This window comes from Anopheles nili, chromosome 2 (assembly GCF_943737925.1).
Source record: "Anopheles nili chromosome 2, idAnoNiliSN_F5_01, whole genome shotgun sequence".
NCBI lineage: Eukaryota > Metazoa > Arthropoda > Insecta > Diptera > Culicidae > Anopheles > Anopheles nili.
Genome location: NC_071291.1, coordinates 19,628,242 through 19,766,953, shown reverse-complemented (window position 1 = coordinate 19,766,953; position 138,712 = coordinate 19,628,242). Strand labels below are relative to the sequence as shown.

General features: G+C 50.7%; 16 protein-coding genes across 16 annotated transcripts in view; 7 read left to right on the top strand and 9 right to left on the bottom strand.

Annotated features, from left to right (window-relative positions):
• LOC128731459 (collagen alpha chain CG42342-like) overlaps positions 1 to 36,428 on the bottom strand; it is a 68,951-nt gene extending 32,523 nt beyond the window's left edge. The window contains exons 1-4 of the mRNA XM_053824587.1: positions 35,858 to 36,428; positions 5,539 to 5,618; positions 2,434 to 2,469; positions 1,812 to 1,847 (exon numbers count right to left, since the gene is read on the bottom strand). Coding sequence (XP_053680562.1) covers positions 1,812 to 1,847; positions 2,434 to 2,469; positions 5,539 to 5,618; positions 35,858 to 36,428 — 723 coding nt within the window. The remainder of the gene's footprint in view (positions 1 to 1,811; positions 1,848 to 2,433; positions 2,470 to 5,538; positions 5,619 to 35,857) is intronic.
• Positions 36,429 to 44,052: 7,624 nt separating this feature from the next.
• On the top strand, positions 44,053 to 70,038 carry LOC128731898 (cadherin-89D). The gene is made up of 11 exons (XM_053825053.1): positions 44,053 to 44,122; positions 63,008 to 63,339; positions 63,501 to 63,947; positions 64,019 to 64,272; positions 64,345 to 64,477; positions 64,541 to 68,326; positions 68,399 to 68,769; positions 68,843 to 68,911; positions 68,976 to 69,182; positions 69,616 to 69,906; positions 69,984 to 70,038. Exons 1-11 carry the CDS (start codon positions 44,053 to 44,055, stop codon positions 70,036 to 70,038), a joined length of 6,015 nt encoding a protein of 2,004 aa, XP_053681028.1.
• Positions 51,073 to 52,480, bottom strand: LOC128731899 (uncharacterized). The gene is made up of 2 exons (XM_053825054.1): positions 52,385 to 52,480; positions 51,073 to 52,274 (listed from the first exon to the last, which is right to left on the bottom strand). The coding sequence occupies exons 1-2, from the start codon at positions 52,424 to 52,426 to the stop codon at positions 51,168 to 51,170; spliced, it is 1,149 nt and encodes a 382-aa protein (XP_053681029.1). The 5' UTR covers positions 52,427 to 52,480; the 3' UTR covers positions 51,073 to 51,167.
• Positions 70,039 to 70,626: 588 nt separating the features above from the next.
• Positions 70,627 to 71,256, bottom strand: LOC128730453 (glutathione S-transferase 2-like). Its single transcript, XM_053823498.1, has one exon. The coding sequence runs from the start codon at positions 71,254 to 71,256 to the stop codon at positions 70,627 to 70,629; it is 630 nt and encodes a 209-aa protein (XP_053679473.1).
• A 1,160-nt stretch (positions 71,257 to 72,416) lies between these two features.
• LOC128731448 (glutathione S-transferase 1-like) lies at positions 72,417 to 73,686 on the bottom strand. Its single transcript, XM_053824575.1, has 2 exons — positions 73,162 to 73,686; positions 72,417 to 73,026 (listed from the first exon to the last, which is right to left on the bottom strand). Exons 1-2 carry the CDS (start codon positions 73,657 to 73,659, stop codon positions 72,508 to 72,510), a joined length of 1,017 nt encoding a protein of 338 aa, XP_053680550.1. The 5' UTR covers positions 73,660 to 73,686; the 3' UTR covers positions 72,417 to 72,507.
• A 181-nt stretch (positions 73,687 to 73,867) lies between these two features.
• LOC128721273 (glutathione S-transferase 1-like) lies at positions 73,868 to 74,405 on the bottom strand (the record flags this gene model as incomplete). The annotated part of the gene is given in 1 exon segment (XM_053815008.1): positions 73,868 to 74,405. A coding segment is annotated over 1 exon segment (498 nt), but the record flags the coding sequence as incomplete, so codon positions are not given.
• A 239-nt stretch (positions 74,406 to 74,644) lies between these two features.
• On the bottom strand, positions 74,645 to 76,494 carry LOC128721272 (glutathione S-transferase 1-like). The gene is made up of 3 exons (XM_053815007.1): positions 76,389 to 76,494; positions 76,079 to 76,234; positions 74,645 to 75,355 (listed from the first exon to the last, which is right to left on the bottom strand). Exons 2-3 carry the CDS (start codon positions 76,211 to 76,213, stop codon positions 74,834 to 74,836), a joined length of 657 nt encoding a protein of 218 aa, XP_053670982.1. The 5' UTR covers positions 76,214 to 76,234; positions 76,389 to 76,494; the 3' UTR covers positions 74,645 to 74,833.
• A 4,201-nt stretch (positions 76,495 to 80,695) lies between these two features.
• On the top strand, positions 80,696 to 82,649 carry LOC128720037 (glutathione S-transferase D7). Its single transcript, XM_053813683.1, has 3 exons — positions 80,696 to 80,895; positions 82,115 to 82,256; positions 82,335 to 82,649. The coding sequence occupies exons 1-3, from the start codon at positions 80,696 to 80,698 to the stop codon at positions 82,647 to 82,649; spliced, it is 657 nt and encodes a 218-aa protein (XP_053669658.1).
• Positions 82,650 to 83,899: 1,250 nt separating this feature from the next.
• Positions 83,900 to 84,607, top strand: LOC128731439 (uncharacterized). Its single transcript, XM_053824564.1, has one exon. The coding sequence runs from the start codon at positions 83,900 to 83,902 to the stop codon at positions 84,605 to 84,607; it is 708 nt and encodes a 235-aa protein (XP_053680539.1).
• Positions 84,608 to 85,002: 395 nt separating this feature from the next.
• On the top strand, positions 85,003 to 86,384 carry LOC128720883 (myosin regulatory light chain 2, atrial isoform). The gene is made up of 3 exons (XM_053814582.1): positions 85,003 to 85,173; positions 85,808 to 85,944; positions 86,201 to 86,384. The coding sequence occupies exons 1-3, from the start codon at positions 85,003 to 85,005 to the stop codon at positions 86,382 to 86,384; spliced, it is 492 nt and encodes a 163-aa protein (XP_053670557.1).
• Positions 86,385 to 92,869: 6,485 nt separating this feature from the next.
• Positions 92,870 to 110,661, top strand: LOC128731428 (suppressor of lurcher protein 1). Its single transcript, XM_053824553.1, has 8 exons — positions 92,870 to 93,086; positions 106,184 to 106,332; positions 106,394 to 106,465; positions 107,964 to 108,129; positions 108,294 to 108,414; positions 108,843 to 108,932; positions 109,093 to 109,367; positions 110,175 to 110,661. The coding sequence occupies exons 1-8, from the start codon at positions 92,870 to 92,872 to the stop codon at positions 110,285 to 110,287; spliced, it is 1,203 nt and encodes a 400-aa protein (XP_053680528.1). The 3' UTR covers positions 110,288 to 110,661.
• LOC128721181 (uncharacterized) lies at positions 98,917 to 104,540 on the bottom strand. The gene is made up of 4 exons (XM_053814906.1): positions 104,455 to 104,540; positions 100,815 to 100,940; positions 100,548 to 100,729; positions 98,917 to 99,959 (listed from the first exon to the last, which is right to left on the bottom strand). Exons 2-4 carry the CDS (start codon positions 100,903 to 100,905, stop codon positions 99,954 to 99,956), a joined length of 279 nt encoding a protein of 92 aa, XP_053670881.1. The 5' UTR covers positions 100,906 to 100,940; positions 104,455 to 104,540; the 3' UTR covers positions 98,917 to 99,953.
• A 2,064-nt stretch (positions 110,662 to 112,725) lies between the features above and the next one.
• Positions 112,726 to 116,022, bottom strand: LOC128731419 (uncharacterized). The gene is made up of 5 exons (XM_053824543.1): positions 115,995 to 116,022; positions 114,670 to 115,601; positions 113,657 to 114,099; positions 113,422 to 113,593; positions 112,726 to 113,352 (listed from the first exon to the last, which is right to left on the bottom strand). The coding sequence occupies exons 1-5, from the start codon at positions 116,020 to 116,022 to the stop codon at positions 112,726 to 112,728; spliced, it is 2,202 nt and encodes a 733-aa protein (XP_053680518.1).
• Positions 116,023 to 116,996: 974 nt separating this feature from the next.
• On the top strand, positions 116,997 to 120,591 carry LOC128730685 (uncharacterized). Its single transcript, XM_053823760.1, has 4 exons — positions 116,997 to 117,392; positions 117,657 to 118,064; positions 118,127 to 118,351; positions 119,769 to 120,591. The coding sequence occupies exons 1-4, from the start codon at positions 117,066 to 117,068 to the stop codon at positions 119,976 to 119,978; spliced, it is 1,170 nt and encodes a 389-aa protein (XP_053679735.1). The 5' UTR covers positions 116,997 to 117,065; the 3' UTR covers positions 119,979 to 120,591.
• Positions 120,592 to 130,429: 9,838 nt separating this feature from the next.
• Positions 130,430 to 131,131, bottom strand: LOC128721091 (probable zinc transporter protein DDB_G0282067). Its single transcript, XM_053814809.1, has one exon. The coding sequence runs from the start codon at positions 131,129 to 131,131 to the stop codon at positions 130,430 to 130,432; it is 702 nt and encodes a 233-aa protein (XP_053670784.1).
• A 5,916-nt stretch (positions 131,132 to 137,047) lies between these two features.
• Positions 137,048 to 138,712, top strand: part of LOC128720434 (uncharacterized) — a 3,874-nt gene continuing 2,209 nt past the window's right edge. Inside the window, exon 1 of the mRNA XM_053814103.1 lies at positions 137,048 to 137,292. Coding sequence (XP_053670078.1) covers positions 137,048 to 137,292 — 245 coding nt within the window. The remainder of the gene's footprint in view (positions 137,293 to 138,712) is intronic.

Sequence of the window (138,712 nt, the reverse complement as noted above, 5' to 3'; positions counted from 1 at the left end):
GGAATGCGAACCTACCGTGACAAAAACTGTTCTATTAGGAAACCGTCCTTTTTTTGCTATTCAAAGTATTGTGCACGAAATAACAATCTTAAAAAAGCACTATTTCAAGGCTGTCACACTGGAGCATAAAACTTAAACAAACTACAAACGCAAGAGCCCTCAAACCGCGGCTCACTCGCAGCATCGTTCCCGCTCAACGAAAGAAGGGAGCAAATCAAGACAAATGGCCGTTGGGAAACCATTTCTGCGTAATTTCCCTACCCTGGTCGAACGCCATCGAAAGGGTTCGCACTGCGGGAGAAGGTTCGACAATGTGTCTCGTGCCGAGGGCGAGATCCACCGAGCGCTAGTTTCGGGACGGAAATTTGCATCAAACTGCCAGGCTTCGCTTTGATGCTGGTACCGTACGAGGACGAGATAAATCTTGCCTGTACGAAGGATTCAATTACCGGGATTCACGAGACCGAGGCTGGCGCACACGCTGACAAATAGCCTTTCGTAGTAAAAACTCGGCCCCACTTCTGCCTGGGGTTCGTTTGAGAGTACAGCAAATGCTGCAGGCTTGGCATCGCAAGTGCAGCTGTGGCTTTTCACGCCACACATACACGGGTGCCCTTGGACCTCGAAACTCGGGTGTCCGGCGCTACGTCAGCCACCCCCAGGCGGGTGATTGAAATTGAGACTGATTGCCCGATTCGATTGACTTCGTGGTGAGCGATTGATTGGAATGGCCAGGCCCGGTCAGGACACGCGTCCGTTGTTCGTCGTTCAGCCCCGTTGAAGGACACTTTTTTCTCACACCACCACCAGCACCATCGAACGGCGCCATCGGTGGTAAAGCTGATTTATGGCTGCAGTAGTTGTAGTGTTGCCGCGAGACATCGGTTTCGTAATCTTCGCCACAATATCGCTTTGCTGGGGAGTCTACACACCGAACTCGGCACCAAAGGGCCAATTGGGAGTCCGCCAACGATCGAGCCGACTTGGGGCCATAAATAGTGCCTCCCCATCCCCACGGTTGGCCCTTCCCGTGGGCCTTTGGGAACGCATTTCACGCACTTGCGGTACCACGCGGGCACGCGATAACAATAATTTCTTGTTTACTGCTGCACCATCAGAAGGTGCGATCAATGCACCGCCCTGATTTCGCTTCGCTTCGAGCCAAATCGTGGCATGCTGGTTGGGTTGGTTTTCGGATAGCCAGTGTCTGGCCACTCTGGCCCCAGGATTTCTGCCCAGCGATCGTCAACCGCCCTAAGGGTGGCCCACCCTTGTGCTGGTTCGCATTAGGGTTTGTTGTTTTAAGCGTTGCCTCCCGAAGGGCCGAATCGGGCCGCCCAACGTGCCACTGATCGATCGATCGATCCGCACGAGCGCGATCGCGATGGAGTGATTGTTTTGAAACCATTCACCATAACAATAAATAAACCATCCGACGGCCCGGCGTAAACAGTGCGTCGTGGGAACGCGGAACTAGGAACACGGAATATTTAGGGCACTCGTGGTCGGTGCGTTGTTGCTGCCACGTGTCTGTTCTGGTTTGCCTGGAGCGCGAGATGGCAACCTGGGTGGAGATGAATTTCGAATTCAATCGTATGTAACGCAGGCAGATCATGCGATTGATGCGTTGTTTTTCGATTCAAAATGTGTTTGCGTGTAAGGAAACAGAGAGTGTACATTCATCCCCTATCGTTCGACCCCATTCCGGGAAGCGATTGTATGAGAATTCGGCGATGTAGTCAAAAAAATCAAAGCTCAAAGCAAAGCGTTTTTGGTGCCTTCAAAACAAACAGATACTCGTATGTCCTTACCATTAGTCCGCGATCTCCCTTCGGTCCCCGGATGCCCTGTTGTGGTTCAGATGAGGCATAGATGCGGCGGCATAGATGTGTCATGCGATATGGCGTGCAGTGTTGATGAAAATGAAACGAAAGAGTGCATAAAATCAATTGAGATGCGTGATAATGAAACGTTTTGTAGATTTTCCAATTTTCCGGCATAAAAAGCGCGTATCGAGCGGTGGTGCTTAAGCTACTAGCCGCTATCGAGCACCGTTTAAAATGATTCCGCGTAACATTCGATCCGATTTTCGGCCCCGCTGGAATGGGGAATTCGTGTGGCAGTAAATTTGTTGAATTATTGGCAATATTGATCATGCTGCATCGCATTTTTAGTGCCGCATTTTACGAGCTCACGTGCGCTCGCTCAGCATGCAACCCACGCGGAACAACCGCGCCGAAGCACGTACGGTCGTTTGGAGTGCGAAAATGATAAATCATGGAATCGGCTGCATCGCCCATTGCTCGTGTGTGATAAAGTGCACCAAAGTGGTCGGGTAATTATGATTTGCGAGTCTGATGGGACGGATGGGGTGAAATTAATTTGCCTGCATTTTCCTTTTCCCGAAATTCCGCACCAACGGCCCACACTTACCGGCAGCCCATTTTTGCCCGGAGGTCCAGTGGGACCCTGTGGAGGAGAAAGAGAAAACGAAAGAGAGAGAAAAAAAGGCTGATTAATTTGCTTGTTAAACATACAACATTAAAGTTTTCTGTTCATTATTGTTTGGGGCAATAAGAAGAAACAACAAAAAAAGGATGAATAAACGAATGCACAACAACACCACACGTGTTCGCAGTTTGGGCGCTTCGAGCAGACAACAACCGTTGACGGCAGAACCCACACTCAGACGAGCTTCGACGCTTTTAAAAACCGGTTGATCCATCAGCGATCTCGAACTGCATCGACGATGAGGTGAGCTGGTCGGTCATAAAACAATAAAAAAGAGATCTGCTTGCCTAGTTTGGACATCGGTTCGAGAGCGGTCGAATGGAGCGTATCGCATTTTGGAAACTGCTTCGTCGTTTCGAAGATTGATTTTTTTCGTTTGAATGAAGGCTTTGTTCCACAATAGCTCGTCCCAAGAAGGAACGAAGTGATCCATTCAACCTGCATCAATTTTGAGTGCTTCCGGAACATTTGAAGCTCGAAATTGGCAAAGGCAGTCATGACGCATAATACATGAATCCCACGGTACAAGCATTTACTGTTCATACATCACTGAAAGCCATCTTACCCTATCTAACAATACACAAAGCCGCTATAATGCATGGTGATTGTGTAACACTACACTCCAACGCCATGGTCCTTCCCGATGCGATATGGAGTATTTGCAGAGCATCCCTACGAGATGCCTATTTATGGACACACAGACGATCATGCGAGAGTGCACTGTAATGGAAACCATCGATTTAGCTCATGTATCGTTTCACTCTCTGCCAGAGGATTCGCAATCACCAATCGTCGACCGAATCCGGCAGCTCGACTTAGGCACTCGGCTTGTGTTGCCCATTTCGAGCCACACTCCAAATAAGCTGAGCTCAGGATAATACCCTTCGGCAGGCTGTTGCATCCGTGCGTTAGTGTTCGACTTGGCGTCGAAGCCGGCCTCAAGTCGGATGCCTAATCCACCGGGCACCTTCGATGCTCTGGGAGCTCCAAACCAAACCCCCAAAAGAAAGCCCTCCTAGTGGTGGTGCAAGGAAACGCAATCATTTAGCTTTATGATACAAGCACCAAGAGCACCGAGCAGGACTATTTGAGCTACCGTCAGCGTGATGCCAGTCGAGATTCCTTCGACTTTGTGATGCATGGCTCTCGGGCTCAGGCCAGTAAGCAGTTCCACCGAAACGCAACACCCGAATGGACTCTCTGGAAACGGGTTGCTGGCTTGGGACTGGCTAATAAAAGTTTCAACATCCGCTTCCGGTGCCATCGTTCGGCACCTCTGTTGTCCTCGCTGCGGTTTGCGCTGCGCTCAGCAGAGTGCCATCACCGGTATTCCGTAGCTAAGGAGCTGGTCGACCCGTAGCAAGGAGCAAGGCTAGTGCACCACAACCACAGCGCTGGTCGTCCGGTTGATGGTCGTCGGATTTGAGACGAGGACACCGAAGTGGCCGATAGCGAAAGAGGCGTGGTGCAGCTTTCAAAACCATTCATTTCGTTGCATGTCCGCAGTGCTGACAGGATGCTAGGGAATGCTTATCTCCTGCTGCGCCTGATTTGATGAGTTTTTCCTGGATGCCTAATAAAAACCCCTGGCCAAACTCCTCCGGATGCATCCGCGAAACCACCAAACATCTTAAGCAACCATCGCCAGGGGGCGTCGTTTCATTCAAGTTCAGGCAAGACAACGGCACACCAGCACCGTTGCTGAAGGAAACGAAACGCCCTCTCGGAAAGTTGGCAACTTGTTTAACAGATGATAGAATTACTAAAGTTTTGTTTGGCTTCCGGGCGAGTCTCAGCTACCTCTACCGACAGGTGTAGGAGTTCTGTCTTTCGACCGAGTGTTTCGAATGTAAATGCAGACGATGTGCACCGATCGTTTCAATGAAAGAGTGCGCATCCGTGCGGTGGCTAAGGTTAGTGTGCAATTTTGGAAAACTTTTCGCTGCTTTTCTTCGACCGAGAGTCTCCCACTCTCGCTTGTTCGCAAATAATTACGGAGGTGGTAATGGTTGTGGGAAAGATAAATAAGCGCTGAAGTAGAATCGATCGACGCCAGGAACCGTTTCGTTCCTGAAACGTATCGTGCAGTTCTAGTTCGACGATGCAAATATTGTACTTTCGAATGAAATGCCCATAAACGCCTAATGGAAGTTGGATTACCATCGTGCTAGGCAGTAGGTCGGTTTGGTTGATTCACAGCAATCTAATGAAACTTTTCAAATGCATCTTACAACGAAGCATTTAAAACACCAAGTCGATGGGAAATGTGCGCTAAAACCTTCTCCTCAGGGAAGTTGAAAACCCCCCAATTGATGTATGAGACGCCCGTGGCTCAGACAACGGCCAGATTTGAAGCAACAAACAAGCCTGCAATCCGTCATCGATCCGGGGCAGCGTAAGGGATTTTTTTTCCAGTAGCTTCGCCCACACCCAAAACCGTGTGGTCGTGTGGCGATAAAACTACATTCTATCCGACAGTCCGACAGGGCCCCAAAAAACGCCATTCCTGGACCACTTTGCCGGACAATCCCTGCCCCTAGCTGACCCGAGCTTTCTCCTTCCGCGCCATAAATTACCGGCCGAACGACGAAACCGCCCGGGGTTGGTATCAGTGACATCCGATCCGAGGCAGGATGCGATGGGGAGATATTTTTTATTGGCCAGCCCGCAAACGGCACGCCGTGGGGTCACGCTGATGTGGCTGCGGAAACGCCGGAGGAGTTAAAATAACAAACGACCGTGTAATTTAGTGTCATTAATTACTCGGGGCGGTTCACATGCGCACACCCGCAGCGGCAAGATAAGGCTTTGAGACTGCTGCTGCTGCTGCATCGCCTGCAAGACAAATTGTTCGTCACCGTCTCCGGCTGGCGAGCGAGGGATTTCCCGTCAGTGATCATCCACATCCGTCAGTCAACCTGTGCTGTGGCACAAAACCCACCGCCGTCGGATGCCAGCGAGAAGAGTAGTTTTTTGAGCTTGACGAAATGCCCGCCGGTGCTGGTTGGCGTGGCGTATGGTACTTACCTCCGTGCCTGGATCGCCCGGATCGCCTTTCTTGCCGCGTTTCCCTCTTTTGCCGGGAGGTCCTGGTGGTCCTGGAGGTCCTGCAAGTGGAAAAGAAGTGGCGTGAGTGAGACCGGTAGAGAAGGTGGGTTGAATTTTCGCGACCACCGAGCGTCGACGCGTGCCCTGAGAAGAAAGATGAGAGACCCGGGAAAAGTGCCTTAATTTGATTAAATTACCATCAACATCATCGTCGCCAGCGGCGTGGCAAAGCTCTCTTGACGGTTTTGGAGCCGGAGCCGTTGCCGGAGCCTTATGGGTGCTTATTAAAACGCGAGAAACCCTCCGGCCCGGTTCGGCTAGCAGGAAGGTTTTAATTTAATTTCGTTAAATCACAAGAAACGCTTCCGAAACAACACCGGGCCCGTCGTTGGGGCCATTCCGCTCAGCCGGCGTCGCTCGGTTCGGTGGCCGGTTTTCTGTTTCATTTTTGTTCCCCATTTCAGGCTAACAGCTTTATCCTATTAGCTGCCTAAAAATCGAGCAGCCGAGTTTATAAAGTGCTGCCCGGAAGATCAAGCCGTAACGTTGATGGAGTGTTACAACTGTTGATAGCCACCGGGCGCCCACTTGGCACGGCTCGAAAATGGCTCGCCACAGCCTATTTGCCTGGCGCAACAATATGGCCATCTCCGGGGTTCCTTGCTCGACCCATATCCGGGCCCACTGCATCCGTGCAACCGTGGGCGAATCCTGGCTTGTTTTTGTTTGTGCCCGCGAGGAAGAACCGTCCCAAAGAAGGCCAGAAACTTGAACGTAGCCCCCTCGAGGGCTAGGCATAACACGAGGCGAGTCTGTGGACGCACGCGCAAGGATGGGACGTTGATGACGACGGAGGAACAAAAAGTTTGGTGAACAATTTTGTTTCGACGTGGACAAAGTACTCGCGGGTGTGGTTTCGCGCCGGAACGGAGCGCTGGTTTGGCAGAAAAGTTTTCTTCACAGCGCACCTGAAAGCTGCCCGCAGGACGGTGCTGGGAGGTGTCCTTTGGCGCAGGAACTGAGTGGAACTGGCGGGCAAAGTTTGCCCACAGATGGCGACCGAATTTGTTGATTGTGCACCATTAGTGGAACGGTTTTTGCGATAAGCATTTTTCATCTGCCCGCATTCTGCTCGGAATGCGTCCCTCGAGGGTGCCTCGAGGAAAGCAGGATTCAGGACATTCGCCTCAACACCCACACCGGCTGTTTGGGTGTGGGATAAATTACGAATGAATCCGCTGCAGGAGCGTTGGCTGTTGCAAGGCACGTACGTGTCCTGGATGCTGTGAGCTACAGCAGTAATGCAATGATAACGGCAACATTCATCCTGCTTTCGGTGGGCGATGGAAGCATTGGAAAAAACTACGCTTCAGCATAGAACGGTTCGGGAAAATAGTAGCGACAGTGATTCAAATGTATCATTGGCTCATTTGTGAGCATAACTATTTATAGATGAAAGGTAATTGTAGCATTTCATTCTGAAATGCTTAGAGTTGATTCGGGGAAAATACCCCGGGCCATCACAAAATGAGATGGAAGCACTTTTTATTCGTTTGGTACAGATAAAAAAATGGTGCAAATCGACTAGTGCACGATGAATGGGATCTCGTGCGGGGTGAAACCATTCATTATTCTGCCAATTTTCCCGCGAATGGGCAGACCGCGAAACCCGCGAAATGTGCGCGCAACATGATGGGCATAAAACGTCATGAATAGGCGGAAACAATCGACACCGGGCTCGTCGACCTGAACCGGGTGAGGTAGTCTGAAACCCACGCAAAACGCCCGTTTGGCCCGTTTGACTCGTTTTTCCATAAACGCTCATAAATAATTCGGTAATAATTCTAGCAATTGCCAGGCCGCCACCGCTTCTCGGGAAGCGTACACGGAAGGAACGCAAACACATTTTGCGTAACATCATTATTTCACCGGCCGCACAAAGGCGCACATTCCAGCGTCGCGCATCTGATCCCTTGCTGGGTATTTTATGCGTATTTTTCGGACCATCAGCTCGGAATCAGGAGGGGGATAAGCGGAACCAGCAGCTGTGTGGCGTTTCGAGGCGGCAATAAATTATCGTAAGGCTGGAATCGAGGCAGCCAAACACCAAAAAACTGTCGATAAAAATTCGGCCAATAAAGTATCGCCTCGCTGCCGTCCTCCAACCGGTTGCGATGACGGTGATGATGGATGCAATGGTGCAAGGGAGCAAGAGAGAGAGGGAAGGGGAGAGATGAAAGAAAAACATGCCCGGGCGAAAAGACGAATCGGCATCCCCAAATTGACCGACCCGTCGACGAACGAAAAACAAAAGCACCGGGAAAAAAGGAAACAAATCAACAACAAAAACAGAGAGAGAGGGAGAAAAAAGGAAAAAAAAGAAGGCCCATTCACCACTTCTCGGTTGGGACAGAATCGTAAAGATTCAAATGGAGACACAATCGATCGAACGCGACAAAAGATCTTACTGGCGCGCCCGCTTCGGAGGAAATTGCTTCGTGCCGCTTCCTGCCGGGCCAGACGGAGGTCAGCTTTTTTCCCGATTCGGCCACAAATGGAAATGATGAAAAATCGCCTCTCATCAATCTTTTCACCACCCACCCACCCGACATGGCCGTATTCCCCATTTCGAGTTCCGGAATTCAACCCCACCGAAGTCACAGCAACCGCTCCCCCGAGTACAAAGGTGGGTGGGTTTTTCCTTTCGACAAAAAGCGTCGTCCTGACAAAAGCAGCAATTTCGGCGGAAGCTCATAAACACTAAATATGAAGCGGTCTAGAACAAGTGCGGAGCCCGCGGGCGCCGGAGAACCGAGCCGAACGCAACAAATGCCCGGAAAATGTTCTTGAGGGAGTCAGAAAACATTTGGGGGGAGGACGGAAAATCGTTTAAGTTTGGCAACGTGCTTGCGGGCGCCCTCTGGCGGTCGATGCGTCTACTAGCAAGCATAAGGTAAGGCGAGCATTTACCGAAACGTAAATCAAATACACCTCTTGTTTTTTTTTTTGCAACCTTTTCGTTTGGGTGAGGCCGGAGATTTGAGCGCTCAGGGAAAATCCACCCAAAGACGGTAGGAAAATGGCCGCACCGATACGCTTCGCATTTTTATGTCCCAGCTCTGCTTGATGGGCTTCAAAGGGCTCACGAGAGCCGGGTTCTTATGGAGCCGTAATTTAAATAAACAGAGCCATCCGTGTGGAGTCGCTCCGTGCGCCAGCCAGCCAGAAAGGCGGCAGCTTCCTGATCCCCGTGTGTCTCGGCACCGAGAGAGCCTGCCTGATTCAATCAAGCGCCTACACGCAGCGCCAAGACGCGTTCTTCGACCGCCTGCTGATCGCCTGGGCTCATTCACCGCACCGGGAAAAAGGCCGTAGGTTAAGCGTAGTCGTCTTTCGCAGTCACCGAGCTGGGTTTCTCGTGCCGGGGAAGGACGTATTAAGTAAATCATGCCCCGCATCGGATTCCATCCTCACCTCCGGAGTGCCGTTGGTGCAAAAAATGGCGCCCACCCGTGGAGGGCGGACTCGTGGAGACGCAACATGCTACTCCGCACATTGCCAGACGACAGTCGAAATGTAGATTTATTTGATTGAGATTATGCAGATGTCGAAAGATATGTGCCGCTCGAGCGGTTTTTGGCATCAGAAACGGAGCGCACAGATTCGAGAATTGAATCGGGAAATGGTGCCGCCGCTTTTCACACGCCCCATTTAACCGCGTAGGGGCCAAGAAAGCTGACGGGCGTGCTCCAAGGCAGGCGTTTGAGTGTGCCTGGCGAGGGCCCATTTTTGGCCCTTCATTGTGCACAAATTCGTCCTCGATGGCACTCGATCGATGGGTTGCTGATCGGAAGCCGAAACCCGAGGCGGAAGCGTGTGCAGCCCGCATCGAAAGCTCATAAATATTATGCTATAGTAATGATTCGCATCCCGTCGTGGGTTGGTCCGTGTGGGATGAGCTGACACTTGGGAGACCCCGGCCTGCAAAATGGGCACGAAAAAGGGTGTCCTTTTGGGGGCGTCGTTTTCGCCAGACCGCTGCAATCGACGCGAGTGACAGTGCCACTTCCGGCCGGGGAGGAATTCTGTTATAATTTCTAATGAGACTCTTGTGCTGGCGTTTTACGACCACCTTCAGCTCGGGCTCGAAGGTCTGCCATAAACGGGGCATGGCCCTTCCGTGGGCGGAATGTCTTCATGGACTCTTGCTTCACCGGTGCGAGGCGGATCGTTAGCGGGAAAATGGGTGGAAAATGAAACACATTCACGCCGCCGCACGATATCATCACTCAAAACGAGCGAAAGAGAGCGCTGTGATAAAACCCGAAAAGGGGTTTAACGATGTCGCGCTATTGTTTCGCATTGTGCACTGCGCGAGAGCAAAGTGTCTGCCCATTTGAAGCCCATAAATCTGCCCCCGAAAGCACCCCGATAATGGGTTTATTTATCCACCCCCCGGTAGCTCGAGCTAGTGTTCGTATTCGGGCTAGCCTCGTTTGCGACACGATTCCACCATCAAATTCGAATTCCGCAACGCGTCGGATTCCGCGAACGCAGTCGTCGTCGTCGTCGTCGCCGTTAGTCCTCAGAATACGCTTCATTCGGGCGGATTTTGATAAAAATAAGTTGTTCTTTTACGGGCGCACAAAACCCAATGACTCCTGTAGCTGTCTGCGTCAGGGAGAAAGTTTGCCTGGCCACGCGGAATGGCATCGTTGGCCCTTTGGCATTATGGAATCCCGAGCATGTTTGTAATTATCTGCTAAGTAATAAAATACTTCTTCATTCAGCGCCCCCAGCGGGAAGACGGTCCGGAGGTGCGCTATTTTTCCCAGACTCCCCACCCGAGCGCCTCCCCGAGGTCCTGTTGTCGCCGTTGTAATCGTTGTCGTCGCCGGCGTGTTCAGCTGTGTCGCGTGAGGCGTCGAGATGCTGAAATCCCGCCCCATCCCACGAGACGATGGCTGGTCGGACGAATTTTCCGCATTCGCGTACACCCTGGCGCAGGCGGGTATTAATAAACACACACAAGCTCGTACACCAGACCAACCATCCAAGGAGACCGGCTCGAAGGCACGACTGGGCCGCATCGTACCATCGCCACTGCGTAATCTCTCCGGGGATCAATTAACGATTATCAGGACAATTAGATTTACAGCACACATTCTTCGGTCGCGCTTTGGGTTGCGTACGCAAGGCATCGGGTGCGCAAACGGCATTCGCGCGAGTCGAAGAAAAAACCGCAACCTGGCGTGAGCCAAGAACCAGCGAGCCGAATGGCCCGAATGGAACGAGCGAACTAATTTAGCCGCTTTATCCTCATCAGCGGAATATTGTTTGTTACTTTCGCCTGTTTGGAAAGTTTCTTTTCGCGCTCCTTCTTGTGCGGCCAATCGCTCCCGGCGGAGTTTTGTCGAAATCTTTCCCACCCACCCTCCCCAAAAACAGTGAGCCGTTTGCTCGAACGATGGCCAAAAGTGTGCTGGCTCGTCTCGCTGGTAGGGGGATTTGTGCGAAAATGGCGGCATCCCCATTGGGATGCGTTGGAAAGGAAGCCATCGTCGATTCGTTGGACGGGCTTGAAGTTTGAATAATTTTCCAACGCATTATTGCGCGCTCCCTCGGGACAAACTCGGGTTCACTCTCGCGCAGCATTCTAATCGAGTTGAAGCCGGCTGGGGCGTTTGTTACATATTCATGTTTAGGGCCGTTTTGTCCGAACCCGATCGGCCGACTGTTCGCTCGCTGACTAACGGATGAGGCAAATGGAGCCAAATGCTCAACATCCGTCCCGTCGTCGGTTCCCGGGCCTCGGAAGGGCCAGAAGAACCAGCAGGGCGATGAAATCCGTTGATCTGAATTGGTTAATTCAGTCGTTTGGTCGCAAGGATGGCAAAAGTTTTTCGCTCAAGTGAAGTTTTCTTTTTCGTCTTTTCTGTGCGCCATCGCGCGATTACAGGGCCGTACACTAGGGCTAACCACTGCGGTTCCGATTTGGTCGAAGCGAGCGTCTTGCCAGACGGCACACAAAGGCAAAACGGTGGAGTTCATCGGCAACATGCTCTGCGGATCGGTGGACCCTCTCTCTTTTTTCCTCGAGGGAAAGACGTTTGTCCGGATCCTAGGAGGGTTGAGTGAAAGGGGAGTTAGCGAAAAAAAAGGGCACATAAATCTTCTTCCGACCACAAAATTGAACCGAAGTTCTGCCGGTTGGCGAAGAAGTGTTTGCCCACGGTGCGGACGGACCACTCGAATTATTCCGTCACAGTGGGACTCGAGCGGCTGGAACGTGGCGGCATGAAAATGTGCAACCTTCGGAAAACGGAAAATTCTCTCGTCCCACTCCACGGTCGCTGATGATGGGAGGGATTTTCCACAGAACGCAAGAAAAAGCACGGCTTCCGAAGGACCGGGGGAGTGTTTTTCCAATACGGTTTGATTTTATTATCGGAACCACGGCTTCGAAGTTGACTTCCTGGGCGTCTTGGGATGGGGATGAAGCCGGTACCGGAGCTGGGAGCAGGCAGGTTGAATGACGCTGATTGTGGCTCGCCTTTCCTGCTGCCCCGTGCGAGAGCCGAACGGAGGGGAAATAATAAATTCAGAAATGTTGTCACGTTCCGGCGAGTAGTTGTCAACGAGTGTTGTCGTGTCGACGGACGACTTTTGCGAAAGAAAAGCGAGCGAGCATGAGAACGCGAGAGAGAGAGAGAGTGAGAAAGCGGACCGAAAAAGAAAACAACCACCAATCTTGGGACCGCCAGGAATGTCCTCTTTTCCTTTCCCCAGGGAACTGGCACTGGGAAAATTCTGCGGAAAACTCGAAAAAGCGCGCCTGTCTTTGATGGCATCACACGGATTAATCGTTATTGAATTCGTACGCCGATGCTGACATCCTTGCCGTCCCGACCCAAACGAACGCATTCCGATTCGCTTCACGTACCGCGCGAAACTCGGTGTATTAGACTAATAATTCTCTTTCACACTTCTCCCGTTTGTAACGACGTTCGGAATTCATCGCCCCGCGCCCAAGCAAACATGCGGTATCTTTCCCGAAAAGGTGCTAAACAGTTGCTGAAATCTCCCCATCGAACGCACCATGCATGAACACCCCTGGGACGCTTAGTCCTTTTGTGGCACTACTTTTTCTCTCTCTCTCTTTTTCGCTCGTTCTTCGTTGAGGGAAATAGATCGGTTCGTTTTCCGAGGAACACTCACAACGCGGTGTAATTCTTCGATGGGGGCGTCAGTGAGGCTGAAATGTGAAATTTTCCCAGCTTTTCACTGACGCCAACGTCAGCAGCCTCGCCACCCTGGAAGCTCATCAGCCGACCCTACACGTCATGAATTGGTAATAAGTGTGACGAATCCGGCCACGTCTGCCGACGCCACCGACGCCCTCGGGTCACAGGGCGGAATCGCGTTACCTGCCGGCTAGTACATGGCGCATAATTTATGCCTCAAGCGCATGAGTCATTAAACTTTTCCATGGCCCGTCACCGATGCCGACCACTGTTGGGCGTGGGGCTTTCTGCGAGGAGTACCGTCGAAGGGGGCACTAGAAAAGTAGGAGAAGAAAAAAAACACGCCCGTCCCGAAAACCGACTCCCTCGCTCATACGCCTCCAAAAAGGACGAGTTCGAAGGAGCACCCGCGATGGGCGATGTACGTGAATGAACTGTAAAAAACTTTATTTTACTAGCCCAGGGGCCGGAACCGGTACGTTTGTCCTAAAAGTTTTGCCGCCACCGACCACCACGACGCGGCGTAAGTGAAGAAATTAGTTTTCAAGAAACAAAACACGCACACGCACGCACGGTCACGGTTCCTTTTGTCGGTGAAAAGCCATTCCGAGCCGATTCCAGCGGCGTACGACTCGTAATAAGTATGTCAGCATTCGTTGACGCAACGCCGGACGCCTGGCAGCCGATTAATGTAACACAATACCCTCAACCGGTGCACTCGTGTGGAAGGGTTCTAAAGGCGGCTTCGGTGGGTTTGTATCCCTTCACCGCAAGCTGATACGGGTGACACGATCTAGCATCCTTCCGAAGCAGGGTCGTTCTCGCTTTCCGGCCGATTATCTGACCGGCGTGATCTCGGAGCTCGTTTTGGATGAAGAGATTCCAAACCAGAGCCCGTGGTTTGGGGTTTCGAAATCGGATACTTTCCGCGGAGCGAACCCGGAATGTCGAACGTCGATCTGAGGCAGTTTCGAGTCGTACGAGCGGCACCATACGACCGCGAGAAGGTCACAGACACTTAATTCTCGCTCGAAAACGAGCGAAGTGAACTTTCGAAGAAAAAAAAAACACCGAAAAGCATCAGACCGGCATTCCATGTACCATGTCCATTCAAATTCAAACGGGTGTCCCCGAGTGACATTCCCAGCATTCCTGCCGGTTCCAGGCAGGACCGACACACACGCGCGCGCACTCCTGGCGTTCTAAGTGCGCAATAAAACGCCACGCCGTCAGGGCGGACCCTTCCAGTGATGGTGTTCAAATTCGTCGTTGTCTCGGCGGCTGGCGACCAGCGGGCGCAGACGCGCGTGGAAATATGAATTAAGAATAACAGCTTTATTTACGAGCCAGAAGCGACCGAACGAACGAACGGGTTGGCCGCGACAGCAGCATCCCCATGCGCCAAGTGTCTCAATCGTGGGGCTGGAGACCCGCGGGAATCAAAGGGCATTCCCAATAACCATAAAACATCCCGAAAAAAAAGACGATACCCATTCGCTTCTCCTGTACGCTGAGTGCTATTTTTATTGCGCCCTGCTATTTCCCAGCCCTAGTCACACCGGTGCGATGTTCTAGGGGCTCCTGTTATTTTTCTCTCACTTGTTTTTTTTTGTTCGGGGAACCATTTCTGGGCACCTCGAACCTGAGCTGGAACCTGAGCTTGCTACCGCCATGTCGGCAGTGCTGGATACCGGAGTGCTGGAGATGAGCTTCCCCGATGGGAAATCGCTTCCCAACTCGACGGATTTCTCTAGCCGCTTGGTCTTGATGCGGATATTTTTAGCCAGCCGACGATCACCACTCACTCGGTGCATACGATTCTTGCTGGTTTATTATTTATGGACGTCTCGTTCGCGCTGGTTTGTTTTTAATGCGCCATCGCAACGGTGCAATCTGGCGGCGATATCAGCAGCTGTCCCAGACCTGGTGTGCGCCATTTTCCCGGCAGGTTTCCCGTCGTGGCCATGGTATTCCAGATGCACCGTGGCAGGACCTCGACACGGATCTACACCGGGGTCTGCAAGAGGTGGCCTCCATTAGCCTGCGGGATTAGCTCGTTCTCGCTCCCCGGCACCGGGGTGGTTTTAATGCACGAGGGTTTTTTTTACTTCTGTTATTATTTTTCTCCACTTTGCAGAAATATTGATAAATTACGGGCGGTAAAATGGGTCGCTCGCACACCGAGCGCATTAACATGCGCACCGGCTCAGCAAGACGCCAGGCGTGGTAAAAACCAGTCCTTTTTAAAGCCGACAGGAGATCGATTTCAAGGTGAAACAAATAAAACACTCCAACGCCTGGGACACCATGAAAGGACGGAGGGCACTGTTTCTGTTGCGTGTTGCCAAAGGGCCTTCCAACCCTCTGCCAGAGCCTCGTCTGACGCGTTTTACAACCTGTCCGTTGGGCACGAGGTTTTAAAACGGGTGGGAGGATAAAAAATGAAAGAAAACAACAACAAAAAATCTCCTTTTAATGACGAGCGTTTGAGCGTTTTCGTGTGGCCGAGCGAGGCTTAATTGCTCGCGGTTTCGTTCGGTTCGGATGGGTGCAGATTTAATGGGCGAATTTAATGCCCTTATTTTACATCCCGCTCGGCATAAGGACTCGTAGCTTGGAAAGCGCTTAACGTTGCGTTTAAAAGCGCGATGATTTGGAAAGCCCGTCTGCTTTGCATCGAAACGCATCTCGCTACAGCGGGCTCAAGCGGGCTGTTTTATTGCAACACCACCACACCGTTCGTCTTTTATTTCACCAAGCGAGCGGAATTAAATCTTCATATCGTTCCGACTCGAAAGGGGCCCCAACGGTGACAGTGACCGTAGCGAACGCAAACAAACCGTTCCGGCATCAGGATAATGCACCTTAATGCCACCTCTCGCACGTCTGCTCAGCCAGGTAAAACGCAGAAAGAAAGGCAACATTTCACCACCGAAGTTGTAAATAAACATGTTCGAACCGCTCTACGGATCTGCTCAGCTCAGTCTCCTGCGTAGGTCCACCGAAGGGCCAACCGCAAGCTGGCTACGATCGTGGCACATTTTGCCGACCGCTTTGAAGTCCTCCGACGAACACAAACATTGCTTCGACGTCGACGTGCTCGCTCAGCGAATGGCGGAAGGAGCGTTCCAGCTTCGAACATCAATCTTCAGCACCCTGTTCGATGGCTCGCGGCCACGAGCCTACGAGTCACGATCGACAAGCCCTGTGCGTGCGGTTAGAACCGGGTGTTGGAAAACCACAGCCAGCCGGTGATGGCTGTCCGGTGAACCGTACCCGGCGCCGGGATTTATTCCCGCATCAGACGGGCAATCGAGCGGGACTTCGTCAAGGACATCACAGGACCACTCGCTGTTTGGTTGGGAATGTTCGAAGTTTCGCACCAATATTGTGCCACGGCTTTGGATCAGAAAGCGGCTCCACGAAAACTCCCCACAATGTGACCACAATCAGGATCGAGCCGTCTCCTTTGTCCCGGTGGTGGTGAATCAGCTCCGTCGCGGTGAATACAAAACTTTTACGGCTCAATCACGTGGCACCCTGTTGCGTGTGGTACGGGCTGTTGATGGTGTAACCATTTCCCACTCGGTAAGGACTTTTATTCGTTCGCCCTGGGGCCAGCTCTAGCGTGTGCTCAATTATCCACCAGCTTACCACGGGAAGTGGAGGCGTCAGTTGTGCATCCGGAAAATCGGCAACCATGCGCAACAATGCACACGCACACGGCACGGCACGGCGCTCATTAGCGAGCGAAGGAATTATGATTATTCTGCAATCTCGCAACGGATCGACCGGTTCGTTTCGTCCCTGTGAAAACCCCCCTCGAGAGTATCCTGGGGCATTGTGGCGTTGTGTAACGCCTGGCGAGTGCTGGCGTTTCATTTTCTATCTCTCGCTCGGTCGGAGATTAAACACCGAACACATGTGGCGCTAGCGTTACATCCGCCCACCAGCCCTCGAGCTGGAGCTCGTTTTGCGACTGAACTTTCCTCTAAGTGATAAAAAGCCGATGCGAGACTGCCGTTTCTGTGGCGAGGGAAAATGATGCAATTTTCCCTCGGGAACGCAATTCATTTCGCGCCATCATCCCGCAGAGTGCCAGCTGGGCATAGATTTAATAATAAACAAATTTAAACTCTTCTCAATTCCCACTCTTAAACACCTCCTGCCGGGAAAGGGTTGGAAAGGCGTGCAGATTTATGCCCATTTATTTATGCAACTCGTGCGGGACTCGTAACCACGCGAGGCTCGTGGGATGAGATTTTCCGCCTCACCATGCATATTTCACGCCCTCAACGGTCGGGTGATATTCGATACAGCCGAGGACGAAACACCACGTAAGCCATCCTCACGTAGCGCGAGCTCATTAATTGATGCAATCAATTACATTTCGGAGGCTTTGCGAGTGTGCACGCATCCTTTCTCGGAACCCGGCGTCACCTGGCGCGGTGGTCAGAGGCACGTATTTATGGGCCGTTTTTTCCCGCTGTTTAATGTGCGTCCGTAAACGCGTTGAAATCCATCAAGCGTTCAAACGGAGGTTTGGGAGGTTGTTGGGTGTGATTGGAAGGTGTGGATGGAGTCTCACTGGCAACAACAAAAAATCAGGAGGAAAAAACACACACCCCACACAAACAACCCTGCGACAAAAGCCACCCGCGGATTTTGGGGTTCGAGAAGGCATGGCAGCGTTTATTACAGACCGGGCGTTGTTTTAACACGCACCATCGCTCATTGCTCGATCGGAAACGACCCTCAAGAAGTCGTGGGCGGTCGTCGTTAGCGGGCGGAATCGATGTTATTGGGTTTCATTCGCCTGCGTGCGTTTATCGATGCTGGCCACGCCAGTGGAGTTCGTTTGATTTGCGGTCTTGTGTGAGGCCTCCCGCGTAGGAACCAACCCTCATGACGGATGTTTGCGTTACGCGGTGTGGGGATTAAAAATGCTCGCAAGCAGCTTCTTTTTTTTGTTGCTTTCTCTCCATCTTCCAAACCACCGGAAGACCGAGTGGAGTCCTGCTGAGGGCCCTGGCAGCGGGAGTGCACATAAACACTCGGCATCGTGCCAAATATTTACGTGATTACATGGCATCGCGTGCTGGAACGCTCGGGCCTGGGGTTTGTTTAACGCATCAATCGCGAATTCCAGCATCGCCAGGCTCTCCATTGACCGGCGATGGATCGGCGAAAGACGCGAGAATGATCTAGTGCCGTTTTCGTAACGATCGGAATAAATCGCCTCGTTCGGTTTGCGTGAAACGATGCCGGCGTAATGGTGCTCGGGAATGATGAAATGCCATTTCTTTTCGGGTGAATATCCAAGCGCATGGAGTGCTCAGAAGGATTCCCATTCGCGCAGAACGATGCGCGAAGCACACGCATTAGCGTTTTGAGTCAATCTTTAAGAGATGTTCCACATGGTGGCGGTGGTTTTATTTTATGAATTTAAAAGCATTTCCCAATCCATCACGCCCCACGCGTTGGGCGATGATGAGTGAAAAGCGTTTATTTTTCATCCGACGAAATTATGCAACATCAATCATCGCTCGTTCCGAGAACGCGCATGTGTATTTCAGCTACATTTCGGGGGTTTCAATTGCGCGTTAACACGAAATTTATGCTACCTTTTCTCCCACCCACTACGCCATGCAAAACATTCCAATTAAATCCTTGCCCACACCATTCGCCGATCGAGATGGAAAACGGATGAAAAACTGCTCCATAAAACCAACGACCAGCGAGTGGCCGACCCGTTCGAAACCGTCACCGAAATCACATCGGTTGCGGTTTTGTTAAGCGTTTTTCGTTTCTCCGCTCTAACCAAAAGTCGGAGATTTTCCTCGATCAAATAAATGTCATTAGTTTGTATTGCGCCATAAAGAAGGGCCCGCTTTCTCTCGAGGGAACCGACGGGACAATCAAAGCGCCCCAATAAAACGGTCCCACTGCTCGTTGAGCACAACGCCGTGCCTGCAGGGAGGAACGCGAGAAACACCGAATTCAATGTTGCATGAATTGTAATGCCCTTCATTTAAGCCAACGACTCTTCTTTTCCCTTCGGTGGGGTCAGCTTGGGGAGTGCAATTTTTGTTTAACGAAGGGTCGGCACGCATTCCCGCAATTTGGGGGCGAGCAAAGCAAGAGCGAGTTTTCCAGCCCCGGTTGTCCCTTTTGTCCGCGTTGGCCACAATTTCACCGACGGTTAATTTCGCCCGGGACCATCGCCAAAAGCCGGTGATGGGCGGATGTGTTGGGGTGATTTTTTGCTTGATTTTTAAATGCACCTTTTGGCATTACAACGCAAGCCAGACACCTCGATGGTTGCGTTCTTCGACCCGTACCGAAAACCCAACCCCGAACCTTAACGAGAAAATTATTTATTCTGCTCCACCGTCTTCGCCTAGCCAATGCAGTCTGGAACCCGTCGGGAACTCGAACCTGGGCGGAAGGAACTCGAAACAAAAACGCACCGAACCGGTTGCAGTGGATGCTTGAAGTAGGACCGTGCCCTTTACGCGAGCTAGTGCGCTCCGGCTGGCGGGAAATTGGGGGCATTTGCATAAATAAAAAGGAAACGACCGGTCGAGACGCCAAGCAGTAAGGAAATCCACACCCCCTTTGAGGGCGTCCGGAAAAATGCATCCACAGCTGCATTTACACAGTGGTGCGTTTGCTCGGTGTAATGGAAATCGTCACCAACGAGCCGAGGATTGCAAAGTCAGCAGCAAATGAATGCTGGCAGAACGCAAAAAGGGCGCTAATTTGAATAAAAATATTCGACGATTCCATCCAGCCGGAGCGGGATGTTTTAATTAAAAATTTAAATTTCCTCACGCACACACACACACAAACAAGTCTTTGGTCGTTCCATTTTGCGGAAGGTGCGTGACGTGCTGGCTGAACATCTCGTTCTCCTGCTCGAGCGACATAAATTACAAATGACGCAAACGTGCATCGTGCAGTGCAATCGGCCTGCCAACTGCAAGAGATCCTGCGCGCATGCCAGAAGGGGCATAATCCTGCACGAACGTTTAACTAATGAGATCGAACGTGCTCATGTTCGAATCCCATCGCACCCACCAATGGCTGGCGTGTGAGGCTTATTTCTCGTTGCTAGTGCCGAAGGTTGGACCAGGCGCTTTAGGTGCGTGAATTCCTTCGATCATTTGCCACCATGCGCCAGTGGAGAAGGGGCATTATTTACGACACTTTTAACGCGACCCGCTATTTACGACCATCACAGTCATAAAGCAAACAAAAACGTCAAAACGCACCGTTTACAATCGGTTAGAATTCCGCAAAAAAAAAACACGCAACAAACGAGCCATCCCGTGGTGAGAAATGTTTTCAAAATAAATTAAAACCCCCATCGCTTTCGTCACTAGCGATCGTAAAGAATGAAACTTTAAATAGCTTGAGTGAGGCTAGATAGAAACTTATCCCACCGGCGCCCGGAGTAAGACAAAGCGAGTGAGACAGAGTGTGTGTGAGAACGCGAAAGAAAATTAAAACCAAAGGTCCCAAGAAAATGCATCGCTCGCAACCCGCACCCGGTGAACAAAATGTGTCCTGACTGTCTGACGTGTGAACTAAACCGACCGCGCCGGGAAAAACCGCAGGAAGCCTGTCGAGGACGTCACGTCCGTGGCCATAAAACGACGGGCCCCCGCGGGATGGGAAAATGATAAATGTGCGCTCGTGGACAGCGCAACTTTACGGTCCGTGGAAATGGAAAACCGCGTCCACCATCATCGGGAGGCGAATTCAAGAACTAGAGCAACCGGCAAGGCGTTCTTCATCGTGCTCACGTGCACAAGGACACCGCTGGCGTGGGTGTGCATGTGTTTTTAGCTCAGTTGAAGTGGGAGTTTTCTTTTCTTTTCTCCCATTTCGGACGCACTCCGAGGGTCGCATGGAGCAGAACCCGATGGTGGAAAGATTTATTTATTAATTTGTAGAAAATCGACAAAACTCATTTGTCACCTCGCGTTCCGTGTGACGGTGGGTTCGCTTATGCTAACCTGCCACCGGCACACATCCTCTCGCTTGCTCCTTGAACCTCGCCATCTCCGTTGGTTGGATGGGGAAAAAATACGGACCGAAAGATTCGGTCCGGAAATTGAATCACGCCCAAAAGACGTGAAAAGGGTGCGCTCGGGTTCCGTGCATCGGGCGACCAATTTTATGCAGCCTTTTTTTTTACAACAGCACACTACCAAAGGCGTGTGTGAAAGGGATGTCTGGGCGGCGGAGTGTCCCACGGGTTATGTGTGTGTGTGTGTGGCAGCATCCCCAATCCACTCGAAGCTGTCCGGAGGGGCATCGACGCAAAGGCATGACAAAGTGCTTCAAAAACGCTGTTGGCATCTGGTGAGGCGGAAGCAAGTAAAAACCCACCTCGGAACCGGCTCGAGCCTGCCATTCGCAGCAGTGGACGCCGAATATCCTTTCCACCGATCGTGTCCCTGAAGGCATGTCCTCTCTCTCTCTCTCTCTCTCTGGGCTCTCGAATGCCCGTGATGGAGTGCATGTATTTGCATTTTCATCGAAATTCGATTGCACTGCACATGGGAGTGCTTTCGGTGCTGGGATTCGCCACACGAAAGGACGCGTCCTGGGACTCGTCCTACCCCGGCCAGTGACCGATCCGACACGGCAATCTCAATCAAAATTCAAAAACCAGAAAATTATCGCCATCATCCCTGTCATCCGAGCGGAGGCGATGGACATCCTTTTTTGGATGAGGTTTACCGCTTTGGACAACGTGACACGACGATGGAGGACGTTAGGCACTTACTGTGTGGTTTTATTGCACTCTCCCTCGGTTCACTCATCGACGTCACTCACTCACACGTTCGCTGCATGGGAGTGCGGATCCTTGCTGTCGTCGAAGCAGGCGTTTCTTCCTGGCCATTATCCTTATAGGCACCGTTTCGAACCGGCTCTCGGATACGACGAAATGAGAGCAATAAATTGCAGGACGCGTGATATTTATATCCTGTTTTAGGCATGGCAGGCGAAGGACAATCAACGTCAGGACATCAGGCGTCGTAATCTCTCGCGCGAGCATACGACCTTCCAATGAGCAGCCGAACGAAGGGCCCTAAAACGAGCCCATCGCGATAAGCGCCAGTTGGGAATCGAATAAGAATTACCACCCGCCCTTTTAGCGAAGGGCGCAAACCGGCTGCGATAAAGTTCGGTATTACCATCAAACCCACATTTGTCAACCGCGAGCGGCTTCGTTTCCAGGACGCATGGCTCATTCCGCGCGCTTCACCGGACCGTGGGGAGGTTTATTTGCGTTTCTGCGCCTGTCACTCATGCACACCCACACCCAAGGGAGCTGATTATGTGCATAGATATTTCATCATTACCATCCCATTTGGAATGCATTATTATCATAAATGTTTGTAATACCCGGCTCGTCTCGTCCGTTCGGCGCGGGTTCACTATCACTATCGCTATCTCAATCCGTTTTCCGACCACCGGATTCTGGTCGGTGCTCGTTTTGGGGAAGCATTTCGAGGTGGAAAATCGAGCATCCCATTTCACACTGCATTTAATGAACGACATCCGACGGGTTGCTGGAGAAGAGTCATCCCTTATCGTGCCTTTGACAAGTGACATTCGGCACGCACGTGCTGTCAGTTTCGTGGAAAACTATTTCGATTCAAAATACAATCCCGCCTGCGAACACTGATGAGAATTGATTCGGAAATAAAAGCACGGAAAATTTGCCTCGCCCATCCAGTGGTGTCCCCATGGCACCCAATTTGAACGATCGTTTTTCACTAATTCGGTTTCCCATTTCGCTTCCAAAGTGGTCAAATTGTCACGGCGAAGGATCCTCGGTTCGGTCTTTCGCACAAGCCCCCTGTTTTTCCAGCCGTAATCATAATTACAGTATCGCCGCCATTATTAGCTATCAGGTCGCATTTCGCAACTGAAACCCCTAACAGCACCGGATTATCCGCCTCGGGTGTCTCAAAGCGGCGTACTCGCTGCTCGGACAGAGGATTCGTTTGCACTAATGCGGTAGCCGCAAGTCGAGTCCGGGGCTTTTTTTTCGTGCCCGTGGTGTGGCCAGCGAGTGTCAGATTGAAAATTGAAACCCCCCAAATGCGTCGGTTTTCGCAGCGGCCAAGCCGAGAAAGCAAGAAGCGAAAAGGTGGAAAACGCCCGGGAAATCTCGCCACCAGACGAGTTTGCACTCACTGCGACGACGACGATGATGCTGACGTCGGCGTTCGGACACAAGAACCGACCCCCGGGGCGGCTGGCGGGCGTTTCCGTTGGCGAGCGCTTTTCCAAACAGGATGCGAGCGCTATGAAAATGTCTAATACGCCGACGTCGATGTTCACGAAATTCGATTTTCCCGCGTCGGTGGGATTCTCCTTTTGCCGGGCCGCGTTCGATATCGGTTTTCGCTCGTTTAGTTCCGAGCGAGGATTTCTGATTTTTTTTTCTACCTCAGCCGGCTGTTTTCTCTCCGCTGGTCTGTGACTCCACATTCAACATGTTGCTCTGGTAAATTGCTTTCACATACCGCTCGATCCGCACCGGAGCCCGGCTGGGGATGGAATGAAAATGTGACACCCGAGTCGGACCGGCCCATTCCGTGCCGTGATAGACAGGTGGCCGAAACGTGGTGGAAAACTCGGTGGAAAACTCCCTAGAAGTGAAAGAGGTGTCCCTACCTAGCCCGCATCGGCTGGACGGGCTCTCCCAATAGTTGATAGTGTACAGCTTAATACAATTAGCAACGTCATGTGCAACGCCAATGATTTCCATGCCAAGCTCATTAGGAAGCAATTTTCTCACTAGCATTCCCGGTACCGAGCCGAATCGATCGAACGGTGTGTCGCTGGACTGGCAGCATGAGAGCATGAAAGAAATCTATCTATATCCGGGAAAAGGGTCGAACGGTTAGGAGGTCGGTTTAGGAGAAATGGGCGGAAACAAAACAAACACCACCCGATCGGACCATCCAACCCCCGGTCCAAGTCCCCGTGAGTGAAGCGGGAAATGGGCCGGAGCCGGGAGGAAAGACAAATGTGATGCCGAACTCGAAAATAGAACATCAGTCGGAAAATTGAAATGTCTGCCCGATGTTTAATATGCCCCGTGATGGATTGTGCAGGGTGTAAGTGTGTTTGTGTTCGTGTGTTTTGTGAGAAGGAAAACAGCCCGTGGAGGTGTACGAAGCTAGTGGCCAAGATTTTCCCGGATCACACAAAGAAGCCGCTATTTTCGGGATGCAAATGGATCACAGCCGGTGTCTAATCCGTCAATCGGTCGCTCGAATGTATGGCGGTAGAGTTTATCGACCGGTCAGAAGATCCTTGAACGCAGATCGGAACTGTGTTGGTGCCAAATATTGCGTGCTGTTTTTCAAATAGTGACCATTCGAAAGGTATTTGATACTTAAAAATGACGTATGCAAACGATTGGATATCATTCAGGCTAGATTATCGTGAGGTGAGAGAGGAGCTTTTCCATTTTATGCCACCTGGAGATGCCTTTTTGATTTCCACAAACCTATAGATAAACAGAACCTGCAACAAACATGGCTCATTTGATTCAATTCTGTATGGAAAAAAAGTTTCAATAACCCATACGATTGCTATTATTGCTTGCTTTCCCTCGCACGGTCCTTTCGCAATAAATATTAATGAAAAATGCTGTCGTGCAGCCAAACACATGGCATTTTCCAGGCTGCACGTCCAGACTCGTCCACCCTTCCCAGCAGGCAGCAATTGTTTACAGCCCATAAATAATGCGTTTCATATTTTTGTATTGCCCCCGCCCAACCCGTCAGCCCATTAGCATACGAAACTATTTATATCCAGCCGAAACCCGCCACGGAAAGTGCACAATCAAGCGCACGGAGGCACGGCAAAAAAGGGGTTGCAAAGATGTATTATTAGCCCCCCTGGTCCTGCAAACGTTACCGCTCGAGTTCTCGACTTCCTCGAGATTGAGGTTTTCTTTCGCATTTCCTTTCCCTCTTTTGCGTGGCCGAGCTCGACAAGCGAGCCCACTGCAACTGCCAGCAACCCGACAAGGTCACCGTGGCGCGCCGAAATGCAACCGAAAACGCAACGGTCCCACCGCTGGAACCTGTTTTTCCGTTTCCCGGTTCGCGTGTGCGCGCGTTCGAACAAAAAAAGGGGGAGAATGCGAATAATCAACGAATAATTGAGGCGCAATCAGCGAATCCCGCCCGTCCGATGCAACCGATTGCCACTCTGTCGCACGCGGAGACGTGCATTTATTTCCGCGCTTAGGGTCATGTAACCGTACGGGTTCAAATCCCCTTTGCGCGATTGGAAACGTGGCACCAGCGGGAACATAAAAAACGCAGCCCCGACAGCCGGACAGCTTCCTGTCGTGACAGTGATGGTCCGATATGTGTTGCCGTCCGTTTTTTTTTTTCATTACATCGGGGGTTGTTTTTCGCAACAACTCCAATCGAACCACCGAACGAGATGGTCGGTTGCGTCATTTGCGTACGATTTGCGTGGGCCCACCAGCCCACCGGTTTTCCTTCGTTTCGCTGGTCCGTTCGGTTGGCTATTTTCTCGGTCTAACATTTTCCACGAAAAGGAACATAGAGGGGGTGGCTTCTCGTTTTCAAACGTCTCTCATCCACCCCAATCGATCGGGAAACTGCGTTGGTGGTTCATTAATTTCTTCGAAAAGTCTCACAATCTTCCCACCGTGACCACCCGACGACAAGTGAAACGTCCTCGGAATTTTTCCGGCCCTTCCCTCGATATGACCTTCGTGTTTTTGGGATGGGAGGACGCCTACGCGTAGGGAAGGATCTAGAGGAGACGATAAAGTTTTGGCCCGTTCCGATCGAAACTTCCCTCCTTGCGAGGGTATGAGTCCGCAAAATTGTCCTTTTCTGCGTTCGTCCTGAACTGGCTGCGGTTGGGTGAGCCTGGTCGGTGAGCCCATTATTGCGCAAAATGGGCCAACCTTTTCGCAAACGTCCGCTTCTAGACTAGCTCCGAGTGGAGGGCTGGAAGTTTAACACCCTCATTAGAAGAATCTGTGCACCGGCGACGGGCCGTTATGGGCGTTTGCTCAATTAGCGACTTTGGCGGTGCCACCGAAAGTGCGTCCGCCGCTCGAGAAACCTCAGGGGCCTCGTAGCAAACGGTTGGGATAGCTTACAGAAAATAAAAGACACCGATACACTCGTACACTGTTATCTCGAGCGCGTGTTTGTGCACTGTCCGATTGCGTGTCGTGCGCTTTATGGGAGGCACACCAGATGCAATAACTTCAAAAGATCCAACCCACCGTGCTCGTGATACGCCAAAGGAAAAGCCAACAAAGGAGCAAAGGATACCAGACCTCGTGCCCCCTTGGAAAAGACAGGTTAAACTTTTTCCCATCCACTCGACCGGAGGAAAAGATTTAGCACACCCTGGCACTCGGTTTGGGTGGAAGGAAAACAGAAAAAAAATGTGAACATTCACTCGGTTCGCTCGCCGGACAAAGACGAGACGCCCTCGAGGACGCCCTCAAAGGGCGTTAGGTCCTGCCCACGGTCCGTGTCGCCTCAATCCACGCGTCGAAAAGATTGGCCAGCTGTTGCCAGGATGACACTTTGCGAAGAAACATCTCCCCGAAGTGGGGAAACGCAAAAACAAACGGCTTGTGGCCAAAGTTGTGCGCTCCGGTCGTTCGTCAATAGTTGTTGGCGAGCAGCTGGCGGGAAAGCTAAAGCATCGCACCAGAGTGGCCATTCGACAGGACAGGATGCGCTCGATAGGACGCCAGCGCCCATCGGACTAATGCAGTGCTGCCGAAAGCGGCTTAGAATGTCAATCCGGTGCTTTCAGCGCGACGTCGTTGTCGTCGTCGTCGGTTGGTTTCCATTCCGTCTCGAGCCATCACGGGGCCATTCGGTGCGCATATTGAAGAAATTAATGCAAATGAGAAAATAATCGAACCGATAGCGAACACGGCGTCTTGCCGCGTGGCTGGGAAAAGTTCGGATTATGATAGATAAGCTTGCTTTGAGCTGTGGCGCGGTCCGTTTCGGTGCGAGAGACCCACGATAAAGTTCTCCTTTTGCGCTGTGTCTTCCAAAGCGAGCACGTCTTTCGGATGGGCAATCCGCGAACCAGCTCCGCCAGGAAGCGTGTCGTGGCATCTTTCGAACGGGGGCTCGGAATTTCCCACAACTTGGCCCGTGGCTCGTACCGTGCGCTTTGTTATATCAATATTCGGACGCTCGAACAGTGAGGGAGCGAAAGAAAAAACAGGTTACCATGGCTCACCGACACCACCGAAAAAGGGACACCCTTCGGCAAGGGCAGCCCCGTACGCTTGCTGGGAAATTGAAATTCCATTATCGTGTCCGGGCGGGGCCAGCAACGGGCAACAGCAACAATGTCGCCGGTGGGACGAATCGTCGGCTGCATGCGAGACTTTCTGGCGTTCGAATTCCACCTCATTTGGTTCCGTTGCTACGCTGCCGTACAGCCACGCGAAGGTGGTGAAAGCGAGATGAATATCTTCCGAGCGATGGTGGCGCCGTGAAAAGGCGCGTTTTTCCATCCAACCGCCCACCGAAACGAAACATCAAACGGTGCGCTTCAATTAGGTGCCCTGTGCAGGAGAACGTCGAATATGCGTCCGAGAGTCGTCAGCTAACGATCGGAAAGCCTCATGCTAGATAAGGCGCTTTCAAAAGCCCGTACGAACGTCGCCAAATTGCTATTTCTGGGTTTCTTTAATTCGACGAACTCTGCGATGAATTGTTCCCCTTTCGATACGTTCGATTGTTTGATGGCGTTTTATCCCCCGCTTGGCAAAGGGGATCTGCAGGCGCACAAAAAGGCCCTTTCCACCAGAGAAATGCATTCAAATGTGACCTGCAGCCTTAGTGCATGTACCGAATCACCCGTTTCGGGAGGCTGGTGACGAGAGATAGTGCCGTGGAACGTTTCTACCGCATTGCCGTGAGATGAAACGAGCGTCTCCCACATCCGGGCACATTCGCCAAAAGGAAAGCGCACAAGAAAGAAAAGAAAAAGATGCTCACCACATACCGATACCTTCGCACGATGGTTCTCCCCATCGTTGCAAATTGCTGTTTGATCACAACGCTTTTCCATCCATCAAGAGCCATGCGCCATACGAACGTGTCATAAAGCATGCGATCCGGGCGAAGGGAGCGCAAAAATGAAAATAAACTGCCAAAGAAGGGGCAAAAAAACGGGGGCACACTCACAAAAAAAATGGTGGCCCCAACCAAGTCAGGGATCTTCCACACACCCACACCGAAACACACGCATGCAGGGCCATGTGTGGCGACTCACAAAGCACAATCATTTGTATTCATCCTTTTCCGCTCGAGCTCGCGATCCCGGGTGCCATCCTTCGGGCCCCAACCTGTCGGTTTCGGTGCAGATGCTCCATTTATTAAATTTTTCCACTTCCACCCACGGCATGCCAGGCGCAGGCTCTGCTCAGCGCTCAGGGCCCACCCACACTTGCACGCACGGATCCGTAACAAAATGCCAGTAATGTGGCGGAAGAATATGAACTCGCCCTCGGGGGCTCCACAGGGCTTATGCTTTTGTTCTATGACTTTTCCTAATGCTACAGCGCGTTACGGGATGCAGCAGCAGCGCACGAATTCGAACGAGCCATGGCTTACAAACACACAAACTCACACGCACACACCCACACCGTGACCATAGCGCAGTATAACGTTTTGCCCCGGGTAGAAGGAAAAGCGATCGTGGGGTTTTGGCCCGCCCGAGATGGAAACGTGAGCCCGTGAGCAATGAGTGAGTGCTGAATGCATCGCTCGGTACTGCTGGTGCACGTACGGTGTTCTGACCGGGCCTTTGTTGGCCCTCTGGACACACCTGTCTCGCAAGGTCCAGCTATTTACATGGCTCATGTTTATAGATAAATTTATGTCAAATAAACGTGCCGGAGTTTGACCGGAGTTTCGGACACCCAAAAGCGTGCTCCCCCAGGGCTGGCTGCTTCCGAAGAAGTCGTCTCGGTTCACCCCAAGAGAACGACCCGGGAGGCCAGCATTGTGTGGCTTTTGGGCGCAGGAACACAGGAGACGGCCCTTATAGATGCGTTGCGGCCCTTGGCCGTGACACAACGAGGCAGCAGCCGAAAGTCGGCAAGCCAAAAGGAACAGCCGTAACTGAATAAACATATTACTTCCATCTCCGAAACGCTGGAGTTTCCTCGCACTCGGTGAAGTCTGTCATACTCGAGAAGGGGCCTGGGGTTTTTTTTTGTCGGTTCTCCTTCATCTTCCCGGGTGGCATCTGACGCGGCGCAGCTTTCGCTTCTTTTCGCACCGAAAACATATTCCAAACCGCCCGCATTCCGTCCGGTTCGTGCTCCGGCAGCGCGCGCAATGTTTATTTTATCCTTCGGACAGGCGACCCTTCCGACCGAGATGTGTTGGTTTTGGTGCCACTTTGCGGTTTTTCGGTGGCTCGGGTACCACCGCTGTCGGAAAACCATCATCAGATCAAATCGAGGGCCACACACACACACACGTGAGTGCTCCGGAAGCCTCGCATGCTGGTCGCTGGGTTGAAGTCGAAGTGAAGTGGAAAACACACGAACAAAAAAAAATAGAATGTATATAAAGATGGAACGCATTTTCCTCCCAGGAAAATATTCTGCCCACAGAACGGGACCGGACTCGAAACCCGGACGGGATGTTTATCTTGGCGCGGTGGCATCCGAAGCCGAGGATAGGAAAGGACAGCTGGTTAAAAGTCCATTTGCTTCTCGGTTTGCTTATCGGTTTGCTGGCCTTTTCCGGTGCACGTGGCACGAACCATCATGGCGAAATCAACGAGATACAAATCCGACAGGCAAAAGGCAACCGGCGGAGAGATATGGTCCGGTAAAGGCCATGGCGTATGATAAATGATGAGCGAGCAATCGATAACGCGAGCTCTCGAGCGCGATATCGAGAAGATGCTTATCACAGGAAAAGGACGTTCGTCACACACAAACACCGTAAAAGGGCTGCATTTTCTGCGACTCGAGTTATCGATTCCGATTGGAAAGTCCCCGACTGGGTGGGTCATTCTATAAATAAAAGACACCGAATCTTTCGTGCCTCTCGGTTAGTGTTTCCTTTTCCATTAAGATTATTACATTATGAAGTAGCTCAACACTGTAAAACCATCGCTTGAGGTTCGAATGGCAACCAACGCTCGCTAACAACGGTAGCGAAACGAGGCACTAAATAATGATTTCTGAGACATTTGCGGGGATCGTTACCATCCCAAAAGTGGGAGTCATCACCTCAGCGAGCCTACTGATGTCATCTTTAGTCCCAGTGGCAGTGCGACGGTACAATATGAGGCAGTAATGTCTAGGATTTGGACTTTGCAAAGTGCGCATATTCCACGCCATCGACACCGTGCGGGCTTCCTTTCTCCAGCGTAAAGGCCAAATCGCCCACACCTGGGCCTGGGGTTGGCCGTTTCAGGCGCGTGGGTGTCCGCATTACACCATCTCCAACCATCTCCACCGCTACTGAGGATACCCGCACCGCCAAAGGATGCGTGTTAAACACGAAAGGTGGGTTGGGTCGGATCCACCTCACGTCAAAACAACACTTTCCGTCGGCGATTACATTAACGCGGAACGACGCGGACGTGTGCGGACTTCCCATCGTGTTTCGTTGGCGGGACGAAAAATAAACCCTGCATGATCAGCTTCATCAGCAGCCGGCAGCAAATGCTGACGGTACTGGTCGGGATGTGCTCCTTCCAGCCAGGGACAACACACGCCACGGAAGATGTGTGATTTCTTAATTCTCCGCCGCTTCTCGACACTCAGATTTGTTTTGACACCGTACACACACACACGCACGCAGGAGGGAGTAATTTTCGCCTCCTTCCTGCTAGCTCCTTTACCTGTACCGATCAAGCGACGGAAACAGGTTCTACTCCGGGAACGACATGATGGAGTCATTCTCGCTCAACGACAGCAGCTCCTTCGAGGGCGAAAACGACAGCAAAGACCGGCGCTCATCAGCGAAATGTGCGGCTCGCAAAAAAAAGAGGAAGGAAAACGGTCTCGCACAAAATGGCTACCCCACTGAGCTGCCCGGAGGCTGACTTAAGCCAGTTTATTTTCCAGTTCCCGCGTATTTTTTTTTTGCGTGTCATGTTTTTCGCCCTGCAATCAGCAGGATTTCTGTTTTGCGCGTCAACATGCCACGCAAGAAAGCAACCCGAACGGAACGACATCAGTGCAAAAATCCGCTCTCTACCCAGCTCCTGACGTGCGAATAAAATAAACGTTTAATTACGCCTAATAACACATGCGACTCCTTCGCGCCAGCGCCGCCGGAACGAACGATCGGGTGTCTCGGTTATAAATATAACTTCATCGCGAGGACCGGGACACGCACATACACACACACTTCCCAAGCGCGATAAAATGCGTTATGACACTCATTAAAGCGTCATAAATTATTCCCGCGAACCTGCGAGAAGCCGCGTGCATGCGAAAGGGTGACTGCGAAAGATCACTGCCGATCTCCGCTGCCAAGACGGTTGGTATGACAATCCGTGACGCGAAACGAATCCGGCTGAAGGGTTGAACTGACAGTTAAGCATGGTTCGAAATTTCCAAACAAATCCATCCTCATTTCCAGGGTGGCGTTTCCACGGAACAACAACAAAAACGGACCGGCGAATCCTGCGGTCAAACCAAACCGCGAAGGGCAGTGTTTTTGACATTTTCGGTCATCGAAATGTCAAGCCGCTTGGTCGCGAGAAAAACTCTCCATCCCAAGTGGGTGTCAAATGCCACGGTCCTGACGGCGAATAAATAATTGCACTCGGTGCCACTTGGGGTGATGGTTCGAGCTGCTGGTTGGAGTAGGTCTCGATGTGGTCAGGATTGCCCAATCGAGTGTGTCCGGTGAGTGGGAAAAGCAAAAAGGAAAAATAGAAAAGCCCTAAATTCCCCAAACTCTCCTCCAAAAAAAAAAGAGGCTGAAGATGTAATCGCGGTCGCATTACGAGTACCGGGAATCGAAAAAGCGAGTCCTTGTTTTGGATCTCCTTTGCCGATGGAGTTCTTCGTCCTTTCAATGGACCCGATTGCTTTCATCCCCTGCGGTGGTTTTTTTTCGCTTACGCGGACTGTCATTCGCCAGGCTTCATGTCCTTCCATTTCATGGGACGCTGTAGCGCGACAAACCCCGTTCGATATCCCAAGTTTTTGTGTCCTAGCCGTAAGCGATTCAGAGCAGAATCCGCCCCCGTTGACATGGGTCAATTACACGACCCATAGAAAGCGCCGTTCTGGCGTGGACAATGGCCGATAACGCGGCTTGATAGCGCGCGTTTATGAAGTTTTTCCTGCTCTTTTTTTTCGCCCTCACTTCGTTCGCTCATCCTTCCACCCTTAGCCACCCACCAGGCGTGCCCTTGCACCGACGACTTTCAATCCGCAAATTCAACCCCCGGTTGGGAGTTTCCACACGCAAATTGAATCGCGCCCCTACCGAAACCTGGGCAGCGGATACTCGCAATACACTCTACTAATCAAAGCGGCACCGGCGGGAATCCGGGGATCCGGTTTTGCCGAATTTTTCTCCCCAAAATACACACACAACCGCCCGGAGGCCTCTCGGTTCTCGGGCCGCGCGTGCTCGCCGATTCCGCGTCGAATAAAAACGCAAACACGCCGACCACACGGGTCATTTGCCATAAATTTGGACGAGCGAATGTTGCTTTTAGCAAAACCCCCTCGTGGTTTCGTGGTGATGGGGAACCTTTCGCCGGAAGAACTTATCCCACCGGGGGGATCAAAAAGAGAGAGAAAAAAAAAAGAGGAAAAATACATCGTCCGGATGCTACGAAGTGCCCATCGAAATGAAGCGGAAGGTCTTTAGATGTGCTTCGAAGCCCTAAATCAGGTCGCAAAATCACTCGCCAGCGGTCTTCCCAGGAAAGCCGTTTAAGCTTTACACGACGTGCAATCGGCGGCTGTGAAACGCGAGCAAACGCTTTATTAATTAGCATCAGTTATTCATGCTTTAATTTAAACCACCACTCCCAGCAAATTGACGTTGGCAGCTACCCAAACGTGGAATGGAGCACTTTATCGCGCTGCCGATATGTGCTTTCCAGAATAGGGAATGATAGCAACGACATGCCAGCAAAAAAAACAATAAAATAACATGTAAATGGAAGATTGGTCATATCGAAACACCTGTGCCCGGCTGGCTGCGATATGGAACCAGTTTCGTCCCGGCCGCCAATAATTAAAACGATGCCCCATAATTAAGTGGAGCGAACGACGTGATTTGGCATTCCACCGCCAGTTTGCTATCGGTGTTGATGTTCCCAGACCGGCTCACGTACTGTCGGACTCATTCCCTGACGAGAGAGAGATAACCCAAACCGATGAGACAACAACTTAGACGGGGCTGTTTTTTTTTAGCTGCTCCTGCTGCTGCTGCTGCTGCTACTGCTGTTGTTCGATTTACTGCCACCTTTGGCCTTCCCTTCAATCCCGGAAAACCCTTCTTGTCCTTTTCCACAGGCCGGTGTCCATCCACCGCATTCATTGGCCATCGGAGAAAATGTTGTCGTCATCCGGTGATGGCGTGCTGAATTTCTCTCGAGCCTCGTTTTTTCTTTCGTGCTTGTGTGTGCTTTTCCCGGTTCGCTTTGTTTTCGGCTCGCCTCGGGAGGTCCTGCCCCCACATGGGGTGGGGTTGAATCCACTCGTGCACTTCTCACCACTCCTTGCGTTATCTCAGCTCCAATCATCGGTAACGGTTGGGCCGTGTCGTAAATGGACCGATGGTTCGCTCGTTCGCTAAAACGCCACCGTAACGCTGGCGTGGTAGCCGCAGGCATTCGAACCAACCGGACCGGAAGTGCCAGCCGGATTAGCAGCACCCGTGCGGTTGCTACCGGCATCGGCTGGTCGGAGGACATGCCATCAACAACAGCAGCAAAAAAAAAGAGCCTACGGGCGCTACGGAGGAAAAAGTTAACAATCAAGGTGTGCGGAACAGGAAACCGAACAAAAACAGCACGTCCTCGGAACTAGAGGTTCGATCGTTCGTTCGATTCGCACACGCGGAACGGAAGTACGAAGCTTCGGGATGAGTAACTGCCGGGCGCTTGCCATGACCAAGGATAAAGAAAAACCCAGCACACACTCACACTCACACCCACACCTGGTGGTGTAAAGCAAACTCCCTCACCAAACGCCTTTACGCGCGGGCGTCCCAAAGGGCCACTTCCGGCAGGTGCACTGGAGGCAAGCGAGAAAAACCGACGGTGGAAAACAAAAAGGTAAAGCGAAACAGCAAATCATCCGGCCGGCTTGGGAAGCAGAAATCCTGGCCGCGCGTCCATCGAAGCGTCCTTCTCGCTTGGTTGAGATGCTACGTGATGGTCGTGGCGTTTAGATAAAGTTGTGCGCCTCGCACAACTCTCGGTACCGCCGTTGATTAATTGCTTGTGATTTATCTCGAAGCCCGTCTCAAACACTCACACACACGCATGGCATGAAGGCCCGGCACGTCCACGCCACCAGATGGCGCTTCGATTTACCGGCGCACACTCAACGGGGTGCCGAAACTCGGTCTAGATCGACGAGATCTTCGTCTGGCCACGGGATGTTGCTGGTTTATTTGGCGTAGCGCTTGGCCGAAAAAGGGTTTGCGATGTTGCCAAACATTACTGATGATGTAACATGCTTTTACACGGCACTCAAATTGACGGCTGAAGAGGGATCTCGAAGCAATTCGAGCGAGATAATTAATGAGCCCGATGATTATTGGACTTTTGGTTGGGCTTCAGGTGTGAAGGGTGAGGGTCGTGTTTTCCGACATTTCGTTATGTTCCGCTGGGCGAGCAGTCGTTAAATTGAACCGAGAACACCTGTCATGGAGGGAAGATGATTTTTCTGGCCAATTTCCTACGTTCGATCTCGTGTCGAACTCTTGACATCATCTTACCAGCGCGTGCTTAAAAATTACCGATCGTTTAACCGTTCGCTTACAGCATCCGTTTCACACGCCGTCCCAACACGCCCAGCATGCCTCCCACGTGGCAAAGGCGCGCCGGAAAATCCACCCCCAAAAGCACTGCCGGTGAACGTGCGAGCGAGCGCAATCGTGCCAGTCTGTCGTCGCGTTTATTGGATTAGAAGATTGAGTGCTTATTTTGCACGACTCTGGCCCCGCAGGGTGGACGATTTTCCGTCGGCGTTTTTTTTTGTTGGTTCCTTCGACCCAGTCCCGGCTAGGGAGCAACAGCTCCCGAGGCAGCCACCCACCCGACCGGGCGTTGTGGGGAATTTATGCTTTGTTGTGAGTGCGGGTGACAATGTGTGTTTATTTGCCGGACGGATGTCGCACGGTGCGCCCCCGTTCCGATCGTTTCCGGATAATTTGATTTATTAGAATTGTAACACTCGCTTGCTGAGCACAGATGGGAAGCGAGCAGATAAAACCGAGACCAACCGATGCTGTCTTTGTTCCGAAGGGAAAAATCAATTTCACCCAACCCGGCGAATGGCCAAACCGACGCCTGCCGATGACAGCCAGCGTCCTTTCTGGGTGAACTCGCACACACGCACGTCATTGATAATCGACGCCGGACGGTGGCCCGTATTCTGGCCGGCTTTTCCGGATGTCGGGTGCGCTAATAAGTGTGATTAATTCTAGTGGTTCCGATTGTTCTTTGGAACGGACTCCACACAAGATGGCCGGCTAACGGACCCGCTACACCCACCCGCTGGTGAGTCCTTTGTTTTGTGACGTTGCTTTTCTTGTGTTCCAGGACGCTTTTTTTGCTTCCAATTTCCCGGTAGATGCCTCATTCCGTGTCCGAAGCCATTACGCGTGTTGTACAAACAATGCGGAAATGCTATCAATTCACAGAAATGCCAACGGTCGGTCCTACCCCGGTAATGGCACTTAATTTTCCCAGAATGGGTCTAATTTGATGGTTGATTTAGCTAGTGGGATGCTAGCGGCTGTGTGACCTACCTGGCGGACACATGCAGTCACCACCGATCTGCTGTCCAGCGGCCTGTCGATCCTTCCGGGACACCTTCAGCACGGACAAGTCACGCCGCATCCTTGGCAACTCAGCGATCTGATGCGACAGCTTCCGCACCACGTCCGACATGGACTCGTTCTCGACCGAACCGTCGGTCTGCCGCGTGATCCTCCTATATACATCGCTCACCTGCGCCTCGAGCAGACCGAGCCGCACTTCGATACTAACTAGACTACTTAATTTATCCTCTACGTGTGATTGGCGCAGGTTCGCGTACACGGTGGCTCCGAGCGCCGCGATGCACATGAGATAGAACAGGTAGTTGATCAGCGAGTGGGCCGAGGATGGCTTCGAACCCAACGGGCCTCCCTCGAGGATTGCCCCGGCCCCACTGCTCGTTTTCCTTCGGCCAGTCGCTCCCACGGCGCGTGGCCCCTCACTCGCTTTGGCATTGCACTTTTTGGCGTTCGCTAACCCACCACTAACACCACCACTGTCGGCGCCCATCATCGGGTCCGGCCCGGCTTCCGGCCCTACCCCGGCTGCGAATGTTGCCATCTTACATCGGGACACAGACGCGCACACACTCACTCACACGCACACACACACACACACGTGGGCTCGATGCTCACCAGACGCCGGACAGCGGCACCGCTGCCATTATCGGGCCCTTCATCGTGGCCGCGTCTTGGGGCTCGGTGGCCCTTTCACTATGCACCCGCGCACTCGTCACACTCACCGTCGCAAACCCCTTTTCGACCTTGGGCACAAGGGCTTGGATAATCCCGCCACTTGATGGCCACACTCACGGCGTTATCTCGTGGGCGCGAAGTCGACACGGTCACGAACTACTCGGAGACGCACGTCCTGCTCGCTGGAGGCTTCGAATCGAACTGAGCGACTTGCGTGAACTGGCCAACCGCGGCCGGTGGGAGCTCGCGAGTGCCACTCAGGATGTGGGTTCCCAAAGGGGTTGGGAGGTTGTTGAGGACAAATGCAGCATAGGGAGGGTTTTTCTCGCGCGCACGCAACCCCCATGGAAAAGGGCTCAACGGGTTTGCTGGCGTGGATGTTGGAGCACTCGGAAAATCATGCTTCGGGTAACTCACCAGACTATGGGTGCGAATCGTGTATCATGGACACAATTGGTGAGCCAGCTAATTAAGTTGTTACGTTTTTCAAAACATCCAACAAAAGAATTCATAAGCCCATGAAACGTCCATCCGTACGTCACGTCAGCTCAGCAAGGATGCAATTGAGCTCATTCATTTCACTGGAATTTACCAACGCGATATCGCTGTATTTCCAGCAAGCTGCATTTCATCAAATCTAAGCAAACCGACTGATGTAAGAAACCCCTCCACCGGGAAGAAACACAGACATAATCCGTTTCCTTCCTGCTTTTATGTCGTTCATTTTCTCTCCCGCCGGCAAATCAATTCCCATTTCCAGCATCATCGTCGTCAGCGTCGTTGTCGTCGTTGGCGTTGTCGTTGTCGTAATTGTCCCGCCAGGAGGCGATCACACCAGGATCTGCTTCTCCCGGTTGTCCACCGATCGTTTCCCCCAGGCATCCTTACAGCCTTCACGACAAAACGCAGCACCTTCGTCGAGGCCTCAAACTCATTTCTGCTTTATTTGTTTCTCCAATCGTTCGGCAGCCGCCGCCGTTGCTACTTCATTGCCGCAGGCAAAGGGACGGCGTGGAGCAAAAAGGTAATATTTTAATTTCCACACACCCCAAGCAGCCCTGCGCCCGATCCGGAGGCCCTTTGGCGTGGTTTTGATTCTTCACGGGTTGTCCCGGCTCTTTTTTTTCTCGCTCTCTTTCTCTGTTTTCTACTACTCTGTCTCTCTGTCTCTCTCTCTCTCTCAAACACGTTCGCGCTGGTTCGATCGCTCCCGATCGGCACCCCGAAAGGTGCGCGCAGTGCCCGGTGCAAAGATGCATGTAATTTGATAATTTTTCAAGCCCTTCCCATTCCATTCGCATTCTCCGGCTGAGAGCTGATCCGAAACGGAACGGCAAGCGATTTCCTAGGCCGCGTGTTCCCGTCAGCATTCAATTTGCATTTTTCTTCCCAGTCCGTTTCGGTTCCCTGGGCCGTCTTGCGAGCCCATCGCCACCGACGGCCGTTTCGTTCTTATCCTGAACCGAGCCACGAGGCTGCAGGCGCAATCTCGCGCATCACGCGCGCGGCAGGAAGGCCCGTGCTGCGTGCCTCCGAGAATAGCTTTCAAAATAAAGCGAAAATAAACGTAAAAGTCAATCGGTTTGAATTATCTTCACCCATCACCGCGGGTCCGGCGCGCTCGGATGCTGCACTCACTCAGTTGGGTTCTCAGCGAGCATAGCGTGAGAGAGCGGCGCGAGAGAGCGCTTCGTGAGAGCACAAAGTGAGTACCTTGGGTGACTGTTGCCAGTGTTGCCAGTTCATCCGCCGGTGGCACGACGGCATGGTGTTCTCTGATTAAGTTGTAGAGCACATTGCCGCGATCCTGCCCGCGATCCTACGAGTCACGATGTGCAAGCGAGTGCCGCATAATTGCTGCTGCATGCTGATGCAGCCGGATGCAGGATGCAACAAGCGCCATGTTTTAATCGCTCGGAACGAACGAAGTGACGACGCCGGACCGATGCGATGACTTTCGGATGAAAGGGGCTGATTGTTTAAGATGCGTATCGAGGAGATGAAGTTAAGTCGTCCGGTGTGGCCATTGCACAAACGCCGGAGCCAGCGAGGGCGCTTATCAATGTTATCGTCGGATGGACGGTTGGGATTCGCAGTGGGTTGGATCGTTTGCGCTTAATTATGCACCCACGAGCCGTGACGGAGCCAATGGAGCTGCAAATCACTTGCAACGAGCTGCAGCTCGGTGTGACTGCAGCCAGCTGGACAGTCTGGAGGGTTTGCATGATTGAGCTATCGTTGTTGTGTTTGTGTTGTTGGCATTCAACCGGGTGTTTGAAGAATATGTTGAGTGTTTGTATTCTTGGGCAAACATTGGAAAAGGATTGAGGCTACTTTAAAATGCCTGAATGTGCACTAATCAAAGTAGGCAACTAGTTTTAAAAAAATCTGAAAAAATGCCTGTTCTTCAAGCGCTTTCCAGAAATGTCCTTCTCTCCAGAGTTCTTCCTATCAATTCTGAGTGTCTTCACCCCTTCCTTCTCGACCTTCTCGACCCTCGGCCTCGCTGCCAGATTGGCTGATTAGCATGGATGATTTAATTTCGCACTTCTCCATCGAGGGGTCGGGAACGAAACCAACGTAAAAGTTGCCTCGCTCACCGTTCGTCCCCGTGCGCAACCCAAAAGCCGAAAAGTGGCGGTCTTATTTCGCTTCAATTTCCTGCCTTACGTAAATCGGCTTCCCGGAGACGGGGCGATGCCAAATTTCGACATGTCACCCTAACCACTCTGTCAGGGGCCTGTGTTCCTCGGCCAAAGGCTCAAGGTTTATGCGAAATTTTACGGCGTATCCGTCCTCCCGTGATCGGGAGGGACGGCTTTACTCCCTGGCCAGCTCGTGAGCTGGCGTGGAAGGACAGCGGGAAGGCGAAATCGCTGATGAGACATTTTCAATAGCTGCCAATCAGCGCGTGGGGGTGGCTGGGCGCGAATTTAATGATCAGTCATCGGTCAAAGCCGCCCAAGGACGCGCGAGTCCTGGCGCGCCCTAACGACGCCATCGAGCGGGAAATAATCAGCGAATTTGTGGTGGCAAGCGTTTCGGTGCGAGTTCAAAAATCGAGGATAAAAAGAGCACACGGTTATGGCCGCGCGTGGTTGGCATGAAGGGATGATAGAGCGAAAATTGGGAGGCGCGAAAGATGGGCCAACGAGACAGCAGCTGTTGATTGATTTTTTATGTATTGATCCCGCGAAAACATGTCGAATCGCAAAGTTTCAATAGGATGAGCAAAGCCGAGTGATTTTGTGCCATTTATGGTGCTCGCGGAATGCCGAATCAATGTTTTTATGCGGCCAATAAATCAAAACCTCACAGAGTATCGAAGAGGTACAACTGAGTTCACTGATCAAACGGGGCCCTCTCTTAGACGAGCCGTTTATTAACGTCACCCAAAACAGGTCCGTGCTAGCCGAGTGGCCGGACAAATACGCCCCGAGAACGAACCAAACGTTCTCTCCCCCATCCACCTACCAGGCTGTTTAGATTAATTTTAAAAAGGAAATCGTTCCACGCCAGATAGCCATCAGAGCGCGAGCGCGCGCGAGTCGAAACCATCCGGCCAGGCGGTTTTCGGTCCGTCGGCTTCCCTTGTGAAACCTTCTGCTCCTAAATCCCTGCCGAGGTGCGTGGTTCTCAAAACCAGACCTCCGGCCACACACCCGCCTTTGAAGACGCGATCTCGCGGGTCCCCTTGAATCACGGGTCGGCCGATTCTCTCCCAGCGTCAAGTGGTTACTTCCCTCTCAATTGATGCCATCGGGCGAGCTAAATTAACGCGCGACATCGAGCACACTAAGACCGCCTGTGGTCTGCTTCTCGGATGTGCGCAAAGGAACCCCTGAACCAGCTGAGGACCAATTGTCCCGCGCCGCCAACAAACCGCCTCAATTACAGCTCGACCAGTGGTGTTGTGTGGTGGTCACTCCGAGCACAGGAATCACCCTCCCAGCAATGGCTCGCTTAGGGTCGTAAATAGACCCTGCCCGCATAATTAGACTCTATTCAGCCCCGTTCGGGTCGACATGACAGCGGGCAGCGTGTGCAGTAAACAACGCCAAAACGCGCGAGGTGCCGAGATCCAGCCGGAGCACGACGTTCCGTTCTGTCATAATTCATTCGAGCCCGACGGCAGCGCCCTTTTTTGCTGGGGTTTTCTCAAACGCGCACACAACACTACACCGCATAGGACACCCACGGCTACGGGTTGGGGGCGAGCTTCCTTTTGGCCGCGAGGCACGCGCCAGCATCCTTGGCGTTAAAGAAAAAGGGTGTGTTTCGCGCGAGAAAGCGGAAGTGGCGTGGGCTTGTTTTTGTGCGCAGTTTCATATTCGCGGCGTTCACCCACCGACCGCCCTTTAGAATGGTGGGAAATTATTCAACGACTTGACTCGTTCTTTGCGCGGCGACGGGAGTGTCTTGCTCGATGTATTCTTCGGATAGGAATCATCATAACTCATCGTTCCCGTCGCTGGGTTGAGTACGCTTGGAGTCAGCAAGTGGCGAACGGATGAGCCGCCAATCGGGTGGCACAGTTAGTGTGTCGTTTAGAGGATTTTGGCCAAAAAATGAGCCACTTTCTGTGGTATGTAAAACCTGGAAACCAACAGGGATCTTCGCTCCCATAAGTTGTTATAAGAAGATGATTTGATGCCCCCAATTTGGACACCACGAGCATTGAAATTGTACGCGCATTGTGTCCACTAAGCTCTTGTTAACATCATGGTGCTCCTCTCTTGTTTTCGCTGAGATCAAAGAGAATATGGAAATTTCCCCCAAATGCAAGCAAAACCACCACTCGGTAGCTAACTTTATGGCCACAAACCCAGGCTGCCGATGCCGAGTATGCGTTCGGCAACAAAACACGCCACACCGTTTTCAGCTTAGAGACGCTCCTAATCCACAGCAGTTGCACCATAACTCTTCGTTACCGGTGCGCCCGGTAATTGCGTTCGGGTTTGGAGGTAGAAGAAAGTGACAAACGACGCCCGCGAGAGGGCCTGCCGGGACGCCCCTTCGCCAAGGTAAAGGTCGCAATCGCGCGCGCCTCACACGTTTTTTTTGTTACGCTCTCCTTCTTAACATTTTAAGCGGCCCATTTCCCACACGCAACCGGGCGGATGGTTGCGGCCCGCAAAGATAGGGCACATGTATGCTAATTAAATTTTCAACTTTCTTAAACACTTTCTTATCGGGAGCGCCGAAAAAGTCACCACACCCGGCGGGAAAGCATTTTCTCTCCCGGGGAGGCAATCTCCGTTTGAGACGCGCTTATATCAGCGACCCAGCGAGCAGAAAGAAGAGGGATGGGTGAAAATTTCTCCCGCATTAAGATGGCGCACGGGAGCGGTTTTATTTTTCCACCGGCAGCGCCACCATTTGTCGCAGCTTCACAGGACACGCTCGCCAGAAAACGCCGGAAACGACAACTCTTGATCAACCTCATTTGCATTCAGATGACAATGCAATTAATTCGTCTTACACGGGTGGTCGGGTCGGATGAAGGGCGCCGTCCTGGAGTCCATTAAAGAAATGTCCAACCGGTCTACTCCGCTAAATCGGGCGCTAGTCCGAGCTCAGAAATGGCTCAACTGCAACAGAAGTTCAGGTTTGCTCCACTATAGCTCGCGGGTTTCTGCGGAAGGAGTTTTCCACGCGCGGCTTCAAGCAGAAAGCGAGGACAGTTGTCGATTTATTTTCCATCCACCACCGGGGAAAAGGAGTTGCCGTGGGAGAACTAACGCAACAACGACCAAATGACAGTGAAAATGGAAAGTAATTATAGTTATTCCGCGCGCTATGATGGCAACGGGTGATGGGCAGTAAAGAAGCGAAACGGACAAAGGACGGCCGCAGGACGAGTGGCCAGAGCACTGGGGATAGAGAATGTATTCAGCACGAATTATTCACAGTCACTTGAAGATCGAACAAAGCACCAGCGATGAAGCGCACCCCTAGTGCTTAGTGCGAGTGAATACAATTAGAATGGAGTTCGTTTAATTCACCAAAGACATTAATTTGGATTCGTTCGTTCTAAATTATGCACTTCGAATGTCAGTCGAAGTTATAACGAGCTTTAATTACGCTGATTAAAGCGTTTAGTAGCGAACCGGGGCACATTTAGCAGGGCTTTATTGAGTGGCTTTTCGCTACAAGCAATCCCAAGAGAGTGGGATGTTTGATGGTTATTGTTTTATTTCATTTTAAACTAGCTGATTTGCTCGATTCTATTCGAAAATGGTATCGTTTTAGTGAATTGCCTTTATCGTTTATTCAGCGGCCATTGATTTTAAGATTTTTTAAGATGGTTTTGATGACTGGTATTCACTTAATTACTTTATTTAAAATCCTACCTAGCAGAAGAAAATGATTTGCATCATCATTCAATACCGGTAATGTCCAAACAAAGCTCTCCAACGTGGAAAACGGCTCAAAAGCTTTCCTCTTCAAAGAAAAGCTCTCAGCTCTCCACATAACTCTCCACTAGTCGGAAAAGCCGCCCAAAGAAATGCACGATCACCAGCCCCTAAGCGAACCGGTAACGATCGTTGTTGGTAACCATTTCTTTTCCTTTTTTTTTCTTCCCCGTTCGCTTTTTCCACACCTGCTTCGCAAACGCACCTTCCGCGAAAGCCCGCGAAGAGAGCGCGACATTCCCGGGGCGCCATTTCTCCATACGCAGGCTCAACTCGCTCACGCTCTCCATCGTTTGCGCGATGTTTGCCTCACCTGAGCCCACGTTTGGCGGCCCTAAGCTTCTTGAGGGTTTTTTTTTGTTTTCACCGCAAACTCTCGCAGCATCTCGCCCCACGGAAGCCCAACGCGGGCTCGAGCCCGTTGCATTCGCGGTTAGACGATCGCACCGATCGGACGCGCCAACTGATCGCTTCCATCGGCGAGAGCTTGGACGTAACTTACCTGGTTTCGTTTGCAGCCGGTTTGCGCGGGCGGCTCTGGTGGCGATTTTCCTTCTTTTCCGGCAGTTGAGCAATCCGAGCGGTGTATTACGCGATCGCGAGCCCGCAGGAGCGCATTTGCGCTTTGTTTCGTACCGCGTTTTGGTTGGTTCCGTTGCTGTTGCAGAAGAAAGGTAGCAAAATAAAAAAAAAAGCGCACCACCTCACTTGGGGTTGGGATGGTTGGAAATTTCGCGAGCCCAATCGTGATGGCGTGCCGAGTGCAATACTAGTGCCCAGTGCCCAGTGTGTGGCCGGTATTGGTTTAGGAAAAGCTGCTGGTGTGAAAGAATATGGGCCCGCGAGAAGCCACCAAAAACTCGCCAATACGCAGCGCAGTGCCGGGAAATTGGCGAGTGAGATCGTGACGTTACCGAGGTGCAGGTGCAGGTGCTTTTGTAAAGCTTTTTCTTTCTGCACCACTTGTGCAACGCGAACAGCAAGTGAAAATTCGCAAACCCGTGAGTTACGGCGGAAAATTGGCACGAATTGCCCCAACGACTCAGTGACGCGACGAACAAACGCGCCTCAAAGATGAAGTTCATCAACAGGATCACCGTGTTTCTGCTGCTGCTCCTGGCTGGCGTGACCAAGCCGAATCAAGGTTAGTACAGGGCTATCGGGGACACGCCGTCAGCACCACCGGCACGCCGCGAGTTATTCCCCAACCTAAAACCAGTTCTCGCGCGTCCCACAGGACCGGTCGCGGCCAGTCGTAAGTGTGTCACACATTTTTCCTTTCATCCGAAGCGCTCGATCTACGAGTCTAGCCTAGAAGAACCTCTTTCCTACGGGTTTTGCGGACGTGCCCCAGCCTCGCGAGTGTTTCCTGTTTCATTCTCCATTCTCCACCGACGGCTTGCCTCGAACCCCGGCCGGCCCATTCCGGTACTGTTAGGTTTTCTCTCGGATTGTTTTTATCTTTCGTTTTCCTTTCCGGCCACGACCCATTTCGGTGTGAGTGCGCAATCCAGCTTCCCTGAAGCTGAACTGGCCCTGAAGCCCTACCCTTGCGGAATGGTGGAATTACGCCGCGAAAAATGCGTCCAGCGTCATCCGGCGTCGATGGCGTCGTTGCTATACAAAATGCCAGCCGCGCTATAAATTGTGCGTAATTAATTGCGCGTGCACCCTCTAGCTTTGGTGAAACCAAAAACTCACCCCACACAGTGGCAGATATTTCGTTCGTCCTTTCCGGACACCGAGAACGGTCCGGAGAAATACCGGCTCCACCTTTTCCGTGTACCACAAGAGCGCGCGCGCTCGCGTTTATTTCCACCGGTGCTAGCGCTCGGGACAAAACGCACGTTTTCCGGAAAAGTTGGAAAATCTCCGAAATCACCCGCCAGGGGATGAAGACATCGCGCTAAGGGGTGGGACCTGACGTGTACGAAGTTTTTCCCACCGACACGGAATGTAATCAAAATAAAATGCGAAACGTGTCGTCCTTTGCGCTTTTTTATTATCATTGCCCGGGTCGTGCCTGTTTCGTGGGAGGCGATTCGCTTTATTTTCTTCCGCTTGTTTTCCTGCATGTGCCCTCTCGCAGGATGAAACAAATGTGCACCGCGCGGATTAGTTTGAATTGGACGGCTTCGTTGTTTGCCACCGAGAAGCCGCCTGCAATAACTATTATCATCTCCCAGCGCCTATCACGCTGTTAGGGGTGGTGCTTGAGCACAGCAATCGTCCAAAAGCAAAGGAGATAAAGTTCAACGAACCGTGGCTCTGGAATGCCGTTCTTTGGCAGCATTCTCTGACGTTCGATTGGCTTTCAGACGCGGCATCAGCTGCCATCATTGCCATCATCTTCATTACTCAAACTTTCCACCGGTCGATCACATCCCTCGCAATGAGATCGATCGATTACACATAGAAGCCATATTAGCTGGTGGGTTCGTATTACCCACCGGGTTCTAGCTCGAGTTCTGATCGCTCGAATTTGCCCGCAACACCCCACCGGAAGCGGAACCATGCGCAGGATCGCTATCGGGGCGGTCGAGAGTAATTACTTTCTCCCAAATGGTGCGTCCGAGCAGGCACTCACCGTTTCCGGTAACGGCATCACGCTCGTCGGCTCAGAATCCGTTGCTCTCGGTGTTGGCTTCCGAATTATCTTCCCCAACAACAGCAGAAGCAGGGTGGTTGGAAAAATCGGGAGCCGATAGAAGGCTCAGCTTCGAATTCAATTACACCTAATCATGAAGTTTACGTTCGATTGGGGCGGTGTGCTTCTTTTTTGCTTTCAAGCTCTCCGCCGGCAGCGGGAAGTGCTAACGAACGTAAATCTGGTCCTGGTCGCTTCAGGGTGGCATGTCCTGTGGAGCCCGGAAGTCGGGAAGGCACTGGCCGGGTGATAAACGGAACCATTTAATTCAGTGACCGTTTATTTACTGACCTGCTGCCTCGTACCAAAGCATTGATCAGAGCGATCGATTTAGTCGATTCGATTCCAAAGATACAGGACCTACAGCTGAAGGCCACTACCGTTTGGTGGACCATTGCGAGTTTTAATGAGAAACGTCAACGGTGAATTTGCGATGGAATGTCCAGGTTTATTCTCAACTGAGGGAGTCACATCCAACCGAGGGAGGATAATTGGTGCTGGCTTTCCATCCACAAGGACGTACGGTTTCAGTGAAAAACATCGATCGATATTTCCGGTTCCATGCTAATCTCGCTGCAAAACGATGTTGTTTTATCGAGAACCTACGCAACCGTCCATTCCTGCTCCACTGGACGATAGTGAATGCGATTTCCACGGGCGTTTTTCTCGCCCAAATGCTGAGTCATGGTGCTATTTTAAACCACCGGCTGACGCACCATTTCCATTAGTTCGCGCGTTCGCGAGTGCCCATAAAACAATCTCCAGCTCGATTCCCGCAGCGCGTTCGTTGCGAATTCGTGAGCATAAAACTCGCCCAAGTACGCCGCCCGCCTCTTGCCGCGATGAATAATGGACCGAAATAAACACCATAAGTACGTGCAGCATCCCGCAGGATGCTGCGCCCTCGCAGAGAAAGTCGAGATGGCGATGATTGATTCGTAGCGTTCTGCTCGCAGGGCCGCAGACAGGTGTTCATAATTGCAGATGTGTGTTGTATTGTGTTGGGTGGCTCCCAAACCACCCCCTACCCTTAGTCCAGGGGTCACGGGCGGGCTTTCCATTCTCACCGACCGAGCGCTATGGGGTGTTTTCCCCTTTGTCTTTCCCGGCACCGATCTCAGGGGTGGTTCTATCTACGTATGCGTTTATTATTTTTTTTTTGCTATCGCGTTACAACTCCAGCGCTCTGCCACGATCGGTCGCAGAAATGGAGCGAAATTTCTCCACGCCACATACGCGAGCTCGCGTGCGAAAAGGGTGGAAGAAAAAAGCTCCATCTTCGTGAGGCAAATTTGTCCCAAACGCGCACCCCCTCCTGGAGTGGGTTAATGAAAATCCATCCGCCGGTTGCCACCCACAACCCCCATTGTTCACCCACCCACCCACTCAGCGAGCCAGTAAGGTCCCACAATTTTCGCACACTCGCACTGGAACCCATCTGTGCTCGAAAACTGTCACTAACGAGGCTGCGACCGATGCGGCTGATAGTAGCGGGCTGGCACCAATGAATAATACTTTCCTTTTTCTCCGTTTCTTTTGCCCGTTTTCCCTTTGGTCGCTACCGCCACCACCACCACTGGGGGCTCACTCTCCCTTTTGTTTCCATTGTCGAAATTTTCATCTCCCAGCACGGGTGGGGGGGAGCAAACCTTGCGAAAAAGCACCCTCTGGTGGCTCTAATGCACCGTCCCATTGTGGGTGGATGGGAGGTGTGACGGGGGGTTTGTTTTATTTTCTCCCCAATATTTAGGCGGTACGGGTGTACGGCTGGGGGGGGGGACTTTGCGCGAGGCGGGATGGCTCAGCCTAACCAAGTTACAGCTAATTAGCGAAGGAAAGTCAAAGCCCACTCCGACCGGGCAGGTTCACTTTCGGCGGGTTAACGAACGTGCACGGATGGGTGGGTGAAAGGGAGGATGGGGTTGGGTTTGGGGTGAAGGGTGCCTGCTAGGGGTTTTAAGTGGGATTGGACGGGGCGGGCACGATGATAAGTGCGCTGGGAAGATTTCGCTACATTAGCCGTTGTCGAGGCCGTTGAGGTGACGCACGCGAACAAACCGCAGATGACTCGGAACATCGTACCAGCTTAGTGCCGCAAAGCCGACAGGGGCGAACTGAGTGGGCGGTAATGAGCGGGTACGATGGGAGGAATTTGACACATTTTTAATTAATCAATTCGACTACCCCTTTTTTCCGGGAGGCCGCGATATCTTCTGAGGGGCGGATTTTGTTTGACGCCCAACCCAGCATCCATAAAAAGGTGTTTAATAAAGTACTTTAAAATTGTATTAAATGGACCTCATTTGCATCTTAAAGCGGGTGAATGGTGTTACGAACGATCTGCCAGTTCGCGAAGGTGGGTGGATTTGGTTTAACAACCTGGCGCATTAAAAATAACTCGTGTCGAAAACTTCCACGAAACCATTCTTAGGGGTTCGTTTGCAGGTGTCTAATTGCTGATTTGCATTTTTTTTTCATGCAAAAATTGGCACGCATCTGCTCGCGTGTGAGGTATACGTTTACATCTCGTCCCTAGCTCGATAAATGTTCCACTTTATTACTCCACCGCTTCTCCAGAGGACAGCGAAACACCTCAAATGCCGTGGTTGCGAAACGCATTCTTCTTCCCACACGCTGTCCAGCTTCTGCTGCATGGCGTTCCATAACTCGGGGTGGCTTATTTTCCCGCCACGACGCACACTCACACACATTGTAATTGCGTCCAGGCTCGTCGTGGTGTCGCTTCGTGGGGCTTCGTCTCGCGCACACAGCCTGCAGGCACATTTGGGTCCATTTAACCCGAAACAACTAAGTAGTAACCCGAAACAACTATTCAACCGCGAACTAAGTTTCTGCCACGCGGCGTGAGTAATTTATGGAGCGCCGCGTCGGCTGCGTCGGGGTGTCTTTTCAAGTGGTCAGGTTGGTTTTACAACCTCCGTGGCCTGAGAGCCCTCCAGAAGCCTGTTGGATCCGTGGTTCACGCGAAAGGGAAACCCGACTCGGGTTCGAGTCACCGCAAGCGTACGCAACCGTCGGCACTGCACCATGGTGGGAAAAATTGGGGAAAATTAAAAACACTTCCTCATTCTGGCTCGGCCGCCTTTTTACTGGCGCTGAGTCTTTTCACGCCATGCCGGCGAAAGGGGAGCTAAAATTTATGTACATAGCGACACAGTCGTAATAAACTCGACCAACTCCGGGTCACTTTCAGGGGTCCATGTTCAGGATCGCGTGTGTTAATAAAAGAATAAACAGCGCGGAGTGAGTGAGCGAGATGATGGGCAAGAAACAGCGCTCACACGATGATGGATAAAGAAAAGGAAAAAATGGAGTACAAATCAACACGCGGAGGAGGTTTTTCTTACAAACGCGAACGATTCGTTCGAGCTCGTCAATGCTTTCTTTCGCAATCGCGATGCCTTTTTTCTCTTTCTCTCTCTCTTTCTCTCTCTCTCTCTCTCTCGCCCTATTCTTTCTACAGCGTCCACCCCCACCCAAAAGCAAACACCATTAGTGGGGCAAACTCCACCAGGCTGGCCGAAACCGTAATCATCGCGCCCGAGACGATTATCCATGATGTACGGCCGTGATGAATGAATGTTTGCTTCCGTTCTATCGGCTTGCGGGTGCACAACCCGCGAGAAACATTCTCGATTAAGTAAGCCGCCCGCCACGAACGGAGGTCGGAAAAACTATGCACGTAACGTTTGCGTCCGTCTGTTCGGTAACGATTTCTTTCCATCATCGAAGCGAATTAGCTGCCATCGTACAGCGCGGGTTTGCAGGTGTAGAGGGCCACTCTCCAGGGCCGCACCTAAACCCGGCCCGAGATCAACAGGCTCGTAGGCGTACACTACGGATCGGAACCGGGCTGACCGGATTTTCCGTCAGTTCAAGGGTTTTGCCGCGAACCGTGGAATGCCCTCGGCCCTCGCGGGACCGTTACCGCTGGTTTCTGCGCCGTCTTGCTCACTCGGTGAGCCTCATTTCCTCGTTCCCTCGTGACCTATATGCGCCAATGAAATCCATCGCTCACCGATCGGTCCGGGGCCCTTTCGAAGGCCTCGGTTCCGGCCCGTCCCGGTCGTTATCTTTTTCTCGCCAATGTTGGCCCTTCGGGGGCGTAGTTTTCCTTGTTACATTTTCGTCTTTCTTTTAGCGAACCAACGCCTGGGATCGCAGCGCTAACAGCGTCAAGGATGCAAACGAACGGATGTTTCCTCTGACGCGCCCGGTGCTCGGAATGGATCTCGCATTGTAATTAAAATGCGGAAGATGATGACGAAAGCCGTGATAGAAGTGGTGGGGGATGGGAGAGAGGGAGAAAGGAGGAGGGAGAAAATAATTCCTGGCCCGTGTTGAAAAACGCTACAGGTTGATGAAACCGAACGTGCCTCGGGGCGCGACGTGTGCACAAAGTAGAACGGAGCGAATTTTCCTTTAATGGCGTTGCGCATTTTTCCCTCCTTGTGCGCGTTAACGATAATAATGGCGCCGTTTCGAAAGCAGAGGTGTGAAACGATATGAGATGGGTGGCCACGCAAGGATATTACCGTCGTGTGCGATAGCTTAATAAAAGGAGCAGAAATCGAGCTGTCGATACGAACGCTCCTTGCATGGTGCTGGCAGATGCGTTGCTCTGGCAGAAACGTCGTTTCGCGTTATCAAAATTATTCGAGCTTTGAATTTTCCCTATTCGGAAACCGCCGCACGGCAGCCAGTGCGCTCGAAAACGCTAGTCATGCGGTGTGGCGTGTGTATGTTTCTTTCGTCCGCTTCCGTCGCACTAAATCCCACCACAAAGGATCCTTTCTTTCCGATGTGCAGTGAAATGATACCGACTCGGGTAGCGAATGTTTTTCCAGCACCTCTTTGTGCTGGACGTCTCGTTTATGTGTGTGTGTGTTGTATGTGTGTGCAGGATCCTGACGGCAACAACAAAAATCACTCGAACTAGAACACGAAGAAACAACTCCTTGAAAATTCGCTTCAAACCAACACATCACACCGGACTGGGTCACAAATCGAGCAGGGCGTGATAAAAACGTTGCGGGTGGAAAACTGGGACTGAAAACGAGCCACCCAGTTCCCGCACGAGTGAAAGGGAGCTCAATTCCGACGTATCAATGTAGGTGTTCTATGTAGAGAGAGCGAGAGGAGCATAAAAAAGCTCGTCTATCTTTCGATTCGCTCCGTTCGAGATGACAGGACGACGAGCCGTTGGTTGGGGACGTGCATCGGAGTGCATCTCTTGTACAAAGTGGCAAGCGCTTTTATGTCAAGCCGTTTTATGCGTTGCCGCTTGAGTGCATCTGTAGAAGGCATGCAAAGCTCACCCGACGAACGATGGTGGTGAAACGGACACTTTGCATTTGTCAACTCCTGCTAAAACACGATTACGACCGCACGAAGACTCGTTCTTGCAGGAGATTACCCGGGTTGGCCCGAGTGCTCCCACTTTACTGCGTTTTATTCTACTCAAACTGGAAGGATGATCTGCTGGGTGGGATGTGATGGTCTGGTTGGCCCACCACCAAGGTCAATCGTAGTCCAACATCACGTGGCAACGGGGCAAAACTCGGCGCAACTCCTCGATGTCGTCGTAGTGAACAGGCCGAAAACCAGCCTGTTGTCGGTGGAACAGTGAACATCCGTCGAAACAGAGCAGCCTCAATCTGGCCAGCTTTTGTTCCAAACCATCCAGTAGCATCGATTCAAGATGGCACGTCACGAACGTGAGCTTCTGCAGTCGATTGGTCGAACTGAAGTGCTGCAGGACGTCGACTGGCAGCGCGACACCAGCCAGCTCAAGAGCCAGCAGATTCGGGAAGCGATCTAACCATCCAAAGATCTCCTCAGCACGGATCGACCGCGCAGTGAAGTGCAGACACAACCGACTCACTCCGGTGATGTTCTGCGTGATGAAGTCCATCGTGCGTGGCGCGTCCGTACCGGTCGAGTGGATGAAGAATCGCTTCAGGTTGGCGACGCGGAAGTAATGGCACGATTCGTCCGTCACCTTGATCAGCGACAGGTTCTCGAGATTGGGCAGGTTGATGGGCGGTTCGGGTGGTTTCACGTACGGGTAGTAGTCACTGATGAGCAGCAGTTTGAGTCGACTGAGCGAGGACAATGGCTCGAGTGCCCGTGGGTTGTTTATGTTCATCTCGGCTATCACCAGCTCAGCCAGATCGACTGCATGTTCACAGATGGCGGCCAACATCGACTCCTTTAGGCCCATGCTGAGGGGCAGGTACTTGGCGCGTGTGTCCACAATCTGGAGCCGGCGGCCACGCAACAATCGCTCCGTCACACACGACTCGATCCGGAAGTCAGCCATGTTGAAGTACAACGAATCGGCGCGATGTGCCAGCAGTCGAACCATCAGTTTTACGATCCGAAGTCGCGCGTCTGTCAGTGGACTGCCTAGATTGGCTCGTAGTACAACGCTGTAGTACTCACGATCGCTCACCTCGAGCAACTGCGCCATCTGCTTTAGCTGAGGCAATGACTGATCGAGGTTCACCTGCAACCGGAACCGGTGAATGTATACCTCCGAGAAGATGATTGCGTGCCACCGGCGACATACGATCGCGGCAGTTTTGATGTCACGCAGCGGCAAAGCATCGAAGATGTCACACACCAGCTGTAAGGCGTAGGAGTTTGAGTGTGGGTGATCAGGAAGGAGATCAACAAAAACAAAGAACTGTCAGGGTGATCTCGCGAGACGTCACTAGGATGGGTTTTCGTGCTTACTTCGAACGGAAGATCGTTGAAATGGAAATCACTGTCGCACATTCTGATTGCTTGTCCAAACACCTCACGATCACGATCACTCGCGGGCTGGTTCCAAAAGCAAACCCCCAAAAGAACTAGCACAATCACTTGAGGATGCGTTTTCAATGTCAAGTTCAGCTGGCAGAACTCACGTAATGCCCGTCCACCGAGCGCAGGTCCGATCTGACGAACCGCGGGTTGCATATGTTTGCAAATACCGCGTTCGCCGTCACTCGAGGCGTTTATTTTTATTTTCCCGCGCTCACAAACACCCAACAACTGCACGCGGATCGGCGGATGAGGGTGTTACGGCTTGTAAACAACCCTAACCGGCGTGTGTGTGTGTGTGTGTGTGTTGATTTTCACGACGCAACGAAGAATGGGGCGACCGGTGATTGAGCGTCTGCCCAGATGGGTGAACATTATTTCACCATCCGAGTTATAAAATGCACGACTTTCGAGTGCCACGCCGTCAAAGCGCTCATGCTCATCACGCCACTGAAGCAGTCCTAGCTGGGGTGCGGTGGAAAGTGTCTCCTCGAGCAACCGGAAGGCCATAAAGGAATCCGGTCCGGGGGGAAAGCACTTACGAAACATTGTGAGCAGGAGCGAAGGAAGCCATCCGCGGAAGGAGAGCGATTTACATTGATTTCCTCTGACAATTGCACGGCACGGTCCGATGGGACCCGATGGCTGCCGTCCCTTCCGGTTTCATTTCCGCTAGTGGGTGGCTGGCTAGACCGTCCCTTTGTATCGTGATGGCCATTGCGTGATGTACTCCGATCATGGCGACCTTACCGTGAAGAGTTTGTTGCGTTATCTGAACGACGAGTTTCATTTTCGATGCCGTTTTTATTGCACGTTCCCGGTGAACTTTGGGGTGAAATATGGACGGATTTCCCAGCAGTACTTTATGATGAACGTGGTTCGAGTCGAGAAATGTGTTTCGACACGAAGCGCATTACTTCCAGCTATAATTTCAAATTTGTTTCACAATTCTAGCAATTGCGAAGTATTCTTAGTCGAAATACGTAGCACGTATTGATGTACTCAAGGCGATTCATGAAGATCAATAAAGAAGCCACCTGAAAAATGATCGCCCTAAACAGGGAACATCAACTAAAACGAATATGTTATAAAGAAACCCATGAACCACTGAATTATGATCGGAAGATTATAACCTTGCATAAATATCTCAATTCCCCGGTCGAGCTAATGACACTGCTCTTGCGATCCTTTTCGTGGTCTGTCCACCCTTACCCAACCGATCCAACCGATTGCAATCATACTTTGCATTAAAATTTCGATTGAAAAATTCCGATTAAAAAATACCGATTCACCCGAACCACAGCTTCCTGCTTCCTCGAGGCGATCGAGCGCGATTGGTTTCGTTTTAACGACGGCCTCCCCAAAAATTATGAACCCACCCGTCTGATGCAATTCTGCCCCGGGACGCCTTTGCTTCGCCGAGCCGGTCACACATTAACGCCGTTTACGTTTTCGCCGATGGAACCGGGTGGAAATCGATTGCGCGTGGCCGAAGCGCGAGACGCCAGATTGTGCAACAGCTGGCGTTGACTTAACCCACCCCGGCCGGCCCGGTCCACGGAAAGGGAGATGCGATTTTTGGGGCGGATTCACGCGAAAATCACGCACCTGTGTGCCGAGATCGAGAGTGAAAGGTGTGCATTAAAGGGCGTACGCGCGTACGCTCGGGATAATGCGATTTTCGGCTCACCGATGGAAAGCCGCCAAAAAACAAACAAACGAATCGTCCGAAAGCTCATCCCACTCTGCTCACAAAACCGCCCCCTTAACATAAGCCTCGCGTGAGCTGCAAACGCCAACGCGCACAACAAAACGGAACAAATCGAAACCAAAGCTGAGCCCATCAGCGAAAGGACGGGACGGCAAACAGAGCCAGGCAACGAAATTATGATTTCACACCCGACCGAGTACGTGCGAGGCGAATCCGGAGTTTGTTTTTCCAGCCTGCAGCCACCACGGTCGGAGGATTATTGATCGAATAAAAATAACGCGCCTCTTTTCGCTTGTTTTTTTTTTTTGTCTTCTCGCTCGCTGCTCGCCTGTTTTTGTTATGCCATCGCAACGATGCACGATCGGATGATCGCGCGAGGAAAACCCGCTGGCTGCATTGGGGTGGCATTTTTCCGGCCGGCTCGGTGGGTGGTGAATTATTGTTTGGTGTGAGTTTTTTTTCGGGCGAACGTGACGATGATTCGATCGATCGGTTCATTTACGTCACCAGCTGCAGTGTGGGGCGTTGGATGTTGGCGAATTAAGTAATGTGCTGCTTCCCGTGCAGTCGGGTGGCAATCTACAGCCAGCTGTTTGAGTGAAGGTTTATGAGCCCTTTCGATGGGTTACGCAGCCGGGCTAGTGAGATTAGAAGTGAAACGAAACTAACCAAACAGGCAATTAAACTAGCGGGTTTTTGTTTTTCGGGGAGAAAGCCCACCAGAAAGGTGCAGCTTTCAATGGTCTATGTGCGGTTTTATCAGCTCTATAACGTCACACTTCGTGCATGATCAAACCCCGTCTCATTTCGTGTTCCGGAATGCATTATAAACACCTTTAAACTCTCTTTCAATGATGCACTCTGCCATTATTCGAAGCGTAGCTGCAATAACGCTGTTTTTCTGATGTTTTGAGCTAATAAATATAAATTGCATTCAAACCATTCCCACCGATTTGATGAAGCCGACTACGGCTAATCGTTCGTACAGTACGTTTTGGAAATGGGAAAAAAACTGCGATAAATAAATAAACACCCCAATAGGCCTCTTCCTGGGAGGTGCATATTCAGCCTGGCGATAGAGCGAAATAAACGCCTGCTTAACACCATTCTGAAGCGTCTGTGAGGAATCCAAACGGTCGGCTGAAGGAAGTAATCATAATCGCGTTGTGCATCGAAGATGATCCAACCAATCAGTTCTTCCCTGGGTAACATCCCGAGCTCGCGCACACACACACATACACGCCCGCTAGCAGCATTCGATTCCAGCATCAATCTTGACCCAAGCCCCCCAGCAGGTGGTTGAGAAAAGAATGCTGGAAATTATGAACGCGGCCCGATCGAGCTCGATCGATATCAAGCCGTGATGGAAAACGAACGGTACTCGCAGCCGAGATGCGCGCAGGGTTACGTTTGGAGGGTGAGGGAAAACTCACCCCAAACCATTCCAGACCCACCCCCTTGATAAACTGGTGGGGGGGTAGAAACAAAACGCCCCAACACCCACACACGCGCAAGCCCCGAGATTTAAGCGATCACAATTGATGGCGGTGATCTACGCGATGGATGTGGGCATGATTCATGCGACACAGGGAATCGACCGGTTGTTTTCCACGTCACGCATGCAGGGTTGCTCGGATGCAACGGATTACGGATCGTCCCTGCGCGCCTGTCCTTCCAAACCGGCCCCTTAATCCGTATCCCGCGAGCAAACACAATGGCGCAGGTCGTCGTCTTCGAGGAAGGGCAAATATGCTCATCATGTTTAATCGCTCGATTAATTGTCGCCCGTCATCGTGGTGTGAAATTTACGTCCACTCGCGCGACCACCGGCCCAGAATGGGCAGGGTCAACCTCATCTCGTCGGTTGGCCGCTGTCCTGTTGTGGTGTGGCTTTTTTTTTCTCTATATATCTCTCGCTTTGTCCTTCCCTTTTTTTATCTCGCCTTATCCCATTCCCTGCATCACTCGGCGTTCGTTCAACCCTTTTTCCCGCGAAAGGAACATTAAACATGTCACCGAAACGCGTCCAGAAACGAGCGCACTCCCGCTGACAGCCGGCACTTGACAATTTTCACCCCACCGCGCCCATTTTCACCCTCCATTTCCTCCTCCCCCATCACATCCCTCTAGAACCACGCACCGAAAACAGGAGAATGTTTGTGAATTCCCTCGGGCGTCGTTGTCCGCTAGCCTCCGTTTGCGTTCTCGAGCAGCATGAAATAAATTCGAGCCAGAATGAGGCAGCGAGAAAGCGAACAAATGAAGACAACAACGAAACCACACACCAAACAAAACAAAACAAAAAAGGAATTGGAACAAACAGGCACTCCGAGCAAGAACCGACCCGAGGGCCACTTAAGCGCTAATGTTTGCCCATCAAAACAAACCGGCATACCTTTAATTCGTGGGCCACTTCAGCAGCCGGGAGTCGTAAATCATGTCCGTGCTAGGACGCGCTCGCTCCGAAGGGTGGGTCCGTGTTTTAATAACCTTCCACTTGCCGGTGGCGATTGACCCCCGGGGAAGGGGCGTGTGTCCTTTAATTGAACACGCCGTGACGCGCCATGAGAACGCACAACCTTCGCGCGCCGTTTAGAGCTGGACGGATTGGGGCCAACGCGATGGGGGCAAGAAAGTGCGCCACTTTTGATAGCTCCAATTGTGGAACCGATGCCAAATTGGTCGGAAGTGGTTTCTTCGAGAGTCGCCTCAATTGCATTATAATCGATCGATAATCGATTGAAACCGGCCCCGCAAGGGTAGCAACGTCCGCTTGGGGATGAAACCGTAAATGGTTCGATCGTGTACCAGTCGCAAAACAGCCGATTGGCGTCCATTTCCTGCCCATAGGGTCGTTATGAGTTTTGGCAAATTTCGCATCACGCGTCGGGTTCGTTGTGGTGCCATTTTTTTGCTTGCATTCGCACACAATTGACAGAAATTTCTCCTGCTGCCAAATTGCCAATAGGTGAGTTAATAAAGTCAATACTTCACCCTGCTGTTGTCTTTGCATATCGGCAGCTTTCGGGACGTGAAAGTGATGCGTGTAGGACAATTCGGTGGTTTGTGGCTAAAGACGGACGGCCGTAAACTACCCTCGGTGGCTTTCATTGTGTTTTATTTCCCCAATCAATTCGCCTACTTTGCCTAATTTGACCATTTACTTGCATGAAGCAACACCCAACCAAGCAGGGGGGTCAAACGCAGATCAACAACTCGCGGCTCCGTCTCATTCAGCTTCCATCGTCGGAGCATCTGCTCGTGGACCAATTTGTTTATTTAAGCAAGAAGATGAAGAAACACGGAAACCAACGCCGAAAAGCACGCCTTCAGAAGCTCCCGCGGGTTGGCTTCATTAGCCGGGTGCGATTACAATTTACAACGAGTCAAACGTAAACCACACACACACGCACTCACGTACGCTCTCAACCGCCCCGTCGGTAAGATCCTACAAAGGGTGGACAAGAAAGCCGTCAGAAATATTTTGACACCAACAGCCCGCGTCTCTCGTTAACCTACGCACGCCACTGCAATTATGCGCATGCAACGAGCCCGGGAAACCGAAACAAACAAACCTCCGGTCGGTGGCAAGGAAAACACCCACTTTTCACTTTTTTTTTCTCCAGCTGCCACCCTCAGCTTGGTGGGGTGCCTTTTTCTTGAGTTGTTTGTCTGCACAAGGGAAGTTTTGTCAGCTGTGCCGTAAAAGAACGCCCTATGCGTGCGGTAGCCCTTCACCAGCCGGCTCGTTCCCGTTCGTTTTCCGGAGGCTCCAGGGGTTCACTCGAAGGGGGTTCAGTTTGGCCAAATATTGCTCTTCCAGATCGAAACCCTCGGGATAGGCCACTGAAATCGGCCAGCTGGCCCCTCGTTCGGGAGCATCCATTACAGCCGGGGTTGGTGGGTCGATTGTGAGCAAAAGAAGAAGAAAAAAAAAGGCCGAGGGTTTATTAATAGAGCGTGGTGAGCAGGGTAATTTTCTCGCCACTAAGACTGGGGCCACCACTTGCTCGAGGGGTTGCGTTTTGTGTGTGTGTGTGTGTGTGCCCTCCCCCTTCGAAACATCCAGCTTCAGCCACACATGCTCTGTCGAGGTTTATCGGTATTTAATCTTAATCCGAAACGAAATGCCGGGCGAACTGACGAGTAGCCCGATTGGTGGCTTCTGGGTGGGAAATGGAAACAAAGCTGGATGGAAAGTGTTTTTCCCTCGGTGTACGACGATACAGTCCCGTTGGCTAGTTCTTTCGAGTGCGAGTTGAGCCGTCATGTGTTGCAAACCATTCGTTATGAGTGCGCGTTTTTTTTTTCATTCGTTTTTGGGAGGACAAATTTGCATATTTACCCTTCAGCCATTCGCACATCGAGACGTTATTGTTCGGGATCGTGGAGTAAGCATTATGTAATTTTGCGTTACCGTAACACGCTCGATGGTGGTACTCCTCACTCGGTCGGTGTGATTTCATTTACCATTGCCTTTTGATTGGATCCTAATGTTGTATCCTAATGTGAAACTGCAACATTGTTTCCTGACCGAACGGCACATTCTCGAGAAAGCTGCATTTCACCGGTGCTGCTTGTTTGGCTTGGAATGAATTTAAACCTTTTCCAACCTCACTCATACCGCACGGCCGCGGCATTGTTTAATGCCGCAATAGCCTGCAGGAAAGCGCCACTCCAACTAGGTCACACCCGGGGCCCTCTCCGTAACGTCGTATTTCGCACGGGCACCCTGTTCGTGCACTCGGGCTCAAATTAAACCCCAAATACGAGCACCAAACACAACGCTTCCCACCGAAACGGGCCGCTTTTCCAGGGGGGAACTGGCGAAAGAAATTAACAAAATTAAACCCAAAGGGGCGCAGAAAACAGACAAAAAATAAAAACCACCAGCGAGTGGAAAATAAAACGCCGCACGCTTAAACGCTGCCGTTACAGCGTTGCATTGTCGGTAGTTGTTGTTTTTTTTATGTTTTTTCGCCTGGTGAAGAATTTTGATTGATTACTCCACCGGTGCGCAAAAGGTAGCCGGAGGCGGTTCGGTTATTAAATTCGTTGATCGATCGACGTGCATCCAGCTTCCGGAGCCGGGCTCGAGCGTGGGGCCTCACGAAGGGCCGAAGGAAGTAAACGCGCGGACTAATGGGTTGCCATTAATTGCCACCTGTTGCGGCCACGTTCGCGATGCAGGTCAGCAATCTAGATTAGTAGGCAGCCGGTGAAGCCGCTGGATGGAGTTACGCGTTAGCTTTATCGCGAAGGTGGCCGTGCTTTGCTTGGGGGTGGTGATGAAAATGGTCGCTTTAATCTTGCGCCTTGCAGGTGGCATGTGAATGTGACAGCGAAAAATTAGTCCTCGTTGTCATCTGCGACACCTTTTATGGTCTTTTGAATTGTTCTGTGCCGGAAAGCGAAGCTTCAAATGGCGATGTCGAGAATTGAAAGTAAAAAAAAAAGCCTGCCTCGTTTTTACTCGAAAAACAAAGCCTTCAAACACTTGCTTGGGACTCTGAAAATGCATTCCTGTCTAACTCACTCTCGAGTAGCTGTCCGACATTTCCACCAAACCTTCTCAAACGTTTATTTAGTAACGATATATTTGAAGAACAGGCTTTAAAAAGCTTATTTAATTTCCTTTCACACACGGGTGCACGCAAATGACTACGAGCAAATGTTTGCCGGTCTGTCTGCGTCGTTACTCGTTTGATCAAAGCCTCCTGTTGGCCTGAAGCTCTCCATTCTAGGGTGTAAACCCGACCGGCCCACACTCGTGCCAAATTCGTCCTCACCGGCTAATTTCCTCAAGGACGAACGGCGTGTCTTACCACCCACCACCAACCACGCCAATACAGCTAATATAGACAAGATTCCTTTTCTTTACCACTCACTTTCCCTTGACATGCCTCTCAAGAGCCTAGTGCTAGAGCTGGAAAATGATTTCCCACTATGAGCAACCGTCGTACGGGTCAGACTGCAACCTGGGCTTTTCCTACTACGCCAGCAGAAGGCTCACAGTCCCCGTAACCTACAGCTCTCGGCCATTTCAGCCCCCGGAGGGCAGAAAAGCCTTTCCCTTTCGAAACCATCCCGGGCAGGAAAATCGCGCGCAAGAGAAAACGCACCACCCCAACCGGCGTTCGTGATTTAGCTGGATGCCGTGGAAGAGCATCGTCAGCGTTTTCGCGCAAACCGTCAGCCGCGCTTCATTATCGCTGACAGCGGTGGGAGCCACCATCGCTTTCCACCACCCCCATACACACACACACACACACCCACAGGCGCAAAGTTTGCCCTCGCGGGCTCAACCGAAAAGCTGCACACAATAATTCATAAATATTCATAATTTTCCAACGAGGAGATTTTCCTTTCATTTTCGCCGAGCCCTGAAAGAGTTTGTCTCTTGTGGTACTCGCGTTGGCGTGGGTGCGATTCCGCGCCGGAAAAACACCTCCCACCAACACCCCCTACCGTCACCCTACCCACTCTTTGCTCTTTTTCCCGTGGCCTCGGGGTAACCGGGTGAGAACAATAAAAATCCCGTGAAATGAAGGGAGCTTTTCCTTCATTCAATCACCCTTTTTTTCCACGTCGTGGATGAGCAAAAATAAGAGCCCTTCTCGAGCTGCCGATGGGCTTTTCCAGTGCCCTTCTCGAGCTCCACCAGCAGTGCTGCATTCTCGACGCATCGTCTCTCGATTGTGCACATTCCAGAGTGGAAAACGAACTCACCGGTGGCCTAATGAATTGCCACCGGCTCTAGAAATCACCTGTGTGTGCGCGAGCGTGTGTAATGTGAGCCCTTTTCCCTGTACTCGCGTGAGAACAACACCTCCTCCTTCTCGAGCGCCCTCAAGCCTAGGCCGTTTTCATGCTCGATGAGCTGGAAAATGGCAGCATGTGTAGCAGCAGTCGCATTAATGGGGTTTTAGACCTTCCCCGAACGGCTTCTTCGGGGTTTTCTTCCACCGACGACGATGACAGCCCGTGGACGAAGTTGGCGGTGATTTTGGGTTTGCATGCTACCGTTTCACACCCACCCCGAAGAGGTGTTTGGGTTTTCCAACCAAAAACCACCCACCCACCGGCTGATCATTGTTTGCCGATGTAGAGCAGCAGTGGTTCACTTTCATGTGCTAATTCGTCCGGTTCGTTCCACGGACACGCGCCCTTTGTACGCGGTTGGTTTCACTTTCCGCGATGGGAGATGGCTAATTTGCATAATATTTCAACGCCCAACCCCCACCGCGAAAAAGGGTGTCGTCCGGGACACGGGACGTGTCGGAATGAGCAGGCCCGTTCCGAAGGATTCACCCACTGTTCGGGAGAATTGCCACGCGAATACGTGCCCACTGAGTGTCGGACGATAACGAGCTAATGGAAAAGTGATGAGGTGGCCAGCGTACGAAACGCGAGTTTGACGCCTCGCCTGGCAGCGTTCTAAAGTTCTGCCCAAGATGAAGCAAAGAAAACGCCACAAGCGCGTGTGTGTACGTGCGCTCGTTCTGTCAGAAAGATAATCAGATTAATGGATCATTCCGGCTGGGAATGTAGCTGCCTGTCTGAGCCAGTCGTTCGCCTCACGGTCGTCATCGTTTGGCATCTTCGAAGCATCTCGGCGAGCTCTGAAGCCGGGAAACCAGCCTCACAGCATCAGTTCGTCGAAGTGGTACCCAAGCGTGTTCGCTTGAGCACGATGCGCAGATTGGCTGCGACCTGCAAAGACGACCACCCTTTTCCTAATCAGCTGCTAATCGTAATGGACGAAAGGCGTTCCAGTGCCGCACCCTCCAAAGGCGCCCGAGACCCTCGTGGGGTTAGGATTAATTTATTTTCTCGATGAATTTGAAAGCAGCAGCGGCAGCAGCGCCATCGTAGCCATTGTTCGCGGCCCATTCCGAGTGCGGTTTGTTTTTGTACAGAGTAGCATTGCTTTTCACTATCACGGTGAGGTCCCACGGCACGGCTGTCGGGTGATTGTTTGGCTTAGAAAGTGACGGTACTTAGTGACGGTGGACCGTCGGCGACAGATTGCTGGCCACTCTCGCCCTTGTGGTACATTGTTTTCTCCCCTTTTTTTCTGTGTGCCTCCCAAGTCAATTGGCTGGCGGGTCGTCAAGGGGCGCTCATGGCGCAGGCAATCAATCCCCCCAGGGACTGGTCTCGTTAACGCGCCCAAGCTGTGACGATGTGCTATCGTTTCATGAACTTCTGTAGAACAGATGGAACAGCTTCATCTGAGCGACACGTCTACAAGAACACTTCTCGAACGCCATCGGGGGGTAATGGTCGTTGGTGATTAGAATATCGTTTCGATGTTGCTTTTGTTACTTTTATCGTTTTACATTCGTTCGCGCTTCTCGCGAAGAACCGGATCTCGGGAAGCTCACCAGTGACCGTTCTCCTGTTGATGAATGGTTTCAACTTAATTAATATTAATTTATGCTCCACCATTCCACACACACACAAACGCGTACATTCCGATCGGATTGAGGCATCGATTTGTCGTTTTCTCGATCAAGCTTCCGACGTTGGCAAGTGGACGTGTCGTTGTTGGGAGAATACGATGGGCTTCATCAGGGCAACGGGACTTGTCGAGTCGTCCGGACCGGACTAAATTCGATTAGATTTGAATTGTCCAGTCATTCAGGTTTGATAGACCAGCTAGTGTTCCAATAAAATTTACATATCTCACCCCGCCCTAAACGAGGCTCGACAATGTCGGTGTCACGCTTTCGAAAATGCAGAAAGAAAACGTCTGTCGGAAATCCGCGCCGCGTGGCGAAAGCGATTCCTTTCGTCGATGAAGATGTTTAAAATGTCATCTCAACTCGTTTCTTCACCAGCATGTAAGCTGTACTCCAAGAGCAACCTGCGAACCAAGTCCGATGGCGTGCAGTTTCTACGGCTCAAAGAGGACTTCCCGGTAGGTGGTGAGATCGTGTCATTGTATGCGTACCCACGCAACTCGATCCTGATCCCACGCACCGAGAACTCGAGCGACTACGAGTACTTCAAGTTGAAGGAAATCAACAGCACGGTGGTGAGCGTCATCCTGAATCGTAGCCTCGACGGCCTGGTCGACTCGGACGACCCCCAGAGCATCCTCAAGTTCAGCGTTTTCTGCAGCGGCACGTCAGCGGCGTCGTCGTCGTCGGCGGCCTCCAAACAGGACAACGTAAGGATGGACAATTCACCTTCACCGGCAAAGGCTTTCAAACAATGTTAATGTTGCGTTTCGTTTGCGCTTTCCCGCGCTTCCCTTTTTACATAATCCGATCGGCGGCCGGCACCGGACGAACGATGGCAAACCCGCGATGATGCGGCCCGCGGCAGCAGTCATCATTTTTTACAATTACTGTTTACATTGAAGATATTAACGATAATGATCCCGAATTTATCAATCTACCGTACGTGGTAACGCTCGACGAATCAACGCCAATTGAGACGGTGGTGTTTAATAGAATTAAGGCAATTGATCGTGATAAGCCAAACACGCCGAATTCCGACCTCGAGTACGCGCTGGCGGCGAAGCACATGAAGAGCGGCGACTTTCCGTTCCGGCTGGAGGGTTCCCAGCGGCCATCGTTGGTGTTGCAGCGGCCGCTAGACTACGACGCCGGTTGGCGTTCGATGAGCGTCCAGATTGTGGCAAGTGACCGGGGAAATCCACCCCGATCGGCCAACGCCACCATCCGGGTGAACCTGCGTGACGTCGACGATCTGCCACCGATTTTCACACGCGCGCAGTACCGGACGCGCATCAAGGAGTCGTTCCCACTGACGGTACACGATCTCAGGCTCATGTGCATGCTCTTTCCACCGAATTTAACCGATACTTTTTCCGGGTTTCGCAGGGCAAACCCATCCACGTGCCGTTGTATGTCGAGCCGCCCATCATGGCGTTCGATCAGGACTCGCTGAATGAGACGCTCGTGTATGGCATTGTGGCTGGTAACGAACGGCAGCTGTTCTGGATCGAACCAGATACCGGTGTGCTGTTTATGCAGAAGGAGATCGATCTCGAGAGTGAGTCCTTGCCTGACAACACGTTTGCACTGCAGATCGAAGCGCAGCAGATGAACGACCCCACGAAGAGTGCATTCGCGCGGTAAGTGACGAAAGGCATGATGATTCCTCAATGATTTAATGATTCCTCAATTCATCGATATTTCGGTGGCAGGGTTGAGATTGAGGTGATGGACTTGAACGACAATGTGCCGGAGTTTGAGGTGGATCTCTACAACATCTCCATCATTGAGAACCTGCCGAAGGGTTTTAGCATCTTGCAGGTGAACGCCATCGATCGAGACCAGGTATGTGTAACATGTAAAATGCCAAGGATTCTTCGTCGATTAAAGAGTTGCTCACACTTACAGGGTGAGAACGCCGAGTTTTATTACTATCTGATGGACGAGGACCCACCAGGTGCGTTCCTGATCGATCACGGTTCTGGCTGGATCGTGGTGCGCGATGAAACTTTTCTCGACAAGGAACAGCGTGGTTCCCTCAAGATGAACGTGCACGCAGTCGAGCGGATCGAGCAATACGACGGAAGCCGCAACTATGGTCGAGTGCAAGTCGAGATTACGCTGCTTGACACCAACGACAACACACCTGAGTTCGAGCAGGGTACGCTGTACGAGTTCAAGACACACTGCAACGCTACGGCTGGTACGAAAGTTGGCCGGATCCGAGCACTCGATCCGGATGATAAGGGTAATGGACAGATCCGATACAGTGTCAAGAACGTGCGGCCAAACCTAGCCATCCCATTCCGGCTCGACCCGGACACGGGCGACATCCGAGTGGCGGAAACACTCACCTACGGTAAGGTGGCATTCTTCGTGGAAGCCCGCGATCAACCGCAGAATCCATCGGAGTCACGATTCAACGTGGCCCTGGTGACAATCGACATTGTGTGCCAGTCAATCGAGGACATCGAGTTCATTGGTGCACCCTACGAATTCTGGGTCGGAGCGGATGCCGCCATTGGTTCATCGGTGGGTCAGATCCGGACCACCTTTGACATGGTCTCAGATGAGGAGATCTTCTTTGATCTGCTGCATTCGTACCCCGAGGGTGTGCCATTCGCGATAGAGGAGCGATCAGGGATCGTAACGGTGATCGAGTCGATGGAACGGTTTGAACGAAGGTGTTATGAGTTCGAGACGGTTGTGTCCTATCTACCAGACTCAGCCGGTAAGAACGTGGACGCACTAACACCTGAGGCATACAACAGTCTAGAGAAGATCATTGTGACAAATGTCACGATCCACGTGATCAAGAACAATTTTATGCTGCTGCGTGGCACCAACTCAACCCCGATCGAGTTCCGCGTGAAAGAAAACAAGCCAAATGCGTTGATTGGACAGCTCAAGTTCCAGGACTTCCGAGAGCAATGTGATGCGGATGAGAAAGGACCTCCACCGTTGATCTCCGTGCGTGGTGACAAAAACCGAGGTGATCGGCAAGTGTTCCAACTGAATGGGGGCAAGAATCGGACGCGATATGCTCGCCGGTTCACACGAGATGTCGCGAGTCAGACAGGTCCAGTACGACTCTATCCACTGGTGGCGTTCGACGTCGTTCCAAGTGCTACCAACGGCAGCCGGAAAGCGAGGAACTCGCGAAATCCCACAAGTGGTGTGCAGTACTCTCTCGTGAACAGCTACGACGTAGCGGACAGGGTACACCTGACGAACGACGGAAAACTGATGACGATCAAAGGGCTCGATCGCGAGCAGCAGGACGTCATCCGAGTGACGATCATCGCTGAATACTTCTACAAGCAGCGCACATTTGCTGGTATCTACCAGGTGTTGATCGTGGTCGAGGATGAAAATGACAACCCGCCTACGTTCAATCAACCGTTTTATCTAGGTGTGATTGCGGAAAACTCACCGATCGGTACTGAGATCGTGCTAAACAACCCGATCATCATTTCCGATGCAGACGCGCCTGGGCCAAACGCTGCCTACGAACTGCTGCTGTCGGGAGAATCCAACTCCTTCGTTGCGCAGTTCTCCAACGCGACGCTTTCGAACTACAACAAGACGGTGGCGCACATCTTCCGCAACCTACAGATCGCGAACATCGACCCAGGTGAGGCACGATTTGGACGACCTATCCACCGGCCACATAAGCAGTTGGATGACTCGAGTGGTAACGCTAGCACGCCACACTATAACGTCCTGTTCATGGGTCCAAACCGGCTCGATCGAGAGGAGATCGAAAGCCTCACACTCAAGATGGTGGCCACCGACCGAGACAACCTGCTGTCGGAGGTTGAGCTAAGGATCTTGATCCTGGACGTGAACGACTGCGCACCGGTGTTCGAGCGCGTTGCCATCTTTCGCAAGAGTCGCTGCGAAATGCTGGAGAACTCAAGCGATCTCGAGCTGATGTACCTGGACGAGATCGAGACTGAGGTGTTGCCAGAGTTCCTCGAGCGTTCTCCACCTGAGGTTGGTAGTCGCGTTTCGTACGGTGTGGACAGCCTGTTCGAAATGGTTCAATCGGCGCCATACGTCGGCATGCCACGGTTATACGACGCTCAAGCACTGGTGATTACGAACCGAACTACTGACCATCGGGACATGGTGATGCGCCGCAAACTGTACAAACAGAAGGTCCGCCAGCGTGGTAGGAACGTACGAGCAGCCGCTAAGAAGCCCCAGCTCAGGTTCGGGCTACCTGAGAACGTCGAAGTCGGTAAGGTGATCTTGAAACTGACCGCGAACGACGATGACTTCGAGCGAAACGCGCAGGTGTTCTACGAGATCGCCGCTCAGACGGCTGGGACCGATCGAGTCGACTACTTCCGGATCGATCGGCACAATGGTGAACTGCGAGTAGCACGTCGACTTCCACCCGAAACCGATGTGCGGTTGAACGTGACCGCGAAGGATGCAGGTGGGTTAACAGATTTGCTTCAGGTGCAGTTCCGTGTGCACGATGTCAACGACAACGCGCCCGTATTCGAACGTCAGTGGTACACCTTCAACGTGGAGGAAGGCTCTTATCCGATCACGGGCAAGCGGATTGGTCAGGTACGCGCGAATGACGCTGATACGGGTATGAACGGGAATGTCACGTACCTTTTGATGGCTGAGGTTGACCAGAAGCTGCCGTTCTCGGTATCACCACTTGACGGAACGGTGCGTGTAAGCGGTGAGATCGACCGAGAAATGGTTGCGTCCTACAGATTCCGTGTGCTTGCTTCTGATGGCAACCTCGATCTCAAACTATCCGCCACAGTGGACGTGGAGGTGATCGTGCAAGATCGCAACGATAACAGTCCGGAGTTTGCGGCTTATGATGAGGTGAGGAGCGATCGGAATGCTATCCAGCGATTGCCGGTGTACGTGGCATATCTGGATGTGAACGCACCCGTGGGTACCTTCGTGAAACAGGTATTGGCACGTGACAGTGACTTCCGCGAGAATGGCAACGGACTCGTCATCTACTCGCTCACAGGCCAGAGCGAGGTATTACAGTTTGGTATTGATCCTAAAGATGGCGTCGTGACGACCGCATCCCGATTCACGCCCAATCCGACTGCGGGGAAGAAAACCTATCAACACCTAAACATAACCGTAGTGGCGTCGGATTTTGGGACACCACCGCGCTCTAGCATGGCACTGCTGATCGTGAACCTACAGGGTGATGCGAGGCAACCAACGGCAACCTCCGATGAAAAGCCACCATTATTTCCGTACAAGTACTACGAGCTGGAGCTGCGTGAGAACGACCCAGCACCGAGAATCGTTCTAAACGTGACACTCTCGAAGCACTACGCTGGAGACACGTTCCGGTGGGAGATCGTAAGCGAGTCACTTGAGGATCAGTTCCGAATTGACGAACGGAATGGTTCGTTGTGGTTGCTAAAGCCACTCGATCGTGAAGAGCGTGACTCTTACGAGGTGCGGATTCGTGTGCAGCGAATTCGACGAGAGACCCGCAGCATTCCAAGTGTGCTGTATGCGCTTGAGAACCCGGTTAAACGGAAAAGCTCCAGTCGACTATACGACAACGAGGTCGAGATCATGGTGAAGGTGATGGACGTGAACGACAACGCGCCAGTGTTCCGGGAGAACTACGGACCGATCATCTCCGTCGTCCCGGACACCGCCAACTACGGCTACGCTGTCATGAAGGTGCAGGTAAGTGAGCCAGTTCGGGACAGTAAGAGTCTATGAGATGGTCAACTTCTGGTGTTGTTTTTCTCTCTATAGGCCACCGATGAGGACGCTGGTAGCAATGGAGCAGTTCGATACTCGTTGCTGAACGAACCGGCGCGGTTGTTTGCCATCGATCCACTATCTGGACAGATCCGACTGCTAAACGCTCTGTCCACGTTCAAGGAGAAGGTGTTCGGGTTCGACGTGAAGGCAACCGATCGCGAGGGTGCTGACGATGGCCGGTCGACGATCGCGAACGTGTTTGTGTACGTGTTACACGCACATCAGGAGGTGTGCTTGATCCTAGCGGGTCTGCCCGTGGACATCGAGAAGCAATTGGCGATGATCTCCTCCAGCCTGAGTACGGCTACTGGTTATGATGTTCGGATACGAGCGCTCGAGAGCAACGCAAAGGTCGACGATGCGTAAGTAGTAGACTCTCCAGGTCTAGGGTCCTTCTTCTGCTAACGGGAAACTACTTATTTCTCGTCACAACAGAACTAACCTGTATCTGTACGCGATCGATCGGAAGACGAACGGGCTTGTGGAGATGTCCGAACTGCAACGGTAACGATCTCCGATGGGTTGTGACTCAGAAAACTCTTCTAACACCTTCTCGTTTAATTCGTAGATCACTAGCGCGACTCGACATGTCGAATCTGAAGCCACACCTGCCGATCATCGAGCTGACCGAGCTGGCAGTGAACTCGATTGAGCCGCACTCATTCGACGCCGCTGGCATGAAGGGCATCGAGTTGGCTACGGTCGTGATCGGAGGGTTGATCTTCGCTGGTGGAACTGCAACAGCCCTCTGCATTGCCTGTGCCCGGTACCGGCGGTGAGTGCTCGACTCCACCAGGGTGGCTTATCGCAAGGCTCACCTGCTTTAGGCGATCTTTCATGTTTCACGCACTCTCATCTACAGCTACACTCGATACTGAGCGTTCTGAGCGCTGGCACGACCTCATCTCGCACCATTACTAACCTACGCATTCATAGTCATATCCGCGAGCCTAATCAAACCCACCGCTTGTAGTTGTATGATCGTCAGCTCTGTCCCTATGGGGAACGATTGCATAAAGGCTATCTCCATCCCCAGTCATGGGAACTCAATCAATTGCCCATTTTGGTTGTTTTGTAAATACGGCTGTTGTTATTTCACAATACTGATACCGATAGTACTACTGCTTTGAGACCATGCTAATTCCCTATTAATGCTGATTCCCCACTGGTTCCCCGAACAAACCTCGTCCTTCAACATTCCCACGCAGGCTCATACCGCTGCCGAATGGAGTCAGTGGTGGCGTCGGTGGAGGCGCCGGTGGAGGTGGCAGCAGTAACACATCCGCGGAGGATGTGCGCGTGCGAGGATCCGTGTCAAGGATCGGACTGGGTACCAACACCACGAGCAGCACACGACCGATCACCGGTGCAGACATTCAACCCGTCATCAATCGGTCCGACCTGAAGAGTTCCATCTTCCATCCGAACTTTCATCGGCAGTTCGTAACGAACATCAGCACCGAGGCGGTCCCAGAGCACAGTAACGAAGGAAACAACAGGTAAGTAGTTCAGATTCGATCATTCGGATTGTCGATGTTAGCTAATCAATCCACTTTTGCTTATCTCTCACTTGCAGCGACAGCTATGAGGATTCGCTGAAGGACTCGCTGACGTCGAATACGAGCCTATGACAGTCGGGGAACCCTCCCGGGAGGACTTACTACACTGTACAGTTTAGACATAAGGGTGACCCTGAGGAGTAGTCCCATGGGTGACCAGGGAGCGATTGTTGATTAGTGTTTAAGTAGGATGTAAGTGCATGAGCCCACCGCAGGTTGCAGGCGCGCGATGGGAAAGAGACTGTGTAAATAAAAACAACCAAGCAAACCGCTTTATCATTCGCCTTTTTAAGGAGTCAAATCGCGTTGTACGCGTGTTCATCAATCCGAATGGTGATAAATACGTCTGCCAAGTATCAGGCCTCCATGGGTTACAAAAAAACTAGCTCCAAGTTATTTGAAAAGTCCTTAAATACTCTAGAAAATTGAATTTGAGTTTAAATCAAGAACAATGAATTACTTTTCATAAGTAACGAGAACAATAGTTAATAGTTGGCTTAAAGGTCTTAAAGGTTTATCCGATATAAGAAGAAGAAGAAAAAGGACATTCGATTCAGGAAGAAGTCCAAAAAGCTTATGCAAATTCATTAACAGAGCAACCAAGAGAACAATACAATGCTTTAACACATATCCAACCAAATTTCTCTCTCGTATACACCTTTATTTGTACGCTAAAAATTCGATAGCACCCGCCATGTTCATCTGCGCACCAGGACACGTGGTCATCATGCAGACGTACCACCGATCGACGTTGGAATACGGTCGCAGGTCGAACTTAAGAGCACACACCGTCGCGAGGGTCGCAAACAAGCTAATGTCGGCAATGGTCATTTGCGGTCCTGCCACAAATTCGCTCTCACTCAAAAAGTGATCCAGTAGCATAATGGCACGCTCGAAAGCAGCACGTTTCTTCTCATCTGGTGGAGCATCTCCGAACACCTGCGGATGGAAGAATTCGGCGAATCGCGGGTACAGCACACACGCGTCGAAATACAGTCGTTGGTTGATGGCAGCACGTCGGACGACATCCTTCGGGTACAAATCACTGTCATCCTTAGCGTACCGTTCACACAGGTATGTTAGGGCAGCACGGGACTCGCACAACACCACCGAACCGTCGACGAGCGTCGGGATCGTCCGTTGAGGGTTGAGTTTTGTGTAATCGGCCGACCGGTGGGCGCCTGCCATTAGATCGAGATACTTCAGGTTCAACGATACACCGACCGCTTCAGCCGTCATCTGTACGGCTCGACAAGGTGATGACCCGGGGAGATAATAAAAATCTACCATGTCGGAACGATACGTGCACTCGAGAAATGCAACAGCAACGAGTGAATTTGCTATTCGAACAGTTGTTTAATCACTAGCACCCCGGAGTTGTTTAGTAGCTCGTTTTATATAAACAGATGTGCACCGTTAGCCGGTGATTACCATATCATGGGTCGCGTGCCTTAAAAACGAAGAATACGATTAATCAAACGTTGTTATCCTGTTTTATTTTATTTTATTTCAATCACCGCCGTCCACGATGATAATAAACTTCATCATGCTCACGTGTAGATGGCGCTGCAACGAGAACATCGCAAGGGTTGTGTGTCCTAGATAGGTTTGATTTCGATATATTACGTAGAAAAATGCATTGTACACATTTTTAATACATATTACAGTATTTATACATTATTCAAATAAATATTTAATAACATATTTTTGAAAAATATATCAACATAAACTTAAACGAGTTTCACATTATTACTCACGGTTTAGTTGTTACAATGTGCTCTTTTTTCTGCATCATTGCAACGTTATTAATTTTGAATTCTTTTCCATTACAAAGAATTTTGGAACAAAAATACATTAAATAAGTACTATTTTACGGTATAAAAACATTTGCGAATGATATTTGTGAACAACCCTGTCAACGAAACGTCCGTAGGCGTATCTTGATCAAGTAATTGAATGTATGCTGTTTCATTCCGCCGTTGAATAATTCTAATTTTCTCCCGACGGAAACATTATTTTAATTATTACGACAGTCGATTGGTGTCCTTTGGCAGTGCGTCATTCATGGAATCTAAAACATTCGACCCGCTTCCAGCACACTCGCTGCTGTTCGATCCACTTCGATGATTAATGACATAGACACGCAGGTGAACCATTACAAAACTCGCCGCACAACCCCCATGGATGTGGAAAAAGCAGCAAGCAACGGTTTACCAAGCTCGATGATAAAGAAATAGAAAAAACGCGAGAATGAAACCGGAATTGCTGTGCAACAATTAGTTCCACCGCGTAGTCGGCACCTTGAAGGTGGCGTGTCACAGTTTGTCTGCCTCCAGCAGCCTACCACAAAGCCGCATTCCTCACGATGTCATAACCTAGGTGGCGTTCCGAAACCAACACCAAGGTAAGGTGGTAATTTAAAGAAAATCGAACGAAAGGCTATAAGGCATACGCGTGAGTTTTATTTCTATATATCATATGATCACCCCCAGGTAACCCCCAAGGACGGGGACTCCGTGGATAAAGGCCACATTAAGGGCTCTAGGACAAGAATTTCGCCTTGAATTCATCGGCTCCGGCCTGATTAAGGGCGTATCCGGGCGCATTTGCCTTGCAACGTGCCAACCATGCGGCCACATTCGGGAATGGCTTGAAATCGAATCCAGCCACTTCGTAGGTCGCGATCGACGCCACCAAACACAGATCAGCAACAGTGAGATCGTTTCCGGCCGCGTAATCCTGTCCCTCGAGGAACGTGTTGAAGAACCCAACCGCATCCTTCATCTTCTGCTCGTTCTCCGCGTTGGCAGGCTGCTTGGCGAAGATTTGCGGGTACCAGTACTCGGCGAATCGCTGGTACAGCGTACCCATATCGAAGTACAATCGCTGATCGACGAGGGCGCGCTTCTGCGCATCCTTCGGGTACAGCTTTTCGTCCTTGCCGTACTTCTCCACAAGGTACGTGCAGATGGCACGCGATTCCCACAGTGCGAAACCATTATCGACCAGCGTCGGGATGCAGTGTTGCGGGTTGATCTGAAACGGGGACATATGGGGTGTTTAAACCGAACAATCTTCTCAACCCACCCTCTCTCCGTGCGATTGTGTATAGTGTGTAGCGAGGCTTTATTTGCGTATGATTGACTAAACCGATAAAAAACTCCCACTCATTCATCACTCAGCCTTGTCCCGAACTCGATCGAAAAAGGGTCTCGCCGCCTCGGCCCACACGCGGTTCGTTTCCGCTCCGGGAATGCAGTCAGCCATGCTTCGGTACCACCGAAGGACATTCCCGTGGGTGCTAAAATCGTACCCTGCAACCTCGAACGTGGTAAGCGTGGCGTAGATGCTAATATCCGCCAGTGAGTAGCTTTCGCCTCCAGCCACGAATCGCTCGCCCTCGAGGAAAGTGTTGAGAAACGCCAACGCCTCAGCGATCTTTCCATAAGCGGACTCGTTGGCGGGTGCTCCCTCGAAGATTTGCGGATAGTAGTAATCGCCGAAGCGCTGGTAAAGCGTGCCCAGGTCGAAGTACAAGCGCTGGTTGACGACAGCACGTCGCTGGGGATCGTTCGGAACCAGGATACCCTTGCTATACCGATCCACGAGATAACTCATGATTGCACGTGACTCCCACAGGACGAAACCTCCATCGACGAGCGTCGGGACACAGTGCTGCGGATTCAGCTTCATAGACGCCAGAGAGAACGAGACAAAGAGAAGGCTCATTACGGAACCACTGCACCGGGAAGAGGTACTTCCCGGTTCCGGAATCAACCGGAAGGAACACGATCCATGCAAGAAGAAGGAAAAAAACACCACTCGCACGCGGGAGCAAAGAAAACCAGTGACTCACGGGTGTTAAACACGCAGCAGATAGATAAAACAGAAGAACAGTGGGCATTTTATTGTTGTTTCACTCCACACTGACTCCCGAAAGCTTACTTAGAGAAGTATTTCTTAAACTCCTCAATACCAGCCTCGTTAAGTGCGGCTCCTGGCGCTTCCTTACGCGTGCTCGCGTACCACGTGGCCACGTTCGGGTACTTGGACAGATCAAATCCGGCCACATCGTACGTCGAAACAGTGGCCAGCACGCTCAGATCGGCCACCGTCAGGTTGTCGCCCGCGACGTACTTTTGCCCCTCGAGGAACGTGTTGAGGAACCCGACAGCATCCTTCATCTTTTGCTCGTTCTCCGGGTTTGCCGGTTGTTTGGCGAAGATTTGCGGGTAGTAGTAGTCCGCGAACCGCTGGTACAGCGTGCCCATGTCGAAGTACAGCCGCTGGTTGACCACAGCACGCTTCTGCGGGTCCTTAGGATACAGCTTTTCGTCCTTGCCGTACTTCTCTACGAGGTACGTGCAAATCGCACGAGACTCCCACAGAGAGAAGCCGTTATCGACCAGCGTCGGGATGCAGTGTTGGGGATTAATCTAGCGATAGCAAGGGAATGGACGAATGGACGGCGGAGATGGACAAAAGGATGGGTAGGGTGGTTATCAGCAAGTTCACCACACACACAAACACATAAACCGGGAGCAGCGAGATAGCGGGACGGCAGAACAAATAAAAAAAGGAACGGAGGAGTTTTAATTAATCATTCCGAGAGAAAAGGAACAACACAAATCACACAAGCAGTCACAACAAACACGTGATACAAAGTTAGCTGCATTAATTAGGTTTTTTTTCTTCTGTAGGGAAATGCAGCTTGCGCAAAACAAAAACATAAAATGCGATAAAGCCTATACGAGACGGAGTGACGCTGCTATAGAACTAGATAGAGCTAACAAGAAATAAACAGGATCGAAAGTGGTGGTGACTTCAGTTGTGAAATACCAGCTCAAAATTCGAGGCAAACATCAGGTTACTTCTGTTTGAAATAAAGCCCAAAGATCTTGGCACCCTCCGCATTTTTATCAGCAGCCGGAACGATCCCCTTCGTTCCTTCATACCACCGATGGACGTTCTCATACCGACGCAGATCGTATCCGGCCGCAGCGAACGTCGCGATCGAGGCCAGAATGCTGAAATCCGCGATCGTCGGATCATCCCCACCGGCCACAAACCGTTCACCCTCAAGGAAGGTGTTCAGAAACTCGAGCGCTTGCTCCATCGCTCTCAACCGGTCCGGATCACCAGCCACCTTCCGGCCAAAGATCTGCGGGTAATAGTACTCGGCAAAGCGCTGATACAGTACGGCCACATCGAAGAATAATCGCTGGTGGACGAGGGCTCGCCGACGTGCATCTCGAGGGTACAACTGTTCGGCAAGGGCTTCATCGTGGGCGCAATACTTCTCTACGAGGTAGATCTGGATGGCGCGTGACTCCCACAGCACGAACCCGTCCTCATCGACCAGCGTTGGAATGCAGTGCTGTGGGTTGAGCTGCAAGTGTGCAAGATAGTGCACGAGGAGGGGGCAGTATGTGAGGCAAAAGTACCGGCAAAAAATCGAAAGAAACCCACAGGTCGCCTTGACGACACTGGACAAATGGACGAAGGCATGCACTTACTAGCGAGATCCCAATTTTTGATGCCCCAAATTGAGGGCATTTTGGACCAAAATTCATCATTCCCAGCAAGGCAATGGATTTGTGGCGAAATTAACGAACACATGCACATATACCCATTCAACAAGACACACCCTTTGGCCACCGATCAGACACATGCATGTCATACACCGGTAGAATGGGCAGCTGCAAGCAAAGGTCCTAAAATGGACGACTTCCAGACTCCCGAACATGGCGAACGAATTGATTTTCATCGACCCAAGATGGCGTGGCGTGTTGTGTCGCACCCGGTTGGCATGGCAACACGGTTCCTCGATGCAAAAAACCAAACCGGCGTCACTAGCGGCCATTCTCTTTTACACGACGACCCACACACACCCGGATTTGGAACGCTTTTTTTTCTTGAACGCGGACATAAACGCGAGGCGAGATGAGATGGAAATGGAGTGGATTTTCTTCCCACCCATGGCGGCACACGGCATGTTACATTGGAATGGGTAACAAATGGGCACAAATGGCCCATACTTACACACGTACACACACACACATGGCATTACACACGGCTTAGGAGCGGTCGAACATGGAACGCAGTCACTTACCTTCAGGAATTCCGGCTTCATGTGCTCCCCAGCCATCAGGTTGGTGAGCTTCAGGTTCAGCTCGACACCAACAGCGGCAGCCGTCATCTGTACGGCACGGCACGGGGCAGATCCGGGAAGATAGTAGAAATCCATGACGTCACTAGGGGGGAGATTCTGCGGACGGGAAAATCAGCAATTACTTCTTCACACCGTGTTCGTTTCGGTTGAATGCTAATTAGCAGATCAGGCTTTCGGAAGGGCGCTTGCTTTCGCGAATATTGTGAAGCTAACTGGGAATGCCGTCGTTTTACCCACTGATCGCACTCACCACAAGAAACGGACGAACACTGAGTAGACACTAAGGAAAAACGGCACGGTACGACCAGATTGCTTTGATCCTCAACCAGCGAAGAGTTCGGCAATATTGAGCGTCGCTGACGGTATGCCCGGCGAGATATAGACGCCCAAGATGGAGCGTGCCTTCGCACACAGGCATCGTTTGCGAACAGTAGGCGTGGGGCTGATGACGGCCAAAATGAAAAAGGACTTTGTTTTTTGTTTTTTCCTAAAAGGAAAATTTCACTGTGGGCAGTAAAATTAATAACAGATTTTAGGACGAATTGAACATATTTTTTAGTAGTTTAAACATTACGCTACATTTATGATTTTTATAAATAATTTTACAACTATAACTACTTTATAACTTCTATAAAAATATTATATAACTACAGGTATTACAACTTTTGTTGATCATGGATATTTTATCTCAACAACTATATAACGCTTTGAAAGCTCATGGCGAAAAAGCTCGTTTGCATATATTTGAATAAATTATTTCAAATCGACAGTTACACATCCTCAAGCAATAATACGAAGCACTGCTTCCTTCACAATATCATCAAATATTAGGCACATTTTTCGAGTGAGGATACCTTCATCAACATCTCAATTGGGGGTCTCCCATAGTGGAGCATTCGTACCGGTTTTAGTCGTGTTCGTGCAGCAACACGCCCCATAACAGCATCAACGGCGAGTTTGTCTGCTCGCACCACAGCCGAGAAAACTTGCCGGTCGGCCGGCTTGTCATGCTACGGCTTGTCCGCACCCCCCATATTTCCGGGCCGATGAAGCGCACCGACAAATATTGGCCCACGGCAAATGTATGCTTTGCAGCGTTGGAGAACAGAAACATATTCTGCCATCTTGGAGAGCTGCGCAGTGAACTGTGCAAGTGCAGTCGTGCTTGTTGTCAGGGGACCCATTGTTTCGTTAACGGGCAAATAAGCCATCCCACGCCGTTGCCGTTTGCCGCTGAGGGCGAGCCGAATTCGAAATTTTGTGCGTGCTAAATGCGTCCGCAAGGTTCCCAGTGTTGGTGTGGCGATGATTCGACCCCCCGAAACATCCAGAATACTATTGGGGGGCTCTCGTTTAGCTCGTCGCTCAACCATCGTTACGCGTTTTCGTAGTCGCACCATCTCGCTCGTTCGTATGCGTCACGCAACGCGGAATTTGGCGTTTCGAGCATCGTCCGTATCATGCTCAACGAACGCAATCTTCTCTCATACAGGCATCGCGGTGCAATGGATCGGAAACTATGGCCGTTTCTTCCCGTCCGAACTATCGCAACCACGACAACGACCGCCAGCGATCTCGGTGGGGGTCGTTGGGGTCGAAAATTTGAAAGTCATTGCCGGTGTTAGCTCATCGTAACGTTTTTTTTGCTCTCCACCCCATAGCGGATGCTGAATGTTGACGAAATGCTTCGGGTGTTTGTGACAAAACCCCTACGCCGTGAGGGACGCAATGAAGAAGCAGCGCTGACTAAATTGCAACAAGTTTTATGAGTTATCGCTGTCTCCGGCCTCGATGTTTCATTTTCTTTTTTATCCGACTGAGCCCCATAATATACTGTGAACAGGGAGGGTGATTCAGTCGCCGGCTTGACCCACCCTAGCCGTCTCCAACTACGGGAAACTTTTACTTTCACCTCGGAAAGCGACAACGATCGATTTGAAATGAATTTGCGTGACAACCGGTGACCGTTTCAAGCGATGGGGTCGTCGGCGTGCGTGGGGAGCTCGCATCTGTACCGGCAACTTGTTGGACACCTGCGCACATGACCTCACGTAGACAATCAAAGCCGGAACGTGGAAGAAAAATAGTACTACACGCAACGCGATAAATAGAGCACGAAACAAACGGTGGCACACTAATTGTACTGCTTCGCCTGGTGCGGTGTGGCGCAAAAGTCACGCACCACGTGGAGGATTTTCCGAAAATATATTACAGCATTAGGTGGACGGAATTTTCCACGCACGTAACCGGAAGAAGTGTGGGGTAGCATTTATCATAAAACATGATTTATTCAAGGCACACTTATGAGTAACCAACTATATTAAATTCAGTATATTAAAACACTAACGAAGAAAATTTTCCAACTATTCCTTTTCCAATTATTAAATCAACAATAGCTAAATTCAAAAATAAATAGTTGCATAATAAATAATTATCAAATTAAATGGTTTAATTTATAAGTAAATTAAATTCGTGGACATAACGTAATCTATTATATAGAATACAGTCATGAGCAAATGGAGATTTTTAACGAATTCAGGAGCATCTCATAAATCCGTATGTGTTGCCTATATAGATCGTAAGTTTAGAACAAGATAACAGGACATATGATTCAATATGGATGCGATGCGTCTTTATTTATCCAACAAAAATATTTGATTTATCAACCACAGCCGCCATAATTGCAGCTCACAATCAATCAGTTTGATAAGTACAAAAAAGCTTTAATTATGTATCTAGACTTGACAACGGCACAAACTAAGGGGAAAAAGTTGTGATTGGTGCTTCGCTGAAACCGGAAACCCTCGATTACACCTATCGCTTGTCACAGTGATGTATAATAAACGGCTTCTATTCAAACGGGTAAACAAAACAAACTCCATGCGGTATCGCTCGAAATGATCAAGCATTTTCTATTCACGGCTAGTAAATGAAGCGAGACCACGCTTAACAATACATTCACCGCCGATTCATCTACCGCTGCCGTGAATTATGAGCACCCCAAACGAGCCTAATGAGGGCAGCAAAACCGCCACCCAGTTGTTGACGTACGACCTTAGCCGATAAGTGTCAATTTCCGAAACAAAAAACTTCCTCACGACCCACAACAGGGCACGAGAATGCACTATTCCCTACGGTGTAATTATCGCCACTTCATGTCTATACTGAAGCGAGCGATCCTGCATGCATGCGATGGAGTTGCATGGTGTCAGCAAATTGGTGACGTAACGAAGCACTGTGTAATATTCTAATGCACCCTGCAATGGGGTCACACCAGCCTATGAAATATGCAGACGGACGTATGGGGATGTTGGGGAAATGGGAAAATTAGAATTAAATCAACCTGGTCATGGTTCGAGGACCTAATACAGTTCAATAGTTTCAATGGAATTTTGTGTCAAAAATCTTTATGTTATCGATATCACGTGGGTCCCCGCAGGATACTACGCCATTCACGTGCGTGTGAGCTGATGCTTCACTCAATATTATTACAAAATTGTTCTAAATATTTTAAACCAGCTCCCCACGCAGTGTATACGTGGCTAAAGCTTCCTGGACCGTGACGACACGCGGTACCCACGATGCGCCGACGGGTTTTGCCTAGGCAACCGGGTCGGACCTTGAGGTACCATAACAAAACACCGCGCCATAGTAACAAGCCACCTTTCGATCCACCCTTTGCCCTCACAGTTTGCAGTGATTTCCAGCCACAATCCCTCGACACACACACACACATACGGCGTGCACGTGCACCGCCCTTCGGCATTGGCTTCATGCATTTCAACGGGCGTCAAGATGCGCCAAACCCGCGATTCCCCCGGCAAGTTCAGTTCCGTTCCATCGTCCACCGAGGGTAGTCCGCCACGGTGGTTTGTGCCAGCACCGAGTATTGGGCTCCGTTTCGCAAATTTTAGCTTCACGCAATCAAAACCCCACCCACGTGGTCGTGGTGGAAATTCTCCCTCCTTCGCAAAGTCACGGCTTTTCCTACAGGACCTCGGCACAATTGGCTTGCCGAACGGAGGCTTCTGACCGGGAACGGAACGTTTCCACCGTGCGCTCGCACTTTCCCACAAAACACAACATTTCCACGCCAAGGACGCTCGGAATTCGCGCACACTTGTTCGGCTTCACCGGTGTGGTGTGTCACGTTTGGATGCGTATCGGGTCACCACGGAGCTTTTGAGGCGCCACGAACCCAACAAAACCCCACGGTAGCGGTAGAACCAGCGGATGTCTCGTAGCTCGCACGGATCGTCGCAGGGATAATCTGCCACCACCGCCAAGCTGGGTAACTGCATCGAGAGCGTGTCCGTGATACAGTCCAAATTCGTGAAGTAAGTGAGATGGCGCGAACCACGTGTGGGTGCGTGCCGGAAGTGGCGATCGGAAACGTTAATTGCGTGATTAGCTGGCCGGCTGCGTGCCAGCCAGAGCGTGCCGGGTTTTGTTTTAGTGCGAAACCCGTTAGTTATATCCTGGCACGCCACCTTGCAGCTTCCTGGTGCGTTGGTGTGATTTTTCCCGATCCCCATTTCCACTTACAGGCGCGGCCCGATGACGACGGTGCTGTACTATTTGCCACCGTCACCACCCTGCCGGTCGGTGCTGCTGCTCGCCAAGATGATCGGTGTCGAGCTGGAGCTGAAGGTGCTGAACGTCACCGAGGGCGAACAGCTGAAGCCGGACTTTGTCGAGCTGAACCCGCAGCACTGCATACCGACGCTGGACGATCACGGGCTGGTGCTGTGGGAAAGGTAAGCCACGCGAGCGTAGTGTATCGATTTTCCCGGCATATCGTCCTTGCAAAACCGCCCTCCCGGTGAGCTCCAAATCCTCGACGACGGTGTTGGGGTGTTTTTCTTATCACAAATGCCACGATACACCGGTTGGGAGCGACATTTTCGGGATGGCACCGTGTATTTCCGCTCGGTCGTGTGTTTATTGGATTTTCGACCACTCCACCCACGCCACCGAACGCTGGCACGCACGTACATGCCTCGGTGGCGCACGTGATTTCCGCGTACCGAGCGTGGGAAAGCGCCAACACGGGTGAAAATCAATGACACCCAGGATGGACACGGTGGTGGCCTCGGTGAACCGCACGCGCACGCATTCCCACCAGGCTGGAAATGATTATTGATGGGATGGCCATTCGTTATCGGTGCGGATGAACTGGGCGCCACAATGAAGACGAAGCGCCCGGTATTAGCTAATGTTTATGTTTATAGAGCTTTAGGGGTTGCGCCATCGAGTGGGCGAAAGCTGAAGTCTACGTGGCGTCGGAATGGGTGGCGTAGTGCGTTATCGAGCGGTTGAAAATGTCAGACGGGCATTGAGCATGAATCAAGTACCGTTTCCATCGCTATCTCGTTAAGGGTGAGGTCCTTTGTTGGGAGACGAGTCCTTTTTACGTTTCGCTGGAAGTATCCTGATTAGGTTTTTGGAACACTTTTTGTGACGGAGGAGGAAATGTATTGCTGCAAAGGAGTTTTCTGGAAATGCATACAGAACGTATGCATCATTGATTGATCAGCATGAACATATCCGTGCAATATATGGTAATGAGTATAGATTACATGCAACAATTCAAACTCATCAATAGTCATAAGTTATCGGATGATTTTTACACTTGTACAATGCAAACACTCAACGAAATGGATCATTTTTTTAGCTTCGCTGTGCTGCCGTGATCACTGAGCTCGCTTTCACTGAGCTTCTATTATACGATATGGTTCGGTCGTCAAGTTTTTTATGTAGCGTGGTTGAAAAAGAGTGACTGAAATTTGCTATGCCTATTGATTCTCTGAAAAATCAGTATTCAGGAGAAATTTTCCCGCACAGATCATCGGAATGACTGTCCGAACAGATGCTAGCTTTGTGATGCAACAGGCGTCAAACATTGTTTTCTGGCATCAACATGCCACAGGATATTTGCAACATGTACAAAGTATGCACACTCGGTCTCTCTTTCAGCCGGGTGATTCTATCGTACCTGGTGTCAGTCTACGGCAAGGACGAATCCCTCTACCCGAAAGACTTTCGCTCGCGCGCCATCGTCGACCAGCGGCTGCACTTTGATCTGGGAACGCTCTACCAGCGCGTTGTCGACTACTACGTAAGTTAGGTGGACACTAAAACCCCCTTTTGACAGCGTTTTGAGTACTTTAACAGCCTCTACTCTCTCCGATTTCAGTTCCCAACCATCCAGCTCGGAGCTCACCTGGACCAAACGAAAAAGGCGAAGCTGGCCGAAGCGCTCGGTTGGTTCGACGCCATGCTGAAGCAGTACCAGTGGTCCGCGGCCAACCACTTTACGATAGCGGACATCGCACTGTGCGTCACGGTGTCCCAGATCGAAGCGTTCCAGTTCGATCTGCATCCCTATCCGCGGGTTCGTGCCTGGTTGCAGAAGTGCAAGGACGAGCTGGAAGGACATGGTTACAAAGAAATCAACGAATCCGGAGCGGAAACACTGGCAGGGCTGTTTCGTTCGAAGCTGAAACAGTAGAAGCTGACTCGCTGTACGTTGCTGAATCGCGTAGACTAGGGCGTACACACTTTGTAACTCGATTAACTTACGATGGGACAGACGTCATCCGGTAGCAAATAGTCTGCTTATTGAATAAAAGCTTTTTTTTCCTTTTTCAATCGAATCACTTAGAAGCGATGGTGAAAGGCCGTATCCTAGCTCCAGGCCATTTTGAACGTAGTTAATCCTTTTTTCTTCCTAGAACCAAAAAATAGACCGTATACGATAGCAAATAAAACAAATTTTAAATTTTAAATAAACTGCCATGCTTATTTTTTCTGCCTTCGTAATCAAACACCTCAGATAAGAAAAGGTTTTTCAACGATAGAAAATAGCGGAAACAAAATTTAAAAAAAGCCGACCCTACAAGATAATCCACTTCGGTCGCATTTGCGCGGGTCAAATAGTACCGAGTGAAGAAAGAACCTGCTTCGTCCATCAAACAGGTAGACGGAAAAGGTCGCGCTGGGTCGGTGCAAAATGAATGACCGGATGACCTGGTCGAGATGACGGGACTCTGAAGCCTGCAGCTGGCGAGTGGGTTATTTAGCTTTCCCTCGCTTGTCCAAAGCAAACGCTCAATATCGCACCCCCGATTAGACACTTGACACTTAAGCCAGCGGGAACGCAACCGGAGAAGGCCGAGAAAAACGAGGCCAGAAGGAATCGCGAGAAACCGTAGGGACAAAGCAGGACATCGGTGCAATAACATCGACATATTGAAACACGGCAATAAGGACTCTCTCGAACGGGCACAAACAAACCTAGCCTACCTGCCCCGTGTTGCTGTTATCGCCTTCGCTTCACATTCGCTCCTTGCAACACCTGCAGCAGGATGCGCAGGACGACGCGGTACACAAATGACCGGATCGGGTTGCCGAAATCCCCCGTCGGTCACATTATCAGCGCTGGGCAGGATGTTGCGCACCTTTTTCTGTAGGCTCCTGAGGCTCTGTGTTGGTGCGGAAGAATTTCCCGCTCGCTCGAGCTAATTGCAAAGCCATGTAAATCATTCACTCCGGTAAACTTATCTCGCCCGGTCTTCCAGGAATGTGTGTCCCTTTTTCGAGTCCTTTCAGTGCGCCCGGATGCTGCTCTCCTGTCGCATCCTTCGTATAAGAGCGCAAGGACACGCTGGGCGCACCAGTTAGTCGAATTTCGACGTTTGGCGAGTGTGCAACAAACTGTGAGGTTTTCTTTCTGCGAATTTCGGGTGAACCTGTTGTACGATGTTTTGGTTTTTGCTGCCATTACTACTGCTTGGAGCCACGATGGCTCAGTTGGAGCAGGCTCAGAAACAACCCCAGCAACAAGCGCAGCAGCAGCAACAGTTGAAACCCTTGGAAAAACCCGTTCAGCTGGAAAACCCAGCGTACGATCCGTCTCTGTACCAGAAGTTCCTGCCTCAGGATGCCGTCCAGCAGTACGTCCACGCGTACACCGGTCATCCTTATCCTGCAACGGCTGGTTACTACCCCGGTGGGTCACCCTTCGATACGGGCACCGCTTTTGCCGCTATTCCGACCGGAGGCTTCGAAGGTTTCTTGATTCCAGCCTCTCCAACTGATCAAGATTCACCGTCACTGTTCACCTCGATGCGTACACTGCTTCCAAGTGCGCGATCGTTGGTCACATTTGTCGGTCGCCTGGTGTCTGTGTTGGTTGGATCTGTTGGAGTGCTACTGTTTGGGACCATTCTCACCTCACTGACGTGCTTCTTTACGCCGTTCTGCACACTGTCTTTCCGGAATGCGAAGTTCCTCACCGGTGCTCAGGATGCTGCGCAGGAGATCGCCCAGACGGTTGGTGAGCAAGTGACTGCTGATCGAGTAAAGCGGGCGGCCGAGTTCCTGTACACCGCGATTGACCGGTTCCAGCGGCTCAATGACGTCGTTAAAGAGGCCACCCAAAGGAAGGCAACTGCGCGACCGAGCTGAATCCACCCAGTGCCACGCAACACCTGTTGTCTATACCAACTAAGTCAGTCGATCAGTGATGTCAAAACTCTCAATAAATTGCGCATTCCACAGCCCACCCAATGAGTTGGGATCACTCTCTTCCGAAAGTATCTTAATTACGTCCCTTGCGACGAGCAGCCCGAGAAGCTGCACCATGATCTTGATAAGTGGCGTTTGCGTTTTTGCGATTTAAAATTAACCCTTCTGCCCTAGATGCCAATAACAGCAGGTGTCTCGCGATCGCTCGATGCGATCATCAAGCGATTTCCAGCGCGAGACCAAAGCTATAAAAACGGTGGCGTCCCACCGGATCCGGAGTCAGACGTGAACAAACGGACGTTCGTATCCGATTGCCTGGTTGACACCAGTGTGACATGGATTTCCTAAAGGATCTAAACCAACCGAAGGTGTACGAGCTAAAGAAAGCATTCTGTCTGTTCGATCTCGATGGTGACGGTGTGATCAGCGAGCAGGACCTCCGGAACACCTTTCTGACGCTCGGTGTGGACAAATCGGAGTACGACATCGATAAGATGTTTGACGGGGTGAGTTGACGGTTTCTTTCGCCACTCGAACGCTTCATTCTCCACGAAACCCTTTTTCTTAATTCGTGCAATTTGACCTCGTGCTCCCAGTGCCTGCACAGCCAGGATGAATCCACTGCCCGCTAATTCTTCGCCAATTGCTAACTCCAACCGCTTGGTTTCGAGTGCTATCTAAAGGTCACGATCCTTGGCGGAACCCACCCACCAGACAGGATGAAGAAACAAATGAGCAGGAACTACCGTCATTAGCATAGTCTGAAAGAAAGTTTCCGTTGTGCCATTTACGCTGTCGTCCGCTCTCGTGCGCCAGCGAATGGCCAGCTGGCGTGTAAGCGCCGTGGAAAATGAATCCATTTGAATTTCAAATAATCTCCAGCAAAACGGCCAAACGGAAGCGAACCCGGTGCCGAGTCACCGTGCCGAGATAGCATAAATTCTAGCACCTCCTTCTAGGGTCCGTCCGGTGTGTGTTTGTGCGGCTCGGTTCGTACTCTGCCCATTACACGAACTCAATTAAAATCTGTAAATTTCCCGAATCCTGCTAGCCGCTCGAACACCCCACTGGAGAAGAGAGAGAGAGAGAAAGAGTGCAAGTGATAGGGCAGGTTCTTCTTGTTTCTCTTCACACGCGCAGGTGGTGCAGCCGCTCAACTTGGATGTGTTTCTGCTCCTGATGCTGCAGCGTGCCAACGGGCTGGCTCCGCAAGACGTTATGCTCGGTGCATTCCGGATGTGGGACAAGGCCGGCACGGGTTTCATCGACAAGGAGCGGTAAGTGGCGGATCGGTGGCCGGTAAAAGCGCCTGCCAAAAAAAGGGGTGCCAGAATGGGGTGAGAAAAAAAATCCAAGGGAGTTTAATTAAAAAACTTTTCTCCGCTCGAATTTTTCCGTGCCGCGGGCCGTTTGCAATGCGATCGGTCGGTTGCTCGCGTTTTGCTGTGAGGAAATTCGCGATGGCTGCGCTTCGAGTTGTTCTACTTCATTGTCTGTGTGTGTGCATATCTGTCTGTTTGTCCATTTCGGTAGGTTCATTCACGATATCACAACGTACGGTGATCGATTCACGCCGGCCGAAGCCAAGGAAGCTCTGGAGGATGCCGTCATCACGCGAGGACCACAGCTCGATCCCGACGGCCAGCTGGTTGAGCGGCTCGACTACATGGACTTTGCGGAGAATATTTCCGGCTTCCAGAAGACCGACCATAAGTGAGCATTTGCCGACGGTCGGTGGTGCAAGGACGAAAAATGTGAGTCGAAAATGGGAACGTGGCCGTGGTATGTGCTGGCGTCAGCGAAAACGCCGGGAGAAAGGATGATTCGTGCCATATGGAAACGGAGTACTAGAATGCTGGTGTGTGCCAAAAATGACGGCAAGGACAAGGACGGGACTCGAGAACGGAACAAAGCTGGCTCTAGGGAAAGGTCAATCGAAATCAGCGTCAGAATCGGAACAGCGTCCAGCGTTTGTGGGGCAAAATGTGTGCTAAGGGTAGAATATCCTTTCCGCTTTCTAGGTGAATAAACACAACCATTCGAGTAGAACAATCAACATTCAGCAGTTTAAACACAGCACTTTTGATATATTTTGTAGAGCAATGCCTTTCCAACGGAGTTTTTTCACTCACCACTTGTGCCATTAATCGATAATATTTCTCCCAAAAATTCGCCTCATTATTCGCCAACGATTGTGGGTTGAATTAATTTCATTTAGCTACCGCTTTAGCACCCTAATTTGCATGCCGAAAATTGTCCCTTTCGGAGGTCAACCTTCAAACCACAGCTCGCTGGCGTCCTTTGCAAGGACTCGCAAGGGTATCGCGGTTACGACCGCGGGAAGAATAATAAATTTGCAGCCAGCAAAAACCACCCGAATGGCCATCCGGACAGCATCGCTAATAGTTTAAGTGCTTGGGCATTCCTTTTGTCTCATCGGCTCGTGCTGCTCGTTGGCCCGAATGGCTCGTTAGCGCAAGCTGGCGTGCCATTCGACCCTTTTGATTGATTGGTTTGTCACCCCATCCGGGACTCATTGATGCCTCGTTTCAGAGTGGGGGGATAGAGATCGAGAGAGAGAGAGAGAGAGAGAGAGAAAGAAAGAATTTAAAATGAACAACAAAACAATCAGTTTGTCTGAAATCACAGTCCGTTGCTGCACAGGACATCAAATGCATTCCTCGAAATGCAACCGACTGCCCAGCAGGATGCACTTCTGAGGGTCACACGGGCCGGTGACCTAGCAACGGACGGTCCATGAAAGCGTGCAGCAAAAAAAAACAAGAACAACACAAGCTTACCCCCTGCAGCACTCGTGCTGGAAAAACAGTGAAAAGCTTTCAGCCGGTGGACTTTAATTGGCCCCTAAACGAAACGACCCCACCACCCGAACGGAGTGTCGCGTCCCTTGAGGTAACCCTTGAAGGGCGCGTTTGGTGTAATATGCTTTCCGGACGAAGTTTTTCTTTTCCTTCGCCCAGCGAGAACGGCCCAGGCTCCCGACGGTGGTTTTGCGTAGTTCATTAATCAACCGTCGCTGTCAGAGCGAATCCGGGAGATTCCTGTCGGCGGTGAGAAGAAAAGAAAAGCGGCTGCACAGCAACCGAAACAACGCCCAGCTGGGGGATAATATCAGTGCGAATATTTTAAGACACCGGTGAAATGTTGTTAACCGGCAAGAATCATCCATTAAGATGTTCGCCCAGCAGATAACGGATGGGCATTCTGGGAGCGAGCGCGCTTGGTTTTTCTTTCATGGCTAGTAGCAGCACGTCCCAAAAGGCTGACCCGTACGATGGAAGAGCGAATGCACCGAAAGGTTCATTTCATCGGTGGTCGGCTTCTACACTTTTGGGCTTACATTTCAACGAAACCACAAGCAACACGTTCGAAGTCATCCAGTTCGTTAACCCAAAAGTTAGCGTAATCTGTGCAAACAGAACGCATCCAAACTGCATTACATCTCGACTGCATTCCTCTGATTGTACCGGTGTGTGGCTTTTTCCGACACGTTCAACCTGCCTTCAAATACATAGCTCATTAAGCAGTCCGCCCGTTCGCATCTCGTTCGCAAACAAATCCATCCTTCTGCCCTGCACACCTGCGGAGGGAAGGTTTTCCCAACTAGCTGCGCATTGGTATGCCCACCCACAGAAGCATCCCGACCGGTCGATCCTTTCAACCTTACCTGCACACAGTTAAAAGGCTTACGGGGAGAGCTTTAGCTTCCGGACGGTGTCAACGCGCTGTCTCATAACTCATTACAAAAGCCCACAAGACAAAGCGAGTTGGGCGGTCGGAAAAGCGCCCGAGTTTCGGGTGGAATGTGGACCTACGGAAATAGATTCTCTTCGTCGGTACGCTGGCTTGCGTGTGTGTGTGTGTGTGTGTGTGTGTGTGTGTGTGTCGAAGAGGAGAAGACATAATTTATGGACGCATGCCCGAATTGGCAAAAGGTATTTTACAATTTCCGCAACCGACTGTAGCAAGAAAAAATAAAGGCGAACGTCGTCGACGCTCGTCTGCAAGGGAAATCCTTTAATCTCAATGCCTGAGCCATCGAATGGTACGGCGTGCAGCTGAAGACGGGTGGTTTTAATGCGATTTAGTATGCGCCCATGAGGTGGGCTCCATTCCGGGGCAATCGTATTGCGGTGGGCTTTGGATTATCATTTTACCGATCTGAAGTCAGCTTGCTTGTGGCTCGTGTGGAAAATGCGTTTACGCTATCGGCCAGCTGGGACATGGATCCTACCCAACGTCACCTGGCCGGAAAATGTCCTAAAGCACGGTCACGAAGATATTTGCTGCCCGGTTTTGTTGGTGTTGTTTTTCTTTTTAAATCAACACAAAGGTACAATTTTGATTTTCACCCACACCCCCCCGAGGGGTGGATTCGAGTCCCTGGCGTCTCCTGGCCCGAAGGGGTTGAGATACCTTCATTGTGATTTCCGTTCCGGCAACACGTGCCCCTGTTCAGCCAGGTTTTGATGATGCTTTTCTGCGGAAGCAAGAACACACTGCCCGTTAGGTGCTGCCGGCGCGTTAACAACCGGCGTATCCTTTCTCCTGGTCACGCCGTGGAAAGCGGGCACGCTGCGACAAAAGAAAAACTCCACCCGTCCACATTCCGTTTACCCGCCCCTTCGGGAAAGGTAAACATGTGTGGGTTCGGTGGGCTCGAGCACGTTCAGGATGGGTCGCTTTTTGAGCGCCATACACACGCACCGTTATGCAGCAAAAAAGGATTCGCAGACGCTTTTGCACCTTCCGGCCGAGCTCGAGACGATGCCGTCGTCCTGTCTCAGCGTGTCCATTTCGCTGACAGAGCGTGCCCTGGCAGATCCTGCCGCCGGGAAAATCCAACCGACCGAAGGTCCTCGCTGTGAAGATGCCTCTGTCGCCAACGTGCACACACACGCACACAAAGCGATCACTTCCGGGTGGCTTCGAGCTTCCCTGTCTCGCCACCCATTGTCCCAGCATCCGAAACGGTAGCGGTCGCGCATGGCCGCACCCAAGCGTTCCGTTTGTTCGACGCCAGCCGTCGTTTGGCATTCGTTTCGACTCATTTCACGCGACGCCGGGAGCCGTACAGCCTTGGAACTGGGCCCACCACCCCATCACATCCCGCTCGTCCCTTGCGCTGGCTTCGAATCGATATTGGACGCAAAAAAAAACGCAATCCTTAATCCACCACCAAAAAAAAACGGTGCCTTATCGGGCGGGTGAACGGTGTGTGCATCAAATTACACGAAACGCCACAACGCTTCCTGGCTGATCCCGGCCAGCCGGCTGGAGGATGCAGTGCGATTTGTGTGGCGCAACGGATGGATGATTTTTAAATTTACTTCTTTCGCCCGAGCAGGCTGGAAACACCGAGGTGTCGGGGCCGGAAGCGGATGGCTTTCAATATACTTTGGCATTCCGGCGCGATCGGTGGCGAGACTGCAGCGCCCGGAGTCGAAAGCCTCGCACCGAGAAGCACCGGAAGAAGCTGTAATTTCCTATCGGGAGGAAATGGTGCAAAATGGGCACCGGTGCCAAGGCGTGCCTCAGCGATGCTTCATTGGGGCATTTTCGGGCCATCGGCGTCGGAAAGCCGCCGAAAAGGGGCATGCAAAAAGCGTGCAAAAACGCGAGAAAAAAAAACACACACACAAACACTCAGTAAAACGAAACGAATTCACCGTGTAAGATTGAAAGCAAACAGCACCGAATGCCACCGACAAGTACCAACAAAACAAAAGGAGTCCCGCGAAGGATAACAAACGGAAAGCCCTGGTGCGAGAAAGCAGCAACGATGTCGTCGGCGACGCTAACCCAGCCACCGGGACATATGTGTGGTGGTGGCTTTTTAGCACCCCACCCAGTGGGCTTTTCTCTCGCGAAAGTGAAGCCTAAACTTAAAAATAACTCGCACGCTTGAGTGGGAGCTGTAAAGTTTACTTTATTGCTCATGCGAGCGCAATTGAAATGCGCGGAAAATTGAATCGTTCGCTCGTGTTCCCGTGCCCGCGCCCATTGCCACCGGCCGTTTCCCCGCGTGTTCGTTTCCATTTTTTTTCTCCTTCTTTTTTGCGGCATGCCATTTTTTCGAAGCGCTCCTGAGAGGCTCACATAATTACGCCCGAGCGCCGGTGCGTAGCGTCCTTTGCATTTTTGATACCTTGTAGCGAACGTTTCGCGAACACAGGCTCGTCGAACAGCCGTTGCGAGCAGGAAGCAGCACGTAGAGCTTTAAGCCCGTGGAACAATAACCGCCATCATTAGCTACTAATTCGGTGCTTGAACATGTGGCGGTGGGCGCTCGCGAAAACCCGGAAGGCAGTTGCGCTACCGCCACCATCTGATGGGGATGAAAACGATACGCCCACGGCAGAACAACCCTTTTCGCGCTGTAGGTTCGATATTTTTCGTTTTTTTTATTTGTTTTACCTTCACCCCGTTTCTAGCGCCAGTTTCAGCTTGTTCGTTTGGGCAACAGCCACCGAGTGCCGTTTCGGTGGCATTTTGTTTTCTATTTCGCTAATCGGAACCCAATTAAACGGCACGTTTCGTTCCTTATCCGGTGCTTCACCGCCGAAATGAATATTGATTTGTTGTGGAGTATTTGATCTTTGCTTTGTGTGTTTCATTCTGTTCTTGTTCTTTTTAAAAGGGAAATCTCCCAATTATTTGCTCGTTCGAATGGTGCCGCAAATAGAATCATTCTTTCCGTTGCCCGAGCATTGGTTGCTCCGCCGGAAATTTGAAACCAACATAAAAACCCGGATGAAAAAAAACCTTTTTTCCCTTATGAAAAATAGCACAATCATTCCCTTAGGGAAATGTAGCATATTCACCGTTGCACGCCGGCCGATTTGAACGAACCCATGCTCGGCAGTGATCGCAACCGCGTGGGAAATGTGAAAAATTGCACCCCGGATGCAACCGCGTGGTCTCAGCCGATACAGATTAAAGCCAAACTCCCACATCACCAGCCGAAACGTGCCGCGGGCTAGCATCCTCCAAAGTTCGGAGGCTTTTATCCTGCGCTCGGGAGGCCGGTTTCACGGTGTATCGGAACGTCACCCGAACGCCACACGAACGAAGGACGAAGCTTCGCCATTGCAAGCGCCACGTTTGGATGCTGGCGCCCTTGTCTGCCCTATCTGTGGCGCAGCTTCACAGTTGTTGTCGTGGTGTCGGCGCGAAACGGTGGCTTTTGGGAGGCGTTCTCTCGGGAGTTGCTGCTCTTTTCGCTGGCGTTTCATCGCACTCGTCACTTACTGCTGCTGCTACTGCGAGGTACACCACCGGAAACAGGACGGAATCGAGCGGGTATCACTTGTTTATGAGATGTAAATTAGTGCAATCGGTCACCGAGCTCGCATTGGGTGGCTAATCGAAGTTCGTTGGGCTATTGAAACGCCGCAACGAGTAGGTACAGTGCGAATGTGTTACAAACGTGCCCAGCATGGGATGGGAAAACCGTCAAACCGACCGGCTTGATTTGCATAGAATGAGGTGAAAATTAAAAGCATATCAGTGGGTATGAGCGGTGGCCGTGCTGCTATTGATGCGGTTACGAATACGTTTAATTAACTGTACGCACGTGTGGCAAGTTTGATGATTAATGAGCTATCGTATCATGATGTGGTGCGGTTCGTGGGAAGTGTGAGAGTGTGTAAGTGGCTACAATGTCCTTGTGGAGCGATATGGATAAATCTAATCAAACCAGTTATTTCTAACGCCATGCAATGATCGACGAATTAATTGCGTACATTAATTAGTTTATCAATTTGCTCTGGCTGCACTAGGAGAGCGGACGTACAATATTATGTGGAATATTGATAAAAAATAACACGAAATTAATATAATTGTAATTAAAAAGTGCACTCTACGTTATAGTTGAACAAACAAATTTTTTCAATTAAAAAAGGTTGTAGCGTTATGATTGATTGTAAAACAACAAAGCACTCGCGATCAATCACGAAACCGTTTGTTTTTCCAACAGGATACTTGAAAAACAGTTTTAGTTGCGAACAATCCCACCATAGCTGTTTGCTGGTGAGCTCCATACTACAAAGAACGAGTACCCACAGCAAATGGTTCGTGAATCCACATGGCTTACTGACTGCAACGTTCAGTGACTGCGTTTCAGTGCACCAAAGTCAAGTAAACAGCGCGCACCAGCAGCAGCGAAACGGCACGGTGATAATGGAGCACGCTCATCAATTAGTAAAGGTGACGAATTTTATGCTTCACTTGATGCTGCTGCTACCCCTCCAGACGAGCTCGACTAGCGGCGCTACTGGTGGTGGAAATCCCTCCAGCAGCAACGCCCTCGCTATCGGTGGATTCGGTGGTACCGTGGGAAAAGCTTCCACCGACTTTTCCGGCTCAATCGGTCGTGAGAGGTACGCGCAGTCAAAAGGTAAGTCGTGCCGCGCATCGTTCGTGCTTTCCTCGTGTCCGTTGGGGATTAATGCTCGTCGCGGCTGCGATGGGGGTGGAACGTACGCTCACAGGACATGCTCGCCCCCGCACATCGAAAAGGGTGGATTTTGGTTAAGAAAACGACCTCGCTCGTTCGCTTGCATTTATAGCCCCACCACGTTTAACCGGGCCGGCACGGGTCATAAATTGGCGAAAGTTTTCGCTGCAAATCTCGGGCTCGATTTTAATGTCTTTTCGTGAACACCACCACTCTAGGGTGTCGTACGGTTTTGTGGCAGAAATTTCCCGTTATTCGACGCCCCCAAGCGATATGAGCCACTCGCGATCGCGCCACAATACCCACGGAGCCGGAAGGGTTTCAGGGGATGGCTGTGTATTTCCATAAACGGTTGGCAATTATAAGTTTCGCTGAAATACATTCGTAGCACGTACCATCCGTCCGTCCCATTTAACTTGAACCGTACAAACCGCCACTCCGCAAATACTGAAACGCAATCAAATAATTAGCGGCTGAGATGTAAGGAGCCTGGTTTCTGGGCTGGAACCGCCAACCGCTAAGGAAGCATTTTTTATCTCTTGAAATTCCATCATACCATAGAAATGAAATGGCATTTTTAATGCTCGTTTATTAAATTACACGGAATTGTGCGCTTTTTCATTCGTACAAAAAAAGAGACTGGCGACAGCATGCAACAACGCCCAACAAAACAACGGTTGTTCCATTTGATCGTCATACGAACGTGTTTGGGTTGCTTTGATGGAACATTCACATTCGCTTTCGCATCCTACGATTTTCCTGCCAGCACTATTTCCTAGCTTGCTCCAAGCAAGCGTTGATTTTTTCTTGTTTCTGTCTCTTTTCCACCGCGGCGATTTATCTTACCCGACCGAGCATGTGTGCGAGAAAAGCATATGTAAGCGCGTCTAGATCTAGCATTTCATTTATTTTATCGCACTTAATTATCTCACTCGGGTATGGTTTTACAATCAGCGCACCCAGCATCCTGCTCTTTGCTCCCTCCCGAAAGGATGTTACAATTTGTTGACATTCAACACCCAGCGCAAACTAACCGAGGGAAAAGCTTCAACCGGCCGGAAATGGGAATAGTCGGGAAAGTTTGCCTCCCACCGTTGGGATATCGTCGGCAAGTTTTCGCCGTTTCCGCTTCCGGGTGAGTTGTCATAGGAAAGTTTTGCACCGGAGCCACTGCATTGTGCTTCACCTTCGAACAGGTGTCGCAAAAGACTTGTCTCGTGGTGGAGTAACTGAAGAATTCAATGCGGAAGAAGAATGCAAAAAATTGAGAAAAATATTAAGTTACGTTAGAGACTTTCCCCCATACTCACTAGAAAAGCAAAAAAACGAGTAACCGAACATTGAAAGGCTGAATGCAACCTAACGCCTATCTAATAGGAATTAATTTTGAGCACTAAACCCACCAGACGCACCATAAGCTACTTAGCAAAGGGAAACGAGATTAATCTACGTCATCTATTCCACAAACCACTCTATAAGCCCCAGACGTTGGCTATATTCCCCAAGGCGCTTTCCGACGAATTGTATAAATCTCATCGGGTGGCCTAACAACCACTAGCACAATGGCGAATTTCAAACGCCAAATGCAGACATGCCAAGCCAAAACATGGCTTGAAGTCAGCAAATCTATGACTACACATCATCCACCAGCTGCCAACAGCTTAGTTGCCGATGTCTCGACGGATTAATTGGTGCTGTAGCGGTGTCTTGTTGGAATTAGTCAACCGATAGGAACCACAAAGCACCACCCAGGGATTCCCTTTTCGAAGACCTCTCTCGGGCACCTATTGATTTACGGTGCATTGTGTGGCTGTGCTGGTAAGTTCACAGCAGCAGTACTGGAAAAGACTCAACATCAAACAGTTCCGCTTGCATCGAATGGGCAGTCCTTTCATTCTGCATGCCAAACGTCAGTTTCTGCTGCGATAATTAGAAACGACTTCAGTACAAGGCCCCGAGACCGTGCTATCAATGTTGTCCAAGCCGGGAAAAACAACATTAACCTTCCGCCCACACTCTTGCTTCCACTCGCATTTTCTTCCCAAATGATCCAACGATCCCCGGATGGCAAGGAGCACCATTTGCGGGCCGGTTATCATTCGAAGCGATTCCGAATTGATTCCGTCGATGGAATCTAATCATGACCACCGGCGAGGCGACTCCCAGCGCATGGTTTTGATCGGCAAGCTCGAAAAGCAAACTGAATGCCCAGCACCCAACTCACCCCACTGGCGGGAGCGAACGAGCGATTGGCAAATAATCGATTTACCAGTGGCACGCGAACGATGGGTCATATTATTTTTCTTTCTATTCCTCGCCACTTTGGCATCATTTATCGGAATGACCTGCCTCGGGCTATCCCACGGCTGGCACACAATGAGAATCAGCTGGCCCGCAAGGACACGCTTCCTTTGGCCGGCACCGGGCGCGTCCGGTCGTTTGTCACGAAGTTCGATTAAGCTCGTTTCGAGCCCCGGGCACGACCGCTGGGACGTGACGTGTGAGTGCGCTCGTCTTTTTGGCCCTTTCGTGCCCTTACGAGACTCGTTTCTGGTGGCACCAGGCGCTCCCTCGAGGCATCCGATAATCCCGCTGGGAAAAGACGGTGGAAAGCGTGCGTCGGAACCAACTGAAATGGAAAGTAATTACGGTTTCATTGGCGAACGCTGGGCAACGTATCAATCTCGCGTGTATCGGCAGCTGTCCGGTGACTTCTTTCGCGTCGCAGCTTTGCCGTTTTTCAACCATTTTATCGCGAAACTGAACCATCATGGACGGTCACTCGGTAACTTATAAACGCGCTGAATGGCTTGCGGTTTTGTTGAGCGATTCCATTGATTTGTTAACTCGCCTTTATTTGTTGGAGAAAGTATTTTTTGGACAGTATTTTCCTATTAAAACAACATTCCATATGCTCGTTGCTCAATTGGTTGTGTTGTAAGCCCAGAAGTTTTATCAAAAAAAAAAACAATACATTTCGAGGTGAATTTGAACTCAAACTGCAATTCAATATTCAAACTGAATTTCAACATGGATGGGTTTCGATGCATTATTTTGGACCAAAGTACCCCAGGATGTGCATTTTTATTATGTTTGCCCTGTGTGAAACGGAATATACTTATTTAAATGCTAATAAATCCACGTTACCCAGCCACATTTATGTAAAGCCTTTCAGTGTACATTCCAATACAAATACAGGTGGAAAATTAAATTTCTCTGGCATAGCAAATGAAGAACCTTTTACTCGAACAGACATATAATGCTTCACTAGCTGTTTCGATTGCAGTTTTTACCGCTTTTTCTGTAAATGTCCAATTCCTCATTGCATCGGTAATGCAATCGAGTGAAATGTATCTCTTCATTGCTTCGTCACACCTTCTGTGGAGTTTCGTGTTACTCGCTACCAATTTGCAATAATTTAATTGCTGAGCTGTTTCCCTCGTTCATTGAATGATTTAATTGCATCAGCGTTTTTTCTCGATATGTGTCGATAGATATTTGTCAACAGGTGAGTATTTTAGGCACCTTTTTCCATTGGTGGAAGTAATGATGCATGGCAGTTACGCTTGCTCAACCAAATGTATCTGCAGCCATTCTTATCTGTACAATGTAATCTTGTATGTTGACTTCAGTATGTTTGATATCCATTAGATTCGTTGCAATAACCGTAAAAAATCTCAATACTACCAGTTAGTTTGAACATTTACTGAAGTTTTGCATTCTTCGAAACTCGTCCCCATGTTTCGTTGGCATAAAATTTGATAGAATTTTGCCTAAAGCTTGTATTATTGCTTGAGCTATTTTTGTATATTGTTTTACTGGAACGAATCTTATCAATTTTATTGCATAAACTGTAAGTTTGTCAGAATGTTACATTTCCAAATGAAGACCAGTGCTAATGGTTTGATGATCTATGAAAGGTTTTACCCATGATGCTTTTAACCTACGCATTCTGTATATCGAACAATTCTCTGAAAATAGCGTGTCAAATTGCAGCCCTTACATCGCATTCCGTAGTATGCTGCTGGGCTCATTTCTTGAAAACAACATACAAGCCGTTTATTGGTATGATATTCATCGAGTTCAGCATTAGCTGCCGTGTATTTTAAATTATGCATTTTTGCACATCTATCGCTTCATGCGGCTCCTTCGCACCATCCGAACGACACCAGGGAACGGTAAGGCTGCGAAACCCTATTACCGCCAATCGTAATGCCGTTAGCAATGCAATTCTAGAAAACGCTCGCCTTCGGAGCTAAACGTTGCCACAACGGGTGCTATCAAATATCCGCTTCCGGTACGCCACTTGCCGGAAAAGCGCTTGCACGCCTTGGCAATTTCCATGGCACGGCCGCAACCGAAGCAATATCCTGCCGGTGGCGCCCTTATTGCCGTAATCGTTTCGTGTTCATCCGCATTCGGGCCAACGTTCTGGCACCGGACGATGGACGATCGTGTCCTTAGGTCGCCTGCATCGCTGGAAAGTGTCAGATCGTTAACCGGTTCGAGCGCTGCTCTAGATGAGAGGGCAAAATTAACCGACAGTTTAAGCGGCACGTTTGAAACCGGTCGTTATGGGGAATGTGGGTTTCGTGCTTTTAACCACGATGATTTTTAATTGATAAAAAGTTTTGATACGCTACTGGAACAAATTAATTAATACACGCATTTCGTGAATTGAAGAAGCTTTGCAAATTGTGTCTGCTGCTGATCGTTAAAATCAAATACCCCAATCTGACTAGTGATGAAAGTTGTCAATAAAAATCGCTTCCTTGCTCTCGAAACCCACTTTTTCAATAACTTTACTGCATACAACAACTCCTCAACAGGTTCCCTATCCGCTGGATGTATTGTGCTGTCCATCAATAGGATGCTCATGCCGTGTAGCAACCGATGAAGGAATCCTTCCTTGGATCCCATTCGACGTACGATCGATTACCCAAGGTGCAGCTCCTTGAAGAGAAGGAAAAATCCACCACGACTTGTCAGAGTTCTTTTCCATCATTTCTTTCCTGCCGGCAAACATTGACATTATGAATATTTGATACGACAAAGTGCTCCTCGTCCGTGTAGCTTACTTTTTAAAGTTCTTTCGCCGAGTGAAGCGTGAGAGAGTGTGCGGAACGACGCGAATGTTATTACCTGAAGCCGATTCGAATTTGTCGTTTTGCCGCCTCTGGGTATGCCACCGCATGTTGTGCGACTCTGGGTTAGGTAAATAAAACTAAACCAAGCCACCAAGAAAACCATTCGAGGGTGTCGCGTTCCCAAATGGCGCTGCCGGCTACTTCACTTGCTGCTTTCAAACGAGCAACCATTAACACGTACTGCAAAATAATTGCTCTTCCAGCGTGTGTGTATATGTTTGTATGTTACATTACCGGGCTCAGAGCAGATGTGAACGGGAGAAACGCAAACAGTCAGAGCGCGATCCGGTCAGAAAACATGCCAAGGACGAGAAGGCGCTCACGAAGCTGGAATCGTCATAATTCCACCTCAGTGCCCTTTCATAAGTGGAGCATTTCATTAATGACGCCACGAATTCGTCGTCCGACATCTTTTGCAGAGCGAATGGAGGCTTCAAGATGCATCCGGGCGTCATAGCGCGGGATTTAAAGAGGCTCCCAAGTGTGGCTTTAAACGAACCTTTTATCATTCATGGGAAGTCAGGCAACCGATAAGTGTGCCGGCTGGAAGCTCAGTGAAAGCTCGGGATTAAGCTCATGAAGAAAAGAAGAAAAAAAAACAACAAAACCCACAGATGTTGGTTTCGACGATTTTATTAGTTTTTTTTTGTTCATTTCGCTCTCATAACTTACAGCCTTGATATTACGAATAAAACGAAAAATATTTTACACATAATGGTAAACGAAAAGCAAAATAATAACGTGTCTGCTGTGTGTCTAGCGTGTGTGGGTGTATGGGTGTCAACGTGTACGTGTGGGCGTGTTTCCGATGTCTGCCTGCCGGTGTTTTCCCGATGGTTCCCGGCATCCTGTCGCTGGTCGTATGATTCCGTAGTTTCGCCGGCCCAAGCCCTGTCGGATCCGGCTGCGTTCGAAAGCTCGTTCCGTCGGTGGACTCGCGACGAGTCCTCACCTTCGTCCTGGCAGGATCTCACGTTCCCGAGCACGTGCCATCTCGGCTGGTCAGCCCGGTGTCTCCATTTCGTTTCTCAGCGCCTGTTGTTATGCTACCCGATCGAGGATCGTGAGGATCGAGCTGCGGCTAGAGCAGTGACCCGCTGGCTTGGTGGTCGATGCCAGCGGTTTTCGCAATAGTTAGTCCGTGCAATGTCGTTAGTCGTCAATTTAGCGGGGGTCGCCTTAAACCGAGCCTGCAATTTTTGCTTTCATTGGATTTCGCGTGAGTCGTTTGAACTGTGTGTTGCCGTTCGTCCGTATGCGTGTGTGTGTACGTAATTGCTGTCTCGATCTTCTCCTGCCTCGAGGAACGTAAATAGAAAACCCCGACCGACGTGGTGTCGTTATCGTCCGAGTGTGACCCGGAACTCGGTCACGTTTTGCGTCATGTCCGTCCTGCGCGCGGAACTTCGCCGATCGCTTTCCTACGGCGTGGAAACCGCACGCGGAAAACCCGTCATGTTCACTAAGCATCATCTAGCGCCTTGTGTTGTGTCGGTTGGTTGCGTGTGTCTTCTCGAATCTCGCATGTGTGGTGTTTCATTCGAGGACGAATTTCATATCGGTACGGGAGGTGGTTGTGTTTGCTTCTGCTTCTCGTGAGATAGTGGTTCAAGAACTTAGGGACACATTAAGACAAAAAGATATTACTGCTACACGATGTTTAGCGCTGCTCCATCCGAACCGTGCCGTGTGCGATGAACAGGAAGGGCATGAAAGAACAAAAAGAAAACCGAGATTAATTCATGCTGTTGGTGTACCGTTTATTAACCGTTTAATGAAACGATCCCCCAACGCAGGCCGACTGGTTTTGGCTCGACGGCTCATTTTTCACAATTTTGAATGACATCTCGAATGAGCACAACACCCCCACACTCTGGTAGGCCGGTCTCCCGTCCACCATGTGGAGAGATTTTCAGGAAAAAAAAAGATATATCGCAAATCTTTACCGACCGGCTCAAGCTGGCCGCGGTGTGGTCGGCCTAATTGGACGGGTGTTTGTTTGCTGATAAAAATAAAATCTCACTCGATCGTGGTGAACTTATTTTTATCACCTTGAACGCATTCCTAAGAACGGTCTCTCCCTGTCACCAACCGTCCTCGTTGTCGCCCTCGTTCCCCCTCCCCCCAGGAATGGACGCACCCAGGAGCCCGACTATTTTTGGGGAAACTTCAGCCACCTTCGTGTCATGCGTCAGTCCACCAAGACAAAGTGACCTCGAGTGATAACGACCCACCAACCCACGGCAATACTCACGGTAAAGTCGCGTGCGTTGATCTTTCTCGGCGTAACGCCATAGGTGTCCTTGCTGACCGGGTTGTAGTGGTAGCCGGGCGACTTGACTCTTTCGCAGGCGAATTTCGAGTCACTGTAGATGCTGCTCGACTCGTACGACGAGCTGTAGCTGCGCTTCTCCTTGGCCATAATGTCCTGGGATCCTGCAGCGGGCGTGATGAAAAAATTGATGAAAACGTTACTACGATACTGTCAGCGCGAATGTCATAAATCCTGTGGCCCACTTACCCTTGAGCGACTTGAGGTAGGTGTTGAAGAAGCGAGCCTTCTTGCTGATGGGCTCGTAGCTGCCGATCATTTCCAGGTGCGACTTGAACATCTTCGGTTGAGTTTGGTTTTGTTGGCGTCTGTTGTCTGCGGGTGAAATGATGCCAACACAAAAAGCCCATTTTAAAATGCAGCCGAGTAAACACGATGGAGCCCAAATCGATCCGCAGTTACTGCCCGGTAATTTGCCAATTTAAATATGATCTATTGTTATGAGTGCGGTGGCTTCGATCGGGACTTCGTAGCTCTCTCTTTCTCTCTCTCCTATGGAAACTTCGCAACCTTCATAAAGCACTCGGCCACCAGGCAAACGACGGTTTATCTGGGTCAACTTTCTGTCTGGGCCTTTATTTCGGGCAATATGAACGAAAAACAAACATCCCGAGGGGTGTACCCATGTAAATTCGATGAAATAAATTACACCACTCGAAGACCCGAGCCGGAAAGGGTAAGAGGCTTGGCCACAGAGCGGTGGCATTGTAATTGTAGCTTTTTAATGCCGCATATTTACAACCGAATGTTGGCCGTCGTGTAAGCCCCTCGTTACAACCCCGTTACAGTAGTCCCCGCGATGGAGTGTGATAATTATGCGATTGGGGTAGAACCCGGGGAACAGTCCCTTGCTGGACCTCCATTTTCTCCATCGTGAGCCACTTGAATCGCTGGCCGGAGTTTTTGAAACGAGCCAGCTACAATGCCGCACAAGCCGGCATCATCGTAAACGATGGGCAGCACGCTTTTTCCTCCGGTATGGCGAAACTTTCCCACATATGTTAGCCTCCCGCGTACGTTGTTGTGCGTCCGTTTGTCCGTGTGAGTTTATTTCTTCTTTTTTTGTTTGTTCGCTACTTCCACTGATTTCCGCTGACAAAAGCTGTTTCCGTAAATTGGCGCTTTTTGTTTTCGGGTAAAATGTTTCCCTTCTCTTCGCGTCAACAATGCAGCTTCCTGTTTGCTGGCACCGATGGAGGCGCCCCATCCTTCACGTGCGATCTACGTCTCGGGTTCCCGCCGGGTGCAAAAGGATCGCAACCCATTGCGCTAAGGAATGCACCCCTGAGAGGGCGCACGCATGATCCCCACCTTTCGATGGGCCTGCGAACTCGATCGTACATGTCGAAAAGGGCACGCCACATCCGCGAACTGCAACGGGCCATCCTTTTCGACGCGCCCGACCGAGGGTTTTTGAAGCAGCATTTTTCGCATTGCACAATCCGGCCCATGTGCAGCAGTGGTATGTCTTCCCTTCGGGCAATTACCAACCACCCCCCGGGAGAAGCAGCAGCCAAAAAGGGGTGGTGGACGAAAACTATTTTTAAAAAGTATGCTACCGTGCCGTGACGTGCGTTTGACCACTCTGCGACTACGATGGCTTGGGCCAGGGCTTGGGTACAGTGGAATGCTGTTGGGCAATGATGAATCACTTGCAGAACTCGGCGCATTCTGGGCATCTCGGTGGTGCTTCCTCTCTGGGTTTTTTTTTGTGTGAATCGCAGCCCGGATCTCGCCTGAAACTGCCCTCGGTGCACTTTTCGTTCGACTTTATTTCACCTCCCTCAACCATCCCGACGGAGAGCGATGGCTCTCGAATGCCAGGGTTACCCTTTGCGGTACCGCAAGCACACCGAAGGGAATGAGAGGGCGAAAATCAGACGGGAACCGTTATTACATTTTCGAACGAGCTTTCTTTTTTCTTCTTCTTCCTTTTACCCCTCTCGAGCTGGCCTCCTGGCAAGGGCAAAGCAAAGTAGCATGCGACGCAAGTTCCTTTCCTGCCTCGTTTAAAACTCACCCACGCAAAGCACGGCCACGGCTCAAGGGTAGCACGAGCGGGAATATTGAGTTTGTATGCTGCCTTGCTTGCCTTAGCTATTTTTTCTTTTTCTTCGCTCCTTTGTTTCCAACATCCACCCCCACCCGTGCACACCGGTACTCCGGTGAGGGGGAAATAACGAGCAGCGGGCAAAAATAAACATATTTTTCCCGCACGGCCACTCCACCAGGTCGCTCGCTCGGTAGAGGCGACCGTTACGCGGCGTTACGTAGCTTACCTTGCCCACCTTTTTGTCCCGCGAGAATCGAGCGGGTGCGATTATGGGAGTAGAGGGTGGTGGGAGCAAAAGAAAAAGCCAAAATCGAATCGATGATGGGAAACGAGCGGACTCACGAGGACCACCCCCAAAACGACCGCGTCCGAGATGTGAGGGAATTATTTTTATGCTTCCTTTGAGTGCGAGCTGCTGAATTTCAAGTGTCACTTGAGGCGACCGGTTCGGTTGGGTGTGAGTAAAGTACGGAAGCCTGAGCTGAGCGAGCCAGACATAAAACCACCGACACCGGCAGTATAAACACTTGCAACCGGTCCCAGTCCCGAGCACGAGTGTTTCTGCCACCATATGCGTGTGTGTGTATGTGGTGCCATAAATCGTACCGCTAGGCCCAGCAAGACCGTTTCCACCGGTTGGCCGGTTGTAGTCTCTCGCGAATCTCTCCGTAGTCGCAAGTCAAACGCATGCAAAACTCACACAAGGGGCACGATCTTGCGCGCTTTCCCTGGGCAGCGGGAAAGACAAGATCGCAAGATAAACCGGATGGTCCCGGTTGGCCCGGGAGAAAATCTGCCAAATGGCGCTTTACGCAAGAGCGTGGCGCAGAATTGGTTGCAAGTCGCGCCTCTTATGCCCTCTCTCTCTCTCTCATTCTCTGGTTTCCCTCTACAAGCCGGCTGCTGGGACTAATTATTTTTAGCACTAGCCAAATGGCTCCCATTGCAACCGCCAGACGACTTTCGCGCTCGACCAAACACCTCGACCGGGTGTGCATCAGTGCGCCGTGCATTGATAAGCGGTTCGTTTCATTCTCGTTCATTCTTTTCGCAGCCAGTGCTGGGAAAACTATCAAACGAAGAAGAGAAAGCACAGCTAGAAGGCTGCAGAATAAGTGCACTTGCAAGCAACACAAGCTTTCAGATGGAACGAAGCAGCTGCAGAACCAAAACTTGTCTCTATGCAAGCCTTATCAGCTTGCGACCACGATATTTGCACGGTTTTTTGAAACGACCGGAGCAGGTGACTATATCCCTGCCAAAAGGGTTCCCTTTTCGGTGTTTTGGTGTTTTTGGAAATGTCTTTTTTTTTGGCTGCTCCATTCCATCATATGTCAACACAAACCCTGCCATCGTGCGGGCTGACGAGCATGGGATTAAACACGAAAGCTCCCACAAAAACATCACCTCGTAGAGGGGAGGAAAAAAAGAGAGAACAAAAATAAAATCACTCCACAATCACTGAGGACAGGGGTGGCCTTTTTCCAGCCAGCGTCACTCGTCACCACTCGGTTCGTTTTCTATCCCTCGCGTATGCTTCACGTTGTTTGTGCATTCTGGCCACTCCGTAACCGAATCACTGGCTGAATTATTTATCACCACCTGTACGAGCACCCCACCCTGTTCTTGGTACCCTTATCACGATCCTTCCATCACTCGTAACGGTTGGCGTGAATGCGCCGTGTGAAATCCTCCAGAGCCCGTGGTGTGGAACGCGGGAACGCCACAACAAAAAAAGAAGGCAACAAGCAAATGTGTGGCTGGGATTTAGCTTACAGATTGGATGCTCAGTAGCGGCTGCTGTTCGAGAAGCCAACTGTTCGAGGTGCGAGATAACTCAAGACTGATTAGGCTGATACTGGTGAGGGTTTAATAACCAGCGCCCTGCTAGGTGCTTCGCCCGAAACCAGGGATGGAGGCGCCTGGTGTCCCATCGTTTTTCTCGCTCGCGCTCACGCGCCAAGACCGTGGCGCTCTTTGTGCCCATTTCCGATCGCTACCCCTAGCGGACAGGTAGTCTCTCGCTCACACCAATGGCTGCCATACCCAGACAATGATCGCTGCCAGCACCGAGCACCGGCGAGCGATCGCTGCGGTTCCTTTGCAAAAAAAAATAAAATACCCGAACCCCGTAGCACGCCATGACAGCGGAACCCGAACGCGAACCCGAGTACGCTATGCTGTGCTGGGTGCGTTTATGGTTGCTTGTGTGTTTCTCAAGCGGTGGCGCAAACGTCATCGTACCAAACCACGAGTAAGGTAGGACGCGATCGCAGCAACACCCGGTGTTAGGAGGCAGGTAGTAGAACGTACCACTCCACAATGGAACCGAACTAGATCCGAAGGGGAAAGATCGAATGTACGTTTAAAAATATCGCACGTGGCTCTAGGAGTCGTAGCGACACGCGGTCAGCTCTTTTGTTTTGATCGATCGATTGGCCATGATCTAACGTGAAGTTCAAAGTACCAGCTAAAAACGTTTCGCTGAGTTTCGCTCCTTTATCGGCGATCGCGTACGTCGTAGTCGCTTGGAAATTGCTACATTATGACACCCTTCGACGGGTCGTTGGGAATACGGAACGGGTGGAAAAGGGAAAAAAAGTGAAACGTTTTTCTATTTATGGTTCACGGACGACGCGGATGGACCGTGACGCAAAAGCGATCGAACACCGGGCCCGAGGAGCGCTCGCAGACGGCAGGAAAAGAGTCCGCAGAAAGGTCGCACCATTATCGCTGTTCATGACCGCTAAAAATAGTGCTTTTGTTTATTTCTTTTGCCATTCGTCATCATCAGCATCAGCGCGGGAGGGTGGGACGATAACAACGATCGGTCGATTAGCGTGCGGCGCAAAACCAGAACACCGCGAGAAGAAACAAGAGAACATCCTCTGTTATTTTTAAGTATCCGTTTCTTCCACCAGCACCATCGCGCGCTCCGTTCGGAATTAATCCGTTTCGTTTTAATTCCCATCGGCATCGCCTGGCGTCCTTCGCCCTTCGCAACATCGTCTTATCACCAGAACGTGCTCTAATCCGATGGTAATTTCTAGCACAATGTAGGTTACCTTGTGGCGGGCTTCGAGAGCGGGCACAATAACACACATTCCTGCCCATTCCGTGCTCGGTTCGATACACAAAAATTGGCCCACAGACTGGTCCTTGGCGTACAGGCGTGTCCTTGTGCGTCGGAAATACACGTACATTTTGCTCTCAAAAACTTTCGCTCCAAGCGCCGGCACGCCTAAACCGTTGCGGTTGCGATGCCAGCGGTGCTTTTCACAGCCATGGAGGCGCCTGGTGCCTGGTGTATGTCAGTCACATCGCTCTATGGGAATTAATTTGCGCTAGTTTTGAAACTTGCTTGCCGCTTCACAAACCGTGTATTGGTGAGGGGTTAGTTCAATCGAGACACACCCGCGTGGGGGTGGATTTCCGGGGACCCACATTTCCGGTGGTAGTCTACGGTGGTGGTATATTAATTGCTTGGATATTCTCTATCCGCTAGGAACCGGCGGTTGTAATCGAGTGGTGTTCGAGTCGAAGCACATCCGAAACGGGAGCATCGCACCGGCCCATTCGAAGCATTCCGGTCTGTTTCCATCGAACTTGTGCCAGCTGTTCGAGTTTGTCGGCGATGGTGCGGAACGTGTTCAGGTAAGCCGCAAGCACCCGACCTCCGGGTTTTATCTAATCCCACGCTCGTTTTTCTCCACAGATCATCTTTTCCGAGTTCCGCCTGCCGTCCCAGCTCGGCCCAACCGAATGTGGTGACACGGATATCCTAATGGTAATTAATTTTCACTCACATCCGCTTTCGTGGGCGGCTCGGGATGAAGCGCCCGCTTTTCAAACACCCCTATTTTCAAAGGCACATCGAGGGTATATGTGTGTGTGTGTACGTGTTTTTGCTTCACCCGGCCAATTTCATTTCATTCCAAAAGCCCTGCCACACCACCCGGCAAACGAAAGCGAAAGCGTAAATGGGTTCCCCTGGTGGGTTTGGTGATAAACTTGGCGCTTTCTAGCACCTTCCACGAGCCTGTCGGTGGTGGTGAACATAAACTCCTCGGATCGCTTTGCAACGAGCCCGCTGCTGTCGAAAGCGCGGGAAAGTCTTAACCTCTATTGTTACGGGCAGGCTTGCGTACCGTCCGCGGTTTCGTGTGAAAGTTTGCCGTATAATTCATTAACGTTCGCAGAAACAGACACGGCACTGGTGCGAGGCCGCCTATTAGATACATCCATTTTCGTTCGAGTGCTTGCTTTAGCGAAGTTGTACTGCTGTCACGTTTGAGCTGAGTTAAATGTAGCCAGCGTCACGTATACGAATACTGGGCATTAGCTCGAGTGGTTTACGCTAGTGATTTCAACATAACGAAGAGATAGAACGTTGGGCAATTCCAGCTGATGATGATGCGATACAGCAATCATCTAAAGCGCCCATTTATTTAAAATTCAGATTAACGCAGCAATATCAAACCAGACGAATCATGATAAAAAATTAATTGAGCATACCTAATGGATGTATTTTTATTCATCTTTAAGAATCTTGAATGTATATGTTTAAAAATAATAATAACATATTTCTGATTTTGTGAATTTCATAAAAAAAATTTACTGAGCATATTGATGTTATCACATTCATTGTTCTGCGGGATCGTTTTTATAAGTTATAAATATCATGAACATCCAAACATATAAAAACCTCAAATCTCACCGAAGTTATTGAAACATCACCTTCAAAACTCAATTTTTAGCATTCATTAAAATTTTACATTTCCCAAAACTCATACCTTCAAACGCATCCCTGCAAAGTAAACGATACGTTACACTTTTTTTCTCTCCGCAACATAACAGACAGATTGTTTTAATTTTAATCTCCTCCGTCGATGTTTCATCTGTTACAAACGAACTCCGCAGTGAACGAAATAAATTGACATGGGAAAAGTGTCGTTCCCAAAAACAATTTCAACCGATGTGGCATGTAGCAATCAGCATTACTCATGTCGCCGGAAAAGCGTACTGCAGTAGTTAGTTTACTTTTGTTTTCTTTTTTTATCCACCATCGCCAATCCCGGTCTCGATGTGTCGATTGATTGTCTGGCGAAAAATGTATGCCGATCCAAAAATATAAAGAGAAAAAGCACCATAATCGACCTGCGACAAATTGGATCAATTTAATTTTCCCCTTCCCGGAGCGTCGTGCGGGATTGCGTTTGCTTTATGTTCGTATGCTAAATTCCACACCCGGCTACAGAAGATCGATGTCAATCTATATTCCGCAGGTCTACTACATTGTTAACGACCGTGAGGAGCTCGTGGAGACGCTTTGCGGTGACACGCTGCCCAAACCGATCCTCTCCGATGGGTCGCGGTTGCTGCTGGAGCTTCGCAGCAGTTACAACAACACCGAGAACAAGGGCTTTACGGGGGATTTCTTCTTTCTCACCAGTGCGTACCCAACCGTCGTTGCAAGACGGCCATGATTAATGGTCCGACGGAAATTCGCCATTAATGCTCGATCTGTAGCTGTGTTCATCTTCCTTTTTTTCTCTCTCTCTCTCTCTCTCTGTCTCATTTCTCTCACACCGTCCATGCCGGGATGATGCGTTCAGATTTTGGCATTCCCACCGGATACCAACCGTCTCAGTCGGAGTGCACTTTCCACTACTTCCGGAACGCCACCACCGGCCAGGGATGGATCCAGTCACCGAATTTCCCCGGAGCATATCCCAGGTTAGCAGGCTGCCCGGTCCGTGGCACGGAATGTGTTTTTCCCTCGCTAGGTTCCGTCTATTTTTGAAAACGATCGCTAAATGAGTAAGCGAAGTAAATACGCTGTCATTCAAGCGTGTTGTTTGTGCGAATCGATGGCAGCTGTCAATGTTTCCGAATTCCCTCCTTATGCCCGTCATGGTACATTTTGGGCTGTCTCATATTATACAGGATACAGCGCTCAGCCGGGTGCGCAATCCTGCTTACTAGTTCAAGTGCGCAGTTGAGTGGATTCAAACAAAAGCGTAAAATGAGTTTGGCGAGCTACATTGGGAAATTTCTATCTTATTTTTCATAACGTTTGTCTGGTTTATGCAATGTCACAAATCATGTTTCGAGCATATCCAATAACGTGTATTTGTTTTTCCTACGCTCACTGCTGCGAAAAGAAACATCATCTGTAACTATTTCTTCCACGGCGATCCAAATGAGTTCGTCCACGTGCGCTTCACGTACTTCGACATCGAAGGGATTCGACCGTAAGTAGTGTTTTCTACTCATTGTCACCTCATTCTGTCGCCGTAAGTGGTCCGAAAAGAAAGAAGCCCGCCAGCGTACGGCGTGCGTCCCCTTTTGCGCGCCTTTTCGAGTCGTTCAACCTGTCGTTTCCCTTCCCGTTCCGTTGGCTTTCTCTTTCAGCTGCGACGAGGACACTGCCAGCGATTACGTGGAGTTTTCTAATTTTGTCACGCGCGATCGCAAGTACGCCATGTACTGCGGGAACTGGCGTGAGCTAACGGTTCGTTCGGACGGGCGGTTCTTTCGCATTACGATGGCATCGAACGATCGTCTGGATGGGACCGGCTTTCGGGCGTTGTACACCTTCGAGACGGCCCCGGTGGGGACGACGGAGCGGACCGAGATGGCGGCGATGGGCAAGGTCACCACGACCAGTGCCGCCAGCAGGATGCACGGTTGGTACATGGGCGAGCTATTATGGTATACCTTTGTGTGGTTGCGAAGCATCGTGATGTGCAACCGCATTTTATTCTGCGGTCAAACTGGTTGGCTTAATACTTGGAAATATAATTTTTTACCTTTGCACTGCATCAAAACTAAAGCAATTATGCACAAAATGTTTGGCTTTGTATGCACAAAATATTTGCAGCATATTATTGTTTTAAGTCTTTAAATAATCGATTAACCTACTTTCATACAGACTCTGCCACAGACAGACAATCTAGATGTTTATGTAATTTGTAATGCACTGTTTTAAACTAGCAACGATCGGCCATTACAGTTTGTTTACTCCTTGCATACCTTGAGGCGTTTTATGCTACAGAAAATATGTTGAATTCTCATGCTTATGTTGTATTGAACCATCACTTTATGTTTAAAACATTGAATCAATCATTAAATAACATTATTTACAATACTTGTACTTGCACACACAAAATTTTATTGAATTATTGTTTAATAATATGATCAGATTTTCATAACAAAATTATGCTGATTGCAAAATACCACGCAACCAAATAGTGCAACATAAACAAAGGACGCTACTGAACACTCTCTTCAAATTTCCAATATGCATTCAAAACGGCAACAAAAAACATTTGAGTGCAAAACAATATCAATATTCACGCATGCAAAAATGCCGCCGCATCAGCCAGACAAACAAACATATACGCCTACCTAATATCCTCACACATCCCGCACGGGAGCACGAACCACACTGCCTAATTCGCTGGAATTCGTCCCTTTTTTCTAAACCCTGTCAGGTCCTTTGTCACCGGTGGCACTGATTACGGCCGCTTCCTCATCCGTAACCTCGACAGGCATCGGCATCATTAGCATTATTGGTTTGGAGCTCATAAAATATGTCCAAGACTGATGACAGCACCCCAACAAAGCGCGATGCGAAAATGTGGCAGACGAGTCGGGCGAATTTACGGCCGTGAGCTGAAATTGCTTCCGTTATCAGTTTGCGTAGGATGCGTCCGACAGAGCTGAACCGCCACGGAAGTTACCCGACGCGAGCATGAAAAAATGGAGGGGTTGAGATTTGAAACAACTCAGACAAAACCGGAAAAGCCCCACGGGAATGAAAAAAAAACGCACACCCTTGAACATTTTTGAGCTAATCCTTCAGTTCTGGGGAATTGTACGTGTTCAACATGTATGGGTTTGATTCCCCGGATCACAAACGTAAACTAAAAACTAAGTTAGGCTCTACGAGCCCCAAAGCGCAAAAAATTGTATCACAGTGTTTATGCGTTTGTACATGTGACGAATAAAGACTATTTTTTGTGATTAATGCCATGCCTTTCGTTTTAGAAACCGAAATCGTCAAAAGTGGTGTATAAAAGCAAGTATTGTGATAATGTATTGATGGTGATATAATGCACGGATAAAATTTGCCGGAATAAATATGTATCAGTTGATATGATATGTCAAGCTACATCAATATTATGGAATACGAACAGCATATTTTTAAGTGCAGTTTTGCTCTAGAAATAGCACTAATGATGCATGAATAATGTAGTCTTCCCGTAGAATACGTTGAAGATATCCAGTTACAGGCACTAATGAATTGAGCCCGCTTTATAGCTATTCGGTCGAAATATGATCAATATAACCGTGTAATACGAGCATAGCCCTTCGTGAGAGAGGTGATAAAACATGCTTAGGTTTACCAATTCGCTCAACCAGTGCACTACGATATACGCTCCATACCAATATTTGAGACAGCATATTAATACTCTCAATAGCTACTAAACATTGTTGATACATTGGCAAATTTTTTTCATGGAATTCATCGCTTATCGTTGATACCATATGTTTTTCGTCTTGTGGAACGCACAACGACGATGAAATACGAGGAAATCTTTTTATCCAAAACTGCTGATAAAACAGGCGAACCAAATCGAGGCGCCACATTCCATCCCCATCCGACATACGAACCATCATCCGCGACTGCATCATCCGCGGATCATAAAAAAATCTGCTTACGAGGAAGATGCAGAGACAGATTTCGAGGCAAACATACAGAGTATGAACAGCTCTCGTTTCGATTATCAGCATATTTTGTTCGCCTTCACAACCTGCATAAACAACAAAAACATTCGAAGCATTCGAAAGGATACACGTTGAAAGACGATGTTCGTGATGTAGGAAAAGTTGCTGCCAATGTGCAATGATTCAAAAATGCATAGATACCGCAAATTGAGTTTTATTTTCTCCAGTTCCAGTTCATCCCTTTATTTCGGCGATTTATTTAACATTCGATGTTTTTCAGCCTTTGGTTTTCCACGTCAGAATGGCACACGGTTGATTTTTATAGCATACTAATAATTTATAGCATGTTGAACAACGACTACATCATCAAGAAATTTCCACGCAAACCAGATAAACCAAAAGAAAATATCGTAAAAAATCGATAAATACCGTAACTGCCCCAATTAATACAAAAAATAATTTGACGGCAACATTGATGTAAAAAGAGATACATTATCACAATTTATTTTTTTTCTACAAGCGTCATACACCAGTTACAGAGGTAAGAGTATCCTAAGGAACATGTACAGTGTTTTTAACATAGAACATATTATCTAATTATATCAGAGTGTGAAGTTTTCTCAAAAACACTACCACCAGCATCAGTTTCAAAGACAGGAATGGTTTAAACGCCGTCCCACCACTGCCGAAAAGAACTTTTGCATTCTTTTCATTCGGATCGCGAACTCCACACGTCCGATAGGAAAGCGTTCGGCGGCGTTTACTATTGTCGTAACCAGGAATGTATATACTTGGCGCATCGAGCCGACCGACAGCCAGCAGCCGTGAGAAATCTTGCTCTATTTTATGCGCACTCGGTCCCTTAAAGTGCACGATCATCTGTATACACGCATCGTTATGCAGCGTTTTGGTGCTACGCGAATCGATTGCAAGCATCCACTCGGGCAGTCCCATCACCTGCCGTACATCTTCGAGGAACTGCGCCACTACGAATCGGGGTGGTTTTTTGAGGTTGATATACTTCACGATATCATGATCGGGTTCGATGTTAGCGCACGCAAATCGATCGCCCGAGAATTCCGGTCCAAAGATCACGATCGATCGACCCAGTGCGCTGACGATGCCTTCCAGCGGGAAGTTACTATCTGCGAACACCTGCCGTCGGCTGCCTATCGAGATGGGACCAAGCCGAGCTGACACATCACCCACGTAACAGCGTAATGGATTATCCGGTCCGCATTCCTGCTTGTACAGTTCATGCTAAAACAAACGATTAAGCTCTATCGATTAGTAAACCCTTCGATGATGATAACTTCATCCCGATGGTTTACTCACGTTCAATGGATCTGCCAGTTGAGTGTAATAGGGGTTCCACACGTAACCAGCGGCCACACAGCGCGTCTCAACCTGTTTAACGGTCGCATCAACACCCACCGGGTTAACCCAGATATTCCAGCCATGGTTGTGCGTCACATTCCGATCGTGCTTGCCAGGATACCGTAACTTCACCTCGATGATGGTGTCACTCTGGCTGTTATCGTTCCCAATGAGCTGCGTCAGTCGAATGTAACCGTAGGCGTATCCCGCAGGATGATGGAATGACGCGATGGCTCGTATCTCGCGGGCTTCGTTTGGACTGTATCCTCGTTCCAGAGTACTGCAGGCCCACCGGCGATTTTTCTCCTTTTTGTGTACTACAATCGATCGTCCGATGATACTCTCGTAGCCAAACAACGGCAGCCGCGTGTCATTATACGAGTGCTCGTACATCGTCGCTTCATCGAGCGTTCCAAATTTTCCGCTCAAATCTCCAAGCTCGTACTCATCAGTGCTACCCGTTGCTGGAGCAGGCGACCGTTTGATGTCGATATTTCTGGGGTTCCAATGCCCGTACACTGTGGAATCTTCGCACGGAAACTCCAAATCACCTTCTACTGGAGCCTACAAATAATATATCGCAAACTTAAATAAAAGCCATCATTACATCGAAGCACACCCGCTTGAACTCACAACATGCACGTGGTAGCCGCTGTTTTTGTCAAGCCCTTTAAAGTCAACCTCCACGTTCGTGTGATCGTACTCCGACTGCTGCACTATCTCGAGCTTTCCTTTGATGGTCAGCGGGTCCCCGTTCGAGTACCAGTCCCTGGCGACCACTTTTCGACGATGATAACCTCCAACACTAGGGTGGATGTGTGAAAATTACAACAACTACACGAATCTGAAGGGGTTAATATCTACTTACATGGAGCAAGCCAAACGCTCACCACGCGCCTTAGGTCCGTTGTCGTCAAAGATCACCACGGATCGTCCGACAATGCTGGCGTGCCCACTTAGTGGTAGATTCTGATCGATGAACATTCTCCGACTGACGCGTCTTGCTTCGCGCTTATTTCCTGCAATCTCCAACGCTCCAAGCCGGTTAGAAAGATCTCCCACTCGACAAAGCTCAGCCGAAGATGATGAACACACCTCTTCCCAGGGTTTTCCCATGAGTGGCGCTGCCTTGAAAGGATTGTAAACTCCTCCCGTGCTAACGCAGCGATTTTGCCAGTCATAGAAGTCCTTCCCGGGCGGTTCGTCCGTTATGGCCCATCGATGATCGGCCGTATTGTTAACCGTAGATCCATCCGCATGGATGAGATACTCGAATATGACGGCCGTATCGGTCCAGTGTTCGTCTTTGACCTGACGGAACAGTATGCGACCCACGATGGGGTAGCGAAAAAGTACCTGAGCTGTCACAATCGGGATTTGGTAGGGCCGATTTAGCTCATACAGTGCCACCGTACCACAGGACCAGGACATCTCCGTAATGTTTGTCGGAATGGAGCGATTGTACCGCTGCACGGTGAAGCTACGGAAAACGATCGAATGCGCACCTTGCAGAGGCAAAAACGTGTCCCAATACAATCCCGACAGTTCCGCACTCGCGCCTGGTAGGTAAAACGAATGAGGCTCCTTTCGGTTTCTGTTCAGCAACTTCCCACTAAGGTCACCTACAGCGTATTGATCTTGAGTGCCATATCCTGGTGGAGGCACATCCTTCTCACTGACGGAAGTGGGGTTGAAGATGCCACCGGCTGTTTCGCAATATCGATCCTCGGGAGCTGCAAACGCTTCCAGGGGCAGTTGGTTGATCCTAAAGCTAGCGACATCTCGTGCGTAATTAACATTGGCCATTGAGTCGTTGATCGTGGACGCAAAATTAGCTTGAACCCAGGTCGGTTCGAATCGCGATCGTTGCGTAAAACGTACCTCACCACGCATACCACCACCATCAACAAGGGTACGTGCTGTCTTTGCCTTCTGGTGACGAATCTTGGCGCAGGCTAAAAACGTATCCGGATGGCTAGGATCGAACACGACGACGTACAGCTTGCGTGACGGTCCGTACAGATCGCTGGGCAGCAGCACTAGCTCACGATCGTTGAACAACTGTGGATACTGCGCTTGTTTCGCGTACGTACTAATACGTAGTGCTCCAACACGCCCATCGATGTCTCCAATCGCGCTTCCAGCACCTCGATTCTGTGGATCAAAAACCAGCTGCAGCTTGTTGCAGTTTTCTTCCGCATTTTGTGCGTCACTCTCGAAGATGTCCGTCACGTAGATCTTCCACATGTGCTCCGTGTACGACGGGTTGCCCATCTTGCGCGATTGCTCACGCACGTGAAACAGGTTGGCGTGTATCAGCGTGTCGGAGTGATTTGACTCCTTCGCCGCCAACCACCGGAAATACACCGAACCGGTGATGGGGCTGTTGAATCGAGCTTCCGCCAAGTGATCTTGTGAGCCATCACGGGTCACAATGGTGGCACAAATACGCACGTTCGCGCCAGCATCGAATAACACTAGCGATTTACCCCACAAGCCCTTCTCACCGGTGAGTGCGATATCATTCAGCCAGGTCGTTGATTCATTGCCAGGCAGCATCAGATAGCCAAGATCGTCGTCGAACGACCAGAGTTGCTCACCGAGCCGTGCGATCTGGCATCGTTCCTGAGGATCGACGATCGTGTAGTCAACCGGTAGCTGATAAACTCCCCAGCTCCAGGCTTGTTCAGGGTACTGCAGCGTCGTCTCCAGCTCGGATGTAATAAGCACTTGACGGTCATTGTGCTGCGAAAAGGAAACCTCCCCATGGAGACCTCGCTGGGAAATGTGCGCCACCAGGTTCAAACCGTGGGCTAAAGCGGAAGAGAACGAATGTCAGAGCAGCGAATGAGGCGACGAGTCATGCGAAACGGCTAACGTGGCAATCGACGCTGTACGGGCGATCTTTTTGACCATTCACTTACCTTTACTGGTCAGCAGCGCGATCAAAGCAAGCAGCAGCAACAGCACATTCCAGCGTGAATCGTGTTTGCTGGAAAAATACATCACTTTGCTGATATTCCCGATGGTTGCGACTCAACGGTGTTACACATTTATGTAATCAAAACTGGCCGCAAACAGACAAGCACACGCAACGAAACCGTGGCTTGCTGAGGTGTTCAAGATCAAGCCGGGCGAACTAACAAAACTACGATCCGCACAGCACGAAGATCGGTTTCCTTCTTCGTCACGCTAAGCTGACTCACCTTCACTGTGGGGCTCGATCGTAACCATAGCTCAAAGCTCTCTCACTTTCTTACATTCTCTCTCAATCTCGGCCTACACATGCCGCACAATTGATCAAGGCCTATTGCCTGTTTTTAATGCTACAAATAACCGAAAAATGTACAAGAATCTCAAAGAATATTTTGGTTTTTAACCACGGAATACCAAATTCTTGAGACCTCCTCACCAAGATAGCTAATGGCATATAAACTGACACCTCCCAGGTTGATCAGCCCTGCCAGACTTCCTGCTCAGCAAATTCCATTGCTCTCTCGCTCAATTTTCGTTCGCCTCACGCGCTTAACTTTCTCTCAGCCATGGGAGGTTTCTTTCCCTCAGCGATCGCACTTGATCGACGATCAACGGCGTGCTATTCCGTGCGTAAAACCGGTTCTTCAAACGTATCTGCCGTTTTTGAACGTGCATTAGGAAGGGGTTTGTTTTGGTTCTGTCTTTTTCTCGATCAGTTTCCACTGCTTGTTGTCTTTTACCATTACGTTACACCGTTACACTCGGTAACGGTTTGCATAGGAAAGTGATAGGAGGGAAAAGAACTTTTAACATGAATAAAACCATACACATTGAGCACAAACACTCAATATTTTAAAGCCTGACAGTACCAAACAAACATGGTTTTAAACAACCCATTATTCATACTTGTTAACCCACATGTACTTGTTGAATGTCGCCCATGTATTTCGACCCACTCGCCATCGGTTCTGGCGAAAGCCCTTTATCGTTTTGTTTGTAAACAAGTGCACGTGGTACGGCCTGCATGCATGGCTCTCAGGCATGGCTCTGGCATGGGGCAAAAATTGCGCATGCGTCCGTAAGCGCGAAAATTTCTCTCGCGAAAATCATCGAAAATGAGAGTCAATTATCGACCCGTTCCTGTCGTTTCGCTTAGAATTTTCTGTCACATCAGATCCGCGGAACAGTGACGTTCGACGACGAGCGTTTCGGGTCGCGTAGTTGGCGAGATTCGATTGGTGGCAATTAGCAGACGGTTCCAATTGGTGCGGTTTAAGGGTACGAAGGGAACACAAGTCGAAATGTTTCTCCGTGTGCAGCTGCTAGCGCTGTTGGCGACAGCCATGGTGCAGAGTTCGAGTGCGTACTACAGCGGCCCATTTCTATTCTGGGGCTTGGACGACTTGAAGGACCTGCAAGCTCCTGCCCTCACCGAGCTAGACGACAAGCTGCTGCGGGATCTTTACTCGAATGCCGCCGCCGTGGTGGTGTTTTTGCGAAACGGCACCACCAAACTGTCGGAGGCAAACTTTCCCACATTCAAGCGCATTGTTGAAAAGTACGAATTTATGTACAGCCCGCAGCAAATGTTGAGCTCGAACCCGCTCGATTACAACGTCAACGCTGAGGTAAGCGAAATGTAAAAATCGAACACTCTGAGAGAGAGTTTGAGAGAGAGAATGGAAAAATGCTACCCTTAGAGAAGAGAGTATGCTTAGCAGAGACACACTTGTGGTACTTATGTTGGCCGTACAGATGGAGCTAAGTTGACCCGAACATAGCATGAAAAGCCACTGTGGAAAATCCTTGAAATTGGAACCATCATAAGGATCGTAACCATGTTGAGCTGTTGTTAATATCCCCATTTACACGATACTCTTTTCCCGGGACAGGTAATCAATCTCGTCGGATCACCATCGCAGCAGGATGTCGAGCTGTCGGCGCTTTTCCGTGATTCCACCGAGAACTACGGCGAACGCAAGGTACTGGGCATTCTGGCAAACCAATGGGAAGAACCACACGTGCTTCACAAGCGTGAGGCTAAGGCAGGTGACGAGTTCTACTCCACCAGCACCACACCTGGCAGCCCAACCGATGAGCCCGAAATTGCCGACTCGATCTACAACGTACCCGGCAAGGCGATCATCTACCTAACGAGTCCACCGATCCTGAAGCTGCTAAACGATTCCGATGAGGGTGAAATCACTCACATCCTTGACAAACATACCCTCGCTACGTATGATGCCCGAGAGCGCGAAAGCAAGATGATCGTCACCTACAAAGTTGATGATTCGACGAAGGTGAGTTTCATTGGGCAAAAATCAACTATCGATCGCTCTTTACAATGTCCCACCATTTTCAGCTTACTCTAAAGTTCCGATTCGAAATGGATGCCGGGTATTGGTCCATGTCAAAGGTGGACGTATTCGTGATGGACATCAAGAGCAAGGATGGCTCGAAGACGATCGACACGACACTCGAGCTAGAGGGCAAGGCTCCGTACGCACCACTCGGGGCATCATTCTCCTGCGCTCGCCAGCTCGTCTTCCGCAATGGCACCACCGTGCTGACGCTGGAGAACATTCAGGTAAGCGGTGGAAAACATCACACATCGATTAAGTAATGTGGCGCTAGGGCCTCAATCAGACAACAATAGTCGCGAGGCTTGTGTGGAAAATTACCAGATAGGGAGAGGGTGGACTTTGGATCGCTCTCCCGCGAAAGCAGACACAATGTATCGCTCGGACGGCTCGATTGAATTCGCGTTCATTATTAATTCGTTCAAAAAACCCACCCCACGGTGCGATACGAATCTGCGTGATGGAGATCATTTTTTTATGTAAACAAAACGCCACACCACCCCCAGGTCAACGCGTGAGGATTCACTGCAATAACGCGCGCGATCGCTCGCGTGCGCACACACACGTAACACAGGGGACGGGCATCAGTGGGGCAGCAAATTATGAGAAAATACTCCAGCGAGCGAAATAGGTAGCAAAAGAAAAACGAAAAAGCAACCCCCGAACAACAGCGTCAGCCGAAGATGAGCAAAAAACCGGCTAAAGAAAACTGGAGCAACACCGGGGATAGATATTTGCCCCCTCACGACGAGTATGTCGCTAGTGAGATAATTGTACGTTGGCCCGCGCAATGTGCAGGTGTGCGACCGTTCGATGTACAATGTAAACATGAGTGCTTCGTACTCGAACCGCAACATGCACTTGCAGACGATGGCAGACGAGCATTTATCGACGGCATTATGGGCGATTTCGCGCTGAAGCAATGTGCTTCGGGTGGAGGATTTTTGCATCGCGCGGTATTGCTGTTCTAATTGTGTCTAAATGACACGTGTGCCGAGATCACGCAAGGGATTGTAACATAAATGATGTAATTGCAACCATACGTACGCGGGTTTGATTCGCAATCGTTCGAGGCGTCAATATCGGAAACCCATAAACGTGTGCCTAACGAGACGATAATTAATCCGCGTTCCATTGACCCGTGGGACTGGTTGGCGCGAAAAGAAAGCCCGCGACCACTTTCTCATCCTTACGCGCCACACGCAAACTCCCCAAGCCGATGCTTTAGACGGATTAACAAGAGTTGTAAAATCAATCAAAACTGCTTTCCGTTCACAAATGCCGACGGGTCAGACCGTTTCGCCCTCGGTGGGGGCTGTTTTTCTTCGTTTCCCTCTTATTTTTTGCGTAACACAACCAAAACCCAGCCCCGCGACGACATCGTTGCTTCATTAGCTCGGCGAAAATGGTCAAATTTAAACTCACAATAAAACAACCCCGCCTTCTTTCGGCCGCACGGGCGGAAACCGAAAATCGCAACGCATTACGCAAGCGCTTGGCCCAAGGGAAGCGGAATTGGGCGATATTTTTTAAGCGTTTTGCTCGTTATTGTTGCGCTTTGTTTCACCGTCGCACACATTTCCCTGCTCAAACGGATCGTCTGCTCACTTCTCACGCTCGTGTTGTTCTTCACTCTTCCCACAGGTCCAGCCAGCCCTCGAAGGGAAAACGAAATTCGACAGCGCCTGGGACTGTATCGGCTTCACGACGGCACCCATCCTGTCGGGCATCTTCGTCACGTCCTTCATGCTGATCGGGTTGACCATCGCAATTCTCGCGATACTGGACATCAAACCACCGAACCGGTTCGAGTCCCGCACCGGCAAGCAGCTGACGTTCACGGTGCAGGAGTAAACCACCGGGACCTGAGCTCAGGTCTCCGGGATCCACGTGATCCTGCCCGGTGCGGACGGTGGCCAACTTTCCCCACCAGTTCGTTCGCTTGCAGTTTATGTTTCGCGTTAACATGTAGCGTATGGCAGCCCGAGACGAAAGATGACACCGCGTGACCGTGCACGATCCTGTGATCACCTTCGATCAGGTCGCAGGCGAGCGAGCTGCACCAAAAACAGGTTCGACTCCATTGTCGGTCAGCCAGCTCGAGTGGCTCGAATTGCTGTCCGGTTCCTAGTGACCCGATCGGGGACGTTCCATGCAATGCAATAGCTCGTTTCGTGTCAATCGTCGAGTTAGTGCCGATGCACCTGTTTCTCCTGTTCCCGTTCGTTCGATTGTTTTACAGGTTTCGCATTCCGCCGTGATGCGTTAGTATCCGTTCCGAACAGAAGAAAAAAATAGAAAAACCACCACGGTGCGCCCTAAAAAGACCCACACCATCGCAGGATTACATGGCACCGTGGTGCGTACCACCCCAAAAACTGGAAACGCCACACGGAAGACGAAGAAAATGTTAATGTAAAGTGCAGGTAGCTTAAGCGAGCAATAAATATCTTCTCTCACCGTACAAAACAAACCCAAATTGGGTGTCGCCCTTTTGCTGATAGCCACGCTGCGTGGAGCGCACCATTTATCTAAATTGAAACACACCAAAACTTTCTCTTTCATTGGCCCAGGGTTCGGGTGCAGGATTTTCACGCGCGCGCAGGAAAATCCATCCCAACCGCGATCGATCGCGCATCGTCCCACACACGATCCGTGCACATTTAGTGCCACTCGAACGGAACGGGTTCGAGGTTCGAACCGTGGTGAACGAAAGTGAAAACTCGCTCGCCCTGAACGGGATCGGGAAATGCGCCTCCCAGATGGGGCCCCAGATAAAAGATCATCGCGCCAACGGCAACGATGGTGGCCATCTCGTGGCGAGATTAAACGTCCAAACGTCCCTACGTCAAGCTGACCGCTTCCGATCGGTTCCTTTTGTGGCGAACGGTCTTTAGCGACGCGTATGGGCAGACTCGCGCAACCAGCACACACGCATGTAAAGGAGGGTTATGAATATGGATTCCAGAAGCGATCGGTAATGCCGGTTGTCTGGTTTGATGACAGTTATTACTGCACCCGGGGAGAAGTTCGTTGACACAGCGCCGGTTGCCATTAGCGATCTTTTCCTTCCGTCGGAGCAATCGATTGAGACAAATGTGTCTAATGTCGTGGCTGTTTAATGATAGCGATATCAAATTCTCATAAACATGCACCACGGTTTGGTGTGTTTCCCGATCGAAAGGCCATCAGTCGCTTATTCATTTAAAGCACCAAGGATGCGGCATTCCAACACGATAATCACCAACTGCAGACATCACCGGACCGGGCGCTAAACGCAGCGAAGGTGCCACCGGACCTGCGAACGACATTAGAGGCGTTATGCAAAGTGCACCTCATTAGCGATCGTCTGCCCAACCGCCGGTTCTACCCCGCGTTGCAAGAGTTCAACAGCCCTTCCGACGGGTTATGGTTGCATTCCGGTGCGCACGCGTGGTCTCCCTTTCGCTTTCTACGCCATTCTACGTGGTGCATTTGCCACCTGGCTAGCTGCATCCGACGGCCGTTGGTCGCATCCGAACGAAAGCGGCCAACGTGATGGTGCGAAAGGTCGCCACTGGTTGCGTTCGCTGCAAACCCCCCACACCACTAGCGACCACGTGAAAGTGATTTAATTAGCGGCCCCATCGGCGGTGCATCGGTGGTTCAGCTTCCGTTCGAATCACAACCCCCCTAGGGGCCGTTTTGTACCTGACGGTGATAAAGAGCAAGCGTGCGTGGTCGCTAGATTAACCATCCCAACCCGTCCAACGGAACCTGCGCGCGGTATCATTCTCGCACGCAAATCGCGCACAAACCGGCCCCAAAACCCGCCTAGACGGCATCTTCATTAGAAGCGCCATGTTTACAAGCAACCATCGGTGGGCACGCACTTGTTCCCGTGCCGATAACGATGGCAATCCCTTCGGGGACGGTGATCGCGTGCTCGAGCGGCTTTCGAGCGATTCAAATTTCAATCAAACGATCCACCATCCGCCAACGGTGCAATTAAATTCAATCAATCTCGCGTCGGAACCTTTCGCCGACCGGCCGAAAGCTTTCGTGGTGCCCTTTTGGCACCGCAATGTCACCGGACGTGTGGACGTGAACAGGAACTCAACCCTTTGGAGCGGTGGAACGTGACCGGCTTCCTGTGGGTTGGTCGACGAAATTAGGGTTAGTGGAGTTGTGAATCCGCCCGCCGGATTCGGGCCAAATCGTGGGGCGGTGCTGGGAACGTTATAAAATTAATTTGAATCGCTGATCGGAGCTGTTTTGTGGGGAGTGATGGAGAAGATAAAGCCCTCGGTCCGGAGGTTAATTAGGAGCGCAAACGCGAGTAGATGAATGAACTCGCGATTGGGGAAAGGTTTTGCGTTGGCCCACCTGAACGTCGATGAAGTGCGCAGCCACCGGAGATTACACGCGCGCGAGTGCGTTAATCGTGTCTGATGAGATTTTGGGTAATCTTAGATTAGAGTTTAAGCACCGGTGCGCCTAATTTGGGCTACATTAGGTACACACTATCAGTCGCAAATTAGCCGCATTCTATTCGGGCTGGCATTTGTGCCGTTACGTGTACGCATGGGACGGGAATTCTTCGTCTTTTGGGCCTTTTTTTCGCACAAACAAATACCTGGAACCTGTACTCGGGTTCCAGCTTTTCTCCCGCCCATCTAACGCTATCACATTTCCCACTGACCCATGCGTCAAGAACCACCGGTTGACCTCCATTCGATGGGCGCAACATTGACACTAATTTCTCCATCTCATGCCACTGGGCGCCTCGAGAGATCGAGTTGTTTGTCGCAGCGTGTGAGCAATGGCCCACCGATGGTTTGCGAAGTCCAACGGGTGTCCCAGCGGGAGCTAAGGCCAAGGTGGTGCACCATGATCAACTCCAAAGGCTGACCCCAACGCGACACCGACCAAAACCCGCATGAGGATCGACGTGAGCCACCAGACAAAGCGTAAACACACAAACTCCTCCTCGAAAGCCGTCGGGCAGCCCGCGAAAGTGACAAGAAAGGAAAAGTTTTACCTTATCCCAGGCCCCGACTCTGGCGGGCTCATCCTTACGATCGGCTGCAACGGGAAGGTTCAGCACCAAGCCGCCTTTCGCCATGGCAGAGATTAAGGAACGAAAGGCGCAAAATTCACCATAGATGTCTCTCGGTTGTGGCGTAAAACAACATCGGCAGAGTTTGGAACGACCACGGGGTGTCACGGGGATGGTGTAAAGGAGCGAGATAGGGCGCGGAAAACGATGATGAAAGTGGTCGGGATGAAAGTGGTATTTTCGCAAGGCTCCTTGGACGAGAGCGCCGGGATCGGAGTGCGTTCGGTTCGAAATTAACCCTGCGGGCATCGTATGACCCATTTTTCCTGCCATCATCAGTTGCCGGCATCGCCTTCGGTTGTTGGGGGTTGTTTTCGTGGTCTCTCTCTCTTTCTCTCTCTCTCCCTGTCTCAGTGTGTTTCACTTCCCATCGGTCGTCCGTTTAGCCCCAACGATCGATCGCCGGGACGTCCGTCACGCCGAAACGATTGTAAAGTTATGCAGGGGCTCGTTTGCTTTTTGTTATTTTAGCAAAAAACCTTCCCACCGATCGCCCGCGGCGGCTCGTTTCCGTACCGGTTCTGGTAGGGGCGTTTTCCATTTCTGAGTCTGTGTGTGTTTTTTTTATCAACATGCAGCAAGCGGTCGTGCTGATAACTGAAAGTTTGGCAATGGTTCCGAAAGTTCATTGGCCTCCAGAGCTTAGCATATTTTGCGGAATTTCGATCAGGAAGAGGCATAAGCAGTCGAACACGTAGAAACCCCGACTCGTTTATGGGTTTTCACAACTCTTGAAACTGAAATGGATCTACTAGCATACAGATTGAAACTGATTCTTTTTTTCTGCACCGAATATAACACATTTCTCATTTCTCTCGGCCATTTTTATATCACATTTGCGACATGATCAAGCGTTTGGCCTCTTGAAATGAAGAAAAATAAAATGAAACGAGTGCTTTGGATCTTTTCATTGGTTTACTGACACATACCGCATAAAATGTATAATTCAATACCATGAAATTGGCACTAACTGCGCGCACTTGCAGCGTACTTTCCCCACGGCACTACCGGTCCTAACGTCTCCATCAAGCAGCTGGCTAATCTCTAGCACATAAATTGACATGTAAATCGTCATCTGCTGCCGGTGCTGGTGCTGCTGAATCAAGAAATTAGTCCATGGGCATGGCTTGCGAGCTTTAAACAGCAGCCCGCTATTAACCCCGGCCCCGATCAGATCACATTGCGAAGCTAATGGGTAGTTTTGCTTGCTGCATCGCGGGATTAGGCGCCATTGCAGGTCGTTGAGCTGCATTTATGCAGGGTGCAAGAGCTAGGATCACCTCACCGGGTGGAAGCACACCAATCGATGCTAATCGGCGCCGTGCCATCGCACCGAAGCGGTTGCCTATCGATAGATGCCATCGATGACACCTTCCAGAATATCACCCGGGGGTGTATCGATCGCGAGAGAAAGCCTCTCAAAAGGGTCCCCCATTTGGAAGGCAGTGGCTGGTAGCTCGTAATATGTACGGTGAGGGAGTGTCCGAGAGATCGCCTGGAACAACAACTTTCACCGACAGCTGCGACCGAATGCCACGTCCTCGAGTCGGCGCATAAAACAGATAAAATTATTTATTGACCCCTAGCCAGCTCTCCAGCAGCAGCAGCAGCAGAAGCGGAAACAGTGTGCCAGGAGCGTGCGGGAGGGTGCGCTTCTTTCGTTCGAAAAGAAAAAAAAACCCAGCGCTCAATCTTTCATCGAAGAACTTCGATGCCGCGCAAACGACGAACCCCATTTGATGGGCGGCTGCGAAGGTTTCTCCACCCCACAAAACGAGCGCGTATTTGCGTTGGTTCCGTGCATTCGTAATTCGATTCGTTCACATTTCCCACCCCCAACCAGCCTCATAAATGCCGTGAAATTGATCAACAAGCATCGAGCAAATTAGCGAGCCGAAGCCCAAGGTGTACGGAGCATATTTGAAATGCCTGTCTCGGTGGTTGCCAGCATCTCGCTCGGAGTGGGGTTTTCTCTCATAATCTTACCACCCTGCACCATCGGTCGAGGGCACCGCGTATGTAAAAGGGCATGTCGTTCGAGCGTTCCGGCATTCCCATCTTCCCAGCACAGCATCCCACGGCCTGCTTATCGGTGCCGGTGGTGTCGATTACCCAATGCATCATCTGCATTATGCAGCGGGCCGAATCGCGATCGTAGCAAGCTGATCGGTTGCCAGGCTGGCGATCGTGAAGAGCGGCAGTGGTGACGAAACGAGGCTCGCAGAGGCTTCCCTTATGCTGAGCAACCCGCAGACTACACCCCGGCGGCAACGACGGCAGAGTTTTTCCTCTTCCGCGCAGACCTTTCGGCGTCCGTACGGTTTTTGTCTGTCGAGACCTACCAAGACCGCCCGGTCGGTTTGGTTTCGTAATCAGCTTCCCATTATTAGCGGAAGGTATCATCACGGGCTAGCCCATCGAACGGCGCGTCACGCGATACGCGGTTGTCATACATGGCGTGGCATTTTGCCGCCTCTGTGGGGTTTCTGGAGCAGGAAGCAACCCACCACGAGGTGGAGCATTTGCATTTGCATAGGGCCGCGCGTGGAATGACAACACCGAATGCAGACTTCACATAGGGCAGTGAGCCGTGGGCTCGTAATCGCTGGCCTCACCGTGGAACCAATCGCAAATGGACGTTCGTATCGGAAACGGGCATAAATTAGCTACAATCAATTGCCGACCCCGGGAACCCGGGAGCCTTCCCGCACGCTGCTAAACGCCGGAGGTGCGATGCTTTTTCCGCTTGAATTGGAATGCGATTTTGAAGAAAGCGCCCATTAAAAGGTTGGACAAATCGCGTGAAGGTGTGCCTGCTTGGGTTTGGTGGAATGCGTTGCCTGTCTCGGCATGGCTATGGGACGAACGGGAGGATGTAAAATTGAAAGTTTTGTCTCATCACAAGACAAACAACCGGCCTCGTCGCAACGCGCCAATAAGCACTCGTGCCGGTGAGATAGCAAGCCAAAAAGATAAGGAAAAAAGAATGAGAGAGAGAGAGAAAATAACAATAAACAATCGAACCAACCGATTCCGTTCCACGCCGGCGGTTTGAGCATTAGCATTTATGGTAAGGGTTTCTCAAACATGTGTCGCTTATCAACGCTTCTTCATGGTGATCGAAAGGGCCCAAGGTGTTTCGAAGTTAAATTGTTTCGAGCCCCAACCCTAACCCAACTATAAGGGATGAATTTTGAGGCACGCATCCTTGGGATGGCTCCCCAAAATGGCTCATCTTTCACGCTAGCGCTTGATCCAACGCAAACTTTCATTCTGCTGCTGTTGCTGCTGCGTTGAAAAGCGAATCGATCGCAAAAGGAATGCACCGAAAACCGATATCGTGCGCGGGCTTCGTTTTCGGCATTCCCGAAAAAGGGCCACCACCCCCTTAAATGGGTCCCGACGCCCTCAGGGCAAAAACTCTCTTTTTTCGCAATTTTCACTTCACTTTCCGTGGCTCGAAATGAGCGAAGCCGAAAGTTGAACGACATCGTGCCCATGCCCAGTCGGTAGGGGCCTGCATCCTGCAGCAGCGATGCAGTTTAATTTTAAAGTTTCATTAACCGAGCCCGGCGGGTAGAACGCTACGAGTTGGTTCGATCGTCCAACATCGATGGAAAGTGTGGATCGAGCGAGAGCTTTCGCCTTGTGCGGAACACGAATAATGCATCCGAGGAGTCCCAAAAGTGCATCTGCGTGTTTTCATATAACGCACGTTCAGCGCAGCTGCTGAATGAAGCCGAGGAAGCTGCGCTACTTCCCGACCATCACCACCATCCGATGGGCTCCGATCGAGGGGGGCCATTTTCGAGATCATTGGCAGCGATTATCGGATGTTCTGAGAGCACATAAATCCTCACTCGAAGGGCCGTAAATTTGAACGTCAGGCACCTTTCTCTCCATCACGCGCAATCGGCTTGTCATCGGTGAGGGAAATCGTCGCAGGAATTAGGCAAATTAGGGTCGACCCAGATAGCGGCCGGCCATGCAGCTAGCGACAAAGCCCTTCGAATGGGCTCGAGCGCGCGTGCTCTTCAACGACTGACGACCGGCGGAAGTTTCGGGGATCAATTAAAAGCTCGCCCAGTACGTCCGCAAGCTTTGTGCTGAGGAAGCAGATCTACGATTGCCACCAATTGAGGAGGGCACGAATCTAAGCGACGGAAAAAGAGCAACACGATGGAAGTAATTCCCTACCCTCCCAGGAAAAACATTCAAATTAATCCACTTGCGTGCTTCCTTCATGCCGAAAGGTCGTCCGTCGTCCGTGTGGGGAAAACTACCGCCTGTAACACGTGTTTTGTCAAGTGAGCTTTGCCAGTTATCTGGCGGTTGAGTGAGTGTGTGCGTTTTTTTTTATTCGTTTGTCTCCTCTTCCTTACGCTAGCTCCAGCGGAAGTGACCTGTGCTGGCCGGAATTTCATTGGCTCGTTCGTCTTAAAACCCCATTTAAATTAAGCCGTTAGCTCTTTCGTCGTCTCGAAAAAGCCGTCCGTCAGCCAAAAGACGATCTGCGTCGAGCGAGTGATCAAGCTACTGTTTTCATCGCGTTCCCACCATTCGGTGAACAATATGGGGCAAAGCAAATAAAAGAAGCAAAAGCTTGGCCCGCGAGCGGTCGGCACGCGAGGGTCCGTTTGCATTGCAAACGCTCGTCAAACGCACCACAATTAATGCTGCACTACTGATGCTTATCAAGCTGAGGTAACATCGAGCAACAAACCGGATTAAATGTACAACACTCGCTAGGAAACAATGCGCGGCATCTCAACTGCGTTCGACAGGCGCGCTTTTTGACGACGACGATTCATATTTGCCCCGTGTTCGAGCGCGCGTGTGCAATAGCATCGCGTTTCCCATGGAAGGGCATTTAAAATGCCAACAGCCATCATTTATGCGTTTTTAATCGCGGCTTTTTGGGCAGAGAGAAGGAATGTCTAAGCTGGTTGGTCCCGAAAGTGAAACACAATGGCCGGTGGCGGTGGTGGGTCCGAAATTCGAGCCAAATGCCGCATGATATTGGATTAATCTCGTGCTGCTGCGCGCAATTTGTGCCCCTAAATTTGTATTAATAGAAGTCTCCGTAGTGGACACCTCGCGATCCAGTCCCAGGGGTCCACTGTGAGATTGCTGCTAGATGAAGCCTCGCGAGTTGAACAGAGCAACCCATCGCGTGAGGCTCACCATCATCGATGGGCCTTTAATCTGTTCGATGACGAGCACGAAGGTGCGCTAGAGCCTGCAGGCGAGCAAATGGCTAGAGCAAACGGGCAAACAAACGTGACGTTAATGGGACGACAATTACTTAATGTTTAACCGGCGACCGTGCACTTTGACGCTTTGAGTGGGTTTTGGGGTTTAATTTCGATAGGTTTGGATGTTTAAAATTGAATGCTTAAAATTGTTGTAACGAAAACGCAACGAACGTTCGCACAGGTGAGTCGAAATTATGTCCCAGTCGCAGAAACTCCACTTGCGAACTTGCGAACTTGTTTACCATTTCCACCCAAACATTTAAAAAATGTGATCACAAAAAATGGCCATCATTTTCGACTTTCGCGTCCAAAGCGAGACAATCGAAACACGAGCCCCGAAAAAGGAGACCCCACACCTTACACGAGGCCAAAAACACCGCTGGGTCCAAACAAAACAGTGACACATCGCGCACAGGTCAGCCATTCCGGAAAGCTTTGCTTTAACGCCACCGCACGTTCCAAACCCCAGACAGGAAAGCCTCCCGGCAGTCAACCTGTTCTTCTCCGGTGGCTTCACTCTATCTCGAGCTCTTTCTCGCACGTGCGAGCTCGCTCTCTCCGTGCTCACTCTTGCTCTTGCTCCGTTAACGGCGATCCCGAACGGGTGAGACTTTCTTTCCCGGCATTGAGCGCGATCGTGGCGGCTGCTGCTGGCGATCCATCCGAAGCCCCCCAACGAACGCACGCATGTTTCATCTTCAAACCACCCCAAAGACACTGGGGGCCCACCATCATCACGCTCGGGGTGGAAAGCTCGCCAGCAGTTCGCGTGTCGTAGTCGCACCGAGCGGATGCAGGTCCAGGCCCGGTTCGAGTGGATTTTTCTTTGCGCTTCGCTGAGCAGCACGACGCTGTGACGCGCCGGATCGATTGTGTCAGGTGGAAAATCGAATCGGTGGAACATCGCGTCCAGCCGTTTTGGGTGAGGCCGACGGTCGGGTAATTGGTAAATTTTATGGTGCAATCGTGAACCAGTGAGACGGTGGAAAAAAAAAAACACGACAAAAATATCGCCTAGCCCCAAAACGAGAAAGCTGAACGTGTCGCTGAACAAGCAACCAAGTGACGGGACGAAGAGAAGAGAGAGAGAGAGAGAGAGAGTGAACGAGAGATGTACGTGTCCAAGACTTGGTGCAACTAATGATTAACAGTCTGTGAACGAGGCTAGCTACAGTGTCGACCTCGCCGCAAGCCAGAATCGAAGAAAGTGTGTAAAAGCTCAGTGCCACAAGGAGCAAACAAAGCGCGCTGGGAAGATCGCACGGATGATTGCATTCCTTTGGTTTGAAGGTTTAGGGCAAACAAGCAAACTGTTGGTTCTGTTTAGTTTCCCGTGCCGGTGAAAAGCTGCCAAACAGCAAACTGTTTGCACTCGTTCAAACACCTCGTTTAGACCTCGTAGGCGCATCAACCCTCAGTGAGTATAATTGGGCGCATTTTGGCTTATTTTTTCGGAGATTCTCTAGCAGCAAAGGCATGACCCCGTGTGGTAACGTTTAGAACTCACATCATTCGGCTTTTGCCGTTTGTCTAAAGCTTCTGACAGCCCGAAACGTTGAAGTAACGTAAAAAATTCCTTCACCAAACGAGCCAGCTGCTAATCACACATCCAGCGGTGCATGAAAATGATATGCTACGCTGGCTAAACCAACACGCACATTATCTGCCTGTTCCGGTGGTAACGGTTACATGTTTGCCGAATGTTTGTTCTTACGAAGGCATTCCCGCATTAGCCACGCGTTCCTTTTTGAACCGATCTGAATCAATATTACACCATCAATCCACACGTGGAACAGCCGATTAAATAGCGATCAAGCTTTGAGCTTTGAGCAAACAAACAAAAACCAAACCGGGATGATTAAACGTGTGGCCGATTTTGCGGACTTTTATTTGGGCTTTTTCGAGTAGTATTAAAAACGTTACGCTTCCATCACAGCCAACCAACCAGGCGCCTAGTGGGCACCCTTCTTGTGACCCCACTTCTTGTGGTGATCCTTGCCGCCCTTCTTGCCAAAGTCCTCCTTGTGGCTCCAGTGCTTATCGTGGCCGTGCTCCTCCTTGTGACCCTTGTGATCGTGATGGTGCGAGCCCTTCTTCTTGTGGCCCTTCTTGCCATAATGATCGTGATGATTTCCCGCCTTCTTGTGGCCGCCCTTCTCCGACCCACCCTTCTTGTACCCGTGAGCCTCGTGGAAATCGCCATGCTTCTCATCGAACGCCTCATCGTGATCCTCGTCGAAGAACTTCTTCTCCTTCTTGAACTCGTCCTTCTTGTGGATCTCGTGGTGGCCCTTCGTCGAATGTCCCTTCTTGAAGTGGCCGCTTTCCTCGAACTTGTGGCCCTTCTCACCCTTCTCGCCCTTCTTGCTCTCGTGGTGATAGCCTCCATCGTCGTGGTGCTTTTTCTTATGTCCTCCTTCGTCGTGGTACTCCTTCTTGTGGCCCTCCTTATCATGGTGGCCCTTTTTGCCCTCCTCGTGGCCTTCCTTCTTCTTGTAGCCCTTCTCGCCCTTCTCACCATGCGACGAGTGGTGTTCGGAGTGATGATCCTTGCCACCACCGTGCTTCCACTCCTTGCCATTGGGGCGCGCTTGTGCCACCAACACCACACAGCTTATCACCAGCAGCAGGCATAACGTTGCCTTGCGCACCATTTTCACACCAGCACCTGTTTTGCCCTGTCGAACCACTGGAACTGTACTGTACCACCGATCGAACCACTGCACTGATCTATCCGGACCCCGGACAACTAACTTTTATACGTGCTTTGACAAATTTCGTTGACAAAATCTCCCAGGAGGGAGACGTGGCCCTTTTTTCCCGGCCACTCGAAAGAGTGGAGAGATTTCCGTTCGCTTGGCTGTGTTTTTTTTTTGTTTTGGTTTGTTCAATTTGCTCTTTAATTTCGTACTGTTTCTGACCGAAAAGTTTGCGTAATTTTCGCGCCCCATTTGCATGATGTACCGGACACCCGCGCAGCCCGGGTGCAGCCGCACAAATCTGGCACGGCGCGTTCAATCAACCGACGCATGGAAATTGCTGCAATCGCAAATTGATTTAGCTCGCTGTTGCACCACACACTGTTGCTTCTGAGCCATGCCGAGCGCGTTTTCCTGCTCACCGCTCTCACATCCTCTAGCTGAAGTAAAAAACCTGGGCAATTTTTATTGGGAAAATCCAGCGAAAAACCAATCAACAATCGAACGCCACCCTGTGCTAGGTGTTAGAGTATGTGTGCCTTTTTTTGTGTGGTTTCTTTAAATGCAATTGCCCAACAGTGCGCGCGAAGGTGGCCGGCACCTTGAAACGTTTGGAGGAAAAATGTCACGATCGGCTGTTTTGTGAGGGGGGGGAGGATGTGTTTTGGAAAAAGGGGGCGTGAAAACTCGTGCACACCCTAATGGCACTTATTTCGCACGTGAGCTTCTGAAAGTCGAGAGAAGCACTTGATTCGCATGGACTTAGAACGACTCCTAAAAGCTGCTACTCATCGTTTTGCATTACAAAACCTACCCCCAAATCAACGTTCTACCCCTAATAACCACCGGGCACACTTATCGGACAATGACACCAACACCTGCCTGATCCAACACTCCATTCTACCGGTGCGAATCTCATGACTCCGTGATGAGCGGAAACATCATCCCTTCTAAGCCCATTACGCGACCGTGAGACGTTCCCGGTGTCGGGAACAATGACACCAACCCGGTCAGAACGCGTCACACCGCCACCTGGAGGGTTGGATGTTTTATTTTCCCTTCGTCCCACGTCGTCGTGCGGGTGCTTTTTGGGGGCCAGAACCGAAACCACGGCAGCAAAACAATAGAACGTGCCTTTTTGCGCCCGAGTGTCTTTCCAAGCTCCGACGCCTTGTTTTCGCGCACGTTGACCACGCACTAGGGTGGTGAGTACGAAACGGTTAAAAGATGGCCGCTAGGCGATAGGCAACCAATCTGCGGTCATTTACCTGCACCACATTCTAATGAGGGTGTCGTAAAGCGGGGCCCCATCGCAACCCCATTCGGAAGGTGTAATAATAAATGCAGAGTTTGCTAACAAAATAATAACATACTTTCTCACCTGACGCAGACGCGTCATTGCCTCGAGGCTCGAGTTAAACGCATTTCTGGGAGCCATCATTAGGCATTCTCGTCGGTTGTGCTTTTTTGCCAAACCCAATCGCGGCTCGTGCAAGGTGGTATAAACACCAAAAAAAAAAGAAGATTATCTGGAAGCTGTTCTAGCGTTTCTAATAGAACGCGGTTTAATGTATCGAATGAGTTTCAGGCTTGTTTTCCGGATGTTTGAAAGCAGCTTTCGTGCCCGGCCTGTTCTAAGCTTGTCAATCACGGTGAGCTAAAATGGAGAAAAATCTCATTAGCTTCCATCGCCCTCTCCAGGTGTCGATAACGGGTCTAGAACGGAACGGCCAGCAGTTTACGCTCCATTGGACGCAGGACGCAAGATGGAAAATCAATTCTCACCGTTCGTGCCTCGATCGGTCTAACAACCGTTTTGTCGATATCCGGACCACGGGGATGGCTTTTTTTTTGTGGTTCTTTGGCCACTCCACCACCCATATGGCCTCGCGCGGGCTCATCTCATGGCGCGAACACCACGAAGTCGAGATTTAATCCATTCTTTCGTAATTCCATACTAATGTTTTTCCGCACCGAACATTAGCCCATAACTCTCCGTGTGGCCGCGACGCCTCACAAATGGGCTGGTAATTATGGGCCCATTCCAACCCCGTGGTACGAGCAGCTGTCGATCTGGGCATCACCTTCTGCGTGCCGCCGAGTTCACCGATCTCGGTCACGCACAATAAATCCCCATTTACGGGGTGGTGTGGCCCACGGTGAATGCAAAATGAAGCCACCTATTCACGTGTCGACCACCGTCACGCCATTGCGGTTGAAGCCCACAAGGGATCCTCCTCGCCGATCGCCGGAGGTCGCTGTCGATTAATGTTACACAATTTGCACTCGAAGCAGGGAAACGAGCCGAAAACGGGACGCCAAAGTGTTGGTGAGCCGTTTAGAAGCTGCGCACGATCATCGCGCCGTGGAAAATTTGACCAATTTACCTTTTCCGACCGCCATTCGCCGATCGGATGCATCGTCAGCGTTCTCCAGGCGCCACGAGTTGCATCATAAACACCGGCCCGTCGACTCCAAAGCGTAACACTTAGCTAATTACGCCCCCTTTAAGGCACCCTCCCCCCGTGACCACACAATGTTGTGTGGTGTTGTATGGAAATTCAACCAACCCTTCTCATTTCGCGCAACCCTTTTTTATTCACACGCTGTGCCGAACCGTGCGCGGAAATTAGCCCGAATCGATCGCACATCATTACACCATAAACGATGAGCCGACGAGGCAGCTTCCGACGATTAATGACGCGCGCGCGCGGGAAAATGGATCCTCAGGAGAGCGAGAGCGAGAGAGAGCGAAAAGAAAAACGAGCCCCACGCATGCAAAACATCCTCACGGAGCGTGAGATACGTTTCCAAAGGCAGCGTGTGATAGGTTTATTGGATTCGTAAATCAATAACCGTGGGCTTTACAACCCTGGAGCTCTCATTCCCACCCCGGCGCCCTGTGCGAGAACTAATCGAGCCTGATTGTTTGACGTGGGCTGGCAACCGGGACGATGCTAATGAAGCCTATCAATTTCCGACCGACGGGGAAAAAAAGGCTCACACTTTCCATGCTTTCTACTGCACCGTTGGGCCCGCGTGATGCAGCCCGTTTATGGGTCACTGGGCCGTTCGGTGGGATGTTTTGTCTCGATAAGCTCATTAACTGATTTGAGTAACGATGCGAGCGTCGTTAGGATGTTTTACCGAGGAAGTTTTGCATTGTTCGCATACCGCTACCATTTGGCATGGGTTGTGTTATTTTTGCGAACAACTTCCGTGAACTTCGTGATACATAAACCGGTACCGTTCGGTGTTCTATTTTCGGGGAACCAGAAAACATGGCATACGACGTTCGATCAAACACGCTGGCTTAATTGCGACAGATCGGAGGTTCTCGAAGGATGCCCTTCAGGTGCTACGTGAACCACAACAAGCAACAGGTTCTTGAAACAAGCGGAACCCTTTTTTTGTCGAATCGTGCAAATCTCTGACGCGAAGAGAGCGAAAAAAAAATAACTAGCAACCGGAGGAATGATCCGTTAGCGAGATATGATCTGCCACCGGTCCGGCGGCAGCTTTGTCCTCGTTCCCATCTTCACCACCCGTTTCCGTAATTGTAATTGATGTAACGAGCCACCAGCCGCCGATGAGAAGATGCATCACGGGCCAGTAGTGAGGCCAGCACTATTATCGTCAGCACTGCAGCCAACATGACGCGGCGACGATGAAGCACATTACGTAATGCGCTCTCATGGTTCTTTTATTTTTTTTTTCGCAGCCCATTCCACTGAATAGGTCATGAGGAACGTGAGTGAGTGAGAGAGAGAGAGAGAGAGAGAGAAAAGAAAACGGGCTGATTTGTGTACGTGCATTTGTTTTAATCTGCACCCAATTCGATGTCGACTTCCTGCCTCAGTTTTCCCGGCACAGAAACGACGGAGCGTTATGGGGTGGCGACAAGTCGCTTTCTTATCAAACGCAATGATCCATCGTTAGCGATGCGTGAGAACCCGCAAGAAACTGGGCGGGAAATCCCACCATCATCCTATTGCGGAACCCACCGGTGGTATTATTCCCGCAAAACGGACTACATTCTTCCGCGTGGTACGATAATCGACCCAACTGCATGCAGCCATTCCATTCGTTGCCAACGTACGGTGTGGTCGACCAGCGACACGTTTCCGGCGTTCGATGATGACCGTACCGAGCAAATAAGTCCCGGGAAGCCACCCTGCATGGGGGAGAGACCAACACCAGATCTTGATCGTGTACCTCGAGGAACTCCCTCCTCTGCTTCGCGCGGGAAAAGCCCCATTTCCCAGCTGCTCGCGCGCACAAACCGAACCCGTTATCCGTGTCGGCGGCATGTTTGCACACCGCGTGATCGATTTTCGCGCCCGTTGCGCGTTATGATTGTTTTATTTATTGGCCTGACACCTCTTGCGATCCGGCTCGACTGTAGTTGATCGGGTGGGCTGGTAGGGTTTTGGTTTCTCAGGCGATTTTCCTCGCTCGTTCTGGGTGGAAAGTGGGCCATCGCAAGCCACCGGGCCGAAACAGGAAAACGGTTGCATTCTGCTAGCAGCTAGCGGTGCGCGTTCTTGTCGTAATTTACCATTCCAATGGCCTGGAGCAAAATGGATTGCAGTAATTGCAGCTGGTTAATTAAGCTGTTGACGCGCGGGAACTGGTTCAAGATCGAGGCTCCAAACGTCGGGATTCGAGATCCGATGGGTCGTTCGGTTCGACGGCGACCTCCACAGCAGATGAAGTGTTAACTTCTGGACTGAAATGAAGTCACTTAACGTTGTCGTTGGTCACGATCATTTACTAACGAGTCCGATCGATCAAAAATGAATTACGAATCACCGTTTAGAATGTTTTCCACGCGTTTTCCATCGAAGCAAAGAAGCGACAGCGTAACCGACGGCATAACTCGTGGGTGGAGTCGGTTCATGAATTGATGGATGAGAAAAATTCGTCGTCGCAGCCCAGCCTTACTTTGTTCATTTGCTTTTCTTTTTTCTCTGCGTTATTTTTTTTTTGCAACGTATTGTCGAACCTCGGTGGCTCAGTTTTCCCTCCGATACAAAACCCGCGTAACATCTCCCATGACCCAATTGCAGACGTCCGCAGGTCATTATTAACAATTGAACCGTGCCGCATTTTCTCGCCCGATTAGCTAACAAAACCTTCATCCCAGCCGACGCCCATTTCCCCAGAAGTGCAGCTAAAGTTTTCCCATCTGCCCATCATTCCAGGCTCCAAACCCAAAGTGCAACGCAACGGCGGTGAATGCAGCGCAGCCTCGTGACTCAGCGGAACCAATTTCAAGCGCCCAGGACGCACGGTTGGCACCAAAACGTTAAACCGACAAATTCGTTGATGACATGTTCGCGCACCAGCACGGGCACGGACCGGTGCCGTCGCCATAACGGAGCCTACCTTTATCACGGATGGTGCTGTGAAAATTGTGCCCCAAAGTCGGACGGGCGGAAAAACAAAAACGTGATGTAACATTTGCTTTTGCTGGTCAGAGATTGAAAAAACGCGCGTGCTAGCATAACGCTCGGAAGGAAAACGCCACACCAAGCGGTGGACGCTAAAGCCTTTCGATTTGAGTGAACCGTGAATATCCGCCCAGGGGGCCCGTGAGAAACGCACAGTGAAGTGTACGATCGCGTGTCCGTCCCGTTGGTCCGGTGATCGCGATAGCATCTGCACCGTCGCTGCTTTAGGCGCTCGGTTTGTAACCTTCACCTCGTTGCAAGTGTAAACAGTGACGGTGGACGGTGGCGTTTTCGGATGTAACGCATCATTGTTTGTGGCCACAGAGATAAGCGAACGAGCGGACCGAAAGCGAACCAGCAAGCAGCAAGCGCGTAAAAGCAAGCAGAGACCTTTCGAAAAACCGCAAAAAAAAAAACCATGGCCGATAGTCGCGAGAGAATCCGTGCGCCTCCACGGGATGGGCGTGAAGGGTTCACGAGCCCACGGCAGGTGTTGCGGAGGTTGATGTTGCTGTCCGAGGGTCGACAGTACCGTGAGGCGGCCACCGTCGTTGGTCGACTTGGACCATCCGTGTTACGGTCGGTGGTGGCCGAGCTACCGATGGATATCCTGATCGAGGCGCTACCACACAGTACCTACCTGCTCGAGTCCTTCTTCAACCGGTAAGTCATGTGAGCGGTACGATCCTTTCGAATACCTCGCTGGTTGGCTGATAGTGTGAACCTGTTTCTCGCTCCTACGAAGCCAGGAGCCGATCACCGGGACCACTTTCACCGTCCTGCGAAAGGGAACCATTTCACGAGCAGGAATCTCGCTGCTGGGGCGCGTGTTTGCATTCACTCCGGGCACACAGATAAACGCTGAATTTCCCGGTTCAACAGGAAGCTGAAGGTACCAGGCCACAAGAAACAATAGCAATCCGATTCCCGTGGACGAACCTCAAATGGCGGCGACTTCTTTTGCCCGCTGTGTCGAATCGACCATTTCGCCAATTTATTATCGATCGGGGTAGATTTGATTAATGGAGGTGAAATGAAAAGTTGTTTCTCACTCGCCCCCAGTGCTCGCCCTTACCGCGTGTGTCAGTGTGTTAAGGTCAAACCAGTTCCGGAGGGCAAACTCCCCACCCCCCTCGAACACGCTTCCCCCTTACGAAGGAAGAGGTCGTTGACTGGGGCGGAGAGAAATAAATTAACCAGAATGGAAAGTGTCCATTCGTCCGCGTCGGGGTTTCGCGCATTCCGCGAAGATTTTATGATTTTTGTCAGCCCAAGCGGGCGTCCTGAAAACCGCGCGCGCTTGTCTTTCCATATGTTTCTTTCATAATGCGTGTGTGTGTGGATGTGGAATTGTTTTTTTATGCTGCCACGCTTAGGGAACCACTCGATCAGTCGACGTGTATGGGACGGGCGGTTTCTCCACGAGTTGGCCACGAAGCAGCCGCATCCCTGGCCGAAAAAAAACATGAAAAAGACAGTTAACGTTTAAAAGGCTTAACATGCCGACCGACTGCTTTCACTTGTCACGAACGTGGCACTTGATTTAGCCGATCCTGGATTCAAGCGGGGCGATGATTATTTAGCAAATTTTTGGCACCAGCCTTTTATTGGGGTAGCGTTTATCTCGCAGCGCGCTAGGGAACACCGTTTTCGGACCGACTTTCGGTGACATAGGAACGGATATCGGCCCAGGGCCCAGGGCGTTAAAGCCCGCTTCCAACAGAAGCACACGTGAAAGCATAGACCGGGTGACATTAAGAGAAAAAAAAAGTATGCTAACGCAAACATGAGTCGAAATCGGTAACGGTACAGCTTGGCTCGAAGTCGAACACAATCACTCGATCGATCGTTAAGTGCGGATCAGCATATTGAAATGATCACCGGTGTGGGCCGGTGCATTGTTCGGGGAGTTTGATCGAGTTTTTTTGTTTATTTTTCGATTTTGTGGAAATTGTATCTGGGCCGCGCAAATGAACGAAACGGACGTTTTCCCGATGACCCGGATTCACCCGCCAGCTTGGCTACGTTATGTCGACGCCGAGGCTGCACTTGTTCGCAGAAGATGTGTATATATATAGGCTAC

What these genes read in the sequence shown, in the direction of transcription:
- LOC128730453 (XM_053823498.1), bottom strand. Translation starts at nt 71,256, where the DNA reads ATGGTAGATTTTTATTATCTCCCCGGGTCATCACCTTGTCGAGCCGTA.
- LOC128721091 (XM_053814809.1), bottom strand. Translation starts at nt 131,131, where the DNA reads ATGGTGCGCAAGGCAACGTTATGCCTGCTGCTGGTGATAAGCTGTGTG.
- LOC128720037 (XM_053813683.1), top strand. Translation starts at nt 80,696, where the DNA reads ATGACGACGGTGCTGTACTATTTGCCACCGTCACCACCCTGCCGGTCG. An exon ending in GGGCTGGTGCTGTGGGAAAG is followed by an intron (nt 80,896 to 82,114) that starts GTAAGCCACGCG and finishes TCTCTCTTTCAG; the next exon opens with CCGGGTGATTCTATCGTACC. An exon ending in AGCGCGTTGTCGACTACTAC is followed by an intron (nt 82,257 to 82,334) that starts GTAAGTTAGGTG and finishes CTCCGATTTCAG; the next exon opens with TTCCCAACCATCCAGCTCGG.
- LOC128731448 (XM_053824575.1), bottom strand. Translation starts at nt 73,659, where the DNA reads ATGAAGCTGAATCCGCAGCACTGTGTCCCGACGCTCGTCGATGGAGGT. An exon ending in CGAGACCCTTTTTCGATCGA is followed by an intron (nt 73,027 to 73,161) that starts GTTCGGGACAAG and finishes TGTTCGGTTTAA; the next exon opens with ACACCCCATATGTCCCCGTT.
- LOC128731419 (XM_053824543.1), bottom strand. Translation starts at nt 116,022, where the DNA reads ATGGTTACGATCGAGCCCCACAGTGAAG. An exon ending in GATCGAGCCCCACAGTGAAG is followed by an intron (nt 115,602 to 115,994) that starts GTGAGTCAGCTT and finishes CTTCCGCTTTAG; the next exon opens with CCCACGGTTTGAACCTGGTG. An exon ending in GAGCGTTTGGCTTGCTCCAT is followed by an intron (nt 113,594 to 113,656) that starts GTAAGTAGATAT and finishes CATCCACCCTAG; the next exon opens with TGTTGGAGGTTATCATCGTC.
- LOC128720883 (XM_053814582.1), top strand. Translation starts at nt 85,003, where the DNA reads ATGGATTTCCTAAAGGATCTAAACCAACCGAAGGTGTACGAGCTAAAG. An exon ending in TCGATAAGATGTTTGACGGG is followed by an intron (nt 85,174 to 85,807) that starts GTGAGTTGACGG and finishes TCACACGCGCAG; the next exon opens with GTGGTGCAGCCGCTCAACTT. An exon ending in GGTTTCATCGACAAGGAGCG is followed by an intron (nt 85,945 to 86,200) that starts GTAAGTGGCGGA and finishes CCATTTCGGTAG; the next exon opens with GTTCATTCACGATATCACAA.
- LOC128731898 (XM_053825053.1), top strand. Translation starts at nt 44,053, where the DNA reads ATGAAGTTCATCAACAGGATCACCGTGTTTCTGCTGCTGCTCCTGGCT. An exon ending in ACGCCATCGATCGAGACCAG is followed by an intron (nt 64,478 to 64,540) that starts GTATGTGTAACA and finishes TCACACTTACAG; the next exon opens with GGTGAGAACGCCGAGTTTTA. An exon ending in AACGCAAAGGTCGACGATGC is followed by an intron (nt 68,770 to 68,842) that starts GTAAGTAGTAGA and finishes TCGTCACAACAG; the next exon opens with AACTAACCTGTATCTGTACG.
- LOC128721181 (XM_053814906.1), bottom strand. Translation starts at nt 100,905, where the DNA reads ATGTTCAAGTCGCACCTGGAAATGATCGGCAGCTACGAGCCCATCAGC. An exon ending in CTACCTCAAGTCGCTCAAGG is followed by an intron (nt 100,730 to 100,814) that starts GTAAGTGGGCCA and finishes CGCCCGCTGCAG; the next exon opens with GATCCCAGGACATTATGGCC.
- LOC128731428 (XM_053824553.1), top strand. Translation starts at nt 92,870, where the DNA reads ATGGAGCACGCTCATCAATTAGTAAAGGTGACGAATTTTATGCTTCAC. An exon ending in TTCCCCGGAGCATATCCCAG is followed by an intron (nt 108,415 to 108,842) that starts GTTAGCAGGCTG and finishes TGCTGCGAAAAG; the next exon opens with AAACATCATCTGTAACTATT. An exon ending in GACATCGAAGGGATTCGACC is followed by an intron (nt 108,933 to 109,092) that starts GTAAGTAGTGTT and finishes TTTCTCTTTCAG; the next exon opens with CTGCGACGAGGACACTGCCA.
- LOC128721272 (XM_053815007.1), bottom strand. Translation starts at nt 76,213, where the DNA reads ATGGATTTCTACTATCTTCCCGGATCTGCCCCGTGCCGTGCCGTACAG. An exon ending in TGAAGCCGGAATTCCTGAAG is followed by an intron (nt 75,356 to 76,078) that starts GTAAGTGACTGC and finishes GCACACTTGCAG; the next exon opens with CTCAACCCACAGCACTGCAT.
- LOC128731899 (XM_053825054.1), bottom strand. Translation starts at nt 52,426, where the DNA reads ATGTGCGACAGTGATTTCCATTTCAACGATCTTCCGTTCGAA. An exon ending in TCAACGATCTTCCGTTCGAA is followed by an intron (nt 52,275 to 52,384) that starts GTAAGCACGAAA and finishes TACGCCTTACAG; the next exon opens with CTGGTGTGTGACATCTTCGA.
- LOC128731439 (XM_053824564.1), top strand. Translation starts at nt 83,900, where the DNA reads ATGTTTTGGTTTTTGCTGCCATTACTACTGCTTGGAGCCACGATGGCT.
- LOC128730685 (XM_053823760.1), top strand. Translation starts at nt 117,066, where the DNA reads ATGTTTCTCCGTGTGCAGCTGCTAGCGCTGTTGGCGACAGCCATGGTG. An exon ending in AAGTTGATGATTCGACGAAG is followed by an intron (nt 118,065 to 118,126) that starts GTGAGTTTCATT and finishes CACCATTTTCAG; the next exon opens with CTTACTCTAAAGTTCCGATT. An exon ending in TGACGCTGGAGAACATTCAG is followed by an intron (nt 118,352 to 119,768) that starts GTAAGCGGTGGA and finishes CTCTTCCCACAG; the next exon opens with GTCCAGCCAGCCCTCGAAGG.